The sequence below is a fragment of the Catharus ustulatus genome, chromosome 11 (genome assembly GCF_009819885.2).
Source record: "Catharus ustulatus isolate bCatUst1 chromosome 11, bCatUst1.pri.v2, whole genome shotgun sequence".
Classification (NCBI taxonomy): domain Eukaryota; kingdom Metazoa; phylum Chordata; class Aves; order Passeriformes; family Turdidae; genus Catharus; species Catharus ustulatus.
In genome coordinates this window covers 19,795,301-19,934,104 of record NC_046231.1, presented here as the reverse complement: position 1 = coordinate 19,934,104, position 138,804 = coordinate 19,795,301, and the positions used below count along the sequence as shown (strand labels likewise).

At 51.5% G+C, this 138,804-nt stretch overlaps 4 protein-coding genes and 2 long non-coding RNA genes across 10 annotated transcripts in view; 4 read left to right on the top strand and 2 right to left on the bottom strand.

Annotated features, from left to right (window-relative positions):
- CA5A (carbonic anhydrase 5A) overlaps positions 1–8,735 on the top strand; it is a 13,987-nt gene extending 5,252 nt beyond the window's left edge. The window contains exons 4-7 of the mRNA XM_033069913.1: positions 715–810; positions 1,245–1,307; positions 2,517–2,672; positions 4,433–8,735. Of these exons, the coding sequence (XP_032925804.1) occupies positions 715–810; positions 1,245–1,307; positions 2,517–2,672; positions 4,433–4,567 (450 nt within the window). The 3' untranslated portion in view covers positions 4,568–8,735. The remainder of the gene's footprint in view (positions 1–714; positions 811–1,244; positions 1,308–2,516; positions 2,673–4,432) is intronic.
- Positions 8,736–10,787: 2,052 nt separating this feature from the next.
- On the top strand, positions 10,788–11,921 carry LOC117001491. Its single transcript, XR_004419061.1, has 3 exons — positions 10,788–10,935; positions 11,037–11,373; positions 11,463–11,921. It is a non-coding gene; the product is annotated as an uncharacterized LOC117001491 (long non-coding RNA).
- Positions 11,922–12,890: 969 nt separating this feature from the next.
- On the top strand, positions 12,891–41,421 carry SLC7A5 (solute carrier family 7 member 5). The gene is made up of 10 exons (XM_033069478.2): positions 12,891–13,521; positions 24,375–24,500; positions 31,804–31,909; positions 32,200–32,244; positions 33,589–33,712; positions 36,503–36,606; positions 37,269–37,365; positions 37,814–37,963; positions 38,730–38,907; positions 40,426–41,421. The coding sequence occupies exons 1-10, from the start codon at positions 12,939–12,941 to the stop codon at positions 40,479–40,481; spliced, it is 1,569 nt and encodes a 522-aa protein (XP_032925369.1). The 5' UTR covers positions 12,891–12,938; the 3' UTR covers positions 40,482–41,421.
- Positions 41,422–60,799: 19,378 nt separating this feature from the next.
- Positions 60,800–61,975, bottom strand: LOC117001494. 2 transcript variants are annotated; one of them, XR_004419062.1, is made up of 2 exons: positions 61,554–61,975; positions 60,800–61,009 (listed from the first exon to the last, which is right to left on the bottom strand). It is a non-coding gene; the product is annotated as an uncharacterized LOC117001494 (long non-coding RNA). The 2 variants fall into 2 exon arrangements; XR_004419063.1 differs by having other exon boundaries at positions 60,800–60,987.
- Positions 61,976–62,075: 100 nt separating this feature from the next.
- Positions 62,076–84,217, top strand: KLHDC4 (kelch domain containing 4). Of its 4 annotated transcripts, XM_033069407.2 has the most exons (13): positions 62,076–62,452; positions 63,332–63,423; positions 64,135–64,213; positions 64,958–65,056; positions 67,075–67,211; positions 71,631–71,723; positions 72,036–72,195; positions 76,655–76,736; positions 77,919–78,127; positions 79,124–79,535; positions 79,935–80,057; positions 83,174–83,241; positions 83,905–84,217. In XM_033069407.2, exons 1-13 carry the CDS (start codon positions 62,354–62,356, stop codon positions 83,977–83,979), a joined length of 1,728 nt encoding a protein of 575 aa, XP_032925298.1. In that variant the 5' UTR covers positions 62,076–62,353; the 3' UTR covers positions 83,980–84,217. The 4 variants fall into 4 exon arrangements, with proteins under 4 accessions (XP_032925298.1, XP_032925299.1, XP_032925297.1 ...); XM_033069408.2 differs by lacking the exon at positions 83,174–83,241; XM_033069406.2 differs by lacking the exons at positions 83,174–83,241; positions 83,905–84,217 and adding an exon at positions 80,306–80,564.
- JPH3 (junctophilin 3) lies at positions 83,271–136,368 on the bottom strand. The gene is made up of 5 exons (XM_033069405.2): positions 135,587–136,368; positions 120,189–120,966; positions 102,948–103,072; positions 95,259–96,175; positions 83,271–85,194 (listed from the first exon to the last, which is right to left on the bottom strand). Exons 1-5 carry the CDS (start codon positions 135,966–135,968, stop codon positions 85,114–85,116), a joined length of 2,283 nt encoding a protein of 760 aa, XP_032925296.1. The 5' UTR covers positions 135,969–136,368; the 3' UTR covers positions 83,271–85,113.
- Positions 136,369–138,804: the final 2,436 nt, after the last annotated feature.

The following is a 138,804-nucleotide window of genomic DNA, read 5'->3' as shown; positions in this document are numbered from 1 at the left end:
ACTAAATTTATCAGAGAAACAAAGTATATACTAAGCACTCTTAAGAAGTCACTTTAATTTCTGTTTGCAACTGTTGAACTGTTACCAAAATAGCAAAACTTTGATGCTTAAGTAACTACTCAGGAAGAAAACATCAAAAGGATGAAGTCAGTGAAAATGTGAAACTGTGACAGCTTTGACCAAAGGAGAAGGATTTGCCAAGTGATGATGGGTTTTTTTTTAAGGAGATGTGTTCATGGTGGTGCTGCCAGCTTGGCAAGGTCCTCGTTAACAGGGACACTGTGACTTTCTGGGCTGGGGTGTTTATTTATCACACAAAAGCCCTGAATGGCTGTCAGCAGTGCACAGGAAGGTTGCTGTGTGCAGGAGGATGTTCCTCAGGAGCACAGGGTGCTCTGCTCCTCCTGGGAGGAGAAGGAAGAGCTGGAACACTGAGCTTTGTCTGTGCCTTTGACCAGTTCCTGGAGGCAAACTCCCACAGATCAAATCCCTGTTACAGATGGGAAATGCAGTGGGTTTTAACTATTGTTTATAGCAAAAGGCAAAAAGAAAAGGAAGGACCATTATTTACCAAGAGCACTGTGTTCCTCATTCCTGTGGTTTGTGGGGAGCTCACTGCAATGCCTCACTCCCCAAGGAGCAGCCAGGATCTGGAGTCAGGTGTGGGCTCTGTGCTCTGTGCAGGGGATGATTTCTCCCTCCTTGCCCTTTCAGCTGCATTTGGTGCACTGGAATGCTGTGGATTACCCGAGTTTTGAGGATGCTGTGATGGAAGGGAATGGCCTGGCTGTTATTGGAGTGTTCTTGAAGGTAATTTCATTCTTTGGGACCAGCTGTAATGATGGGGCCTTTCTGTTTGCATTCTGTTAAAGGCAATTAGGGCAATTGAGGGAAGGCTGAGAGGGGATCCCAGCAATCCATAGAAATGTTTCCAAGGGGTGCCAGAGGATGGTGCCAGTGACAGGATGAGGAGCAATGGTCAGAAACTAGAAAAAGTTTCACCTCAATATGAAGAACTTTATGCTGAGGGTGGAGCAGCTGCCCTGGGAGGAATCTCCTTGTCTGGAGACATTCCAAACCCCCCTGGATGTGTTCCTACCATCCTTGGGCTGGATGATCTCCAGAACTCCTTTCCAACCCTAAATATTCTGTGATTGCTGTAGTAAAAAATACTAAGATGGATGAGTAGAACTGATTGATTATTGATCAGCTTATTGATTGTGCACCCCCTCTCTGTCCCTCAGCTGGGAGCACGGCACGAGGGGCTGCAGACCCTGGTGGATGCCCTGCCTGCAGTCAGACACAAGGTCAGTGCTCTGAGGTGTCCCACCCAGCACAGAGAACTCCTGCAGAAGCACCAAACACCCAGAAAAGCTTTTCTTCCTTCAGTTTTATGATTGCCACCTTGCAAGTGGGAAGGGCAGCTGATTTTTCAGGAGGAGTTGGATACTTGAAGCTTTCCAAACCTCTTGAAGAAATGCTGCTCTGGGGATTGTTCCCGCTTACAAGGCTTGAGGTGGGGGTTTATTTACTGTGGGATTAGGGCTTTTTGATCTTTGTCTGATCTTTGAGGAGATGATTTGCTTTTTTATAAACACTGATTTTTCTTGCTGGGGGAATGGGATGGTTCCTGGCAGGCTCCTGCCAGGAGAGGGAGCGCTGAGTCTCTGACAGAAGCAGTTCCTCCTTCCCTCCTTACAGTGCACGAAAAAAACCACATCGACCTCTTCCACTTCTAATCCCATCCAGCTGAAGTCGCTGTGCCACTGCTTCTCACAGGAAGGAGTTTCTAAAGCCCAAACAAAACAAGTTTTTATATCAGAGCAGTGCCAGCTCTGCCAGCTAAACACCAAACACGTCAGCTCAGTGCCAGAAGAGCTCCCCAAATCTGAGTATACACCTATTGGGACAATAAAATAATTTATAGCAGGTGAATTTATATCCTGAAAATCCCCCTGGAACAATGTTTGTGTGGGAAATCCTGGGTTTTGAAGTTCCTACATTCTGTCTGATATCCCACTTGTGAGATTGAATATTCTGGAGACGGGAATATTTAATTTAAATAAAATGTCAGTCCTCTTCCTGCTGCCTAAAATGACGTGGTGAAAAGTAAAACACTTTTTGTTTGCAGTCTCTTAAGGATCTGGCACAGCTACATGAACTTATTCCACCACTTATTCCCTTTTTCCTGTTTGCATCCAGCTCCCACAAAGTCTTGGGCTGTGCATCCTTCTCACTCCTTGCTTCCCCTGCACTGAATTCCTGATGGCTTGTGGGGACAGCAGAAATATTGCAATTTTGCCTGCTCAGCAGCTCACACCCCTTACACCTCAACCCCAATTTTATACAAATCTGAGGGGTTTAAAATAAAACCATTATAAATAATGGAAATTATAAAATAATACCCAATTTCCCATGCACACAATTTCTAACCTCACTGTCAAGATCTTCAACTTTGTCTTTTTTTTTTTTTTCCTCAAAACACCATCCCTAAAAATGTTTTTCCTGCTATTTAGGACACTGTGATTGAGTTTGATGAGTTTGATCCCTCGTGTCTGATCCCTTCCTGCCCTGATTACTGGACCTACGCTGGCTCCTTGACCACTCCCCCCCTCACTGAATCTGTCACGTGGATCATTAAGAAGAAACCAATCGAGGTGGATGAGGATCAGGTAAATCTTAATTTTCCTTTCCTCACACAGAGATGCTCAGAACCAATTTTTCACCAGCAATTCTCTGGGAGAACACAAAAGTTCTCTGTGTTTTCAGACTTTTCAGGATTTGAGGAGGAATCCTGCCATTAACAGCCACTAACACTGAAAGACCTCAGACCTCTCCAAGATGTTTTTTCCCAGCTTTATTCAACTTTTCCATCTATTCTCAAGAGTTTTATCTTACTCTGTTGTACACAATTCTGGAAGCTGCCCCTTGAAAACTTGGGGGGTTTAGGAACTTAGTGGAATTCTCATAATTTTGCTCTCCTTAGCATGATGCAACCTTTTTGTGGAGGGAAGGGAAAAAGGGAAGATTTTGGGAGATGTAGATTGTTAACAGAGAGCTGCAGGTATAGTGTGGCATTCTTTTAAACTGAAATTTTTCTCATTTTATTGTTTTTTTTCTTGGCTCTTTGCTCTCATAGCAGTGATTTACCATTGGAATGGCCTTGTGAGCATTAAAAGCTGATCTGCTTTATTTTAATCCAGTTATAAACCAGGGAGAGAACAACTTGGGGGCTGTTGGGGTTCCCTCTTTTCTGGCTGATAGAGAGGCTGTAAATGGAGGTTGGTTGGAGTATTTGAGTGGAAATAGCTCTCTCAGGTGTGCCACATTTGGGATTTAATTTCCCTGAGGATGGCAGATGTGATAATTCCTGGGGATTGTTGGGCTTCCCTCTTTTCTGGGTGATAGGCTGCAGTTGGAGGTTGGATGGAGTATTTGAGTGGAAATAGCTCTCTCAGGTGTCATTGGGATGTGACTGGTAATTATTTGGGATTTAATTTCCCTAAGGATGGCAGATGTGATAATTCTCTCCCATACCAGCAGCTGACAAAGCTGTGGGTGCTGAAACCCCTCAGGACACAAACCTAGCCCTACCTTTGATTTCACCAAGAGCAAATTGCTCCAAATTATTAGATCCTTCAACAATATATGTAGTAAAGCTAGAACCTTACAATCAGGGATAATATAGATACAACAATCCACAATACTTTAAATGATAGACATACATTTATAAAATTAGATAATTATCAATCCTTGAATCCTGTGTCACCACCCCAGAGTCTGCAAATAGCTGACAAGTCCTGATTCAATGAGGAATTAGATGATCATCTCTGGGTAATGAGCATCAAATTCACCCTAAAATCAGCTTCAGCTGCCATGTTGATAGGATCAAACTGCCTGGTCAAAAGGACTGGAAAAAGCAGAAAAAGCTGGGTTTGTACAATTTCCCTTGCAGGTAGAATAAAGGCCTGGCCACTGCCTAAATTCTAATTAGAAGAGAAACTTTTGCCTTTTGCCATGAATTCCCAAAGTGGGGGAATTCCTGGGAAGTTACTGGAGTGGCCTTAATGTGGTTCCCAGCATGTGATAATTCTCCCATACCGGCAGCTGACAAAGCTGTGGGTGCTGAAACCCCTCAGAAAACAAACCCAGTGATACCTTTGATTTCACCAAACTCTTGCCATGAATTTCCAGAGTGGGAGAGTTCTGGGAAGTGGCTGGAATGGCTTTGTGCTTCCCAGCAGGTGTGATAATTCCTCCATGCTGCTGTGGATAATAGGACAGGCTTTACCAGCATCTGACAAAGCTGTGGGTGCTGAAACCCCTCAGAACACAAACCCAGTGCTACCTTTGACCTCACCAAACTCTTGCCATGAATTCCCAGAGTTGGGGAGTTGTGGGCAGTGACTGAGTGGCCCTTTGTGCTTCCCAGCTGGAGGCCTTTCGGACGCTGCTGTTCACGTCGGACGGGGAGGAGGAGAGGAGGATGGTGGACAACTTCCGCCCGCTGCAGCCGCTGATGAACCGCACGGTGCGCTCGTCCTTCCAGCCCCAGCTCAGCCCCTAGCACCTCACCAGGCTGCTCAGCAATTCTCATCATCCCCTCAGATCCATGTCCCTTCCTTGCCTGTCATTGGGGTTTTTTAAAGGAGTGAATAATATTAACCCTTAACAGTTAAAAATAAGGATGGGGAGCTCGTCCTCTGCTCCTTCTCTGAATTGTTCTGATGAACTCGTTCTCCCACCTCCAGCTCAGCACCCCAGCCCAGGCTGCTCAGCAATTCTCATCATCCCCTCAGATCCATGTCCCTTCCTTGCCTGTCACTGGGGGGTTTTTTAGGTTTTGCTTTTTTTAAAGAAGTGAATAATATCAATCCTTAGCAACTCCTTCTTCCCTTGGAGCCCCTTGTTCTGAGGCAGGGTCAGTAAGGAACAATTAAGACAATTAAAGATAAGGACAGGGAGCTGTCCCCTGCTCCTTCTCTGAATTGTTCTGATGAGCTACATGGTGTGCTCATCCTTCTGCCCCCACCTCAGCCCAGGCTGCTCAGCAATTCTCATCCTTCCCCTCCTATCCATCCCCCTTCACTGCCACTGCTTCACTAGGGAAGCTGTGGGGTTTTCTAGTTTTGCTTTTTTTTTAAGAAGTGAATAATATCAACCCTTAGCAAATGGACTGGTTCTGAGGCAGGGGTCAGTAAGGAATTATTAAGACAGTGAAAAATAAGGATGGGGAGCTCATTCCCTGCTCCTTCTCTGAATTGTTCTGTGTTTCTTCAAATGCTCTTTCAGTGCCTTGCAAGAATTAATAATCCTGAGTAAAAACTGCTAAGGAGGAGGAAGTGGGAAGAAAAGAAAAATATCAGTGCTGATCAGGTCCTTTTGGGGAATTGTTTGATGTCTGGGAAGAGAGGCTTGTCTCAGACATTTCACCTTCTTCCTTTTTCCTTGGATGACAAGGACAACAATGACTTCCAGGATCTCTTTCCATTCTTTGGCTGCACTTTCTGTCTGTGTTGTGGGTGTGTTGTTTGTGCCCACTGTAAGACATCAGGAGCCAGAAGATTTTTTCTGAAACCTTTACCAACTGTAGAAGCTTTTGCCTTTGGCAGCTTTTGCTTTCCTGTGTTAACAATCTGTCAAGAGAAGGGAGGAGAATTCACCAGTATCTCAAGAGTGGCTAGAGCAGCAGATGAGGTGAAAATGTGCAATTGATCCCAGAGAACTGATCACATCAAAGGAAAGCAGGATGAGATAAAGCCCAGCTGACCCTCCCAGTGGGATTAGGTGAAAAACCCCAAATCAATTCCTCAGACCTGTGCTAGGAGAGTGTGGCCAAAACACAGCACTCAGAAAAGACTTTTATTTCTTCCAAGTTTTGCCTTGAGATGAATTTCCTATAAAAACACTGAGCTTCAGGAGCAGTGGGGACCAGTTTGTTTTTATTGCACCTTATGGGAAGGAGGTCCAGGGGGCTGGGATTGATTTGTGGACCAAGCTGTGGGAGCTGCCAGCTCTGAGCCTTTCCAGCTGCCCCAGGGATCACTGACTTCTCACATCCTACCAAACCTGCTTCTGTCTCACCTTTCTCTCTGGCCCTCCAGGCTCTGCTGCATTTAGCAGATTAAATTCATGCACCAGATTCCTAGTGAGGAGTGATCTCCATGGCTTGTGTTTGAGGAATTTTTCCTCCCTGTTTCATTCCTGGTGGGATTCAGTGAAGCCATGACCTTGGTAATGCTAAATCCAGACCTTTCAAATTTTTTTTTAAAGTCCAAGTATTCAGTTCCAAAGCACCTTAACACTTCTCAGTGTGACCCTGATGATTTTCAGGGTTTGAGATGATCTTGTTGAACCAGCTGAGTGCCCAGACCCTGCCTTTCCTTCCCCTGTAGCTCTACCTCAGTTCTGGTGCCTCACTTGTGCCTTTGTCCCCCGTGGCCATTTCACCTGCAGTGACTCTGGGTGCTAAAGGAAGGAAATCTCCTATCCCAGGGTGGGATATTTTTCCTGTCAGGAATTCAGTGGAGCTCTTTGGTTTCCCTCCCTGCCTGGGGGAACATTTCCATCTTGGCTGTGCCATCTCCCTTTGGATGGGGCTGGGATCATTTTGGGACAGTGCAAGGGATGGCACTGGATGAGCTTCAAGGTCCTTTCCCCTCCAAAGAATTCCATGATTTTCTGATTCCATGATCTCAGTTGAACTCTGCAGGCTTTGCCATCATCACCACCCAGATTTGTAGCTACAAAACCACATCAGTGATGATTTTGCTGGAGAATGATACATTCCAAAATAAAGCTACAATTCTGGGAACAGCAAAATAATTCTTTTACTTTTTGCCTGAACATATAATAATTATGATCCACTCATTAAGTTTGAGATGTTCATTCAGTGCTGTTCTTGCAGACACTTTTTTGAGGAGAAAAATGGCAGCAGCTCAGATATTTTCTACTCATTAATAGAAAAAATTGTAATACAAAGACATCTTAATGTTGCCTTTTATTTAAAACCAGCTCTGCCTCAGCACCACTGGGCTGTGCATCCATCTCTCTATCATTTATGAGTGGATCTTTTAAAAATCTTTTGTAATTGCTCAGTTTTAAATTGCTTTTCCAATTTCCACTGAGTTTTTGGATTTCTCTGATCCACTGAGAAGAACCACCAGTTGATCCAGCTTTCCCAACAAACCCAAAATCCAGATTATTTCAGGGTGTGTTTAATTCCAGCTTCTCTGGAACTGCCACCCAGAGTTCTCCATGCTCTGCTCCACTCAATCAGATTTTCCTGTAAATGTAATTCCCTTTTGAACCATCCAGCAGAGGGAATGAGGAGTGTTTCCCTTCCCAGTGACCCAGCTGAAGTTCTCAGAGGGATTTATTTCAAGTTCTCCCAGAGATTTCCTTTGTTCAGGTATTGCCATGGAAGCTTTGTTAGGGGATAGTGAATTACCCAGGGACACAGTGAAGCTGTCTCCATATTAACATCAAATCACACCTATTCTTACTCACATAAAATGACAAAAATTCCAATTTCAGCACTAATCACTTCAAATATCTGGAAACAGGGTAAATGTAGTTAAAAAATAAGTCTACTATGCTATAAAAAGAAGTTTTACAGGGGTTTTGTTACATTTATTTTGCATTTCTGTGTAGTGTTTTAGCATCTCCTTAAGGCAGGCAGGGCAGATTGTTGGAATGAATCTGCAAATGAACACACTGGTTTGATATTTTTTTGTTTGTTTGTTTTTTGTTTTCAGTTTTAACTTTTCTGTTACAATGATTTTATCGACCTTGTGAATGTAAACTTCAGGAAAATAATTATGTTTTAAACAAGATATGGGATAGAATTCCTGTGCCTTATTCCCTCAGTTCTGTGTGGAAAAATGTTTTGATTGTTGGGTTAGAGCTGATTTTTTGTGATGATTTTGCACAATTGAGTTAAAAAGGAATCTTTGGGCTCTTTTGAGTGGCACAATACAAAAGGGCCAAGCACATATTTGTATTTTCCTTGCTTGAGAGTCACTTTATTACTAAATACTGCCCTGGGAGGCATTTCTGGGGCGGCAATGCCAGGAGTTAAAAACTGTCCCAGGAATAATTCTGGGAAGGGAGGAGCAGGTTTGGAGCAGACCTGACTCCAGCTGCCTTTCAGGATTTCTCTGTAATTCTCTCTCACCTGGCCCTGGGTGATTTCCCAGCTCCCTCTGCTCCTGGGATGTTTGATCCCTGTTCCTGCATTCCAGAACTTTCTCTGCTCCTGGGATGTTTGATCCCTGTTCCTGCATTCCAGAACTTTCTCTCTTCAGCTGTTCCTCACCACTTCTGTGCTGCCTTTTCTGGCAGGAGCATCAGGAGGCTCTCCCTGGTTTTGGAAGCTCCAGGATTGGAGTTTGCTTTGATCTCCACAGGGTTTTAGAGGACTGGAATTCTGCTTTGGGTGAAGGATCCCCTCATGCCTTCATTTGGGATGTTTTAGTTGTATTTCCTGGCAAATCTTAGCTTTTTTTTTCTCTTTGTGCATCTCATTTTTGTGGCCTTTGTGCCATTGTGTGTTTAATGTGTGTTACCTGACTGAAATCACTGTCTGTAGACAACACCTGGAACAGGGAATGCTTTGTTTTCCTGGGGTACAGGCCCTTCCCCAAAGCTTTTCCCTGATGTTTAGAACCCTTCAGCTGCTGCATTTTACACTGTTCTATTAGAGTGCAACTACAATAAAGGAACAGAGAAACCCATGCCTGTATCTTGTTGTGTAATTAAGCTATTCAAGTTTTTTTAAAAAAAATCAGATTTCCTGCCCAAAACCCATTAGAATTGCTCTTTGGGAATGCCCCAGTTCATTAGGAGTGGAGTCTGGTCAGCTGTCAGCTGTTCTGTGATGCTTCCAAGCTCTGAAAGACTGTGCAGAGCTGTGCTGGACTGAAAGAACAATGAGCTCTGTGTGCTGCTGAAGGGAATCTCATGATTGATCCCATGCAGCCAGATGCCACAGGCCATGTCCAGCAGCACTGCAGCCTTTCAGGATCCTTCCTCAGCTCCTGAACTGGAGCTGTCAGCTGAGCTCCTTCCTCTGTCCTGCCACTGACCTGGGGAACACTGAGCCTTGAGCTGGGTGCTGGGACTCAGCTGCTGCTTGTGGCTATCACATAACCCTAAAACCCCCTTCAGATAAATGAAATTATTGATAAAGTTAAAAGATGATAAAGAGATGGGTTTAGATGGGCTATGGGAAGGAATTGTGAGGGTGGGATCCTGTCCCATCCCTGGAAGTGTCCAAGGCCAGGCTGGACAGGGCTTGGAGCAGCCTGGGACAGTGGAAGGTGTCAGGGTTAGAACTGGATGAGCTTTAACGTCCCTTCATCCCAAAGCACCCCACAGTTCTGTGAACAAAAAAATAAGCATTAATTTCTGTCTCACAGCTGAGCCACACCTGGAGTCCAGCTGTCACACAGGTTTTGTTGAGCTGCATTCATCCAAAGAAGTTTCTCTGGATAGGAAAAACAGGAGATTCCATTCTTAGTTAAGGAATCCCTCTAAAATAATTGCAGGTGATGTTTCTAGAAGGTTCCCCAGCCGTGCTGGAGGGTGGGCAGCCTGTTTTCTTCTGCAGAGTGGCCTGGGTTAGGAGTGAGGCCAGCTCTGCTCTTGTGACCATTCCATGGTTCTAGAAGCTGCCACCACTTCCATTTACCCAGGAAAAGCAGCTCTGAGCTCTTTATCAGCACAGCTGAGTGTTTGCTGAAGAAATGGGGGATTTGCTGCCAGCAGGGTGAGTGGATCAAGGCAGCTTTTCCAAATAACGGGTTCAAAACATCCCCATCACTCCTCACAAATGGTCCATTTGCTGCTGCTCCTGCTCATTGTTTGTCCTTGTGACAAATCATTCCTTCCCTCCTCCTTTTTGATGTGCCAAACTCTGAGTGTTAGCACATGGAGAACTGATTGGATAATCAAATATTCTTCAAAGGTGCAGCGGAATAACTTGGGGGCCTGAGGAGAGCTAATGCTCAGGGCCAGGCTGATAACAACACTCGGCATTTGTGAAGTGCTTTGAAGATATCGAGCACTCTGGAGCACACCCCAATGCCAGGCTGGTGTTTTCTCAGCAATACAAATGGAAAAACAGTTGCAGAATGAACTCCCAGGGATTCATTTGCAATAGAGGCAAGCACGAGGTTGGTTTGGAACAGGGCAGTTCAGTGGCTGCTGAATTTCCAGTTCTCAGCTGAGTCCAGGAATAAAATTCCATTTTGGAGAATGAGGACAGCATAACTCTGTCCCATTCTTGTGAGAGTTCAGGAAATGTCTGTGTGGGTTCATATCAGGTGTAAAATGCCCATGGAGGGATTCTTGGGGCCAGGAATTGGACTTGATCCCTGTGAGTCCCTCCGAGCTCAGCACATCCTGGCTCTAGGTCATTACTGGCCTTGAGGAACTTGGCCTGGAGCACTGGAGAAGTAAATCCCTCCATAAATGGCTTTATTCCCCCAAATATAAAACTGAGTTTGAGAATTCACCTGAAAACACCTGAAGCAAATACTTAAATTTCAATCCCAGTCCTGTCTGCTGGATCCTGATGTGACAAGGCTGGCACAGGGATAATCTCATATATTGTAAGTATTGGGTTCTTTTCCTGATTTTGTGCTCCTGGGATAAATCATGAAATGCAGTAACAAGAATGGCCTGTAATGGTAAACTAGTAAAGTAAAAAAAGGCTTTGGGGGTTACAGAAAACCTGTGATAAATGTTTTGTTGTTTGTTTTTGATTAATTGTCAGAGTCTTTTCAGTCTCTTCAGGTTCCCATTTCTCCTTGAAAACTGGAGGAGCGTGCTTAGTGCCGAGGTAATCTCTGTCCTTGCTCTCTTCCAGAATCTGGATGTTTACCTAAAGTCAGCTGCAGAATTTTAAGCCCCTGAGCAGCCACTAGATGTCAGGTTTGGATCAGAGCTCCAAGGCTTGGGCTGGTTGGGATTCTGCAATGGCTGGATTGGTCTGATGGGAATGAAATGGAACTAAAATGTGCCTTTTCCCCTAGAATGTGGATCTCCCATCTCCCTGGAGTTCTGCAGAAAACCTTGCAGCCCCATGCTCTGGGTGAGCCGTGCACAGAGGGTGCTGCAGGAGCAGGAGCCAGCCCTGGGCTCTGGAGTTTGGGAAGCAGCTGCTCACAGGTACCACTGCCACCCCCAGAGGGAATGTTTGGGGTCAGAGCTTCCAGGCTGGGGCCTCTGAGCTCCTCTCCTCCCAGCAGGGCAAAGGGAATCTGAATTTGCTGAAGGATTGGTTCCTTGGGTGTTACTGTAGTGAATCTCCTTGGATGCACAACCTCTGCCTTCAGTGAGGCCTTTTTTGCCTGCACAACAGCCAGATGGGTGAATTATTTTATATTTTTGTTTGGCAAACAAGAATTTTTGGGGACTTTGCCATCTGCAAAGAGATTGGTGAATCATTTGTTTTTCAGGCGAGCCCTTTTGGCGATTTTGTGTCTGACAGGAGGGGCTGAGTCCCACAGTGCCCATGCAGAGGTGCAGGAGATGCAGAGGGGTGAACTGGGATGGAAAGCACGGCAGGATGGGGCTGGCAGAGGCAGCTCTGCAGGTTTGGATGTTCACAGGGGTGTGTTATTTGCAGGAATGCACAGCAGCAGAGGAGGGCTGAACCCCTCCCCTGGGGGCAGTGAGCAGCCCCTACACCCGGGACAGAGCTGGTGGCACTTGGGGACACTCAGAACACCCAGCACAGAGCTGTAGGATGGTGTCACTCCTTTCCTTTTGCTCCCTTTTGGGGATTCTTGGAACACGCAGCACAGAGCGGTAGGATGGTGGCACTTGGCTCCTTGTGGGCCCTTTTGGGGACGCTCAGAACACCCAGCACAGAGCTGTAGGATGGTGTCACTCCTCTCCTTTGGCTCCCTTTTGGGGACGCTCAGAACACCCGGGACAGAGCTGTAGGATGGTGTCACTCCTGTCCTTTGGCTCCCTTTTGGGGACACTCAGAACACCCAGGACAGATGTAGGATGGTGGCACTTGTCTCCTTGTGTGCCCTTTTGGGGACGCTTAGAACACCCAGCACAGAGCTGTAGGATGGTGTCACTCCTTTCCTTTTGCTCCCTTTTGGGGATGCTTGGAACACGCAGCACAGAGCAGTAGGATGGTGGCACTTGGCTCCTTGTGGGCCCTTCTGGAGACGCTCAGAACACCCAGGACAGAGCTGTAGGATGGTGTCACTCATGTCCTTTGGCTCCTTTTTGGGGACACTCAGAACACCTAGCACAGAGCTGTAGGATGGTGTCACTCCTTTCCTTTTGCTCCCTTTTGGGGACACTCGGAACACCTAGCACAGAGCTGTAGGATGGTGTCACTCCTTTCCTTTTGCTCCCTTTTGGGAACACTCAGAACACCCAGGACAGAATAGGTGTCACTCCTCTCCTTTGGCTCCCTTTCGGGCCAGGGCGCTGCGGACCCCTTCTCTCCTTGGGGTCAGGCCAAGCTATGAGGGGAACCATGAGAGGAATCATGAGGGGAGCCATGAGGGGAATCATGAGGGGAGCCGTGCGGGGAGCCATGAGAGGGGAACCATGAGGGGAGCCATGCGGGGAATCATGAGAGGAGCCATGGGGGGAACCATGGGGGGAGCCATGAAGGGAGCCATGCGGGGAACCATGAGGGGAGCCATGCGGGGAGCCATGCGGGGAATCATGAGAGGAGCCATGAGGGGAACCATGCGGGGAGTCGTGCGGGGAGCCATCCGGGGAGCCATGCCGGGAGCCATGCCGGGCCCTGCCTCACCCCTAGCGCTCCCGCTCTCCTGCTCGTGCCCTCCTCCTCCTCCTCCTCCTGCCCGTCTCCCGCTCCTCCTCCCCCCGAACTCAGCCCTGCCCACCGCCGCCCGCCGGAACAAAAGCGGCCGGCGCGGCCGTGTCGCTGCTGCGGCACCATGTCCGCCAGCGGGGGCAGCTCCCCGGGCAGCGCCGTCAAGAAGCGCAGCACCGCCGGCTCGGCCGCCTCGCTGGCTCAGGATGAAGAGAAGCAAGCCATGGAGAAGATGCTGGAAGGAGCGCAGGAGAACGGCTGCGCCCGCTCGCCATCGCCCTGCGGCTCGGCGGAGGGGGTGGCCCTGCAGCGGAACATCACGCTGCTCAACGGCGTGGCCATCATCGTGGGCACCATCATCGGCTCCGGCATCTTCGTCACCCCCACGGGGGTGCTGCGGGAGGCGGGCTCGCCCGGGCTGTCTCTCGTGGTCTGGGCCGTGTGCGGCGCCTTCTCCATCGTGGGCGCGCTGTGCTACGCCGAGCTCGGCACCACCATCACCAAATCCGGCGGGGACTACGCCTACATGCTGGAGGTGTACGGCTCCCTGCCCGCCTTCCTCAAGCTCTGGATAGAGCTGCTCATCATCCGGCCCTCCTCGCAGTACATCGTGGCTCTGGTGTTCGCCACCTACCTGCTCAAGCCCATCTTCCCCACCTGCCCCGTGCCCGATGATGCTGCTAAGCTGGTGGCGTGTTTGTGTGTCTGTAAGTAGCCCCACGGTGGCTTCCAGCTGGCTGAAAGGAGGGTTAAGGTGGGGTTTGGGGAAGGATTTTCTGTCTAGGAAGGTGGGGAGGCCTTGGCACGGGGTGCTCAGAGAAGCTCCTGCATCCCTGGAAGTGCCCAGCTTGGAGCATCCTGCTCGGAATGGAAGGTGTCCCTTCCCACGGAGGGATGGGCTCTAAAATCCCTTGTCCTGCCATGGCTCAGTGACCTCTGCAGATCCTCCCTGTCCTGCTCCACGTGGTTCCTCTCACCCTCTCCTTCCCCAAAAGATCCGCATCATCTCTGCTCGCCGCATCCTGGGAGGGGTTTTTGCCTACCTTCAATATCCACAGCAGAAAATGTGGCCCCACTCGTAATAAATGAAACACAAAATGCCCCAAATGCCAGCTGTGGGCTAGGGAGCCTCTCTGATTGCCCAGCAGTGTGAGAAATGCAGCGTGCATTTTTCCTGGGAATGGAATAGGATTCCATGTGCTCTCCCACAGCACTGTGCTCGGGCAGGGTAAAATGAAAATCCCCTTTTCCCCTTTTTTTCCCTTTTCCCCAGGCTCTGCAGGGCCGGGCTGGACGTTGCTGTGCTCTCGGTTTGGCTGAGGATGACAATTATCTGTCACCAGCAACTGGTGCTGAAAACACACCCTGAGCTGCTTTCAGCACCAGCTGGGAGAGGAGATATTTCCCGGCGCTGATAGCGCTCAAAACCTGCATTTTTGGGGTTTATTTTTGGCAGCAAGCACTGTGTGTCTGGGGCGGTGCCGTGCAGGGTTCAGTTCTGGAGGGATGGATTCGGGGTGGTGATGCCAGCCTGGGCACACACATCTCTCCCCATGCACTTTTTATCACTTTTTTTGCTGTTTTTTTGCAGTTCTCTGTTCAAATGCTATTTTCTGTCCCTCTTGTGACTCACCCCATCCAAATTCCCAATCCTTTAAATCCACGTCCTGCCTCTTCCCTCCTCATTTCCCGTTCAATCTGTTCTGCTCCACTGGAATTTTGTGCCTTTTTAAAGCTGTTGATTGGGAGGAGATACAATTTTGGTGAGGATTTTCTAAATCATTTATCCACTGTACAAAATCCCAGCCAGTGTATTTGTGCATTTTGGGTGATGAGGAGGAAGCTGCAGGCTGGTGCTGCCCTTTCCCAGGGGATTGTGTGAGATTCCTTCCCCCTCCGAGGATCTCAGGCATCCCAAAGCTGCAGCACATGGTCGTTATGGGAAGATATATTGGCTGGAAATGTCTCACAGCCACCCTGAGCCGGGCTTTGGGAGGTAAATTGTTATATTGCTAATTATAGGATTGATTACACGCAGGGCAGGTTGTGCTTTCTTCAGGCAAGGTTGAAACTTCTCAGCCCCCAGCTGAATTTTTAGGATTGTAAAAGTACTTGGGCAGATTTCCATCCAGGTTTTTTACAGTGTGGAGGGTGTTTATTAGGGAAATTTAATCGTTTAACTAAGGAGGCTGTGATGTGGTCAGGGAATAGTCCTGCTGATGGGTGTCCTGCTTTTTGAAAATCTGATTTTTGAGCTTTCCTGCCAGTCTGCACTGTGGTTTCCTCAGGGACACAGGAGAGGGGCATGATGCACGTGGCATTTGTGTTCCTTGCTGGAAAACCAAGGAATTAGGATATAATTTAAAGTTTTCTTGCTGCCTTGTGGCAGAGTTTTGCTGTGCAAGCACAGATTGGAGCTGCCAAAGCTTTTGGGAGCGTGTTTCTAACCATAAGTGATTTTCATCTTCAGGATCATCCCCAGCACAGATCTGTGTTCCCATTTTATTGATCCAAGCCCAGGGCAGGGTTAATCAGACCTGGGATCTGTTCTCTGCTGGGGGATTTGCAGCATGAAACTCCTCAGAGCCAGCTCTCATTCCCCTTGATGCTCCTCCAGGAAAACTCTCCAGCCTTCCTTTGGTAGCAATTAGGATTTCCCTGAGGCAGAATTTGTTCTTGAACCTTTATCCTGAAGTGCCAGGGGAAGGGTTTGGAGTTTTCTCCAAATCTGCATCATCCCCATGTGTTTCTCCTTTAGACTCTGCTCCCCCTTGCACTGCTGGCTCTTGCTGTGTTTATGCTTTGGGTTAAATGTGGGGTTGCCTCCTTTGCTCCAGAGAGGTTTGTTCATCCTGCAAGGCAGCTTTTGGGAACTTTGATTTCTGCAACTTGGATTTTTGGAATCGGCTTTTCCTCTCCCCCAGTGCCAAAACCACACGGTGACCCAGGAACAATAAATGAAATAAATCTGCTCCAAGGGCTCAGGGAGCCACACAACACTCGTGGGGACTCACAAACAGCTTTGTTCAAACAGAAACTGCCCAGAGAGAGACTTTTTTTATTCTTTTCAAAAGCTCTGGAGTAGAAAAAAATGACCTATTTGTGCGTGGGCTGTAGCACATACATGAGTGAGTTCCCTCAAAAAGGGGGAGAGCAGCTTGGGAAGCAGCAGAGGGATTTGGGACCTGGGGCTGGAGTACAGAAACCAAAATCCAGCCCTGCAGAACAGCCCCAGCTCTATTCCTTGCAAAGTTTGTATCTCCACACAAATGCACTTGGCTGCACAGTTTGTAGTAAGAGGAGGAGTAACTGAAGTTATTTGTTTCCACTCCAGTGCTGTTGAACAGTTGAATAAATCATGTGTTGTTCAGTATTTGCCACCATGAACTTCAGAGAGTGAATTAATGCATTAAGAGAATCGAAATCACAGTGAAAGGAAAAAATGAGTTTTGTTCCCTTAGAAGGTGCTGAGGAAAACAAGGTGGGTGGTGAGGAGGATTTACCTACAAATAGATATTTTCTGCCCTGGAGATTGTAATCTACACACAGTTGGTATGCAGGGCTTCTTTCATGGCAGTGCCAAAGAAAAGCTGGGAATCCACTGCAGGGAAATCTTCCTGGAGCAGGAGGGGTCAGGCTGCTCATCTTTAGCCTGGCTCATTTCAAGTTCCACAAAAATCTGGCTGCAGGTGACTTGGGTGATTCAGAAACCTGAGCATCTCTTTTATCTGTGCTTGGATGGTTGAAACGTTCAAACTGATAACACAAAATCCATCCCAGTGTTTGGTACACAGAAACTGCAAGTTCAGGAAACAGAGTTTGTGCATTTGTGTGAAAACCCAGGAATAATTTGAATTGTCTCATTTCTGAGCTCATCATTTTACCCCTTCTGTAGTGGGTGGAGGGACAGTTATTAAGTCCTGAATTTGCATATTTGATGATCTACAACACAGTGCCAATATTGGACATGGGAAAGAATTAAACCTTGGACCCTGTGCTCTGTCTCAGGTGTGAGGGGCTCAGGTTTCCTTTCCATCCTGCTGCCACTTGTGTGAACATTTCTTCAATTCAAACTGGTAAACCCTAACAAAAATCAGTCAAAATCACCAGTACCCCCTGTGTGTTGCAGAGATGGAAAGTGTTAAACTGATTTATTAAAGATGCTGTGGATACTCCTGATTTCCCACTGGTAATTTGCAGATTTCCTGCACCTTCCCAGGTCTGGGTTCTGCAGTAAATGAATTCCCTGTGGATCAGGGACCAGGGAATGAAGCTGCTCCCATCCCTGAGCTGGTTCTTGGTGTTCCATGAGTGCCTGAGCTGTTCATCCCACACATCCTCACACCCTGAGAGCCACACACAGCTTCTTCTACAATTCCCTCCTTTCCTGGCAGTGAAATCTGCTCCACAGTGGAAAGCTGGGATTGGATTTGAGAATCCTTGTGGATCCTTTCCAGCTCAGAAAATTCTGTTACCATTTTGTTCTTGCTCTTCAGTGTCAGATCAGCAGTTTGACAGTTTGCTTCTGAATTTGTGTCTCACTTGTTAATTAGATATGCAAATCTGACACTAATAATCCCAGCACAGCAATATCAAAGCCAGGGAATTTTAATCCTCATAATTTATGTAAACTTCTTTCACTGCTGTTGGGTACTCCTGCTGTGGGGGTGGAATTCCAGGGAATGCTGATGAATTCCTCATTTGTCTCTTTTGTTTTGGGCAGCCAGAGAAGGAAAGGATGAGCAGAAGCCAGGGCAGAGCTGAGGCAGCTCTGAGAGATGCTGGGGACGTGCCTGACACTCCTGGGAGGAACCTGGGCTCAGGGTTGGCTGCCAGGGTGTCCAGAAGGGAATGTCCAGTGTCAGCATTCCACCCAGAAATCACAGATTCTTTATTTGACAGCAAGGTTTTGCTTCCAAGCTGCCAAGCTCAGCTCTTTTTCCAGCTGTGTGGATTTTCACCTGGTCAGGTATTAACTGGTGAAAAGCAAACACAGAACACACACAGGGCCTGAGATGGGTTCAGTCTGCAGCATTGCTGCTCTCATTAATCAGCCACCACAAGCTGGCTGGGAAGCTTTGAAGATTTATTTTTCCTCCTCCAGAAAGGTGGATTAAGGGACTAAAGCTCCATCAGCAAATTGCCCTTGTTGGAGTGGAGTGGAAGGAAGGGGTCTGTGGAATCCCTGCTGCAAGGCTGAGGTTGCTTTTTAAATCTGTGTTTAATTAGAGCAGCATTAATGAGAACAGGCTCTGACACTCACAGGACTCTCCAGAAATCAGTGAGGGCTTGGAGGGCTCTTGAAGCACACAGGGAGCAGCCAGTGCAGTTCCAGCACCCATCTCCTGGCTCTCACAACAATTATCCCATTAAATGGTGCTGTGTTTGAATGATTTCTGTTACTGAGATCCTTCAGAGTCTCTCTGCTCCAGCATGAACAAATTGGGGAGGTTTTTGTGGAAAAGCCCTCCAGGCTCAGCCTCATTCAAAGCAGCATCACCTGTTTGGAGTTTTCCAAGAGTTTCACAGTCAGATGTGGCCAGGAGATCCAACCCAAGGGATGGGAAATTCAGTTTTTCCAGCCAGGATGCAGAGCTGAATTCTGTGCACATCAAACAGCAGCAAGTGCTGCTCCCTGTTGGGGAGATGCTTCTGTGAGGTGAGCATGGAGTTAGTTTGGGTTGGTTAATTTGCAGGGGATGGGAGAAATAGAGGACAGAGAGCTTTTCCACATCTTCTCTCCCTGTGTTTTGTTTGTCTTCCCGAGGTGAAATGTCCTGGTGGTGGAATTGCTGTGTCATGTCCTCTGGAAACCTTGGCAGTAAAAAAACCTCCTTCCTAAGGAGCCAAAATAACAACTGCTGCCTCTGGCTGGGAGGGAGCACTCTCCCAACATTGAGGAATCCTGTGGAGTTTTTTATCCCACTGTTATTATTTTATTATTATATTATTATTTTATTATTATATTATTTTATCCCACTGTTATTATTATTGATCTGTTCAGGGTGTCTGGGGCATCCTGAGCTCGTGGCCTCAGGGTGGATTTGGAGATGATCCCTTTTTCAAACTCCTTGGTGGGGAAAGTTTCCCTTCTCCTTGTTGATGCACCCATTCCCTGATTGCTGTTTTGGGAAGGGGAATTAAAAGGGAATTGGGAAGCTTTGCCAGGGATGGTGACTGTTATTATAAGTAGAATTTAATATAGACACGTTTCTCTGGGGCCAGGAGCTTTCCAAGAGCCTCATGTGCCCCCAGGACTGCTTGTCCTGGGTGTTGAGTTTCTCCAGGGATTTGTCCTTGCAGAAATATCTGCAAAGTTTTTTCCCTCTTCATTTTCCCTTCCCCACTTTGCAGGACACAGAAGTCTTCAGTCAATACCTGTCAAGTTGAAATATCCCAAAGCATTTTCTGCCTGTGCCCTTGCCTGTCTCATGTTGGAATGTGCAGGTGGAAAAAGTCACCACAGATTTTTGGGAGGCACTGGGGCATCCCAGCCACTGGAATTTAAAATTGGTGGGGTGTTTACCTCGGATTTTCCTATGGGTTTAATCCACTCTAGTCAGTATAACTTAATTTTTTCTTTGTCCTGTGTGGATTAACTCTGTTTTCCAACCTCTGGTGGGCTCAGGCAGCAATTCCCTAAAGGCCATGGGGTGTTCTGTGCCTGTTCCTGAGATTTGTCCCCTGGTCCCACAGGCTCAGCTTGTCCTGTCTCTGCCTGAAACCTTTCCTGGCAGGAGAGAAGAGAAAACTGCTGTGGTGTCACCTGCACTTCATGGGGAGGGAAAGGAGCTGGAGCTGTTCTGGGAGTAATTGTGAGGGAAAATCAGCATCTCCCAGTGGCAGATATTAAATGGGAGCATCATCTTACAGTGGCAGGGGCCAGGCACTTTGGAAATGTGAGTTCAGACAGAGTCATGCAGGGTAGGACAGTTCACAGCCTTGTTTTCCTGGCAGGGAACCTGATGGAAGCTGAATTTCCACAACTTCCCAACCTGCTGTGTGTTTTCACTGATACCACAAGCAGGAATCTCATGGGAATTAAGAGCAAGGTAAAGAGTTTAGACCCTGAGAGGCAGCTGCTTCCACACATTTATCCATGTCCAGGAGAGGCAGCTGCTTCCACACATTTATCCATGTCCAGGAGGAGTCACACTGGCAGCACCACAGTCCCAGGGAGTGCTACAGGATGAAACTGGGGACAAAAGGAACATTATGCAAGTGTGTGTGACCCCCACAGTGCAGTGCAGTGTGGAATGCTCATTCCAGAAATTTCACCTGCAGAGCTGCTGAGGATCTTGGGCTGAGGCAGCTCCTGTCCCCCCCAGGCACGTGGGGCTGGAATTGGATCTTTATCCATGTGCTCTCTTCTCCTGGGAAAGCTGCAGCCCTGCCTGGGGCCAGGAGTCCTGCCAGGGCTGTTACATCAGAAGTGGCAGCCCAGGTTTAGCTGTGTTTGCTCTGGGCACAGCCCCAGCTCTCCCCGTGCTGCTTTCCCCCAGACTCCCAGGAGCTGTTCCATGCATTTATTGTGGATATTCTAAGTGAGATTGATGCATTTATCTGTCTGCTGTGCAGGCATTTTTCCCTGTTATCCTTTAGGAATTGTGTCTGGGAAGGAGCTTGGGAGGCAACTTCAAAGGGGTACAGCCATAAAATGAGATTTATAGGGGTAAAGTCCTGGCTTTGGTGTTGGATTAATTAGTTTGTCCTTGTTCCTGTCAGGAATGGGACATCTGGCTGTGCAGGTGAGTGCCAGTGGAGCAGGTTCTGTGAGATGCCTGGAGCCAGCAGGGACTGCAGGACACAGGAAATACTGAAGCCAGACCTGCTGGTGTATTTAGAAATTCAGAATTCCCTTTGTGGTTTGAGCTGCCTTGGAATGAGGCTGGGCTGGAGCAGTCCCTGCAGGGCTGAAGGGATGAGCAGCACCTGGGGAGCAAAAACCAGAATCTCTCCTGCCAGAGTGATGAGTAATAAATAACTCCAGCTAGATTAGATGTAGGGGAAAATTTTGTTATTGTGAAAATGGGGAGGCCCTGGCACAGGTTCCCAGATCCCTGGAAGTTCCAAGGCCAGGCTGGAATGGACTTGGAGCACCCTGGGACAGTGGAAGGTGAAACAAGATGAGCTTTAATGTTCCTTCCAACCCAAACCAGTCTGGGATTCTCTGAAAAGTCCCCCCCCATCCATCTGCCATCCCTTCAGCTTTCTAGCACTTATTATCCCAATTATGTAAAGCTTTGGAGAGGGGTGCTGGCTCAGGCAGCCGTGGCACATCAGGTCATGCTGGAATCCCTGTTCCTCGATTCCTGAGCCTGGATGGGTCACTCCAAACCTCTGCCTGGCTGCTGTCTGACAGGGGCAGCAGCCTTAGGAAAACACTGCAGGAATTAGGGCAGCACAGCCTGATCTCTGCCTCACTGCCCTGATTTATGGTGCAGCTTTGCTGTGTTTTTCCTGGAGTGACTCAGGCGAGGTGAGGGAGCGCTGCCAGGAGGATCCCGCAGCCCCTGTGATCATCTGGGATCAGAGCAGTCTGACCTGCTGCCCTGAAGAGATCCCAGCCTCCTGAGGAGCTCAGCACCACTGCAGTTTCTCCTGGAGTTTTCTGGAAAAGCTTTCACCCTGTTTGTAGGGTTCTTCCTGATGGGGGATTCTTGGCTATTCCTGTGTTGGAGTAACTCCACTGTGCTCCTTCGGGAAAGACAAATATTGTTGTGAAGTGGGAAAAGCAAAGCAGAGGGAGTGTGGCAGGGCTCTGACTGGTGACCACAGCAGAAAATTCCAGCCTTGTTTAATCTCTGATCCCAAAGTGTTTTCTCTTTTTTTAGGGAGTCTGTTTATCTGTCACTGATGGGGTTTTGGGGCTGAACACGGACACTTGGTCTGTGTAGGAAACTTTTGCCTTTTATTTTCACCACCACCCTCCAGGGGACTCTGTACAGACCCAGAACAGGGAAAACAGCCCCTAAAAATCAGTGTTGAATTGGGGGTGAAGCAGTTATTGTCACACACACAGAATGCCTAAATGGGGCAGGGAATGTCACTGTCACACCTCAGGGCTGTCCTCACCACCGCATGGTTTTAGATGGGTGAGCTCATCTTTTAAATATCCCTCTGCAAACAAGGGCAGATTTATTTTTAGCATAATCACTGGTCAGAGGGAATCCTGGCTCTGGAGCTCAGTGCCCGTGAGGATTCACTGGAGGTGTTTTCAGTGGCTGAGTTGGTGACATTTCCTGTGTTTCCTTGTCCCCTGCAGCACTGTAATGTCACTTGGTTAAGCTGTGTTCTGTCTGTGGGGACAGAGCTGTGACCCCACAGGCTGCTCCAGGGGCTGGGAACCCTCCTGTCCCTGTCCTGGATGTGCTGGCACAGGGACAGTGCTGTGGCACATCTGTCACCACCATCACTCAGCCCTGCTCCTGGCCAGAGCCCAGCTCGTGCTGTCCTGTGACCCCAGCACGGCTCTGCTTCCCCAAAAACAGCTCTGGGGCATTTCAGTCTCACCCACACTCCCAAAGGGCTCCAAGGGCACTGTACAAAATCCATCTCCAGCCCTTGTTTACTGCTGGCTGTCATCCTGTGGGGTGGATTGGATCATGTGCTTTCCTTCCTGACACATGCAGCTCTCACTTCTCCACACTTGTGTTGGGCTGGCAGAGGGACTGGAGATGGGAGCTTGGGAAGGAGCCAAGATCCTGAAAGGATTCAAATCCTGGGACAGTGGCAGTGTCCAGGCTTGGATGGGGCTTGGAGCAGCCTGGGATGGGGGGAGATGTCCCTGCTGGTGGCAGGGGTGGCACTGGATGTGTGAGACTCTCTGGAGCTCCAGCCCCAGCAGAGGGACTGGGATGTTTTGGGGAGCAGCTGCTTGGCTCTGAGCAAGAGCTCCTGTGGAAAGGAGCTGGGGATGATCCTGCAGGGAAAAGCCTCCAGCTCCAGGAGCAGATTTGGGATCTGCTGCTCCCTGAGCTGCTGGTGAGCACTCAGGGCTGGGGACAGCCAGGGGTCACTGGGCTGGAGGGAGGGCATCCAGCACGTGGCCACTGTCACCCTCAGTGTGACATTTGCCTGTGTCCATTACAAGCAGCAGGCTCTGGGGATGGAGCAGGGCACCAAAATAGTCAGTGATTTGTGAGGGCAGCAGAGCTTTGCCATTATTTGCTCTGCAGCAGGTGAAGCTCAGCCCAGGAGCAGAGGCTTTAATCAAGGCCTGCTTCAGGCTGTGCCCTGCCTGGCAGGAGCAGGATACAGAGGGAATGGGGCAGGAATATGGCAAAAAAAATACCAGGACAGGAGCAGGATACAGAGGGGAATGGGGCAGGAATATGGCAAAAAATTAGCAGGAATTAGACCCTAGGAGCTGCTTTAACCACAGGGCAACTTGTGGGCAGCTTCTCAGCAAACAAATACTGCTGGGGAGGCAGTGCCATGCTGGGGGATTCTCTCCTTTATTTATTTATTTGTTTGTTTGTTTGTTTGCCAGTCCTCAGGAGTGTTTTCCAATGGAGCAGTGCCATTCCATGTCCCAGGGAGCACAGGGATTATTCAAACCAAAAGAAAGGGTGCAACTGGGACATGTGAGGCTGCAGAGCTCTCAATGAGTTTATCCTCTGGGAAGAGGCTCTGGTTGGTTGTTTTAGCAAAAAGGAATCACTGAATGGTTTGGGTTGGGAGGCACCTTGGGGAACATCTCAATCCATCCTCTGCCATGGGCAGGGACACCTTCCACCATCCCAGGTTGCCCCAAATCCCATCCATGCTGGCCTTGGGCACTTCCAGGGATCCAGGGGCAGCCACAGCTTCACTGGGAGGAATTCCATCCATCATCCATCCATCCATCCATCCATCATCCATCCATCATCCATCCATCCATCCATCCATCCGTCATCCATCCATCATCCATCCATCATCCATCATCCATCCATCCATCATCCATCCATCCATCCATCCATCCATCCATCCATCCATCCATCATCCATCCATCCATCATCCATCCATCATCCATCATCCATCCATCCATCATCCATCCATCCATCCATCATCCATCCATCATCCATCCATCATCCATCCATCCATCATCCATCCATCATCCATCCATCATCCATCCATCCATCATCCATCCATCCATCATCCATCATCCATCATCCATCGTCCATCCATCATCCATCCATCCATCCATCCATCATCCATCCATCCATCCATCCATCCATCCATCCATCATCCATCCATCCATCCATCCATCCATCCATCCATCCATCCATCATCCATCCATCATCCATCCATCCATCCATCATCCATCCATCATCCATCCATCCATCATCCATCCATCCATCCATCATCCATCCATCCATCATCCATCCATCATCCATCATCCATCCATCATCCATCATCCATCCATCATCCATCATCCATCCATCATCCATCCATCCATCCCACCTGAGGGTTCCTTGTGATTTTTGGTGCCTTTGGTGTGTGTCCCTGGGTGCTGACCTTGTCCCTGTGTGTCCCTGTGTGTCCCTGGTGCTGACCTTGTCCCTGTGTGTCCCCCCAGTGCTGCTCACAGCTGTGAACTGCTACAGTGTCAAAGCTGCCACCCGTGTGCAGGACGCGTTTGCTGCGGCCAAGCTGCTGGCGCTGGCTCTGATCATCATCCTGGGCTTCGTGCAGCTGGCAAAGGGTGAGTGCTGCTCCTTCTTCTCCTCCTGGGGCTCTGCAGGTAGAGCAGGGTGAGGGACAAAGCCCAGGAGTGCAGCCCTGGCTGTTCCAGGGCTTTGCAAACCTCCCTGTTCTCTCAGGTGCTTGGGGGGTGTTCCCAGCTTTGCCAAAGGCTGAGTTTTTTTATTTTATTTGTGTATTTTAATTTTATATTTAATCACTACCAGGCTTGATTTCATCCTCCTGCAACCACTTAATGTCTTTCCCAGAGACAGAGACTGTGGCTTCTCCCTTTGGGATTGCAGGGTGGGAAAATGTTGGTGCTGCTGTGCTGGGAAATCTCTTTGTGACATGTGGCCTTTCACTCCCAGAGAATATCTGCGTGTGCAGAGCCCTGCCAGTCATCCTAATCCTGCACAAACTGCACATTTCCCTTCATCCTGCTCCAGGTGTGCTGCTCAGGCCAGCTCTGGGTCACCCAGGGACACAGAGCCCACGAGGAGCAGGGAGCTTGGAGCTGGAAAAGCAGATAAAAATGAGAATATAAAGCAAATTTTCTGGTGCTTTTGCTGGTTTGCTTCATGCACCCATAAAATCCCCTCAAAGCAGGGAGATGCTTTGTTCCAAACCCATCTGAGTCTGTTCCAAACCTGATTAACTCACAGTTTAACCAAAGTGTGGCTTTTTTCTGTGCAAGTTCAGTGGGAATAAACATTTCCTGGGGAACAATCCCATCCTTGTTTGCTCCAAGGGGATCAGGTCTCCAGGGAATCATGTCCCTGCACAGGGGCTGTGGCTGTGTGTGCTCCTGCTCTAATTCCTGTCTCAGCTCTGAGAGCCAGTGCTGTCTTTGCAGAATTTCTTGCTTTGTCAGAGGTTTTTATTTTCTTCCAGCTCAGTGCAGACACTCAACAGGGACATTGTTTGAGGCTTATCACAAAACACACCTCCTCCCTGTGCCCAGCTCCCCAGCCTGCTCTGCTCAACTTCTCCTTCTCTCCAGGAGGAGAAGGATAAGGCATGATAAATCTCTTTTAGCTGGTTAACATTTTACCATGAAGATCTTTACAGCTGGCCTTTGTTTGCAGATGGAATCTTGATTTCCATCTCCAGAATGTGCTGCTCTTTTGGCCTTTTTGGGGAGGCTGAGCCCTGCTTGCTCAGGTGGAAATCCAGGAGAATTCCTGTCTGTAACCAAGAAGGGATTTCTGCCTTGTCTCAATAAAAACCCCTTCCCCTCCTGGTCCCAGGAGCTGTGTTGCAGTTTCAGGTGTTTGTGGCTGTGCAGAGAATTTATTTTGATTTATTTTCCTGCTGAAGGCACCTGGCAGGGAGATCAAAAACAATTCCTGGACAGTGACACCTGTCAAGGCAAAGCAAAGATTTCTGTCCCTGTCTGAGCACCCAGACTGGATCAGGGTGGGATCCCTGGGGTTCACACTTTGTCCCAAGTGACAAATTCCTGCTTGTGGCCTCCAGCAGGGATTGTATTAATCTGCTTAGGGAATTTCCAAGCTCTCTGCTAAGTCCTGAAGAATGTGCAATCTCTTTTGCTGTCCCTTCCTCAGCTCCCACCTGCAGTTTGCACCTTGCTCCATTTTCCTTTCAGTCATTCCAGTGACTCTGGGCCTTTAGCAGCAAGAAATTGTCTTTTTTTCTTCTTTTATAATTCAAGGAAAGCACAAAAATTCGCATTTTCAGTGTCAGGAGAGCACTGCCCTGTCCTCCAGCTTTGTCCCATTCATTTCCACAGCCTGTGCCCATTCCAGTGTTGGTTTTTTTTGGACAAAGAGCAGCTGGGTGAATCCATCAAGCTGGCAGTGAACTGGTTTTACTGAGTTTTACTGGGTTTTACTGGGTTTTACTGGGTTTTACTGGGTTTTACTGGGTTTTATTGGGTCCTGCTTTGGTTCCCAGTGTCCATAAACACACCAGAACAGCAACACCACATTTTAATCTTAAACATGGAAATTTCTGTGATTTCACAGAAATCTCTCTGCATTGATCTCCCACCTTCAGCTTTTGGATTTTTCTCTTTTTATCCTCTCCTTGGCTCCTTTCCTGATTTGCAGAAGAGCAGAACTCTCAAGGACAAAGACTCTGTGGCAGTTTTGCCCCACAGGAAAGAACATTTTTTCAGCTTTGAGCATTTTTTCATCATTCAGCAGCTGTTTCCTATCCCTCCTCCCCTGCCCTTTCCAAAAGAGATTGAAGTTGATTTCCACTCAGCTCTTCAAGTGCTTGGACATTGACTCAGTGGAGCTGAGCAGTTTGGGATGAAATTATTTTATTTATCCAAAAATGAAACTTTTAAAAAGCCTTTTATGGGGTTGGAGATGTGTGGTTTGGAAAGTTCTGGATTTGGGTATTGTGTGTGGCCCCCAGGAAATAACAGAAATAAATCAATTAAACTGGAATATTTAAAGAATTTACTTATAAAAATAATTTACTTAAATAATAGAAATAACTTAAACCATAGAGAGGATCAGAGATTTTTCACTCTAGTGTTATGAAAACAAGATTTGGTTTTGTTCTCTTACTTTACCATCTCTCTCAATTTGCTTTGTGTCCACCTGGCTATTTTTTGGCCATTTTCCTCAGCTGGGGAGTGGCCCTGGAGCATGGAGAAGCTTTGGACAGCAGCTTTGAGGGATGTTTTTGTCCTTTATGTGACACAGATCTGTGCTTGTGTCCTCCCCACATTTCCATCCTTAAAATCTGGCTGAGCTGTGAAAAAATCTGGGTATTTCTTAAGGACACCCTCGTGCTTGCTAGGGGTGAGGAAGTTCAAAAAAGGAGAAAAAAACTTATCACAGACATGTTTGACATCTGTTTTTTTCCTGTGGATTTCCTCAGGGTTTGTGGAATGTTTCTGTGCCCTCAGGAGCTGCAGCTCCAGCCCTTGCTGGGATCTCTCACCAGCAGCTCTGCTTAAAAACCTGGAATTGGGCCTTTGGGACTTGGAGAAATAGAATTTAACACTGATTTTATTGAATTGCTTTGATTGGATTTATTGTCCCTTTATTTATTGCCCCTTTTCTTTCTCCTGGCTGTAAAATTCCTGGTGTGTGGTGCCTCCAGGAGCTGCTTGGTGGCAGCAGCATTTTTCTGCCTTGCCTGGGCTGTCAGGGAGGCAGAGCTGCATCTGCCAGAGCACCAGGGGTCAGCTAAGGACAGAGCAGGCAGGTTTAACTCCAGAGCAGGCTTAGGCTGGCCAGGAGATTTGTTTGGTTTTTGGTTTTTGGTATTTTGGGGGTTTTTTTGGGGTTTTTTTTGGTAGAATCATGGGCAAGGAAAACTTCAACTATCCCAGGGTGCTCCAAACCTGGGAGGAAAAGAAGAGAAAGACAATTTTCCTTCTCTCTCTCTCCATCACAGAAAAAGGGACAAAAAGATGGACTAAGAGCTACCAAAATAACCCCCAGGGAGGAAGAGGCCAAAGGGGTTGTCTAGAAAAAGGGATTTGATGAGTGAAAGCAGCAGCCAGATGTCTCAACCCCACAGTGCCAGATGTTTCTTGCACCTGGAGCACTAAAAATGGATTTTAAAAGGCAAACTCTGCTCACTGAAGGTCTGAATCTTCCTTCTGGTGCTTTCAGAACCCTCCCAGCAGAGTTCAGGATTTCCAGCCACATCTTCAGCTCTAACCAGCTTTTTACAAACAGCATTGGGGTGGCAGAGCTGGCTGGGGTTGTGCCCTGGGGCTCACCCTGGAGAGGGGTCCAGGGGATGGAGAGAATGTCCAGGGGATGGAGAGAATGTCCAGGGGATGGAGAGAATGTCCAGGGGATGGAGAGGGGTCCAGGGGATGGAGAGAATGCCCAGGTTCCTTTTCCCCCAAACCATTCCAGGATTCCATGGCCAGCCCAGGCTCCTGGGCACAGGCTGGAGCTGTGAGAGGAGTCTGGAGCCCAGAGCAGGGGGATGTTCCCACCCTGATCCCACCAAGGCTCCTCCCTGGCAGCTGCAGCCACATCTGGATAGGGAGCATTGGGACAGCACTCCCTGCTGCTGATGTCCTCCTGGCATCCCAAAATCACCTGCAGTGATTTTTCCAGCAGGAGCTTTGCAGGGAGGCTCCTTCCTCATCCTCCCATTCCCTGAGTGTGGCAGCAGGACCAGGAGAGCAGGGACAGGAAAGGGCCAGGGGAACAGGGACAGGAGAGCAGGGCCAGCTGCCCACCCTGCCCCTGTAAATCCCCTCCTGCAGATGCCCCAGCTGTCAAACCCTCCTTTCCTCCCTCAGTCCCCTGTATTGTCCCTGTTTTTCAGGAGGTGGCTCAGCCTCTCCCCCGTTGGGGCTCTCCCTGCAGCACCCCGTGCTCAGAGCTCCCCTCTCCATGGCTCTGCTCCCTCTCCTCGCTGTTGGGGCACGTTGAAAATCTCTAATTATCCTGCAGTGTGCAGGAGAAGATTGCTGTGCTATTAAAACCAGACTAGACACGACCGGGGAGCAAATGCACATTGTTGGAGGAAGGGTCTGAACACGCTGGGTCCCTCCCTCCCTCTGCAGGGCCCCGGCTGACCCAGCACCATTACCACAGCCTTGGCAGCTGGAGCAGCAGCAAATGGGCTTTGTGTCACAGCTCGTTACCTTAATTTGGTTAATTGTAGAGCAGAGTGCTGGAGCAGCCGGTTCAAACCAGGCTGGGGCTCTCCAGGGTGCAGGGCATGGGCAGGGCAGTGCCTGCGATGAGCTGGGGATGCCCCAGGGCTGTGCTTGGCAGCTTCACCTGCACATTTGTAAACTTTGATTCCCTGCACATCCAAAAGCCCGGGGGCTGCAGTTGTCCCGGCTTGAAGGATGGAGTGTCTGGGAGGTTTTGTAGATGGTCCAGCACAGCTCCCCCAGCACTCCCAGCTCTGCTTGGCAAGGTGGGGCTGGATCAAAGGTTCAAATTAGGATCAAACCTAAATAATTCCAGGATTTTTTAGCAGGGCTTGTTGAGGAGATGAGGGAAGAGGGCAGGTTTAGATTAGACACGAGGAAGAATTTTTTACTGCTGAGCATGGTGAGATGTGGGCACTCCTTGGATTATTTAATTGTGCCCTGACACGTTGCTAAAACCATTTTACCCTGGGGCACAGAAATGGGAAATTTAACAACTCACTGGGAGGTTTTGGGGAGCTCCAGCTCTCCAGAGGTGAGGTGGGAAGGGCAGGGAGGTGCTGGCTGCCTCAGGACAGGGAACATTTGGCCTGAGAGGATTTTTTGCCTGTGGCAGACAGGAGGATTTTGGAAGAGCTGTGGACAAGTGGTGCTGGTGCTGCTCCCAGCTGGGAACATCCTGCTGGTGGTGAAGGTGATGATCCATGGGTGGGGACATGGAGAGACTGAAACCCTTGAGAAGAAATATCCTGAGGGGAGTTTGGGGTGCTGGAGAGCCTCCTGCTCTGCCAGCCCATCCGTGTGCTGCAGTAGCTAATTCCAGGCACTGTGAACAAAATGTGTTTCTTTATTCCCACAACAAAAGGCCTGGAAAGAAGCAGACTGGTCATGATTCAGGGAGGGCAGAAAATGAGGTGGGGAAAGCTGAGCCCCAGGGCTGCAGTGGAATGTGATCCCCTGCTCACCCTCCTGCTCAGCCCTTTGATTCACCTGGGCTAAATTGGGATTCTGTGCAGAACCTGCAAGGCAGGAATTGAGGTTAAACTCAGCCTTTCATCAGTCCCTGCATTTCCTGGCTCTCCTCTTGCACTCAGATGTGTTTTAAAAAGGATTTGGTGCATTTTGCTGAGGAGGCTCCAGGGCATCAAACACATCCCAAGGGAGATGCAGGGAAAACCTTCCTGGTGCAGGAGCAGCTGGGATTGGGATCTGAGCCTTGTTTGCACTCTGGATGGATTCCCAGATCCTGGATGAGCCTGCAGCTCCCAGCCACAGCATCCCCCTGCACAGGAGGAGGGAAAGGCAGAGGGATCAGCATCCCCCTGCACAGGAGGTGGGAAAGGCAGAGGGATCAGCATCCCCCTGCACAGGAGGTGGGAAAGGCAGAGGGATCAGCATCCCCCTGCACAGGAGGTGGGAAAGGCAGAGGGATCAGCATCCCCCTGCACAGGAGGTGGGAAAGGCAGAGGGCTGCTGGCTCCCTGAGCATTTCCCAGGCTGGGATAGGGAATCTCTTCCTCCCCTGGCCAGGATACAGCAGGAGAAGGGAGCAATGCCCAGGGGGAAGGATGAGGATAGAGCTGGAGGGTCAGGGAAGAGGAGCTGGAGCTCTCCCCCCACCCAGGGCAGCTGCAGTCACTGCAGAGGTTTGGAGCAGCCCCAGATGCTGCAGGAGGCTCAGGGAAGGATCCTCTCCTGGCAAAGATGGATTTCCTCCCTTCCTTCCCAGCCCTGGCAAGGTGAGGGGGAGCTGAGCAGTGCATCCACATTTGTCACCCTGTGCAGCAGTGGCACAGGGAGGACAGGCCATGCAGAGGGAAGTTGCTGCTCTTGGAGCATCCCTGAGCTGTGGCAGCCCCTCCTGGGTGCCCTGTGCTCAGGGGTGAGGGTGCAGCCCTGCTGACTGCCTTGGGATGCAGTTCTGGGGTGATCAGGAGCTCTGGGAGCAATCCCAGGGGCTCCCCTGGGTGCAGAGTGCCCCTCTGGATCCCTGCACATCCCCTGCCCTGGCTGGGAGCCTGGCTCTGCCATCCCTGTCCCACAGCCATCAAAGACAGGGAACAAAACAACTGCAGAGCATTGAAAGCAAAGTAAATAAACCTGGGGCTCCTCAGGGAGAGCTGGGAGCAGAGGCACAATCACATCTTCTATTTCTGGCCTTTTCTTTCAAAAGCAGATCCACAACAGGAACTTTTGATCATCAGGCCCTAAGGAAGGTGACTTCTGATATCCAAACCCCCAGAACCTGACTTCCCTCAATCAAAGGGATTGCCACAGGCCTCTGCTTTATCAGGTGGCTGGTGGGACTGGAGGAAATCCTGGGTTTCTGGGGCTTTGGGTGGCTGGTGGAAGTGCAGGAAATCCTGGGGCTTTATCGAGGGCCAGCAGCCTGGAGTTGAGAGGACAAAGTGACAATCTCTGTTTGCAAAGCATCTTCCAGCAGGAAGGTTCCCCAGGATGGCTCTGGGACATCACCTTGGTGACAGCACGTTGCAGCCTGAGAAAGTTTGGAGGAATCAGTCCTTGCTTGAGATGAGATTTTGGGGTCATCATTTGGGGATGGATTGATCCCTGGAAAACTGGAGGGAAAAATGCTCAGCATAACCCAAAAAGATAATTAAATAATTAAGATAATTCAATCCTCAGAGCAGCTCTTGGCTCCAGGTTTCTCTGGGGGGTTCAGAGCCCTCCCCTGAGCAGGGTTTGTGTCCTGCAGGTGATGTGGAGAACCTGACCCCTGCCAGATCCTTCGAGGGCACCAAGGTGGACGTTGGGAACATCGTGCTGGCTCTCTACAGTGGCCTCTTTGCCTATGGGGGCTGGTAAGGCACAGCCCTCCCTCCCTTCACCCTGAGCTCCATCCCAGCTCCAGTTCTGGACTGAAGCTTCTGCAGGGCTCCTGTGTCAGGAACAGCCCCTTGGGAGGGAGTTCTGAGCTCACCCCATGCCAGGGACAGCTCCCACTGTCCCATGCTGCTCCAAGCCCTTCCTGGGACATCAGCCATCCTCAGGATCAGTGCCTGTGCCCCTCCTGCAACCCCTGAGTTCAACTGAAGGGGCTCATTTATCCCATTTGTAACCACAATTAACCCCTGTGCTTTTGAAATTACAGGAATTACTTGAATTTTGTGACAGAAGAGATGATCAATCCCTACAGGTAGGTGTGAGTCCTGGCATGACTGCCCTGGGGGAAAAGCTGCTGGTTTGGCCTTGTGTGTTTAACAGAGGGGAAAGCCAAGGTCTTTATCTGGAAAAAGAGAAAACAAGATGAATTAATGACCTTCCACCTCCCTGGAAGCAGGGAAAGGGAACAATAATCCCTGCAGGAGCAGGACTGTTGTTTTCCCTGCTCTCCTGTGTTGTTATCAGGACTGGGAGAAATCTCTGCTTCCTTGGCCTGACACCTCTGTGAGTTATGGGCCAGCAAAGAGCACTCAGGGCTTTGTTGCTGCCTTGGTTCAGCTCCCACTGAGCATTTGTGCTGCTCCCCTTGTGTTTGTGCTGCTCTCCATGTGTTTGTCCCGTGCTCTCCCCATCCTGTTGAGCAAGAGCTGCTTCCTGCTCTGCCCCTGCCTCTCGGGGTTATTTGGGGCCCTGAGCAGAGCAGGGCAGTGCTGAGAAATCCCTTCTGCTCCTGGGGGGGTTCCTGGGAGCCCAGGCTGGGGGGAAATTGTGCAAGAGCCCATCCTGGCTGACCCTGGGGGTGCTTTGTGCCTGCTGGGAAGCACAGGGCTGGATCCACCCCTTTCCAGAGAAACAGCAAAAGGGGGGCTGCATTTTGCAATTATCTTCATGTCTGCTGGATGCAGTCATGGTATTTGACTCTGCTCCTGCAGCTTGGAGCTCTGCTGGAGCAATTAGAGTGGCACCAAGCAGGGTTTCCTTTTGCACTTTCTGTTCACAAATGAAGTTAAACTGTTGGGAAAGGCAAGTTTGTACCAACACAGGCTGTTCCCAGAGCCACTCAGGCTCTCCTGAGCTCCTTTCCTTTGAGCTCCCTCTAAGCTGAGTTTAGGTAGAGCCTAAAACTGCCCTGAGGGTCCCATCTCTCCCCCAGCACAAGGGAGCTCCTTTGCCCAGAGAGAATCCTGTGCTGGTGCCACTGGTTGTTTTTAATTAATTGCCTTTGAATCTTGGATTCCTGCTTGCCCAGGCAGCCAGAACCTCTCCATGCAAAAAAAAAAAAAAATCCCTTTTCCATCATCCTTCCCTGTCCATCTGCAGCCTCCAGGCTGTTCAAAAATTCTAAAGTGAGCCAGCACCATGCTCACCACTAACTGTGGCTCAGGTGCCACATCCACGGGGTTTTTGAGGGATGGGGCACTCATCCTGGGCAGCCTGTGGATGTCCCCTGTGGATGTCCCCTGTCCCCTGTGAGCAGTGTCCCTGGGACACTGGGCACCAGCAGAGCCAGAGAACAGAGCGAGCTCAGGTGATTCCTGCCATCAGCAGCTCCCTCCTGAGCTGCTCCAGGACAATGGATTTTTTTTTTTTCCCCTAGAAACCTGCCCCTGGCCATCATCATCTCCCTGCCTGTGGTCACTCTGGTGTATGTGCTCACCAACCTGGCTTACTTCACCACGCTGAGCACCGAGCAGATGCTGACGTCTGAGGCCGTGGCTGTGGTAAGGTCCTGCTGGTGCAGCCTGAGCTGCAATCACTGCACACACCTCCTGCTGCAGCCTGAGCTGCAATCACTGCACACACCTCCTGCTGCAGCCTGAGCTGCAATCACTGCACACACCTCCTGCTGCAGCCTGAGCTGGAATCACTGCACACACCTCCTGCTGCTGCTGCAGCCTGAGCTGCAATCACTGCACACAACTCCTGCTGCAGCCTGAGCCATCCAGGGCAGATGCAATCACTGCACACATCTCCTGCTGCAGCCTGAGCCATCCAGGGCAGCTGCAATCACTGCACACAACTCCTGCTGCAGCCTGAGCCATCCAGGGCAGATGCAATCACTGCACACACCTCCTGCTCTGCTGCTGCTGCAGCCTGAGCCATCCAGGGCGGCTGGAATCAGCCCTGGAGTCATTGCACACATCTCCTGCTGCAGCCTGAGCCATCCAGGGCAGCTGCAATCACTGCACACACCTCCTGCTGCAGCCTGAGCCATCCAGAGCAGCTGCAATCACTGCACACATCTGTTCTGCTCCTGCTTGCACAAACTCTGAGCAGGAGATCAGAGCACTGATGGCAGCAGTGGGATCCCCAGGGGATTGTCTGGGAGCAGTGAGGGTGGCACTCAGTGCTGCTCCTCATTCTGAGCCAGGGAAGGTTGCTGCTGCCCTTGTGACTGCCCATCAGTTGGAGGTGATATTCACAGGGAAAGGTCACTCAGTCCACACTGAACTGGCATTGTTCCCTTTCTTGTTTTAATCAAGAGAAAATAAGAACCCTTCTATTAATTGAAATGTCAGTGTGGTCAGGAATCCTGGTGGCTTCAGAATGGAGCAGAACTTGCAGACTGAGCCTGACATGCATTGTTCAGGGCTCAGGGGAATGTCCCAGCCAGGATCAGCTGAGCCCTTCAGGTGACACCACTGCATCCTTTGGGTTTGGGACTGAGACCCTGCTCCTGCCACAGGGAATTCCCTTCCCATCCCCATCCCATCCCCATCCCATTCCCATCCCCATCCCATCCCACTATCCCAGGGTCTCCAAGCCCTGTCCAGCCTGGCCTGGAGCAGCACAGGCTGGGAATCCATCCTCAATTGTTGGTGCAAACCCTCAGTGGAGCAGCACAGGCTCAGCCTGTGACAAAAGCTGCAAGGCCAGGTCCCTGCCTGTCCCCAGGGCTGTGTCCCTGCCTGTCCCCAGTGCCAGGTCCCTGCCTGTTCCCTGTGTCCCTGCCTGTCCCCAGTGCCAGGTCCCTGCCTGTCCCCAGTGCCAGGTCCCTGCCTGTCCCCAGTGCTGTGTCCCTGTCTGTCCCCAATGCCAGGTCCCTGCCTGTTCCCTGTGTCCCTGCCTGTCCCCAGTGCCAGGTCCCTGCCTGTCCCCAGTGCCAGGTCCCTGCCTGTCCCCAGTGCTGTGTCCCTGTCTGTCCCCAATGCCAGGTCCCTGCCTGTTCCCTGTGTCCCTGCCTGTCCCCAGTGCCAGGTCCCTGCCTGTCCCCAGGGCTGTGTCTCTGCCTGTCCCCAATGCCAGATCCCTGCCTGTCCCCAGGGCTGTGTCCCTGCCTGTCCCCAGGGCTGTGTCCCTGCCTGTCCCCAATGCCAGATCCCTGCCTGTCCCCAGGGCTGTGTCCCTGTCTGTCCCCAGGGCTGTGTCCCTGCCTGTCCCCAATGCCAGATCCCTGCCTGTCCCCAGGGCTGTGTCCCTGCCTGTCCCCAGGGCTGTGTCCCTGCCTGTCCCCTGTGTCCCTGCCTGTCCCCAGGGCTGTGTCCCTGCCTGTCCCCAGGGCTGTGTCCCTGCCTGTCCCCAGTGCCAAGTCCCTGCCTGTCCCCAGTGCTGTGTCCCTGCCTGTCCCCAGTACCAGGTCCCTGCCTGTCCCCAGTGCTGTGTCCCTGCCTGTCCCCAATGCCAGGTCCCTGCCTGTCCCCTGTGTCCCTGCCTGTCCCCAGTGCCAGGTCCCTGCCTGTCCCCTGTGTCCCTGCCTGTCCCCAGTGCCAGGTCCCTGCCTGTCCCCTGTGTCCCTGCCTGTCCCCAGTGCCAGGTCCCTGCCTGTCCCCAGTGCCGTGTCCCTGCCTGTCCCCAGTGCCAGGTCCCTGCCTGTCCCCTGTGTCCCTGCCTGTCCCCAGTGCCAGGTCCCTGCCTGTCCCCTGTGTCCCTGCCTGTCCCCAGTGCCAGGTCCCTGCCTGTCCCTAGGGCTGTGTCCCTGCCTGTCCCCAATGCCAGGTCCCTACCTGTTCCCTGTGTCCCTGCCTGTCCCCAATGCCAGGTCCCTGCCTGTCCCCAGTGCCAGGTCCCTGCCTGTCCCCTGTGTCCCTGCCTGTCCCCAATGCCAGGTCCCTGCCTGTCCCCTGTGTCCCTGCCTGTCCCCAGGGCTGTGTCCCTGCCTGTCCCCTGTGCCAGGTCCCTGCCTGTCCCCAGTGCCAGGTCCCTGCCTGTCCCCAGTGCCAGGTCCCTGCCTGTTCCCTGTGTCCCTGCCTGTCCCCAGGGCCGTGTCCCAGCCCCTGACTCAGCACTTGGCAGGAGCTGCTGTCTGAGTTTGCTCCCAGTTTCCGTTAGCTGTTGAACTTTCTGATAGCTGTGGCTGTGTGGTGCCCTGGCCCCAGGGAAGGGCTGGCTGCTGCTGCTGCATTTCAGCAGTTCCACAATTTGCTTTTTCAGGACAGGGAATGTGGGAAACTCCGTCACAGCCTCAGCACTGAGTGTGTCATTCACTGACATTTCTCCAGACACTCTCTGTAGGCAGCTCTGAGTCTCTGGGGACATTGTGAGTGGGAAATGTCTCTGTGTGTCCCATTTAGGATTTTGGGAACTACCACCTCGGTGTCATGTCCTGGATCATCCCTGTCTTCGTTGGCCTCTCGTGCTTCGGCTCTGTCAATGGATCTCTCTTCACTTCTTCCCGGTAGGTTCATTGCTCAATCCTGTGGCTTTTGTTTACAAGCTGTGCCCAGTTCCTCTTCCTTTGGAGTTCTCCAGAGAGGGGCTGTGGGCAGACACAAAGTCTGGAGGGCCTGGAGGCCGTGTGGGGAATGCAGGAAGAAAAAGTCAGACTTTAAAACCAGATTAAAGGCAACCTTTGAGTGGTCTCAATCTTCTGTTCCTCAGGCAAAGTCCTGGTGAGGTCAAGGAACCAGAAGCAGACACAGCTCAGGGCTGCTGAGAAAGTGGCTTTAATGAAAAGCACAAAGTTGGGAAACTTCAGGGATGAGAATCCCTGGGGAAGGGGAGAAAGGGCAGGGGCAGGGCTGAGATGGCTCCAGCTCTGACACATCCCTGGGCTGCCTGAGGAGTCCCTTCAGTGGAGAGCAGGATGGAAATCCATCTCTCTGCAATCCTTGGTCATCTCCAGCTCTGCTGCTGCTCTGACACATCCCTGGGCTGCCTGAGGAGTCCCTTCAGTGGAGAGCAGGATGGAAATCCATTCCTCTGCAATCCTTGGCCATCTCCAGCTCTGCTGCTGCAGCCCTGCCTCTTGTGTGCTGAACACAGAGCCCTGCAGGGCTGTGCCTGACCGTGTCCCCCCTCTCTGTGTCCCCCCTGTGTGTCCCCTGTGTCCCCTCCCAGGCTGTTCTTCGTGGGATCCCGAGAGGGGCACCTCCCTTCCATCCTGTCCATGATCCACCCCCGGCTGCTCACCCCGGTGCCGTCGCTGGTGTTCACGGTGAGCCTGGGGCAGGGCTGGGGCTGGGGGCTGGGGCAGGGCTGGGGTCCCTCTGCAAGGGAGTCACAGCCATTCCTGCACCTGCCCACGGGGGATGGACCCTTCCCATCGTGTCCTCATCGTCCACCTGTGGCTTGGATTTGTCCCTGGAAGTGTCCAAGGCCGGGCTGGACTGGGCTTGGAGGAACCTGGGACAGGGGAGGGTGTCCCTGCCATGGCAGGAGGTTGGAACTAGAGGCCCTTTAAGCTTTTGGGGTCCTTCCAACCCAAACCATTCCATGATCCTATGAAATGGTTCCAGGCACCAAGTGAAAACAGCTTAAATAAATAAAAAATAGTCAATGTGATCCCTTTCCTGGCAGATACTTCCCCTAAATGCCCCGTTTGGTGTTGTAACTTAGGTGGTTTTGCCTGCTGCTTTTCCTAATGGCCTTTTCCCTGCATTCAGTGTGTCATGACCCTGCTCTATGCCTTCTCCAACAACATCTTCTCAGTCATCAACTTCTTCAGCTTCTTCAACTGGCTGTGTGTGGCCCTGGCCATCATTGGGATGATGTGGCTGCGCTACAAGAAGCCAGAGCTGGAGAGACCCATCAAGGTGAGGAGGGCTGGGACCCCCAGGGACCCCTCCCCAGCCCCAGGGGAGGCCCAGCTGCTGCTCCTGCATGGAAAGGGGCTGGCATTGCAGGAGATGTTGTAGCTGCTGAATGCAGAGCTGCCCTGGGGCCAGCACAGTGAGGGAGCTCTGGGTGACAGGGCCAGGCTGTTGTGGGGATTGCTGTCCATGGGTGCCAGGACAGCTCCCAGGCTGGGCTCTCAGTGTAACACTCTGTACCCCTGTGGAATTCCCCAAAAATGGTTTTGTGCTGAAGCAGCCTCCCCATGCTGAGCTCTGTCCCTGCTGTCCTTGGCCAGCCCCGTGTCCCATCTGGGGGGAGGCCAAGATCCTGTCATCCCCCAGTGCCTCTCCCCCAAATGTTTTCCCTCATCCCACAGCACACTGGGGTCTGTGCCAGGCAGCAGCACCCACAGGGAGACAAATCCACAGGCCTGGAGTGCAGCCTTGCCAAAGGGAACCTTTGCTGGCTGTTCCCTTGGGTTTTGGGGTTTTCTTCTCAAAGGTGGGCTGCTCTGCTTGGGAAATAGCCCCAGCTTGGGCTGTGCCTCTGCTGCTTTGGTGTTTGCAGCTGATGATTTGGACATGGAATTCTAGAATCATGGAATTATGGCACTGAGCTCCAAAAAGGGGCTGAGAAAGGCTCTTGGCCATGGGGGAGCCATAATTGTGTCCCTCCCAGGCTGGGTGAACTCCTGGCAAGGCTCCCCTGGCACATGTCCTAAGCTGTCCCTTGCTCCCTGCTCAGGTGAACATCTGCCTGCCCATCTTCTTCATCCTGGCCTGCCTGTTCCTCATCGCTGTTTCCTTCTGGATGACGCCCAAGGAGTGTGGGATTGGCTTTGCCATCATCCTCAGTGGCATCCCCATTTACTTCTTCGGGGTCTGGTGGCAAAACAAGCCCAAGTGGGTCCTCCAAGCCATCTGTGAGTATCTCAGGGAAGAGCAGAAAGTTTCCCAGAGCTGTGCTGCAGCTGGCAGTGCTGGCTTCCAAAATCCTGGCTCTGCTCCTTTCTTCTTTCATGGGAACAAATTTATCCTGATCCACATGTGCCAAGCATCCAAAATGCATCATAATTTACAATAATGGCAAAGTTTGGGACCAGTACCATGTTTTTGGGGGGGTTTAATCCTGGCAAAGAGGTTGTTAACAGCAGAGCAGAATTCCCTGCTCCTGGAAAAGCCAAGGCTTTGCTCAGCAAAGAATCCTTTCCCAGTGGTGCAGGAAGGATTGAGCACAGCTGGCCTCAGTTTGGCTGCTGAAAATCCACAATTAGTCCCAGTCCATGGCTTAGGCAGTGCTGCCCTTTGGGATCCAGGCAAAGCTTTCCTTGGCATCCCCCTGTGGCAGAAGGAGCAGAGGGAAGGGAAGGGAAGGGAAGCTCCCCTGGATGTTTTCTCAGGTTTATTTTGAAGGTCTCTGCCACAAGGGTGTGTTGGGAGGGATGGGGAGGCTGTGCTTGGCACACAGAACCTGTGCCTCAAAACTGAGCCCAGAAAGTCAATCCCTGCTGCTGCCTCCCTGCTCTCCTGCAAGGGGCTGACCTAGAAAAGCAGGCAAGGAGAAGTGCCCAGCAGGAAGAAAAAAGCTTTCAGCAGCACTCAGCACTTGTTGTTATTCTTTTCCTCCTGTCTCTCCCTCTGTCCCACACTCACTTTTTTTATCCTGAGCGTTGGGCTCAGTTCCTGGAAAAGCCATTTTTGTAATTTTTGCAATGCCTGGGTGGTGAATTACCATATTCATTGTTTTCCTCCACCAGAGGATTGCAAGGAGAATATTGAAAATATTCTGGGAACAGACAGTGATAATCCTGCAAATGTCCAGTGAGAAACCCAGGAACTTTAACAGTGATTTATTGATACTCTGCAGATAATCTGATCACCTCCAGCTGATCTGAGCCTCACTTGGTTGTGCTTAGAATGCAGGAATATTTTGTGATGTGCAACCACAGAGTGGAGCAGCAGGGAGCAGAGGAGTGTTTGGATGGGTGGGATAATAAAATTCCTTCAGCTGAGCACCTTTTCCTGGGAAATCTGCACCTGCAATGTCCCTTTGTCCCACCTGCCTGGGGCAGGCTGTGTCCTCTGCCCTGTGTGCAGGACAGGGAGCTTGGGAGGGTTTGTCCTTCAGGAGAGGCTGAGGGCTCACAGGGATTTCAGAATTGGAGCAAAAGCTTCACCTTGGATTTTCCATGCCCATTCCTCACTCAGTGCTGGCTGCTCACACTCAGAGCATCCACAGTCAGGTCCTGTATCAGCAGCTGTGCCCAGGAGTCCTGGAGGGAGGTTTGAATTGGGGAATGGGGTAGGAGCACCTGTGGAATAGCTCATCCTTCAGTTGTACTTGGGGGGGCTCAGGCTGGGGGGGCTCAGGCTGGGGGGCTCAGCCCTTCCCTCACTGCTGCTGGGGCTGCTCCCTGACCTCTCCTTTGCTTTCTCTGCAGTCTCTGCCACCGTGCTGTGCCAGAAGCTGATGGAAGTGGTTCCTCAGGAATCCTAGGCAGGAGCAGCAGGGACACTGAGCTCGAGGAAACGCACAAGGTTCTGTTGAGATGACCCAAGGATCCCACCCTCACTCCCAATCCAGGCACTGGAGCTGCCCCAAGGCTCTGCTCAGCCCCCCCAGCCCTGCCAGAAGAAATCCTTGGTACGAGCACGAGCCAGGAGGAGAATTCCCAAGGGCAGTTCCAGAGGGGTGCTGCTGCTGCTGTGCCCTGTGTGTGTGTGAGGGCTGTGCTTGGCTCTGGGGGCTCCTTTGCTTTGGCTCTGGCATCTGCTGGAGCCTGGTTTGAGTGTTCAGAGTTCTGGGTGGGGGTGGGAGGCTGATGTTGGCTCACTGCCCCAAACTCACACCCCATGTGCTGCTGGACCCTGGGATGTGGGGGGGCCTCACTGAGTGTCACTGTCCCCTCACTGGGGCCCTGCCACCCTTTGCATTTGGATCAGCACACAGATCCAGGGCAGCTCCCTGCTGCTGAGCCATCCCCAGGCTGCTGTTCCCCACAGTGCCCATCCCTGGCAGTGAGCACTGAGGGGGAAACCTGCAGGAGCTGCAGCCAGCACAAGGACAAGCCCTTGGCTTGCTCATTCCATGCTTTTCTGTGCCAGCCTTTCCTGCAGCATGGGATGAGCAGCTCTGTGCTCTCTCTCCTCATGGCCCTGCTCAGGGAGCCATGTTTGTCCCCAAAGCATCTGCAGGGAGAAATGAAGGGTGGGGATTGCCCTGGCACATTCCCTGGGGGCTCTCTGTGCTGTTCCCTCTGTCCTGCTGTGTTTTCTCTGGAATGTGCCACAGAGGTGGCACCACCTGGCTCTGGGCTGTGGGGATGTCCTGGCTGGCTGGAGCCACCTCTGGCTGCTGGAGATCATGGAATGGTTGGGCTGGAGGGACCTTAGAGCCCATCCAGTGCCACCCCTGCCAGGGCAGGGACACCTCCCACCATCCCAGGCTGCTCCAAGCCCCATCCAGCCTGGCCTTGGACATTCCAGGGATCCAGGGGCTGCTCTGGGCACCCTGTGCCAGGGCTGCCACCTCTGAGTAATGACAGAGTTCTGCTCTGAGGAGCAGGGCTGGCCTGACCCTCCTTTGTGCATCAGCTCTGGTTTTATGAGATCCCAGCACCACTCTCCTGTTCCAGGAGCAATCCCTGAGCACAATCATGGTGTGCATGTGAAATCCTGGTTAGCTGTGCTGGGTGCTGCCATCCCATCCCTGGGCACACCCAGAGCTCCTGTAGTTCCTGAGTAGCCAGCACTGTCCCCTCCTTTGGTCCACAGTGTCACCTTCTGGCAAGCTGCAGTTCCTGAACCATTGCTCATTGTGCCTCTGTGCTCTGACATCACTTGGAATTCTGATCTTTCCCCCACTGGAGCTGCTTTGCTGTCTCTGTTGCAGATCTTTGTGCTCGTGCTTTGTGCAGGTGGCTTGGTGAACTATTTCCCATTTTTTTATAAACTTGGCCATTGGGAAGCCAGGATGCTCCAGGAGCTGTGGCTTCCCTCTGGATTCTCCTTGGACAGAGTTCTTAGGGATGAAGGGCATTAAGGACACCATGGTACTCACTCAGGCTTTGTCCTGGGATGTTCTGCAGCACTCCAGCTTGTGCTGGGGCAGGGGCAGCTCCACATTCCCACTGCCAGCCCTGTGTCCTGCTCTGAGCAGGAACAGGGGAGACAATCAGCTCTGCATTTATTCCATGGCAGCTGGGATGGAGATTCCCAGTCCAGCTCAGTGACAGGGTGGAGATTCCCAGGGTGGAGATTCCCAGTCCAGCTCAGTGACAGGGTGAAGATTCCCAGGGTGGAGATTCCCAAATGAGCTCTCTGAGTTAATCCATGAGGATTTGCAGCTGGTTTGGGAATATCCAGAGGGCACAACCCAAGGTTTTTGGCCAGTGCCATGAGCTGGAGCATCTCAGATCTGGTGCCTGTGGAGAAGCTTTGGCATAACTGAGGTCAGGAATCACAAAAGCTGAACTGGAGTTTTGGCTTCTCCCAGCTGGTTTCATGGAGAGGGGACCTCAGTCTGTCACCTGCCACTCAGTTTTTTTTGGCTGTGAGGTCTGTGCTGGGTTCAGCTCTCAGGGGGGGCTCTCAGTGCCAAAACCCACCAGCAGAATTCCTGGGATGCCCAAAGGCTTTGGAGTCTCAGCCCCCTGAACCCAAAGCCAGCTGGCACCAAGGAGCTCAGGATTGGGGCCACAGCTCCCAAAGGCTGGCTTGGACACACTGTCCCTCAGGTGGTGACCACCACAGTGTCCTCCTGGTGACCCTTTCACACTGGTTTGAAAGAGGAGCTGTCACACTAAAACATCTCTCTAAGAAATTAATGGATTTTCATGAAATCCTTAACTCGCTCGCTTTGCTTTTTGTGGATTTCCATGATTTTGCACTTGCTGCTGAAAATCTCTCTTGTACTAACCTGGCCCTGATCCCACATTTGTGGGGATCTCATCAGCATCTCCTTGGCAATAGAGGTTTAGGAAGAAACTGAACCAGGTACCAGCACAGAGCCACAACAAGGCTGAACTTGGTCAGCCACAGCTCACATCTCAAGGTTTATCTGCCAAAAAACTGATTCCTTTCACCCTGGAGTCACTGATCCCCCAGAGCTGCTCTCCACCAGAGACAGGGCTGGAAGAGCTTTGGGAGATAATGAGGGAAGGGATAAAACTGAATTTCATTTTAGAAAGAAAAGACAAGAAGTTTCTCCAATCATGGAAATGGCTGCCACAGCCTCTGCTCTTCCCTTGGACAGCAACATCTCCCCTCAGCTTGTGTTGTTTGATGGATTTGGGTGTGGAAAGGGAGAATTCATCCCTGGGAAAGACCTTGCTGCTTGTTTTCAATCAGAGGTGGGGTGAGATGTGTCAGGGAGGGCAGGGGGAGCACCACAGGTCCCAGTTTCCCATCACTGCCAGACTGGAGGTGTGGGATTTTCCCTGTTTAACACTTTGTGCTCAGTCACAGAGGGAGATGAACCCTCCCCACAGGGCCCTGCAGGAGGTTCCACAGGAATCCCCTCAATTCACAGCTCCCTGCAAGTGCAGCTGGACTCTTCTGTCCATGGAATTCAGGCTGGAAAAGACCTGGAAGGTTCCAGAGCCTGACAGTGCTGTGGCTGTGCCACAGTGATCCTGTGCTCCCAAACTGACCCCAGCTTCCAAAAACTGCTCCTCTGCTGCTGCTTTGGGGCTCAGGCTCCCAGGCTGGGCTGTTCATGGAATTGCATCCTGCAGGGATTGCTGAGCAGAGCAGGGGCTGTGGCCAGGCACTTCTGTACCTGCTGGGTTCCTCCTTCTAAATGAGCCCTTCTCCAGCTGGAGGGGAACCAGCCCTGCAGAAACCAGGGCATTTCTGGCATCCTGGTGATCTCTGGCATCCTGGTGGATTTCTGATGATTTTTTTTTTAAACTTCCTGCAGAATTTGCAGTGTTTCCCATCTCAGACACCATGTTCTGGTAAACAGGCTTTTGTTTGGAACAGCCCCCTTGGTGGCCACCAAGTTCAAAGGGACTCTGGCACAGTGGAACAAACTTGAAAGTCCCTTCAGCTGGATTGAGGCTCCTGGGAAGTGGCTTTGTTGTTGTCCAAGTCCTCTCCCAGTGGGTGGCTCAGGCCAGGGAATCAGTGAGGCTCCTGATGTGACTTCCCAACCCTGCAGAGATCTCCCCTGTGGCAGAGCCCTGGTCTGGCTGCAGGGAATCCCAGGGAATGTTTCCACTCAGTCTGTGTCTTCAGAGGACCTGTGTCTTCTATTTATTTTTTTAATAGAAAATCAAATTACAAACCAAATCGAGGGAACTGCCAGAGGTTGTCCTTGCACAAACTGTTCCCATGGGATTCCAGCCTCTCCTCCATCCACCCTGCAAGAAATGGGGAAAGGGCTGGAACAGAGCAGCTCCAGCTTGGCAAGGGGCAGCCCCAGGGTGAGGCAGCTCCAGGCTGGTGCTGAGCTCTGGCTGTGACCCCAGGGATTCAATCCCAGCAATCCCAGCCTTGTGCCAGTCCTGGGAGCATCCTGAGCTCTGGGACGAGCCAGAGCCAGCCAGGCCTGGCTGCCAAGCAGGGAGATCCCTGCAGGAATGGGAATCTGCTCCTTTATCCCTGCAGGAATGGGAATCTGCTCCCTCATCCCTGTAGGAATGGAAATCTGTTCCTTCATCCCTTCAGGGACAGGAATCTGCTCTTTCATCCCTGCAGGGACAGGAATCTGCTCCTTTATCCCTGCAGGAATGGGAATCTGCTCCCTCATCCCTGTAGGAATGGAAATCTGTTCCTTCATCCCTTCAGGGACAGGAATCTGCTCTTTCATCCCTGCAGGGACAGGAATCTGCTCCTTTATCCCTGCAGGAATGGGAATCTGCTCCTTTATCCCTGCAGGGACAGGAATCTGCTCCTCATCCCTGCAGAAATGGGAATCTGCTCCTTTATCCCTGCAGGGACAGGAATCTGCTCCTTTATCTCTGCAGGAATGGGAATCTGCTCCTCATCCCTGCAGGAATGGGAATCTGCTCCTTTATCCCTGCAGGAATGGGAATCTGCTCCTTTATCTCTGCAGGAATGGGAATCTGCTCCTTTATCCCTGCAGGGACAGGAATCTGCTCCTTTATCCCTGCAGGGATGGGAATCTGCTCCTTTATCCCTGCAGGAATGGGAATCTGCTCCTTTATTCTTGCAGGGACAGGAATCTGCTCCCTCATCCCTGCAGGGACAGGAATCTGCTCCCTCATCCCTGCAGGAATTGCAATCTGCTCCCTCATCCCTGCAGGAATTGCAATCTGCTCCCTCATCCCTGCAGGACTGCCAGGTTCTGCCATCCCCAGGACATTCCCTTGGTGCTGGGGGAAACTCCTCATTCCTGGCAGCTCCCTGAGGAATTACACCCAGGATTGTGCTGGGTTTGCCTGGGCTCCAGTTCTTCCCAGTTGGAAGTGGAGCTGAACTGGAAATGCAGCTCCCAGTTTGAGGATGCAGTGGTGGGAATGTGCCTTGGGGTCAGTGATCCCAGAGGATCCCATACCCAGAGGATTATTCCATGCTCTCTCCATTCCTTGCCTGGGAAAAGGGTGTTGCTTCCTCCAGCTGTGGAAGTGGTAGTGAGTAAAAATAAAAAGTATTTTTTTAAACACTGAATTAATTTCTAAACTGCCTAAAAGAGACTTTCTAGCTCCAGCTGAGTTCTTCCCCAGGGCTGAGGCCAGCACAGGGGCTCTGGCTGTGCTGGGATCAATGTCACACCCAGGGAGAAATTCCTGATTTGTTCAGAGGGCAGGGAGAGAGAGCTCTGTGTCCCACCCAGATCCCTGGAGAGGGAGGATCCTGAGTGGTTCCCAGACCTTGCTCCCACCCTCAGAACAAAGAGAGGGTGACCTTCACTCCTGGTGAAGAATCTCACTTTTCAAAGACACTTTGCTTTGTATTTTTGTTGTTGTTTTTTTTTTAAACACAGAAAAAAAAAAAAGCTCTTAACACACACAAGAAAACCTAGACCTGATTTAAGATTTTATTACATTTGGTTGCTTTAAAAAACCTGTTTTACTAATTTAAATATTGCTATAGATGACACTCTATTTATTTGAAAGGGGTAAATATCTTTTAGTCTTAATTCTTCTCCAGTAAGCGCTGTGTATTCCCAATATTTGTGTTCCTGCAGCACAAATTCCACTGACTGAGGGCTGGGCAGCCAGCAGCTCCTGAATCCAATGGCCTTGGACAACAAGATGTCTCTTGCAATGTATTTTGTTGTTTTTTCTTTTTTTTTTTAGTATTTCTTGATTCTTTTATGTCTGTGGTTTAACAAATCTGTTCAATGTTTGGGTTGTTCTATGTTTTGGGTTGTTTTGTTTTGTTTTTTTTTAACAAAGAAAGCTGAATTACAACACTCTCGTTGCTGGTCTTTGTCTGGAAGTTTCTTCTTTTTCCCTGATTCTCCCACATCCATCAGCACCTGGGTTTCCAAATATTCCTCTTGCAGCCTCCACGCCTCCATCTCCATCCTCCTTTTTAAATTCTACTTCATTTTCCTGAGGTCAAAACTAAGGGAGTGGGAAAGTGGGAGAGCTTTGGGCAGGAGGAGGGAGCAGAGGAGGAAAATCCCAATTCCCAGGGTGTGTCCACAGTTTCATGCAGCAAAGGGAATGTCCAGCAGTAGGAAGGGATTGTGTTTTTAGGGAAAAGTGCTGCAATTGCTGCTCCCTTCCATTTTCAGTGGGAAGGAGCAGGGCAGGGATGCTCAGGGCTTGGTGGAGGGTTTGATTTTGGGTTGTAGAGAGCAGAACTCCAAGGTTTCCCTTTCTAAAGGAGAGGCTGGGGCTGGGGCTGCTCCAAGGAACACAAACATCCCAAAGGGAGAAATGGGAGGAAAAGCTGTGGAGAAATCCCAGTAATGTGACATTTCAGAAATCCCAGTGAAGTGACACTTCAGTGGTGCCACAGGAGCAGATGTCACACAAATGGCACAGCCTGGTGTGACCAGGAGGGAATTCACAGGGAAAAGGCAATGCTTGGTTTGCTCCTGAGCATTATTTGGGAATTAACACTGGAAGGTGGGGTGGAGCTGGAAAGGCACCAGGAGTGAGGGACAGTGCCCAAGGCATGGAAACAGGAGGGGTGGCACATCATGTAGGGAAAAGAATTCCTTTTTTTGTTTTCCCCCTAAACCCAAACCCTGCTACCACAGCAGCATTCACCTGGAAATATTTATTTTAAAAGAGGAACTGGAGGTGGGAAATGGGAATGCAGTTACAGGGAACCTGGGTGCATGAGGAAGCTCTCCTGGAGCCTCTCCCAGGCCCCCAGTGAAGAATTGGAGCAATCTAAGGAAAAACATCTCCCAAAGGCAGCGTGGCTGAACAGGCTGTGATTGCAAAGAGATCATTCCAGAAGTGACAGCTGTGGCCAAAGAGGGGATCCAGGGGAAAGAACAAACTGGGATCACAGAGTTTTCCAACAGGGGGGTCACTCCTCAGCAACCCAGGAGCTTCCAGTACCTCCATGCTTGGCTTTTCAGCAGGTTTGGGATTCCCTGAGCTTCCCATGGGGTTTGGAAAAGGGAATTACTGTTTGGGAGAGAGGGAACACTGACAGGAGCAGTAAATAACAGAGGGAGGTCTGCAGAGTCACCCAGGGATCATCTGCTCTCCACTGGAGCACACAGGGCCTGGAAAAGGAGATGGAGAGGCTGGCAAAGCCTGGAGAGCAAGGAAATACAGCCAGGAGTGCAATCCCCAGGGATCTGTGCATTCCCCAGGGATCTGTGCAATCCCCAGGGATCTGTGCATTCCCCATGGATCTGTGCAATCCCCAGGGATCTGTGGGACGCTGCTCTGTGTCCCTGCCCCAGCCCAGCCAGTGACCCCTCCTGGGCTGGGCTCTGGGTGGGAGCAGGACAGGCCCTGGACACCCAACAAAGGCAGGAAATGTCTGCACAGCCTGGGGCTGGGGATGTGCTCAGACCACTTCGTGCATTCAAGTTCAAACAGCACAGAGAAAAGGGTTTGTTATGGGCTGCAGGAGCCTGGGGGACACTGAGAGTCATCACTGCTCCTGCTCCACATGTTCCCTAAAGATCAGCACTGCTGGGATCAGCTCTGTTCCTGTTCCATCCCCTAAGGATCAGCATTGCTGGGATCAGCTCTGCTCCATTCTCTAAAGATCAGCATTGCTGGGATCAGCTCTGCTCCTGCTCCACATGTTCCCTAAAGATCAGCATTGCTGGGATCAGCTCTGCTCCTGTTCCATTCCCAAAGATCAGCATTGCTGGGATCAGCTCTGCTCCTGCTCCATCCCCTAAAGATCAGCATTGCTGGGATCAGCTCTGCTCCTGCTCCATCCCCTAAAGATCAGCATTGCTGGGATCAGCTCTGCTCCTGCTCCATTCCCTAAAGATCAGCATTGCTGGGATCAGCTCTGCTCCTGTTCCATCCCCTAAAGATCAGCATTGCTGGGATCAGCTCTGCTCCTGTTCCATCCCCTAAAGATCAGCATTGCTGGGATCAGCTCTGCTCCTGTTCCATCCCCTAAAGATCAGCATTGCTGGGATCAGCTCTGTTCCATTCCCTAAGGATCAGCATTGCTGGGATCAGCTCTGCCCCATCCCCTAAAGATCAGCATTGCTGGGATCAGCTCTGCTCCTGCTCCATTCCCTAAAGATCAGCATTGCTGGGATCAGCTCTGCTCCTTTTCCATCCCCTAAAGATCAGCATTGCTGGGATCAGCTCTGTTCCATTCCCTAAGGATCAGCATTGCTGGGATCCAGCTCTGTTCCATCCCCTAAAGATCAGCATTGCTGGGATCAGCTCTGCCCCATTCCCTAAAGATCAGCATTGCTGGGATCTGTTCTGCTCCTGTTCCATTCCCTAAAGATCAGCATTGCTGGGATCAGCTCTGCTCCTGCCCCATTCCCTAAAGATCAGCACTGCTGGGATCAGCTCTGTTCCATTCCCTAAAGATCAGCATTGCTGGGATCAGCTCTGCTCCTGCTCCATCCCCTAAAAATCAGCATTGCTGGGATCAGCTCTGCCCCATTCCCTAAAGTTCAGCATTTTTGGCTGCTGCAGTTGAGCCCCTTTGGCTCTTGGCTCCCCCAGCTCTGACCTTCCCTTGATGCCCTCACAGATCATGGAATGCTTTGGGTAGGAAAGGACCCTAAACTCATCTTGTTCCCACTATCCCAGCTTGCTCCAAGCCCCTTTCTAAGCTTGCACACTCCCAGGGATGGAGCAGCCACAGCTTCTCTGGGAAGCTGCTCCAGAGAAGGGACATGGACTCATTGTGGTGCCACTGTGGCAGAGGAAGCTCCTGGAGGGCTTTTCCTGGGATTGACTCCTGGAATGGGAGCCACAGGTGGCCCCAGCACTGCCCAGACACGTCCCCAGCTCCTCTTTTGTGGCTGCTGGGCTTTGTCCTGGGGCTGGAGGTGATGGGAGAGGGCAGGAATGGGAACACATCCCTCTGGAAAACAGGGAGCAGGGCTGACATTTCCCACCCTCACACCAAAGCCAGGATATTTTTCTCCCCAAAGGCAGGAGCTCCAGTGTGGGAGGGCTGTGCAGAAACAAGGAATGCCACCAAGGAAGGGTGAGCCCTTGGAGCAGCAGGTGGGAACGTCCCAGGACTGCAGGGAATTGCAAAAACCATAAAAGTGTTGTTCCTTTGAAGATTAGTGTGGAAGATGAAAGGCTCTGGATCTGTTTGGGTTGGGAAGAAGCTGCTGAAGGGTGGGGTGTGACCCAGCTGGGAACAGCTTCAAGGGTGCACAGATAAATCAAAACAAGGAGCTGACAGGGAATTGTGGCTGCAACTAATAAAAGGATCCTCGGGGGGGAAATAAATTCATTCACTGAAAATGAGCTCCAGGTAGGAGGGAAATTGGACAAAAGGAGAATTGGTGTTGACAAACTTCCTTGCAGCAAAATAACACCCAGCAACAAAATTGTTCCTTTAATATTGAGGCAATGAACTGACTGAAGGAGTTTTTTTTTTTTGCCATTTTAAAAAGGAGTTGCTGTTTTTAACCTGCAAAGCCATGAAATAAAGGTGTCTCTCCAGCCTCATCCCTTGGGCTCCACAGAGCTCCAAAATCAGGTCTGGGCACCTCAGGAATTTGTGGTGAGCTGCTGCTTGTTGGATCTGTGAGCAAAAAAAAGCAACAGCTCAGCTAAAAGACAAATCCAAAGTCTGGAGGGGCAGTGCCAGGAGCAGGGGGGTGAAGCTGCTGCTCAGACTCTGGGATTTCAGCCCTGCCAGGCTCTGTGTGGTGCAGAATATTCCAAACACACCTGGGGCCTGGGAGCACCTGAAGGAGATTCTGCTGGCCCCAGGGCAAAATTTCCTCTTGCTGGTCACAATTTTTTATTGAGGAGAAACATTTGGGGATGAAAAAATCCTTTTGCTCCTTGTTTGTGTTTGTGTTCTTCATGTAGCTCTAATATTTTCTACAAGAACCAGAAGCCTGTGGCTGTAAAACCTGTGGGATCTTTCTGGGGAAGGTGAAGCTGAAGGTTTTGGGGTTGTCCCAGCTTTTCCTGCATGTTTGGAGGCAGCTGGATCTTTAAATGATATTCCTGGTGAATTGCTGGGAATGCTGGCCTGAGCTCCCTGCTGCAGTCTGTCTGTCTGTCTGTCTGTCTGTCCACAGCCTTGCTCCTGCTCAATGGGATTTATTCCTGTGCCAGCACTGGGTTTGCATTAGGGGAAAAAAAATCATAATCCACAGTGCCAAAGTTGGCTGAAATAAGCTTTACACAGAGGCACTGGCTCCCCACAATGTAAAGAGTTTAAGCTCTCACATGATGGCTCAGGCTGTGCAATCACTGCAGGAATCAGCTCTGGCCCATTCCCAGGGGACAGCAGGATGCATGGAATGCAGCAGCTGCAGGGAAAGCTCTGGGGACTCCTTCCACAGGTAAATAATGGCTTCAAAAAGAAATAATGGCTTCAAAATAAAAATCCCAGCTCCCAGAAGAAAGTTACTTAAAGCCACATTAATCCCAGTGTATGCCAGACCCTCTGAATAATCAAAACTTACTCTTGCTGGTCTCAATTTTTTCTTGAGGAGGAACATTTGGGAATGGAAAAATCCCTTTGTCCCCTTGTTTATGTTTGTGTTCTTGAGGTACCTCTAATATTTTCTAGAAAAACCAGAAGCCTGGTATTACCTAGTTAGAAATCCTGCAAGCCTCAGACCATTCTCTCTTTATCTTCCACATTTAATTAAAATTAACAGAAATTGAAGTAAAGTAGCCTTTTTCCTAGTACCCCATGGAATTTCTGAGCAGGTGCTATCACTGCTGAGCAAAGGTTGAACAGATTTTTGTCTGTCCGAGTCATGAAACCAACTCTGAGAGGAGCTCCTGTACACAAGGCAAACAAGATAAACCCACAAATCCTGAAAAATATTCACTCTGGGATTTACTTCTCGCTGTGTGGGCCAAATACCAGCTGGATTTCCCTCCTGCCCTCCACACAGAAAAATCAGCCTGAAAAAGCACTTTGACACCCTCCTCGTTCTGAGGGCTTGCAGAATCCTCAGGGACTGATGCAAGATCCTGCCAAGGGCTGTTGCATCAGGAAAAACCAGCAGGAATCAGTTGGCTCTGCCCTGTTTCCCCCACAACTGCAGATTCTTCTTCCTTCCTTTTTTTTAGGGGGAGGAAAGGGACTTCCAGCCACGAGGCTGCTGAGTGCAGAGCTGTCCCAGGAATGGGAAGTTGTGCTGCAGAAGAAGATTCCCTCAGGAGCAGGATTTATGACAACTCTTGGGTTTTCCCAGCTGCCTGTTGTGGCCTGCTCTGCACTGGGAAAAAGGCTCCAGCCTGGAGCCTTTGGATGCTGCAGCTCTGTTGATTCATGCAGGGATTAGGCAGGGAAGGATGCTTTCATTTGCTTTTCCTTGGCTTCATTCAATGAATTGCAGCTTTTCTGTGGAGCTGCACACGCTGCTTTGTGTGCCACAGCCTCAGAGGCGCCAGGCCTGACCCTGCAAGGATCAGGGGGGGCTGATCTGCTCCATCCTCATCCCCAAAATCCTCCTGGGATGGGGATCCATCCCCCTGATGGATATGGGGGACACTCAGAACACAACAAGGACAAAATGGAACTCAGGTTTGGCTCCAGCCAGGTGGGACAGAAACAGGGCTTGGGTGGAGATGTGGAATTGGAGACAAAGAGGAAAACTGACCTGGAATGAAGAAGGGATTTGATCCTACAAGCAGGAAAAGGAAGGTCAGGGGACACCAGGCATGGTTTGGTGGTGGGCAGGAGGAAGAAATGGCAGCACACAGAACTCCAGAGGGGTGATGGGAAGCACTGGCCACAACCTTTGGATTACATCTGGATCCAGCTGCTCAGAGCCAGCCCAGACTGCCTGCAGCTCCTGGGTGAAGTTCCCTTGTTTTCACCTGGGGCTGAAGGGATTTGTGGGGCTGCAGGCAGAGCTTTGGCTGTGCCTGACTCACAGCCTCTCCCCAATAAAGATCAGCAGCCTGTCCAAACCCCTGTGGCTGCAGGGGATAAAGGAGAGTGATTTGGGAGGAATGAGCCCAGCACCAGCCCATGCCTGCCTCCAGCTGAGCCCTTCTGCAGGCAAGTCTGTGCCTGGGCAGAGCTGCAGCCTCTCCTCACAGCTGCTGTGCACTTCAGAGCATCACTGCTCCATGGATTTGTGTGACATTCACCAATTCCCACTGATGAAACCTTCCTGGAGATTGTCCAGTGGGTGTCCCAGGGGAGCAGTGCCACATGAAGGACTCACTGCCCTGTGTGGGCTGTGCAGCTTCTGGATCTCGTGGTGTCCTGAAAAATCCAAACTTATTCATGGACTGGCATCCCCCAGTGCCACAGGTGAGGAGGAGGTGCCAGTCCATGAAAAGAGAGGGCAGTGGGCAGCTGGCACTGCACAAACACATTCCCTGTGCCCTCCTGTGTCCTGGGCTCACAGGGAAATTGCAGGGAAAAGCAATTGTATAAAATCCAGGGGTAGGATCTCAATGATCCTGCTGGATCCCCTCCACTCAGCATATTCTGGGACTCCTTCATGGAATACAACCCATCACTCCTGCTGGCTGCTGTGGGCACAGCCTGGAAGAGAGGAATAACCCCTCATGGACCCCTGCAGCCCAATCCCAATCCCATCCCAATCCCAATCCCAATCCCAATCCCAATCCCAACCCCAATCCCAATCCCAATCCCAATCCCAATCCCAATCCCAACCCCAATCCCAATCCCAATCCCAATCCCAACCCCAACCCCAATCCCAATCCCTCCTGGGCTGTTTCTCCCCAAAATGTGCTGTTTTACCCTGTGGGAAGAGTGAAGCTGTGCCAGGTGCCAGGAGCCACCATAGAAAGCCCATTTGCATTCCAAGCAATGCCAGGCAGATGTGCCCAGCAGGGAGCTGAGTAAATATTGGTTTTCCAGTGGGATTTAATTCCCCCCTGCCTGATCAGCAGCATGGGTGGGGTGTGCTGTGGGTCAGCCTGCTGTTCACGTGCTCACCAGGAAACTCCTGCTCTGTGAGCAGCAGCACAGAAAGGCCCAGCTGTGACGTGTCCCTGGCACCTGGGCTGGCCTCACCCTGGCTGACTCTGCCTTTTTCAGGAACAGAAATGACATCTCAGCTCAGGAAACCAAGGTGGTTATTTTCAGAGAGAACAGGATGGAAACACTTAACTGAGGTTGCAGGTTAAAATTAGAGCTTTTCTTTAAAAACTGAGTCAGTGATAGAGAGATATGGGACAATCACCTGTTACATCACGTCTGTACAAACACCCTGAGACTTGTTCAGGAGAGGATTTGATGTCATCTTTTAAAATCTGAACTGAATCCATCCTGGCAGTCAGGCAGGGGCAGTGCTGGGAGGAGGTGGGGGGCTCTGTAGATGACACTCCATGTTCTGCTGGAAGGAAAAGCAAAGTTTTATTTACATTTCACAGCCCCTAAACTGCCACCCATCCCTAGAGGTTCTGCTGAGAGGTTCACAGAAATGTAAGAAAGAGGAAATTCAATATAATTTTAACCATGAGACTCTCCCATGTCTCCTGCACTGACCCCACCACAGCAGCTCCCTCTCCTGCAGGTTAATGCTTCAGGAGAACATTCCTGCTCAGGAGAGTGGTTAACACACCCACTTGTACCTTTTTGAGCCTTTGAGAATGAACAAATATTTTCATTCCTTTTGCAAAACCACAAGGAATCTTGCCAGGGTCATCATTACCTGAGGGTAAACGCTGAGGTAAGAGATGTGAGGAGTTATCTCTAGTGAGGGGCTCAGGAACCAGACTGAACTGGAGCAGAACTCACCAAATCCTCCCCAGTGCCCTGCTCTGACTGGTAAAACCTTGTCAAGTGCTCTGACAGCAGCAGGTAGGGCAGGAAATCCATAATCTGACCCCAAAGGCTGCCACAGCACTGCCAGGAAAAGCAATCAGTTGTGGAAAAACCTACTCACCTGTCAGGCCAGGGTCAGTGGGGTTTTGTGGAGATAAAGCAGAATTAATGTCATCAGTGGCATTGTTGTCAGGGCTGAGGGAGGGAAAAATCAAACACTGAGGGTCAGGCCCTGTCCTTTACCTCCTCAGCTGGGAATGTTTGGCATGGCAGGACAGGGAGAAATGATCCAGACCCACTCTTTTCACAGAACAGGTGAAAACCCTCTTTGACATGGGCTTAGACACAGCTCTGAAAACCCCACAAGCAGTCTCTTCTCATGTCTCACTGTGCTGGAACTCAGTGATTTTTCTGTGATGTTTAAATTAAACCTTTCTCTGGTAATATATCAGGAATCCTCCTCACCTTCCCTGCCATGAGATCTCTCCTCCTGAACACAGGGAGCACTGAGCCCAGGTTCCTAAAGCTCCCTCAGGAAGTGACAGAGGAAAATCAGTGCTGGAGGTGCCCTGAGTGAGGGAATTGTGTCCTGGACTGCACCAAAAGCAGCAGGACACCAAACCCTGGACTGCACCAAAAGCAGCAGGACACCAAACCCTGCCCTGCCCCAGCCTGGCTGCTCTCACTGCAGATTTCATCTGCCCCAGCACTTCCTTCCCCATCTGAGGGAAACATCTCTAAAGTGTTCTCAGCCCTGTGAGGAAGGGTTTGTGCTGGGAACTGAATGTTGGCTGTAAGATAACTGGATATCAATACAACATTTAGGGTTATTTTTAAGTGAATTTTTATCTGCTTTTTGAGGGTCAACAGTCCTCTGAGGGTGGAGTCTGCAGCACCCACTACAGGCTCTGCTCTGGAGATGCTGTACCCCAAAAACCAGCCCTGGGCTCTCTGGAGATGGTGAATCCCAAAAAAAACCAGCCCGGAGCTCTCTGGAGATGCTGTATCCCAAAAACCAGCCCTGGGCTCTCTGGAGATGCTGTATCCCAAAAACCAGCCCTGGGCTGTGCAGGCACCTTGTGCCAGAGGTGTCCCTGAATGTGCTTGGGACACGTTCTAAGCAAAAACATGGCATTAATAATAGAAATACTTTATCCACTGCTGAATTCCTGAGGATGTCCTGAAGGTGGAGAAACGGAAATAAAAAGGATTTCTCTGTGTCTGGAGCTGGGATATCAAATCCCTGAGTGCCTGGAGCTGGGATATCCACATCCCTGAGTGCAGGGCAGTGCCTGGAGCTGGGATATCCACATCCCTGAGTGCAGGGCAGTGCCTGGAGCTGGGATACCCGGATCCCTGAGTGCAGGGCAGTGCCTGGAGCTGGGATATTCACATCCCTGAGTGCCTGGAACTGGGATATCCACATCCCTGAGTGCCTGGAGCTGGGATATCCACATCCCTGAGTGCAGGGCAGCGCCTGGAGCTGGGATATCCACATCCCTGAGTGCAGGGCAGTGCCTGGAGCTGGGATATCCACACCCCTGAGTGCCTGGAGCTGGGATACCCGGACCCCTGAGTGCAGGGCAGTGCCTGGAGCTGGGATACCCGGATCCCTGAGTGCAGGGCAGTGCCTGGAGCTGGGATATTCACATCCCTGAGTGCCTGGAACTGGGATATCCACATCCCTGAGTGCCTGGAGCTGGGATATCCACATCCCTGAGTGCAGGGCAGCGCCTGGAGCTGGGATATCCACATCCCTGAGTGCAGGGCAGTGCCTGGAGCTGGGATATCCACACCCCTGAGTGCCTGGAGCTGGGATACCCGGACCCCTGAGTGCAGGGCAGTGTCTGGAGCTGGGATATCCACATCCCTGAGTGCCTGGAGCTGGGATACCCGGATCCCTGCGTGCTCGGAGCTGATGCAAGGCTGGGGCGGGTGTTGCAGCAGCAGCAGCAGCAGCAGCGGGGCTGCACTGGCGCTGACACCTCGTGGGGCTCCGCAGCCACTGCAGCCTGACTCCACTCCAGCCCGGGTTGCATCAGACTCCGGTTTTGAAGATTAGTGTTCCCTTGCACAAGGGCAGGGGATTTTGGGGTATTTTTGGCTGCTTTGTTTTCCGAGCAATATAAGCTCACTGGCCAGGACTCGCTTCTCACTTCTCACCCCTGATTTTCTGGAATTTCCTTTTACTCACTTCATTTCTCTCAGAGATTTCAGTAGAAATCTCAAAGTGGGTTCAGAGATATGGGGCTGAGTCCCAGATTGTGCCCCTGGACCTACAAACCTCTGAGCCCAGGTGAGCCAGGGATCTGGCACTGAAGTGCTTCTGGGTCAGCTTGGGACATAAAAGAGTGGAAAATAACAAAACTTAATCAGCAAATTGGGAATAGAGCAAAACAAGGTTGGTGACAGGTAAGGAAAAGCAGTTTCAGCTGGTGTCAACTGGACCCATCCCTGCTATTGTGAGCCCTGCTTGCCTAGGAAGATTAAACATCTCTAAAGAAGCTTAGGTAGCCTAATTAAATGTTCACCAGCCTAATTAATGAAGCTCCAGGACAGACATAAAGACAGGCTAAGATTTCTGCTTTCTCATGGCTGTTGTGGTGCTGGCACACAACAGGAGCTGATTGATGTGGGTCAGTGTCCTGTAAAACGTGCCAAGAGCAGGACAGAGCCTTTGGGAGCAGCTGCTGCATCACTTCAATCAGGAGCAGCTTCGGTTGTGGGCTGGTGAATCCTGTCACAGCTCAGTGACAGCAGGGACACACCCCAAACACCCCCAGCAAAGCTGCTCTGATGGAACAAGCAAAGCCCAGGCCCTGCTGCAGTCCAAGGACAAGCACAGGAGGGCAGGGACACATGCAGAGAAATTTGGCTGCTCCATTTGGAATAGCCTGGAAAGGAAAGAGCCATTCCTCCAAGAGCCCCATCCTCCTGTGCTTACTCAGATGTGAGCACACCCTGTGCTGGGATTGACTGAGTCACCAGAGCCTTTCCCTGGAGGGAATTTTGGGATTTGGGTGCTTTTGGAGGTGGGGATAAGCCAGTGAACAGCAGAAGCAGAACTCTCATGTGGCAGCTGAAAGAATCCCAGAATCTCCCTGCTCTGGCATGGAAGGTGCTCCATGCAGGATCCCAGCACAGTCAGCATTCCCTCAGCACCCTCAGAGACAGGGTCAGCTTTATACAAATCAGAAATTCTTTCTTTCCCCCCATCCACAACCAATTAAAACCAGAGATCAGAGAGGGGAGAGTCTCAGACTCCTTTGCTCTGACATTTTTATTTATTTGCTCCAATTTTCCTCTCAAAAAAGTGCAGAAACCCCAAGGAAATCCTACTGGAACGGCAGAAGTAAGGGCCTTCACAGCTTCACAGGCAATTTTTGGCCTCAAGCCTGGCACTTTGCTGATGGATTTAGATGGATGTCCCTTGGGATCTGTATCTGGATACAGCCACACTTTGTACTTCCCTCAAGGGACGCCTCTGCCTTCCTTGGCTTCCTCTGCTCTTGAGATATTAAAGCGCCGATTTCCAAACAAAAAATCCAGGAAGCCAATTCAAAGGCTGGGAGATTTTATCAGCTCCTGGTTATAAATGAGCCTCGAATGGAGCAGCAGCCACCTGCCAGCTCCCAGTCCAGCTCTGGCTTCTCCCAGCACAAGCAGGGAATGAGGGGCCCCTGCTGGACTGTCAGCACAGCCAGGAGAAAAAGCAACAATTCCCAACTTGTTTCAAAGTGAATTCTGCTAATGGACATACCTTTAGCTGGATTTGCCTTTGGAGATGATGGATGCTGGAGCACCAGAGCCTGGAGGGCACGTTTTGGGTGGATTTCTCCATTTTATCTGTGTGGAGGAGGAAAGTTGCAGTCTGAGCCTGGAGAACAAAGGTTGTTTTGATTCATTTTGTGAAGTTTTCCTGCATGAAGCTGAGAGGAAACAACCTCAGGATTTGCCAGGGGAGGTTCAGATTGGATATTGGGGGCATGTTTTCATGGAAAGGGTTGTCAGGCTGTCCTGGGTGGAGTCCTTACACCTGGAGCTGTGTAAAAACCATGCAGATGTGGCACTTGGGGACATGGCTGGCAGTGAATGTGGTGCTGCTCTGATGATCCAACCTTAGTGATTCCACAATGTTCTGTGTTTTTCACTACACAGCAGTTATAGAAAATCATTTTTCCTGGGCATCCTGGCATGTCCCAGGGCACTGGGAGTTCTGCTGAACTTCTCCAAACCCTCGTGTTCCCAGGGGTCTCTGCTGGGAGTTTGAATTCCCACTGGATTCCTCATCCCTGGAAGTGTCCAAGGCCAGGCTGGACAGGGCTTGGAGCACCCTGGGACAGTGAAGGTGTCCCTGGCCATGGCAGGGGTGGGACGGGATGGTTTTTAAGATCTCTTCCAACAAAACCATTCCAGGATTCTAGAAAACACTCCCCCACCAGCAGCCCCACATCTCTGTCTGTTTGCAGGGCTTATCTTTATCCTGCTCTTTCCATACAGACTCTCCAGCACCAGCAATTCCAACCATTGCAATGCCTTTTTGGTTGATTTAGTTCCTGTGCTGTCAGCATGTCCTCCCGCTTAATCTGTGGCAGTAATTCCTTCCTTGCTACTGGCTTCAGAAAGCATTAACAAGGGAAAAATAAATCAAGTGTTAGAGCACAAAGAAGACTTGTGGGAAAAAGCTTTTGAGCCTTTTCCGAGGCTTTCATGCCTGTTATTCTTTACTTTGCTGATACAGCTGGATTTACCATCCTGTTGAATGAGCATATTCCAGACTATAAAAAAATAACAAAGTCGAACCACGTGGGCTTTGTATAGGTCAGAGCTGGAGAGGGGCTGCCAGAGACAACAGCACAGGACAACTTCAGAGCACAAAATGTGCAAACACAGCCAAAGTGCAGCTTATGTTCCTCCAAACAAAGCAGGGACCAAACCTGAGACACAACAGAAAGGAGTGTGGGACATCTGGGGGTGGGAGCTGTGTGTGTGTGTGTGCCCCAGCTGTGTGCAGATGTTGGTGAGTGTGGGAATGTGGAGTGGCCTTTCCCATCCTGGGTGATGGGAAGCTTGTGGAAAGAGCTCACCTGGAATTTTAAATTGATGTTTTAGGGCATGTTGGTGCTCTCAGGTCTTTAGTCTCATCTTTAGTCTCATTCCTGAAGTCACCTCTGTGGACACAGCAGCTCCTCAGTGGTGGAGCAGGGCTGAATTCCCTGGAATTCCTGCCCTGGTTCATGCTCCTGTCGTGCTTTGCATTTTCCAAAAGCAGAGCAGAGCTTTGGTTGTTCCCCCATCCTCCTTTCTCACATCCCCCGTGAGAAACCGGACTGGGGAGTTCAAGAGATCAGAGAACTCACATCAGCAATGTCCTACCCCACACATCCTAAACTACACCAGCAACGTGGGAAATAAAGGGGTGGGAAAGCAATGTGAGAATCTCTGAGCTGATGGCAATAACCATGAATGATGAAGCACCAAAAAGGGTGAGTGGAGCTGGGTGTGCAGGAGGTGAAAAACCTCTCACTTCCTCAGCAGGGTTAATTTCCTAAAAGTGCAGCTTTTTCATTTCAGAGCCTTCCTAAAAAGTGCTGGCAGATCTGGACCCAGAGGAATTGTTGACCTTTAGGCACCAGGAGGGGATGTGTTTTCACACACTGATGTCTTTTTGAGGTTGAAGCCCAAAGAGCAGCAGGGAAACTTCCGAGCCCGTTTGCAGGGCCAGGGAACTGGGCAGAGCTCCCACATCTGGGAATTGCAATTGTCCTGTTCCTCTGGAATTTCTGTTCCCCTTCCTGCCCATAAACACGGACACACTGCTTGAGCTGCAACCACAATGTTTTCAGAACAAACAGAAAAACAAAGTGCTGCTTGTGCTGTGCATTGTCACAACCCCAAAATAACTTTCCCAGCTCTTCCCTCCAGGGCTGTGTTTTGCCCTGTTGATCCCAGGTTCAACAGCAGGTGGATGTTCACAGCAAAGGATCCATCCTGCAATTGCATGGCACGTTTGGGATAACTCAGTGGGTGCTGAACTGTACCTCAGTGGAGATCCTCACTGGTTTGGGGTGATGAAACCCCCCTGCTTCCAGGAAATGAGGGGTTTTGTGGGAATTCAGTGAAAAATGGAATTATTTTATTCCTTCTGCTCCCTAAGAAACAACCATGGTGGCAATTTTGATGTGCAGTGGGATGAACTCTCAGCTAAAAGGTGCATTCCAACCCCTATTTATACCCTTAGGTGTTCAAAGTAGGTGTTTTCCCAGGAATTTTTCCCTAGGCTCAGCATCTGCGTGAAATACCATGTAAATAATCATTATTCCTTCACCTCTGAGGGAAAAGCAGCTGCTTGGCACTGCCTGACAGTGCCTGTACTTCTTTTAGCTCTCCAACAGCTCAGGATTTGGAGAGTGGCCTGGATAAACCCCATTCCCAAAGGCCTGCAGCTGGAAATGAAACCACTTGCACAATGCCACAACCCCTGGGGAATTCTGCTTGTTTAATTTTATTTTATTTCCACACAGGGCCTCCCCCAGGCCTGGCTCACGTCTCAGGTGATGGAATTAGAGAATCCCAGGATCACTGAGGTTGGAGGAGAGTTCCAGGATCATCAAATCCAACTTTTGGCTGATCCCCACTTTGTCACCAGCCCGAATCCAGGTGGGTTTGGGATGGCCCTGGAGAGGGAGATTCCAAAAACTTCCCTGGGGTTATAAGTGCATGACACATTGTTGGCTTTTTGCAACTATTGAAATAAATGCTACATGTATAATGTTAAAATAGCGTTTCTGTATAAATACAGTTTTTTCCTAATAGCAAAAGTTAAGCATAATTTTTTTTAGAGATAGTAGGCTTAAGCTACCTGCTTAGTTAAAATAACAGCCTGTAAATGTGTAATAAAAACCCTGCAGCTAACATAACAATAATCAACACTGACAATTATCAACTACAAAAGGCCAGGACGACCACCCAAATTAAAAAATAATAAAAACAAAATTAAAACCACAAACCAAAAACCATGCATACTCTAAAAAACCAAACCCAAAAAATAACCATGCTAAATAGTTCTCAAAAAAAAGTTAAACTAGTTAAACTATGCATAAAAAACTATAAATATGCAACAAGTTAATGTATTATAAAACGTATTATAAAAAGCGTTCCCGAAACAACTTGCCAAGCACCCGGCCGTTTTAACCCTTTGCTTTATGTGTGTTGTCTTTTTATTAAACCTTTTAAATCTTACCAAAACAATAAAACGTGGTTTTCACACTGGGCAGCTCCAGGGCTCTGCCACCCTCACGCTGAGGTGGAACTTGTGGTTTAGTTCGTGGTTTAGTTCGTGGTTTAATTTGTGGTTGATTTTGTGGTTTAGTTCGGGGTTTAGTTTGTTTTTAGTTTGTGGTTTAATTTGTTTTTAGTTTGTGTTTAGTTTGTGGCCGTTGCTGTCCGTGCTGTCCCTGTTCCCCCCGGCCCGGCCTGCCCTCCCCTGAGGGGGGGCCATTTTGTGTGAGGGGAGGGGGCCATTTTGTGGGCTCCGCGTTCTACTCGGGGCGGGCATCACCCCCAGCGCGTCCCAGCCGTGCCAGGGCTGTGTGGGGCTGCATCAACCCCTCTTTCTCCCCGGCCCTGCGGGGCTCCTGCCGCCGCCTCGGAGCGGCCGCGACCCGCGGAGCTCCGGCAGCGCTGCCTCAGGGGCCGCCATCAGTCCTCCGCGCCGCCAGGGGGCGCTGCCGCCCGGCACAGGGAGCGGATCCGTCCCGGCCTCATCGCGGGGCAATTCCGGGGTATCCCGGTCCGGCGTGGTCCCGGTGTGATCCCTCTGGAATTCCGGGGTATCCCGGTCCGATCCCGGTGTGATTCAGGCGTGATGCCGCTGGAATTCCGGGGTATCCCAGCCCGGCGTGATGCCGGTGTGATCCCGGGGTATCCCGTCCTGCTGTGATCCCGACCCCATCCCGCTCTGATCCCGGCGTATCCCGGCCCCATCCCGCTGTTATCCCGCTGTTATCCCGCTGTGATCCCGGGTATCCCGTCCCCGCCGGCATGGGGAAGAAAGGGAAGCGTGACAAGAAGGGGAAGGGCGCGGAGAAGACGCTGGCCAAGCTGGAGAAGAAGGTGTCCCGCCGAGCCAAGAAGGAGGAGGTGACGGGAGCGGGGCCTCTGGGCAGGGGGAAGGAAGGCTGAGGACACTCGGGAGCAAAGAGCCGATCCTGAGGGAAAAGGGGGATCAGGGAGCCGTGGGTTGGATCATCCCGTCCCCATCCCTTGAAGATGTCACAGCCTTGTCCAAACCTCCTTGAACTTCAGGGATCCCCGGCGTCCCTGCGAGTGTTCCAGAGCAGTTTGGGCAGAGCTTGGAGCAGGCTGGGGTAGTGGAAGGTGTCCCTGCCCATGCGACACGATGGGATTTAAAATCCCTCACTGTAATTCTAAGCAGAATCTTGCTTAGATGCCCTCAGATCCCTTGTGTATGACAGGTGTAAAAGAAGAAAACACACTTTATGAGTCCTCCTTGCTTTCCATCCCCTTTATCCCTTTCATGAGAATCTTTGTTTCTGGCGCTCCTACAGGGACTGCTTGTGTTTAACCCTCAAACCAATAATTTTTCCCTGGTTAGAACGTGGTGTTCATGGCCTAATTGAAAGCTTAAAGGCGTGGCAGTGCCCCTATAGACATCTGGCTGCAGGGAGAGCTGATTCCAGCTGCAGAGGCAAAATTCCCAAGCTTTGGAAATCCCTGCTTGGAGCACAGCTTCAGAAAAGTGGCCTGAAGGGAGGAGATGAGCAGTGGGGCTGGCTCAGAACCTCCCTGCTTCTGCCCTTGGTCAGGTTTGGGGGAGCAGAGTTTGGGTTTAATTGAGTGAAGTTGGAAGGGAATAAAGATACACGAGGTTTCTTGGGATATAAAAGAGTTTTCAGTCATTTTTCTTTTTTTAAAAAAGGGAAATAGTGGGAGTGAGTGCTGGTTTCATGTGTGCTTCTGTGCATGTCAAGCTGCTCATGTGTGGGTTTTATTTTCCAGGAGGATCTTGAAGCCCTGATAGCAGAATTCCAAAGTTTGGATGCTAAAAAGACCCAAGTAATTGAGTCATCCTGCCCACCTCCTTCACCCAGGTGAGAGAATTTGTGTGAGGCTTTGGCTGCCACTTGTAGAGCAGTTGGGGATGCTTTTAGTGACATTTACTGATACATTTTTTTTCCCCAAGAGTGGAGGGTATAGCTGATATCTGCAATTCTGAAACACCTGGAATTCATGATTAAAAAGAGACTAAAAGCCTTTTTTGGGCATCAAATCCAGGCAAAGCAGGGTTAGATTTCAGGGCTTTGAGGGAAAATAAAAGTGAGGAGGAAGTTTTGGATTTGGACTAGAAGGCTGAAGGGAATTCATGAGGTAAAAACCACTTTGTTAAGTGGGGTTCACAAATTTGGGGTATTCAGGAGAGCAGTGAGCAGCAGCAAGGGCAGAATAATGACACAGATAAATGGGGAGGAGACAGCCCAGAGTTCTGTGCCCTCATAAAAGTCATTTTTGTTCCTGCCACCCCACATTAAAATTCAGGAGCTCACGTCAAAGGGGGAGTTAAATCACAGAGTAACGTGTGCTCCTGAAATAGGAGAGCCTCTCAGACAGTGCCCAATTCATCTTGCTGGAAGTTTTGGAAGAAATTAATTTCTCTGGAGAAGTTTTTAACCCTGGGGTGAACATCACAGCAGATGATGGAGAGAGCTTTGGGGCTGGAGGGCAGAGGTGCTGGTGCCTGAGTTAAAGGCTCCAAGGTTCAGGTTTTTAAGGTTTTAAGCTTTTTCCATCCACTTTTCTCTCAGGCTGAACTGCTCCCTCTGTGCTCACCCTGAGAGAGACGAGCTGATCCTTTTTGGAGGTGAATATTTCAATGGCCAAAAAGTAATGTATACTTCATTTTCTTCTTCTTTATCCCCCCCTCCCTCCTTTTCCTGTAATTTGCACGGCTCTCATTTGAAGGGAAATTCAAGGCAGAGTCATAAAATATGTATTTGTCCCTGAAAGAGAGCAAAATAGCCTTTTAATTCTGCCATGGCTCTGTCTCATGGCTGAGCAGTTGGCAGGAAGGAGACACGCTGGAACCCATTAAGGAGTCAGAGTGATTGTCTCAGCATCAATATTTCAGGGCTTCATAATTTCTCCAGACTTAATTGTAGCCATATCTGCCCCTCATTTGGGATAACTGGTGAAGAATCTCTTGCTCTTCTCCAAACAAGATATTTCTGCACCTTTGCTGCTGGCTGCCTTGGAGATGAGAGCAAACACTCTTTTTTCTCCTGAATTTCTGCAGGTTGCAAGTGGTGATTGTGGAGACAAACTGCCCTGGGAAACTCCAGCCTGGCAGTGATATTTGGCCAGCTCAGAGTTACCAGTGGGATGAGCTGAGCTAACTCTGCTTTTTTTTACCACCTGGAGCTGTTTTTTGCTCTGGAGTTGTTTCCATCTTTTGAAATCCTTGTATCTCAAGCTGTCCCAAGTGGTTTGGGAAGGAACATTCCAACCCAGGGGAGTGCAGGATCTCCTTGTCCTCCCTCCCTGCCCTCTGAGGAGGTTGTGCTTTGCAATCTTCCCCCACATCCCCCTGTGCAGAGCTGAGCTGAGCTGCTGTTTCCTCTCCTGTCACAGACCTACCTGTACAATGACCTGTACATTTACCACATCAGGAAGAACAGCTGGGCCAAGCTGGACATCCCCAACCCGCCCCCGAGGCGTTGTGCTCACCAGGTAAAGCTCTGGCTGCCACAGCAGCAGCTGGGTTGTTCTAAAGGTCATTTGGGAGGAGGGTTTGAGTTTTTTCACCTCCTGAGGGTTTCTCGCCTCTCTTTGTTCTCATTATTGGCTGCTAGTGGTGTCACTTCAGCTTTTCTGTCCAAGGTGCTCTGGGTGTCCTCTGGAAGTGTTCAGTGTGGAATGAAGATTTGGGGTTTTCTCTGTTGATTTGGCAAAGCTCAAGCAGAACTAGGTGGGAGATCCTTTAGAAATGAATTCTCTTTGCTGCATTATACAAGGACCAGCTCAAATCCATAATCCCTGAATTTTCCAACTGGGATTTCACCAAAGTTCCATTGTTCCCTTCATGGCCACAGCCCTGCATCCATGAACATCCCAGACACTGCCAGTGCTGCCAGCAGGGAGCACTTGGGCTCTGCTCCACAAATCCAGGTCACTGGCTGTCTGTGAGCATGAACCATTTGGGTTTGTTTCCCTTCTGTGAGCACCTGCACAGTAGAACTTGGACCAAAGACTTGTGTTTTTTGCAGGTCTTTGGCCCTCACCAGCTGATAGATTTTCTTACCTGCTGCAGCAGGGTGACTGGTGCCTTCCCAAAGCTGCCATTCAGGATGTGAATGTCCTTTTCCTACCCATCCCAAAGCTCCCTGGTAAGACCCAACACCCCAGTTAGGTTCACATCCCCTTATGTTACAGAATGCCAGTCTTGCTCTGAGCTTTCTGTCCTTGAATTGAAAGATTCTGACTTGATTTTTGGGCTACTTGGTGTTGTTTAAAATAGAGCTTGGTTTCAGCAGCTAAATTCCAGTAGCCAGCAGGTGGCTGTCGAGCAGCTCAATCCAGAGGAAGCAGCTCAGGAGCTGCAGCTGGATCAGAGCAACAATAAACTGAGCAATCCTGCTTCAGCAGTGTCTTCTGTCTGATAATTCATGATGGTTTCACAGGGCACACTTCAGCCTCATGAGCTGACTGCTTTGTCTTCTTTGGGGCTTTATATTGACTGCATAACTCAGAGTGAAACAGAAGTTTCTGTGGGTGCCAGGTGCATGTTTGCAGTTTTATTTGTCATCCCTGGTCTCTGACACACAATGCACAGTTGGAGCTGAGGTGAGAGGAGCTATGGGCAGGGTTTGGCAGCTGTTCAAGGGAAAGGTTTGTCACGAATTTCAAGCCAGCTCTTGGAAAGGTCACCCACAAGTATGAGCAGGCTGTTGCATAAACCTTCCCTTTAAGCTTTTAAGCACTGGATGCCCATGGAATTCAGGCACACATCCCCTTTGTTCAGGTAACTTCATGTTCTCACACATCCTGCCTCAAAGCACACCCTGGATTTTCTTATTTCATCATTTCATGTTTGGGCTGGTTTATGGCAGGGCATGGTCCTATGTGGACTAAAAATCTTTTTTTTGCTGAGAGAGACAGGAAGGGAATGAAACCTTGTGAGGAAAGAGCTCATCCAATATTGAACTCTGATGGGTGCCCTGGAGAAAACACAAATTGAAATTTGCACAGCCACAGCATTTCCTTCTTGGGATTCTTTCCTTCTTCCTTGGTCCTAACAAAGATAATTTTAGTGGAGTCTTGCTCTTCTTGCTTTTAACTGGCATCTTGCATGCCAGAGGTGTTTTGGTGCTGCTCTGTGCAAAAAAAAAAAAAACCAAAACCCTTTTTGCTATGACACAAAGCAGTAATAGTCTCTCCTCTTGTCCAAATGTTGCACATTTCCTTCTGTATGGGGTGGGGGTTTTATGTTTTCTTTTGTTTGGTTTTGAACAATTTTTGTTGCATTAATCCCAGGATGTTTCCTGGGAAACTTGGAGCTTCCCACCTCCTCTGGGAAGATCCCATCTCCTTGGCCAGCTTTCCCTTGCCCTAGGGGAGGTGAACTAAACCATGAGCACCTTTTAATCCAAATTCTCCCTTCATCCCCAGGGAGCTGCTGCTGTTCCTTGGGTTTGGGAGTTGTGTGCAGGTTTGGAATGCTGCTCTGACCCAGCTCTTCCTTCCTGCAGGCAGCTGTGGTGCCCACAGCTGGGGGGCAGCTCTGGATCTTTGGGGGGGAGTTTGCCTCTCCCAACGGGGAGCAGTTCTACCACTACAGAGATCTCTGGGTCCTGCATTTGGCCACCAAGACCTGGGAGCAGATCAAGTAAGTGCTGGGCCCTGATGTCTGGATCATACTGAAATGTGGATTCAGTGTTCCCTGAGGTGTTCAGTGACTCCTGGGTGTTGGTCTCAAGTTTGATTCCTGCTGCAGTGCTGTGATTTCCCAGCTCTCCCTTAAATCCAGAGGTGCCCATGCTCAAAGGGGAGAAGACACCTCCAGAAAGAAGGGGGAATGAGAGATATGTTCCAAGTCTGTTGAGAACAAAACTGTTTTATTTCATACCTGATTTTTTGGGGTGTGGGTGTGTGCCTTGGTGTTGCTGAACTAAAGGGAAGAATGTCATGAACAGCTCTCTGTTCCCAACCCTGGCAGGTGCAGATATCCAAAACTCTGTTTTCCTGGGCTCCTCCAGTGGGGGCTGTACAAGACCAGTGCAAGGATCTCCCAGTTCTAACATGCCTGGAGAAACCAGTTTGTATCTACCCAACTGCACTCCTGGTGACTGGTAAAGAATTTGTTGCCTTGAGATTCCTTGGGATAAACAAGGCAGTAATTCAGGCCTGTCAAAGGAAACATGTGCCAAAAGTTTGTGACAGGAATGAAGGTGTAAATATTTTCAGTGGATCTGGCCCAAAGTCCTCTGTTGATGTTTCTTTAACCTTTGGCTCCTTGCTTTGGCTGCTCATGTTTGTATTTGTGTGAGAGGAGGGTTCTGGTGAATAGGAATAATTCCATGTATCCAATGTGCTGCCAGTGTTACCTGAGTAAATTCCAGGTACAGACTAGTGTGGGGTTTGGGAAATGCCATTTTAGTGCAAATAATAAAGTAATAAAATTAATTATTCATGAAGAAATGTCTGGACAAGAGAGGCAAAGTTTCTTTTTTCATAGGAAGGATGACAGGTGCCCCATCCCAGGTGGTTTGATGTGTTGGTTTGTCCAAGATGACCCTGCTGTGATCTAACATGGAATTGTAGGAAATGTGCTTATTCAACCCCACAGTTCAGATCCCAGACAATGCTGTTGTCCTTCCTGGCCTACAATTCCTGCCACAAACCATCCTGGTGCTGTGAGGGTTTGATTCTGAAACACTTGGGAACAGAAAACCTTGAATGCCTGTGACAACTTCCCAGTGCTGGGGAAGCACAGCTCCATTTTCTCCTAGCACAGAGCACAGCAGTGCCAGGCTGCCTGACAGAGGTAAAAGTTGCTAAATTTAGCAGGATTTAGCTGAGTTCCCTTGCATTTTGCATGCACAAAGATGATCCAAACACAGCAAATCCCAGCCTGTTAGAAGTTGTGCCAGCAGCTGACTCTGACTTAGTGCAGCCACCTTATCTTGTGTGTGATGCACGAGGTTTCCTCAGTCCATGAACTGTTTGTCACCCTTGCAGCAGCAATAGTTTAACCTAATTGCCTGATTCCTTCCTGCAGAGAACATTCCCACTCAGCTCTGTGTGGCCCAGTGCACTCCCTCAGGGAGAGACATCCCTGGGAATTGGGTTTGGGAATTGCCACATCCCTCCTCTGGAGCTGCCTTCTCTGAAATCCTGCACTGCTGCTGATGCTTCCTGCAGGGTTTGGTGCTGTGTGGTGCTATCAATTCCCCAGTTTCACCAGTGGCTCTTTAACTGGAGCACTCCCTGCCCAGCACAGGGTTGGATGCCTCTCCTTGCTCACCAGAAAAATCAGGTGCTGCCACAGCAGGTAGAAGGTGATTAAATAAAGGGTGTTTTGGTGTGAATCAAGTAGATTGTCAGGCCAGAAATGAGTTTGGTAGATCAGGATCCAGCTGTACAACTGTGGATTGGCTTTGCAAGGGTTTGGAATTGAGGATTTTTTTTCCCTTCTCTACTTCCACCTGAGTGTCCAGACCTGGGCCAGGATCTGTGTGTGCCACTGAGCCCAGGACTGGGACATTCCCAGGTGAAACAACACAAATCCTGAATTCAGCTCCTCTGCAGGATAAAAATGCTCTGTCCTCAAGTGCCCCTGTGATGGAATGTTCTTTTATCCCTACTTTTATTATTACTGAGCATTCCCAAGCTTCACCTGGATGAAGAGGCAGCTCCTGCAGGCTGAAACCACTGGGACAAGTAATTCATGAATTTGGGGACTGAATTCAGCTCTGGTTTGTTACTACAAGTCCCAGAGTAAATCCACAGAAAAAGAAAATTCCTTGTGGAGCAGCTCAGATCAGCCTCATGCTGTACATGTGTAGAGCCAGTCCTTAGCCAGAGTTTTTCATCTATTTTAAAAAAAGTCTGGAGAATTTACAGCTCCCTCCCACATGTCTGCCTTTTGGTGTCAACCCCATGAAATAGAGCATTAATCACAGAGTCTGGGAAACCATTTCCAAAATGTTTCTTTGGGACCAGAGCATGAAGCAGGTAAAAGGGAAGAGTTTGTGTTGCAGGAAAATCCTGGAGTGGGAATGAGGTTCTGCCATTTGTGCCTTGGAGTTAAATCTACATTGGTGGGAGCTTTGTTAAAACACATAAATGAATAAACCTGAATTGGTTTTGAACTTGGAGGAAAGCTGTTTGAGAAACAAGGCATAAGATATTCTCTGAGAACAGAGTTTTAGTGCTCATGTTGGGTTTTAATTCAACCTCTCCTTAAAAAAATAAAAAGATGATTTACAAAGTGCCATCCTTTGGAATAATGACACAGGGAGCTTTGTTACAGCAAGAGAAAATAATGGTTTCAGATCTTGATGAAATTAATACCAGAGGTGCTGTTCTGCAGGGTGATACTTAAAGATCCAGTAAATGCTTGGAAAAACCTCCATAAAGAGTCCAAGCAATCAATATTAATTCAGTCTTCCCCCAACGCTGCTGTTCTGGTGGAGTTTCTCATTATCACTGGGGTGAGGCTGTCATTTTCCATGCTGAATGAGGGCCCTCATTTTCTCTCTCCACAGAAATCCATCACCACATCCCCAGCTCCCTGCTGCCACTCCAAGTGTGGCCAGGGGGGGTTGTGCCTTTAGGTTTTGCTGTTTTCAACTTGAATTGTTTAGGTTCTGAGTGTGCAATCACTTCCACACCTTAAGGCTGCCTGTTGGAGGAGTCTTGCTGGGCTCAGTGCTGCCAGCTGGGAATTTTGGGAGGGAAAATGGGATGGATTCATCCATGGAGGCAGAGAGCACACACAGCAAACCCTCTTTGGCCTGGAGGTGGCTTTGTTGGAAAATTGTTGGGGTTGTTTTTGTTGTCTCTTGTGTGATGCTGTGGGTGAAAAGGATTCCAGGAAGGAAGGATTCCAGGAAGGAAGGATTCCAGGAAGGAAGGATTCCAAGAAGGAAGGAAAGGAAAGGAAAGGAAAGGAAAGGAAAGGAAAGGAAAGGAAAGGAAAGGAAAGGAAAGGAAAGGAAAGGAAAGGAAAGGAAAGGAAAGGAAAGGAAAGGAAAGGAAAGGAAAGGAAAGGAAAGGAAAGGAAAGGAGGAAGGGAAGGAAGAAAAGGAAGAGAAGGAAGGAGGGAAGGAAGGAAGGAAGGTAGGAAGGATGGAAGGAAGGAAGGCAGGTAGGAAGGAAGGAAGGAAGGAAGGAAGGAAAATCCATGTTGGAATGGGGTCCTCAAGAGCTTTTTGGATGGGACAGATGGAGGGGGTGTTGCTTGTTTCTGGAAATGGAAGCAGCGCATTTAACTGAAAGGTCAGGAAAGCTTGGAAGAGCAGAACAGGAATGTGTGGCTGCTTTTGGGTGTGTGATCATGGAGTGAGTCACAGAATCATGGAATGGTTTGGGTTGGAAGGGATCTTAAATCCCATCCCATTCCTCCCCCTCCATGGACAGGGACAACTTCCACCATCCCAGATTGCTCCAAGTCCCATCCAGCCTGGCCTTGGACACTTCCACAGCTTCCCTGTGCAGGAAGAATTCCTTCCCAACATCCCATCTATCCCTGCCCTCCTTCAGTAGGATAATGATGACAATGATGATAATGACTTGTTTTGCTGCAGTGCCTTTGTTCCTGAGGAAATCTGGGTAATTCCTGAGGTGTTGTCACTGGTTTGGTGTCATTCCCAAACTGCAGGTGGATGAGTGAAGGTGTTGTGGGTACATGATTTCCTGAGACACTGAGGGAGGGGGATGTCAGAGCCAGCCTTTGTCTCCTGGTGCTTGGAGAAAACATCTCAGTTTGGAGCTTCCCTGCAATTGTTCATTAAACTGTCCTGAAGAATCAGCTCCTGAGTCATCCCTGAAAACACTTTGGGTGCTGTTAGGGTGGTTTATCTCTAGGAATAAAACTGCCTGTGTGCAGTCCCAAGAGTGAAGAGCCCTCATCCTGTTCTGGGGAAAAGCAAACAGGATTGAGGCAGCCACATTCCCAATTGTCACCAATTCCAGGAGAGGCTGAGCTCAGCCAGCTCAGCTGCCAAAGCCTTCAATGAAAATGTCCTGAGTCCCCAGCAGGACAGGGGGTTTTGCTGATAAATGGAATTTCTTTGTGTTTCAGGGCACCAGGAGGGCCCTCAGGACGGAGTGGACATCGGATGGTGGCCTGCAAAAGGCAGCTGATCGTTTTTGGGGGTTTCCATGAGAGTGCAAGGTGGGTGCTGGGATTGCTGGGAATCCTTAAAAAAGGCAACAAAATTCCAGCAGGGTGTTAATGGGAGGATTATCCTCAGCAGGACTGGGACTGGACTAGATTTTTGTGTTAGAAAGACAAAGGATTTTGATTTAAAGTCTTCAGGAGTGGCAGAAATCCTTGCAGCATGGAGCAGCTGCCCATCCTTGCAGCCAAAGCTCAGCCCTGCACTCTTGGCCTCTGAATTTTGTCAGATAAACCCCTGCAGTGGGGGCTCTGAAGTGCTTTTTATCCTGTCCTGAGTGTCCCCATCACCAAATGTGCTCTCTGCAGAGATTTCATCTACTACAATGATGTGTACACCTTCAACCTGGACACCTTCACCTGGAGCAAGCTGGCTCCTGCAGGGATGGGGCCTGCTCCAAGGTCTGGCTGTCAAATGACTCCCACCCCTGAGGGCAACATCATCATCTATGGAGGCTACTCCAAACAGGTAGGGGACACTTTGTGCCAAGCCAGGTGTTGTCCACAGGCTGGGAACCAAAACAGCCATTAGAATTTTCTAATTCTGCCTTTTTTTTCATGCAGTTCTGCTGATTGAGGGGCTAATCTTGGTTCAGATGATTTCTCTATTTTCCCTGCTGTTCTAATGCAACAGAAAGAATTGGTATCATTGAGGGAGGAATAAGCAGCTGGGAGAAATGACATTTTTTTGGCAACTGAAAGCAATCTCAGGTATTCCTTTGTGCTTCAGCACTTGCAGGTTCAAAGCAGCAGTTGCCAGGAGACTTTTATTTTGTGCCATCAGTGGCAGAGGTGAGGGGGCAAACTCAGTAAGCCAAAAAAGACTTTTGACAAGCACAGGCTCCCCCTGCTCTGCTCCTTGCTCAGCTGATCCTGGGAGTTGATTCCAGGGAGCACATTCCTCGTTGAGCAGGTGTCCCTGTGGCCATGCTGGGCTGCAGGAAGGAAGGATTTCAGTGAGCAGGTATCCCTGTGGCCATGCTGGGCTGCAGGAAGGGTTTCAGTGAGCAGGTATCCCTGTGGCCATGCTGGGCTGCAGGAAGGAAGGGTTTCAGTGAGCAGAAGGTTCCTGCAGAAGCTTTTCATGTTGGGAATGCAGGCAGAGGCCCCAGATCCTGCTGCTCCCGTGAAAGGCAGCAGGGGAGGAGGACACCTTGTTCTTCTGAGGGGAATAAATGAACAAAGGAGGGGAGCAGGGAGAGGAGATTTGGTCTCTCTGTATATTTAGAAGCATTTGTGCCTGCTCAGGGCCTGAGCTTTGGGCTCTGCCTCATCAGATGTGCTGGATTCAACAGCAAACAACACACAGAGCCTTTTCCACTGCAAGGGCTTTGTCCTCTTCTCTGTCCTGTGTCCTCACAGGGAGGGTGGGGAGCAGCAGCTGTGGAGCTCTCCTGCAGCAGTTGGGTTCCAGGTGCCCCATGGAATGGAAAACTCGGTGTTTGCTGTTGGTTCTGTGTTTGCAGTTGGTCCTGTGTTTGCAGTTGGTTCTGTTCCACTGATAAAAATGAAGGAAAAGAGATGGGGGGAATGCAAAGCTGCCCTCAGCTTTTAGCAGGGCAAGGATGAGAGCTGAGGGAAGTTCTCTGCAGCTTGGAAAACAGCTTTTCCATTAGGACACTCCACTAAAGCAGAACAGCCATTCCATTAAAACAAGAGATTTTTAATAGATGTTTAAAATCTCCTTCCTTTGTCATGTAGAGAGCTCTGTGCTTCTCTCTGATGGGCCATTCCTGCCTGGCTCTGCTTCTGTAGCACAAACTGACCAAAGCTCTGCACAGAATTTTCTCTGCAGCCTTCAGCATGCTCCTGAAAATTAAATTCAGCAGGATATGGCCCCTCTAGGAGAGACCCAATTCTGCTAATGTGTGGCTATTTAATTCTCATTGTGTCTTCACTTAGAGCTGATTGTGGAGCTGAGTGTCTGGGTTTGCTTTGAAGTGAAGAAAATGTGTTTGCCTGGGATACTCTGGGGAGAAGGTAGACAAGGAGAAAACAATACTTAATTGGAGTTACAGCTCCAGGACAGGACTTACTCCTTGTCTCCAGTACAGGTACTGCAGTCAGGGGTGCTGTGAAGACATTTGGGGGAGTGTGAAGACATTTTTACACCTGAAACCAGGCAAATATCCAAGCAAAGCACCATTCATCAAGTGCAGAGTGTTCTAAGGGCTAAGTCACACATGTGATGGGAAATCTTGAAGGGAACAGGAGAGGAAATCATAATAACTCTTCTTTTTGACTAGGAACATAATTGGGCTGTCACATTGCTGGAGGAGGCTGTGACATGGCAGGACTGCTGTCCTGTGATGGGCAGGGAAGGCAGGAACAGAATTCTGGTGCTGCTTTGATTTCCTCAACTTGCAGAAGTGATGTGGAGAGTGTCTTCTCAATACCATGTCAGTCCAGAGCTGAATTCCCTCTGTGGGACCTGGATTTAAAAGTGTCTTTGCTGGCTGGGGGAGTAGAGGCAGAAAGGATGAAGGGACCTCCCTGAGTCCCTGCAGGACTTGCAGAGCCAGTCCTTGGTCCCACACACCTTTGCTGTGGATTTTCCTGAGCAAACCTGGAGCTTTCCCAGGGTGGGAGTGCCTTGAGATGCTGCCTGGTATTTCCAAAAGCAGCATTCTCAGCACAGTGGTGCCTCTGCTCCTGTTTCAGCAGCAGCCTGGAGATGATGAGGAGAATTTCTGTGATCTCCTGAGGAAGGGGATGGTGTGGGTGCTGCCAGCTCTGCCTAGAGCAGAGCTCACAGTGCCCAGGGGAGCTCAGAGCTGCTGTGCTGCTGATGCTGAAGATGTCCTCAGCCCTTTGCTGTGCTGGGGATGGGGCTTGCTGCAGTGAGCTGCATTTTGGGCTCTGTGAAGCACCAAGGCCTCTCCATTGCTAGGCAACAGAGGGGCTGGAGCTGCTGCTGCTCCACCTTGCAGGTGCAGCCTACAGGGGAGGGCTGGAGTTACAGTTTGGGATGCCAGAGATGGCTGGGGTGTGGGGATCTTGTTGTTTTGGGGTTTTTTTTTTAGTGGCAGGCATCACAAAGCTGAAGGGGATTCTGCTGGAAGATGTGGAAGTGCCTGAATTGGAAGGTCTGGTGGGACTGGTTCCCTCTGTAGCTCTGCCTGCTGAAAACACTTTTGCTCTTTGGATGTTTTTGGACATTGTTGATCTCCTATCAGACATTTTTAGCACATGGAAGATCCTGGTTCCACTTCTCAAGCTCTCTGTGCCTCAGTTTCTCTGCAGTCTGTCAGCAGAGCTGGAATTTTCACTGATGGTTGTAAAGCTCCTGTAACTCCCCCTGTGCCTGCATGTGCAGAGCCCAGGCTGTCCACAGTGCATATCCCAGCCAGCCTTGTGCTGGAAACAAACACCTCCAACTCCAGAGCACTGAGTTTTTAGGGAGCAGGAACCTCTTGTGAATGATTTGCTCAGGGCTGATTTGTCCTGCCTGGGAGGGGATGGATCTCTCCAGCACTGGAAGTGTCTGTGACAACAAAACCTGACTCCCACTCCACCTCATGGGGGTTTTCTGAGCCCAGGGAGCTGTGTCATGTTGCACACACAGGGAGCTTTTCAGCAGAAAGGAGTGTGGTTTTTGCACACAGCTTGGATGGTTGTGGAGCCAGCTGCTCTCTCATGCAGTGCTGTGCTCCTCACACTTCACCTGGGTGGAGTTGTGCAGAGCCTGGAGCTCTGTTCTCCCTCAGAACTGAGCACCTTTCCCAGGAATTGGATAGCAGGCCCTGAGCAACAAAACCTGCCAGGTGCAGGTGTGCAGCAGGACTCTCACCCTGAGGGCTGCACCTTTTAATCCCCTGGGACAATTTATTCCTGCATCCTGTGGTCTCCATGCAGCTCATCTTCCTGAGGGCCCTGGGATGCCCTGCTGGCATCCTGGGAGCAGAGTTCCTCATCCCAGCAGTGCCATGGCCCCAGGGGAAGGGAATTACAAGGAAACAGGAGCTGGGCATGAGGGATGGGTGGATAATGACTTTATGAACACATCTCCTGCAGTGGTGTGGCACAGAGCTGCCTTGGAATGCTGCTGTTGCCATGAGCACTGCAGTGGGAGAGGAGCAGGGGAACCACACTGAAATTCTGCCATTTCATTGCTTCTTGAGCTTTCACCTTGTCCTTGCTGCCTTCTCTAGGGATGGCAGTGGGGTTTCTGTTCAGGAGGGTGAAGCTGTGCTCAGGGCTGTGTGGGACCCCAAATGGCAAAGCTGGCAGGGGGACAGAGCTGTCACAGCTGCCAGGGGGACAGAGCTGTCACAGCTACCAGAGGGGACAGAGCTGTCACCTCTGCCTGTCCTGTGCTGGCTCAGGGGGTGACAGGGTGGTGAGGTCACTGCAGATCAGAGCTGCTCCACATCCAGGCAGAATTCCAGAGGGCCTTGGAAGCCCTGCAAAGTTGTCATGTCCCACTTTGGGGAGTGGGAATCTCTTTTTTAGGAGTTAAATCAGCCCCTTGAGAGCACCTGCTCCTGTCTGGGGCAGAGTAGAAGGCAGGACCTTGGCTCTTCTGTTTCCTCAGTGCTGCCCATCCTTCCTTTGTTTGCAAAGCAGTTGGTTTTAATCCCCTGTGACAATTTATTCCTGCATCCTGCAGTCTCCATACAGCCACAAATCCCCAGAAATCTGTGCTGCAGCCTGGAGAGCCCTTCCTGGTGCTCAGGCAGGAATCCTGGCACATCACAGGAGTATCCCTGCCTTGGATCCCCTGCTTTGGATCCCCTGCCTTGAATCCCCTGCTTTGGATCCCCTGCTTTGGATCCCCTGCTTTGGATCCCCTGCTTTGGAGCTGCCTGATGCTCCAGAGTGGCCTCTCCTTGCCCAGTCCCAGAGTTTGCATTTTCAGCTGGATCCCCTGTGTGATGTGGCCACTGGAGCTGTTCCCCTGAGCATCCCTGTGTTTCCTTTCCCTGCAGAGAATCAAGAAGGATGTGGACAAAGGCACCCTGCACACAGATATGTTCCTGCTGAAGGCTGAAGGGGCAGGCAAGGAGGAAGGTGAGCACTGGAAATCCTCTCCTTTCCTTGGGATAACACACCAGAAAACCTGGAGCCAGGTTCCCCTCTCAGGGATAACCTCTGTGCCCCAGTGTTGGCTCAGGAAGAAATCCAAGAAAAGAGATTTTAGTGATTATGTTTGTTTTTCAGTTTGTATGTGGGAGGGAATTAAAACAACATTTCCAAATTCCTGTTTGTGGGACATTTTGATCAGTGCTTTCCTGTTCCACAACAGAAAATCTTTGGGATTGCAGAATTCTGCTCTGGTGGGATATTCCTGGCTCCTCAGCTGGAGAAGGGAGAGAAAATCCAGTGGGAGACTCATGGATTGAGCTGGGGACAGGGAGAGATCACTCAGCTCTTTGTCTGCTCCAGGCTGTGCCCATTCCATGGGGCCCAGTCCTTGTGGGACAGATTGATTCATTGTGAGACAGATTGATCCATTGTGGGACAGATTGATCCATTGTGGGACAGATTGATCCATTGTGGAACAGATTGGGGGTCATTGGTTATTTTGGATTGCAGTAGGAATTCCATCTCTCATTTTCTCCTTCACTCTGGCAATGGGGCAATTTCCTTGGAGCTGAATTTCTAAAATGTTCAAACTGTGATTGATTTGTGCAAACCTGAGTGTCTGGGATGGGATTTGGGGAGGAGGGTTGGTCAGCAGCACTGTCTGGATTCCAGGCCCTGTTTGCATTATTCCTATTTATAGTTTTACCTTATTGGAATTGCAGTTCCTTTGGAAGCTCAGGGCCTGGCTCTCCTCCCAGCCTGCATTTCAGGGATTTGCTCTGAGGTCAGAGGAGAAAGGATTGGAGAGAAGCAGAGGGATAGAGCACAACTCTTGTCCTGCTGCTGAGCCCTGTTTTAAGCCTGGTTGGGACTTTGGGGGATGATTTGTGTTTATTTTTGGGGGTAAGGCAGCAGTGCAGGGTGGCAGAAAAGGTGGAGAGGGCTCCAGGGAATAACTGAGGGACATTTGTTGGTGCTTCTGATCAGGCTCCTGTAAAGGTGCAGACACTTCCAAGAGTCTCCTTGCTCCAGCAAGCTCTGAAAACACCCTGGAGATGCTGTTACCCCAAAAAAACCCAGATATTTTTATGGAGCTGTCCAAAGCAAGGCAGGGATTCTGAAGGCAGGCAGGACTCTCTGTGTTCTCACTTTTTGTCTCCATTGCAGACAGGTGGAGCTGGAGTCGCCTCAGCCCCTCTGGAGTGAAACCCCCTCCCAGGTCTGGCTTTTCTGTGGCTGCTGCTCCCAACAACCGCTGCCTGCTCTTTGGGGGGGTGCAGGATGAGGAGGAGGAGGAGAGCATCCAGGGGGATTTCTTCAATGACATTTATTTCTACGACATCGGCAAGAACCGCTGGTTCCCTGCACAGCTCAAGGTCTGGATTAAACACAGGGATTTCAGTATCTCACACATCTTTTGGAGATTTCACTGCTTGTTTGGGTGGGAAGGGACCCTAAAGATTCTCTCAATCCACATTCCATGAGGTTGTTCCAAGCTGGACACTGCAGGGATGGAGCAGTTTTCTCTCTTGGAAGGAATCCTGTGTTTCTGGTAGCTCAGGGTGCCCCTGAGCAATCCCTCTCCTGCAGGAATCAGGCTGCTTCATTATTGTGGGATGCAAAATGAAGCAAAGCAGCTTGAGAACATATTTCTGGAGTTTTGCTGAAAGCCCACTCCAGACCACATGAGTCTGACATGAGGGGAGTTCACTAAAAGCTGCTGTGAAGAGATTTTGGGATCAAACCCCTCCCTCTTCTCCCCAGTGCTGATGAGCTAGCAGAAGAGATGAAATGTTAACCTTGGCTCCAAGAGCTTCAGAACTCAGCTCAGCTCTTTGATTGTGTTTGAACCACTCTCACAGGCCAAGGGAGGTGCAAACTTCTCCTTCCCTCTGCCCCTTCCTGCCTTTGTTCTCCAAACAGAGAAGTCAATCCCATAATAACAGGCAAACAGCCTCTCAGCTGGTTGCTCCATCCTTCCCCAACTGATTGTTTTCCAGCCCTTTCATAGAGTTCTTCCAAGACCTGGAGTGCTGCCTGGTAATGGGCTGTGATTTAGCACCCAGCAATTGTTGTGATTTCAGGAAATGGTGGGTTCCTTTCCCTTGGCACTGAGCAGTGGCCTCTGTGTGTTTGTGGCACCTGGGAGCAGGAGAGCTGCTCCTCTCTTAACAGGAAGCAATTCCACATTCCAAATCCTGGAGAATCTTCACTGTTCCTTGTTTCAGGCTGGGAGAAACTGTAGGAAGAATTGCACTGATCACTTGAAACTTAAAATTGTGATGAAAAATAGGAATTGTTGCAGCATCCACGCTGTTTGTCCAAACTGCTGTTGGGTGCAGTTCCCAGCAAAGCTTTCATTGCTGTCCCAGGGCCCCAGGTCAGAGCAGAGGAGGCGCAGACGTGGCAGGCAGGCTGAGGCTGAGGCTGCTGGGCAGGAGGAGCTGCAGCTGCCACCCCCCCAGGGACCCCTGGAGATCGTCAAGGAGGTGGTGGCAGAGGATGGCACCGTCATGACCATCAAGCAGGTGATCCCTGGAGCTGCAGGAGACAAGGACAGCTCTGGCTCAGAGGAGGAAGATGAGGAGGAGGAAGGTGGAGCTCTGGGGCAGCCTGTGGAGCCATGCCCACGCTGCAGTGCCATGGTGGCAGTGAAGCACGGGGTGCTCTATGTCTATGGGGGGATGTTCGAGGTGGGAGATCGCCAGGTGACCCTCAGTGACCTGCACTGCATCGACCTGCACAGGATGGAGCAGTGGAAGGTGCTGCTGGACATGGATCCAAGTGAGTTCTGCTCCCTGTGCCTTCAGGGGAGCAGCACTGGGGGGGGGAAATCAGCTGGGGGTGTTTGAGTGCAGGTTTTCCCTGCACAGAGGATGTGTGGTAGTGCAGGGTCCTGGGTGTGACCCAGGGGTCACAGAGTCAGCTCTGATCTGTGACTTGGAAACCCAAGAGCTGTAGAGGTGACATGAGCCATCCTGGGAATCCTGCTGTGCCAGCCTTGTCCACTCCTGCAGGGCTTGTCACCCTGAATCAGGGCAGTGAGGGCTTGGGGGCATCTCCTGGGGTTGTCTCTTTGTACCTTAATTCCCTCTTCCACCTTAATTCCCTCTTCTATCTTCTATCTTCTCTCTCCTCTCCTCTCTCTTCTCTCTCTTCTCTCTCTTCTCTTCCTCATCACAGAAACCCAGGAGTGGCTGGAGGAGTCAGAGTCAGGTGAAGAGGAGGATGATGATGATGTGGAAGGTGCAGAGGGAGGGGAGGAAGAAGAGGAGAGCTCTGAAGAGGAGAGTGAAGATGAGGAAGGTAATTATTGATAAATGCTGTCTCCATACTAATCTGGGGTGGGGTTCAGTGCAGTGCCTGGTTCTGCTGGGAGCCTGGAAGGTCTCCCTGCATCCAGGAGAGATTTCCAGCAGGATCAGCTTTGCTGATTGATTGCTCTTGGAATAAAGGAGACATTTTCCTGGTTACTGGTAGATTCTCAGACTGTCACTGCTGTGGCCTGGCTGGTGTGAGCAGTGTGTGAGCTGTGTGTGTCCCTCTTTGCCCAGGGGAGCAGCAGCACCCAGCAGTGCAGCCTGGGGAGCCCCAGCCCCAGTACCAGGCCAGGACAGAGCAGTACTGGCTCAGGCTGGCCCGCAGCCACATGGGCCCCGAGGCCAAGGACAAGAAGGTGCTCAAGGTGGCTCATGCCATGGCCAAGACTTTCTATGAAGATGCCATCCAGACGTCCTGAGGCTGCTCCAGGAGGGAAGGAAGGTGCTGGGAGCAGTGGGGAGCCCTGCTGAGCTCAGGTGTCCATGCTGGCTCCATCCTGTGCCAGCTCTGACCATCCTGGGGGGATGCTCTGGGGCTGCTCTGGCTCTGGGAATGCTGTGGGAGGCTCCTGAGGAGCAGGATTGCTGTCCAAGCACTTCTTCTGCTGAGCTTGGGCTGTACAACACTGGCTTTGTTGTTCCAAAGTTGGTTGTCCAGACAAACTGTGCACATGACAATGGTTCACTGGTCCCAAATTCCTGACTGGGGCCAGGATCTTCCAGAGCTTCCTACAATAAACTTGGTTATATCATCTTGTTTTGCTCAATAAATTCCATCCCAACTTTTGTTCTTGTTTTCCTCCTGGTGTGGAAGAGGGATTGCAGTCCTGCTGTGAGCTCTGCAGGCAGTGTGAAGTGCACCAGCAGCTCTGAGGTGCCTGGAAAAAACCTGGGAATCCTTCCTGCCTTACTGTGGTATGCACTCACAGAATCCTCCTCCTTTTCCATGCTCACTGTAGTTTTTCCTTTGTGGAATCTCCCAGTTGAGTTTTCCCCCTGTTGACCCATCTGTCCTGCAGGTGACCTCCTCATGAGCAGTGAAATATCCACCTGCAGCCCCCACTGAGGCCAGGAAGGAGTGAGCTGATCCAAGGAGTTTTTTCCAGCCCCTCTCCTCAAGGCCTCCCTTCCCTGCCAGCAGAGCAGTGCTGTGTCCTTGGGGACAACAGATGGCATTAAAGTGCTGCCTGGAGGTGCCACCAGGGCTGGCTGGCCTGCTGCAGGGAATTCCAGGTGCCCTGGGTGTTGCTGTGGCAGGGCCATCCCCAGGGCTGCAGCTCTCCAGAGAGCAGGGCTGGGATCCACTGGGATAACTGGGACAGAAGGAAGATTAAACAGAGCTGACAGGGAGCTTTAATTGAGGTGAAAACATGTCTGCCAGGGAGGGACCTTCCCCACAAAATAACAGGTGAGAGGTGCAAACAAACCATTTATTGATGGGCTGGGGAAGGTGAAAACAAAGAATTTCCTGTTCATCTTTAATCCAGGAAGGAATCCTCGTGCTTGCTCAGTCACTCACCCTGTTGTCCTCTCCCTTGGGTAAAATCACATCTTGCTGTGCAAAGTTTTGGGGGATTTGGCACTCTGTGAGGGTGGGGAGGCCCTGGCACAGCTGTGACTGTTTCTGGATCCCTGGGAGTGTCCAAGGCCAGGCTGGATGGGATTTGGAGCAAGCTGGGATGGTGGAAAATGTCCACAGCAGGTCTGGGATAGGATGAGCTTTAAAATCCCTCCCAACCCAACCCATTCCACAATTCCATGATCCTACAACTGCTGCAGTCAGTGAGGAGCTGAGCTGTTCCCTAACCCAGGACAAGCTGCCAGTGCCAGGATTCTGTTCCATGCAAACCCCTCAGCCCCAGCTCAGGAGATCCCAGAAATCCCTGCTTTCCATCCCTGCCAAAGCTGCTGGGTGTAATCAGTGCTGAGGTCTCAATGAGAGCGGATCCCACCCTGCTCCTGCCTGCTCCTCCCCTTGTGATGCAGTGGGGATGTGTTTTCCTGCCACAGCTCGGCATCTCTGCAATCTCAGGCTCTGGAGAGTGCTGGGATCTGGCTTTGGGTACAAAACCCAGACAGCAGATGGGCTGGGGAGCAGCTGAGTGCCACAGGGGGTTGGTTTGTGTCCCTTCCTTCCTTCTCTCTTCTCCCAAGGATGCAGTGCTGGACCAGCCCCTCTCACACAGGTGGGATCCAAATTTCCCTTCCCAAATTCCCCCTTTGCAGTGCAGCCTAAAAAACCAAAAATCATCCAAACCTTCAAGTGACCAAGTGCAGCTGCCAGGCTGGACATGAAGCAGCAGGGCTGGATAATTTCCATGGATTTATGGCCCACCTTGATGGGCATTTTCATGGGTTTGGGTAGATCTGCAGGAGCCAGGTAAATACACTGAATTACCTCTCCCTCTCTGGGCTGCTTCTCAGGAATATTTCTGGCCTTGGGCAAATGTGGAAAGCCCAGGACTGAGACAAATGGCTCAACTCCCCAGGATTAAGAAAGGAATCATTATTTTGGACCATGTGGGTTGGGAGCCAATTAATATCAGTCTGTGGCTGTCTTTCCTACTGAGCAAAACTCAGCTTGATGAGTGGAACAGAGAGCTGAAAAATCCAAGCTGGATTTATGCTGGTCCAGGGGCAAGAGCAGGAATAATTAGGCAGGCACCAGTGGGAAAAATCCAGTCAGGAAACCACCAGTGCTTTTATTTGCTGGATAACAAGAGGCATTTTGGTGCTGTTTTACAGATATTTAAATATCTGTGTCTGCTCTGTTTGACCTGCTCCTGACAGGACCTTTGTGTAAAAAAAAAATAAAAAAAAAAAATCCTTGAGAGTCTTTCCAAAGAGTAAAAGCAGAATTCCAAACCCCAGGGGTGAATTCCCAAGGCTGCAATCCCAAAATGTTTTTTGGGTTCATTTCAAGTGTGCAGCAAGCGTTGAAGACGGGAAAAAAAAAAAAAAAAAAAAGAAAAAAAAAAAGATGACTAAGGAGCCAAAAGGAAAATCCAAAACAACACAAAAAAAGGAAGAGGTGGGAAGATGATGGACAGTTACTGTGGAGAGTGGAATTTCAAAATTATCCTTTCCCCTGTCCACCCATAGCCCTGTGCCTGGAAAGGGAAAGGAAGGAGAAGAGGAAGCAGAACTGCGACAGGAGGGAATCAGACCATGTAAGGAAAAGAACTGAATTTAACTGGCACATGCTCTAATCCTTAGTTTATTTCTGGTTAAAAATATAGCAATCCAGTGCAGTGTAATAAGAAATCTGCTGAAAAGGTAGCAGAGAAACAGCTAAAACAGAAGCAAAGCAAAGCTGAGTCCACGAGTCCGGGCTGGATCCAACAACTCTGGACGTGAATGTGGAGGAGGGCTCGTCCCTCCTTCCCCACCCCCAAAATCTGCGAGGGTCTCACCCCAAAATCTGCGAGGGTCTCACCCCCAAAATCTGCGAGGGTGGCCTTTGGTCCCTGGCCCTGCCAAATCCCAAATGTGCTGCTGGTGGTGGAGCTGTGGGGAGGGAGGGGAGCTGTGAGAGCACGCGGGGTGATGGGGACCAGGACAGCTCAGAACAGGGACACGGCATCTTTAATGAGTGTGCAGCTCATCCGTGGGGACAGGGAGGGGACAGAAATCAAGGCAGGCATAGTACAAAGATGGTAGAAACGAACAAATTGAGTGACATAGAAAAAAAAAAAAAAAAAAAAGAAAGAAAATACATCCTTAGAGGCTGCCATTGCCAATGATGTTTGGTTTTTTTTTTTTTTTTTTTTTTTTTTTTTCCTTTTTTTTTTTTTTTTTTACTTTTTTTTTTTTTTTTTTTTTTTTTAATACAGGGACATGTTGGAAGCTGGAATATACATCCTGCATTACAAAGTGCAAAATACTACATGCTCAGAGCCCAAGCATGATGTCTGAAACAGTCCACAGCAAGATGTAAGAGACAAACCCACCACCCTCTCCCTCCTCTCTGGGACATGCTCCAGCTGCTCCTCCCCAGGTGCCTTTGAGAAACAGTTGGATTTTGGCTTGCTTTTGTTTTATTGTCATCCTCAGATGATGGGAATTGAGCCCTCTTGTCCCCTGTGCCCGTTTTTGGGATGGGCTGGATGCTCCTCACCAGCACAGCACCCTCAGCTGCTCCATCCCTGCTGCTGGGTTTTTGGGGGGGAATTTTCAGCCAGGAGAAATTGGCTGTGAATGAAAAGTAGCTCTGGGTGCTTTTCCAGCCTTGCCATGGGTGAGGAGCAGCCTGGGGAGGAGGAGTGAAGGCAGGAGGGTGCTGGGGCTGCTGCTCACACCTCGTGTTCCCTGTTCCCCCCTGCCCCGAGGAATTCTGCAAAAAGCCAATTTGTCTTTTAAAAACAAGGATCAGGATGGGGCCTGTTCTCCCATTTCCCCATCCAGACAGGGTTCATCCCTTCCCTGTGCTCCTCTCCTCCTCCCCACAGCAGCACTCCTGCATTTCCAAAGGGTGAAAAGCCTGGTTTTGCTTTTCTCTCCCATTTCTCATTAAAGCTGTTGTGGATTTCCCTGGGAAACTCAGCCTGGAGCATCCCAGAGCCCGTCCCCACTCCACCCAAACTCTCCCCATGGTCCCATCTCCCCTTTGGGGTTCATTGCTGTTGTTACAAAGACAATTTTTTTGTTGTTTTTTTTTTGGGGGGGTGAGGAGAAGGGAAACGAGGTTTTTTTCCTTTTGTTGGGATTCCTTCTCATCCTTCCCAGTGTTGGGGGGGCAGAGTGTTGATAGCATTTTGCCATGCCACACAGCATAGTGTTATACAAGCAAAGAATTTTGGCTAAAATCCAAAAAACATTACCCAGGAAAAAAGGCAAACTGTGAGTGAGACTCGATCATTTGTTGTTCTTCTGTGAAAAGACTTGGAAATTGTCGAGGACAGTTCCACTTATGATTTTTTCCCTTTGATTTTTTTTTGTTGTTGTTGTTTGGTTCTGGTTTTGTTTTGTTTTGTTTTGTTTGTTTGTTTTTTTCCCCCATTCATACATGTAACTGTTATTTTTGCAAACAAGACAGTCTTGAATTAGATGAAAAAGTTAATAAACAAAATGGCGACTCCAATATTTAGTAAGATCACCATGACTACCAGGATGGGAGCTGAACCCTGCAAGAGAAAGAGAAGGAAAGGAGTTAGATGGATCCTCAGCACATCCCAATTTCCACCTCCCAAAGTGCCCAGGAACCCTTGGAGGGATTTTTAAAGGAACCCTTGGAGGGATTTTTAAGCTGCCAAACAAACACTTGGCTGCACCCCCTGATGGATCCTGGATCATCCCATGGGAATTCTGACCTTAAAAACAGAACTAAAATTGGTTGTTTTATCAGGTGGTCAATGAAAAGGAAGAAAATCCCAAAATATCAAATTATATGGGATCTTAGAGTGGTTTGGGGTTTGGGGATGGTTTGAAGTGTCCACAGGATATTTCCCAATAAACACAATTATTTTTTCTGTTGTCCTGGACATCAGGCCAGCACACAGGGGTCCATGTTCAGGCAGAATTTTGGGAATGCTCTGTTAACCTTTCCTGAGTTTATTTGGACCCAGTGAAGCTCCTGGGAACTCCCTGGAGTGTCCAAGGCCAGGCTGGATGGAGCTTGGAGCAATCTGGGGTAGTGGGAGGTGTCCCTGCCATGGGATGGGATGAACTTCAAGGTCCCTTCCCACCCAAACCATGGCAGAATTCAGTGATTTTACCTGGACAGCACTGCAGGAACCCCACAGCCCCAGCCCAGGAATGCTTCAACCCCTCCAGCAGCTTCACCTGGAGCCCATCCTGAACATTCCAGGAACATCAGGGGGTGCAGCCACCCCTCCAGCACATCCTTCTGTGGGACACTGGGCAGGAAAACCTCCCCTGGCACCTCACCCCATCCCTGGTGCCACAGTGAGAGTGTGGCTGGCACCAGGGCAGGCAGTGCTGGCAGCACGTGGGTGGTTTCTATTTCTTGGCCTCTCTGGGATCCTCAGCTGTTCCTGCTGCATCCCAGCCCTGGCATGGTCCAAAGGCTTTTCCCAGGTTCCTGTTCCTGGGATGGAGTGGGGACAGGGCTGGGCACCCCTTGGGAGATTTTTCTGTGGAGCTGCTGGAAGATAAAAGGGGGAAAAGCAGCTCGTGGCTGGCTGGGGATGGGTTCTTTCCCCAGCCTGATTCAGCTGCTCGGGGAGTGGGTGGCAGAGGATGCTGGAGCCTGCTGGAAAGGCAGATCTGTAACTTAGCAACAGGGTCAGAGGCAGCCAAGCCAAGGCAGGGATTGCAGAGAGCAGCCAGGTACCCACCCAGGGCTGCTGCTGCTGGCACAGCTCTGCCCCTGAGCCGTGCCCAAGCTGCCAAGGCAGCCAGCACCCCCTGCTCGCTGCTCTGCCCTCCCCAGCCCGGCCCTGCCAAGCCCAGCCTCGCTGGCACTGCCAGGGATTAGCTGCATTTCAGAAGATTATTGGGTTTTAGGGTTTTTGAGCTGCTGCTAATATAATAACAGATTGCAGGCGATTATCAGTGTCATTGTTTGCCTTGGCACGGCCCCACCGGGGCACTGAACGAGCTCCTGCCCCCAGCCCTGCAGCCAGGGAGGGCTCAGCTCAAATTCCAACATCCCTGAGCTGCTCCATGCAGGAATTCCGAGCTAAAACAGCCCTGCCCTGCCCTGCCCACACTGCTGATCCCCCCAGTTCCCTGTGTCCAGGGAGGGAGCACAGCCTTCACTTCTCCCCAGAAAAAACAGAGCAAGAGCAATCAGCCTCCAGTTGTACCAGGGAGGCTCAGACTGGATATTTGGGAATAATTCTACATTGGATATTTGGGAATAATTCTGCATTGGATATTTGGGAATAATTCTAATTGGATATTTGGGAATAATTCTACATTGGATATTTGGGAATAATTCTACGTTGGATATTTGGGAATAATTCCTCACCCAGGGCAGTGGTGGAGTCCCCATGGCTGGAGCTGTGTGGGTGTGGCACTTGGGGACACGGAGCAGAGGTGTCCTGGCAGTGCTGGGGATGGTTGGACTCAATTCCAGAGCTTTTTCCAGCCTAAACAATCCCATGGTTCTACAGAGCATCAAAGCTGGGCCCTGAGCTGGAAAAGTGGGGGGATCCCACCCCTGCTCCTGGATTCCTGTCCTGCTCAGCCCCTGGCTCAGGCTGGAGCTGTTTGCATCCCTGCCCTGCTCAGAAAATCCTTCCTTTGCCACTGCAGGCTCAGGATCTTCCACATTTCCCAGCCAGAATCACCAGGGAGGGGTTGGGAACTCTTCAAACCAAACTGCTCAGATCCAGCTGATCACAAATTCTGCTTCCTTTTCACAGCTCCCTGTTCTGAGCAGCTTTGCCCCTCCAAAATTTCTGTTTTAGCTCCAATTACAGATCCTGCTGCACTCCTCAGTGCTCAGTTTGCCTGATTTCTGTCTTTGAGGTCTCTGCTCAGAGGGAGTGTTTGTCCTTCCCCTGGCAGATGGGACAGCTCTGAGCACCTCTCCTGCTCTGCCTGGCCAGGAGAGGGATCAGTGCTGGAGCTGAGCTTTGGGATGAGGCTTTGCTGAGCCCAGCCTGGCTGCAGGGCACTGAGCTCCCTTCTGCTGCAGCACAGAACCTGTGCTTTAAACCCAGGGTTTCTAAACCCTCCCCAGTGTGTTCCAACCTCCAACAGGAGCCTTTGGAAAGAGGAGACACAGCCCCCGGGGTCTGATCTCATCTTTTTCCATTGCTGTGGAATCAAGGAATGGTTTGGGTGGTTCAGGATCCTCTCATCCCAACCCCCTGCCATGAGCAGCCATCTCCTGAAGCCCTATTTTAATTTTTTAACAATAAGATCCCTAGAGTCCTTCACAGGAGAAGGAAAACATCTGCCAAGGATGGGAATCTACACCAATATCAGCTGGGCAAGAGGATCCTTCCCTACCAACAGCTCCCATCTCCAAGGATTTTTGAGCTTTGCTTCCAAGCTTAAAGAACAGAAACTTAGACCTAAACCTAAACTCTGAAATAGGAATGGTTATGGCACAGGAGAATAACAGCAATTGTAGCTGGAGAGTAATTCCTGCCCCTCTGCCTTGTTTGTTTTGATCCTGGAACTGTTGTGTAGCAACTCCAGAGTTTTCCTGGGAATACGACGGACAGCTGCTTTACAAATGCAATTGTGGCATAATTAATTTAAGCATTAGCAATCCATTATTATCTGTTATCACAGGGTACAAGCTCTGCCTCTCTGCCATGGAAACCAGAGTGCAGGTTACCTAGGAATCCCTCTGGGATCTATTAAGTGTAATTACTAAGGACTTGGATCAGCAAAAAAAAAAAAACTAAAAAAAAAAAAGATATGCACCATTTTCCAGCCTCAGCACTGCAGAAAGGGCTGCAAACTTAGCAGCTTGGTGACATTTGTGCTGAATTGTCACATCATTGCCAGGAACACGCTCTGTGGAATGGTTAAGAAGCATTTAGCAAAGGAAACATCAGGGATTCACTTGGCTTTCTCCAGCGGATTGCAGCAGCTCCAGGAAGGGGCCCAGGAGATGCTAAAAGTGCTTGTGTGAGTGAAAGTGAGTTGGGTGGGATGGAAAAACCTGCTGCTGGGGGAGAAAAAGCTTAAAAAATGAGGATTTATCCTCTTAGAGATCCTTTAGCCTCTTAAAGAACTGGTTTGTCACCCTGGTTCAATCCTCAGCTTCCAGGTGCTGATCTCTGCCGGGCTTTTTTTAGGAATCTTTGAGCTCTAATTTTAAGATGTTTCTCCTAAAACCAGCAAAATTTGGTTCTAATGCAGTCCAAAGCTGGTGTTCAGCCCCAAATTTTCCAAGCTAAGAGCTGGAATTGGGCTCAACCCCCAGTGCAGGTGACAGGAGCAGAGGCAGGGAGGTGCTCCAGGTACATCAAAGCCCTCGGGATGAAAAGGCTTTGAAAAGGACCCTGTCGAGTTAACATCCCATTTCTCTCTGGAGATTATTTACCTCAGGTTGTCTGAACACGAAAGGGATTAGAGGAGGAACAGTTTGTGGTTATTATTTGTCTTAAGGAGAGACAAGCCCTGCAGTGATGCTCAGCCCTGCCTCATTCCTGAGCTGTGGTGGTGACAGGATTCCTCTTCCTCCTTGTTCCCATCAAATGATGATTCCTGTTTGTCTGGACACGCAGCTGCCACCTGGGACTGAGGGGAATCTCTTTGCCTGAGATGAGAGGAATCAGGAAAACCCAGGGATGATTGTGTAGGGACACCTGGGGATGCTCCCAACGAGAAAAAAAAATTAACGGGAAAACGTGAAGCTGGAATGGCACAGGGAGCAAAAAAAATTAAAATAATAACAGGAAAACCTGAAGCTGGAATGGCACAGGGGAGCAAAAAAAAATTTACAAAATAACAGGAAAAACTGAAGCTGGAATGCCACAGGGGAGCAAAAAAATTAAAAAATTAACAGGAAAAACTGAAGCTGGAATGGCACAGGGGAGCAAAAAAAAAATTAAAAAAAAATAACAGGAAAACCTGAAGCTGGAATGGCACAGGGGAGCAAAAAAATTAAAAAATTAACAGGAAAAACTGAAGCTGGAATGGCACAGGGGAGCAAAAAAAAAATTAAAAAAAAATAACAGGAAAACCTGAAGCTGGAATGGCACAGGGGAGCAAAAAAATAAAAAAATTAACAAGAAAACCTGAAGCTGGAATGGCACAGGGGAGCAAAAAAATAAAAAAATTAACGGGAAAACTGAAGCTGGAATGGCACAGGGGAGCAAAAAAATAAAAAAATTAACGGGAAAACCTGAAGCTGGAATGGCACAGGGAAGCAAAAAAATAAAAAAATTAACAGGAAAAACTGGAGCTGGAATGGCACAGGGGAGCAAAAAAATAAAAAAATTAACAGGAAAAACTGAAGCTGGAATGGCACAGGGGAGCAAAAAAAAAATTTAAAAAATAACAGGAAAAACTGAAGCTGGAATGGCACAGAGAGCAAAAAAAATTTAAAAAATAACAGGAAAAACTGAAGCTGGAATGGCACAGGGGAGCAAAAAAATAAAAAAATTAACAGGAAAACCTGAAGCTGGAATGGCACAGGGGAGAAAAAAAAATAACAGGAAAACCTGAAGCTGGAATGGCACAGGGGAGCAAAAAAAAAAATTTAAAAAATAACAGGAAAAACTGAAGCTGGAATGGCACAGGGGAGAAAAAAAAATTAACAGGAAAACCTGAAGCTGGAATGGCACAGGGGAACAAAAAAATTAAAAAATTAACAGGAAAACCTGAAGCTGGAATGGCACAGGGGAGAAAAAAAAATTAACAGGAAAACCTGAAGCTGGAATGGCACAGGGGAGCAAAAAAAATTTAAAAAATAACAGGAAAAACTGAAGCTGGAATGGCACAGGGGAGCAAAAAAATAAAAAAATTAACAGGAAAACCTGAAGCTGGAATGGCACAGGGGAGCAAAAAAAAAAAATTGAAAAAAAAATAACAGGAAAAACTGAAGCTGGAATGGCACAGGGGAGAAAAAAAATTTACAAAATAACAGGAAAACCTGAAGCTGGAATGACACAGGGATAAATCACAGGGTTTGATGGTAGTGGGGGTAAATACCAAACAACCCCCAGGTCCTTTTTCCCCCCAAATGGGAACAGGGAATGCGGAGAAAACATCCCGGAGGACCTTTAAGGAGCCAAACTTCCTTGAAAAAGGAATGGAAATCCATCTACTTCCTTGAAAAAGGAATGGAAATCCATCTACTTCCTTTACAAAGGAATGGAAATCCATCCCCACCTGGCATTCAGGAATTAGGGGCAGTGCCGAGCCCGGCTCCATCCCTCCATCCGCACATCCCCGCTCTCTGCAGATTGGCTGCCTGCTGCTGCCTCTCCCCAGCGACAGCCCGAGCAAAATCCTGCTGGCAAATCGGAGCGATGGGAGGGATGGATGGATGGGGAGGATGCGCTGCCGGGATCCCTCCCCGCCACCCCCGCCGGGAGATGCCTTCCCAGCCTCTCTCGTTGTTCTTTCCCTGGGAATTTTTGCGTTTGGGGTGGGATTTGTGTTCGGGCATCGCGCTCAGGGGTGGCTGGGCTGCATCCCCGGGGATGCGCTGGGACACGGAGCACCTTGAGGAGCCTCCTGCCATCCCCAGGGTGCTCTCAGCGAGCCCACGAGGAAGTGTTGGGTGAGCACCGCTGCTAAATGAGGACATCAAATGTCCTAAATGATGAATCAGACTCCGGTGGTGCCTGAGCCCCAGCCCTTCCCTGGGGCCCTGCCAGCAGTGCCAGATGTTCAGCACCTGCAGGAAAGCAGATCCAATCCCTTCTTTTTCTCCCCAGCCATTCCCTTTTTTTCTCCCCAGCCATTCCTTCTTTTTCTCCCCAGCCATTCCCTTTTTCTCTCCCCAGCCATTCCCTTTTTCTCTCCCTACCATTCCCTTTTTTTCTCCCCAACCCTGTGATGGGCTAAAAGGGTCGCTGGTATTTTAGAAAACTTCTTTCCCTTTCCAGTCTCCCAACAAATTCCTTTTTTCTATTCCTGTTTTAGTTCTCCTCAGAGGCTGCAGGAGGCTGTGAAGCATCCAGGCACAGCTTTTGTGCCTCGTGGCCTTTAAGGCTGGGCAGGATGGTGACGTTCCTGTAAATCCCTTAATGCCACAGCACCGACACTCCCGGCACGGGGCTCCTGCTTTCCTCTGCCCCAACGCTGACAGTGGCTGTGAGTTTGTCCTGGGGGTGCTGGGGTCACTGCCCTCAGAGCCTCAGAGAGATCAGGTGGCCTTGAATGTCATTTTAAAGCATTTGTGTGGCTCAGTGACCCCCAAATCCCCCAAGAGCCAGCACCAAGCAGCGCTGAATTTCATCAGTTATTGAGCTGTGGCCTTGAGAAATGAGGGAGGATTTTATGGGAGGATTTCTCAATTCCTGATGTGCAGCCCCAACAAAGGGGCTGGGTTCTGGGAGATTCTTTTAAAGGACTGGGGAAAAGGGGCAGAAAAGTTCCTGCAGCAACCTGTACATCTGACTCCTCTGTGCAGGCTGCTTCCCTGCCTGTGCACATTTGCATTCAAAGCCCCGTGGCTCCCAGTTTGTTTTTCAGGCAGGAATGGAGAGCAGAGATTTTTCTGAGTGAGTTTTGGTCCAACCTGCACCCCCAGCCTGTTCCAGAGGTGTGCTGCTCTGGAAGTTGGAGCTGGCACTCCAGCTCAGAGCCAACCCCTGGCTCATGGATGGCTTGTGCAGAGCTGGTTTAGGGCAGATTATTTTTAAAACAAGCTAAGCTGGGAGGGTGACCTGGCTTCTGCTCAGGGATACCTCAGTAAGGCAAAAATAGCTCTGAGCATCCTTCCTGCTCGCTGGCAGCACCTTTCTGAGGGAGCCCAGCTGGTGGGAGGTGGGAGCTGCCCTTGGAGCCCCTCCTCTGAGGGAGCAGCTCCAGCTGTGTGCTGGGATCCAGGGCAGAGGCACTGAGCAGCCTGCAGCAGGGTGGGTCTCACATCTGCCCACAGCTGCTTTGCCCTGGAGCTCACACCCTGCCAGGCCACAGGGAAGGAGGATTTCAGGCCCAGATGGGAAATTGGGTTTTTTGGGGGGGATTGAGGAGCCTTGGATTGCTGTGGAGCTCGAGCAGGATCGGGGGGGTTTGCAGGGTGGGAATCTGCTGAGCACATGGGGATGGATGTGGGGTCTGTGGGATAAATCCTTCCCCCTTCAGCCTTCCCCTCCTCTTCCCCAGGGATTCACCACACTCCCTGAAGTCTGAAATGCTCCTGCTGGCAGGTGCAGGTGAGGTCACAGTTTGGGCAGGAGGTTGGAGCACAGATCCCCCCATTCCCCCCCACACCTTCCCTGCTCCTGTCCAGCCACCCCCTCCCTGCCAGGCCACTGGAACTGAACCCTGCTAGCACCCTGCAATTCCTGCTAGAACAAATTGTTGCTGGCATTGTGGGTTATTTAAATCCACATATTATCTCTTCCTCTGTATTACATTAGCTTCCTCCCAAACCTTCGCCATCTGTTCCACCCTCGGTTATGAATGTGAGAAAACTGAACATGCTGCTCCACAGCTCCAGCACTTCCAAAGTAGGATGTGCATCCTGATGGCTTTTCCATGCACTTCTCCATGCAGCCTGGGCCCTTCCTTGGTGCCAGGGCTCCCTGGGGATGGTCAGGAATGTGTTGGTGGCCCTTTGGGAGGTTCACTGTGACAGCTCCGAGGTGGGAGCACATCTGATGGGCTGGGTGGGGACACAGCCCAGGGCTGCTTGTGCCACTGATCTCCCCTAAAGCACGTGGCTCTCAGCGAGGAGAAACACTGCTTTCATCCCTCCTGTGGGCCCTGAGTGTCCCAGGTTGTGTTGTCAAAGGTGCTGGAACATCTGCGTGTGCCACAGCCTTCCCAGGGCTGGTGTCTGTGCAATTACTGCTGCTGCTCTTCCTCTGTGCCAGCCTGTCAGGCTCCTAATGCTGCCTGTCATGTCTCCAGTGCTTCCCAGGCATCCAGGCAAGGCCAGCCTGCGTGGCTCTGTTTTTCCAGAGCTGCAGGATGTGTCCTGTGGAGCCCCCATGCTCAGCTCACCCTCGGTGCTGGGTGGGAGCTGCTGAGCCTGAGCCCAGGGATGGGGAGGTGAGAGCCCCAGGGCTGCTGGGGGAGATTTATCAGCAGGGAAAATGGGGCAGATCCATCCCTGTGCACCCCAGGCTGCTCTGGGGGGATTTATCAGCAGGGGAGATGGGGCAGATCCATCCTTGTGCACCCCACGCTGCTCTGGAGGGATTTATCAGCAGGAAAAATGGGGCAGATCCATCCTTGTGCACCCCAGGGCTGCTCTGGGGGGATTTATCAGCAGGGGAGATGGGGCAGATCCATCCTTGTGCACCCCAGGGCTGCTCTGGGGGGGATTTATCAGGACAGGAGATGGGGCAGATCCATCCCTGTGCACCCCACGCTGCTCTGGGGGGATTTATCAGCAGGGGAGATGGGGCAGATCCATCCTTGTGCACCCCAGGGCTGCTCTGGGGGGATTTATCAGGACAGGAGATGGGGCAGATCCATCCTTGTGCAGCCCTGTGCTCCCTCCTCTCCCCCTCGGCGCTGCTGGCAGATGCAGGAGGAGCAGGGATGCTGCAGCCGTGGCAAATGTCACAAATGTCACCACACCTCGCCCACCTCGATGCCTCTCGCCTGAATTTTCGGCCTGACTGACAAATTCATTTCAGTTTCGTGACCAGGCACCATCCTGTGCTCCCCTGACAGGGAGATTTAGCTCCTTTCTGTTGAAATGTCACCTCCTGAGCGTGACAGGTTTGCCATTTCTCCTGGGTAGGTCTGGGGGATCCTCATGGGACATCTCCAGCCCTGCTGTGTCTGGCACTGACTCAGCAAGGGGCACTTTGGGGCAGTGGTGGCTCCCCCAGTGCTCCCAGCAGACCCCAGCACCTCTGCTGTCACTGCCAAACCAACGGGGACAGCAAGGGAGGGAGCTTCTAATGGGAAATCCAGAAATCCTCAAAAAAACAGGACTGCAAAAACCCTAAACCCAGCCCGAAGAGGTTCAGCTCTGTCCAGGTCCTGCCTGAGCTGGTGATGTCCAACCTCAGACCCCCTCCTCCCCAGGCAATTAATTCCTCATTAGTGATGGTTAATGGCTCACCCTCCTTGACTTTAAGCCCATTAATTCTGTTCGTGGAGAACAGATTCTTCCCTTCCACTTTGCAGCAGCTTCTGAGATCACTCTGTCTTCTCTCCTCAGCACCTCCAGCCCTTCCCAGCAGCCACTTCATGGCCACAATATCCTTGTTTCCCCCAAAATGATGAGCCTGGGGTGGGATGTCCCACAAGGACTTGTCCTGGACCATAACCCAAGGATGCATCACCAGTGCCTTGCCTGCTGCACAAATTCCCAGCAATAATGAGATTTTATTGCTGGCCCAGCAAAACCCCAGCTTGCTGCTCAGGGCAAATCCTGCAGGGAACATCCCACACCAACATCCAGCAGGGTGGGAGAAGGGAGGAGAGGGGATAATTCCCATTTCAGGGAACACTCCACACCAACATCCAGCAGGGTGGGAGAAGGGAGGAGAGGGGATAATTCCCATTTCAGAGAATACCCCACACCAACATCCAGCAGGATGGCAGAAGGGAGGAGAGGGGATAATTCCCATTTTCCAGATGTCCCTCCCAGCAGGATCCCCCAGCCCAGCCCTGCACTCACCGTACTGGATTTGAGCGCATCCCCACTGTCCTCTTCAGATTCTAGTGCAACAGGTAAAGATTTCTGTGGCGGGGAGAAGGTTAAGTCCCACCTCAGTAGCCGAGGTTCAGCTTTGTCCCCGAATCTCAGGTTTTCCAGTTTCTGCACCGTGGGCTCGGCAGAGGAAGCTGGCCTGAAATTCTCTTTGTTCTGGGACTTAGACCTCAGTCTCTGAACCCCGAAGCCCCGCTCTTCCCCACGGTGCTCGTCAGCCCCGCTCCTGCAGCCTCCCCCTTTGCCGTAGTGTCTTTTTTGGGTGTGAATCTCTTGCATATAAGAATCCATCCTCATGAGGGGCTTCATCTCCATCTCGTAATTACTCATCTTCTCCTCATCCAGCTCAAGCAGCTTGGAGCTCCCTGAGCTGTGGTTGTGAGACCTGTGGTGGGAAGTCCATGAAACCGCGGCTGGGGAATCTGTCCACCTCTCTCTCGGCTTGTGGTTGGAGGCCGAATGTTTGTGTCCCCCTCCGCTGCGGGCTCTGTACTCTTCGGGGACAGCAGCGGAGCCCTGCCCGCCGCGCATCCCGCTCCTGGCAGCGCGGCCCCCGCCGCCCTTCTCTTCGCTCCAGCTGTTGGGGCGCAGGTAATCCCCGCCGCGCCCCTCCAGCAACATCTGGATCTCGCCGCCCCTCTCTTCATCCACCGACAGCTGGCGGGAGAAGTGAGCGCTCTTGTTGCGGCAGGAGGGCCCGAGGGGCGGCGTGGAGCAGGGGCTGGCAGGGAAGCTCTGCAGAGGGCTGTCCTCGGGGGTCAGGTCCGACGGGGTGGTGCCTTTGCGGTACAGCTCGGGGCTCTCTTGCTGCAGGGGGGTCCCCGTGGACAGCACCTCGATGTCATCGCTCGAGTTCTGCCGCTTGGGCCGCTGGCATTCCAGCCCTTCGGGGCGGTCGTGGGGAGGAGAGAAGGGACAGAGGGAAGAGAGAGGATTATTCCTGTCCTCATGGGTTTGGGAGGGACAGAGAGAGAGAGATGATTGTTTCTGTCCCCGTGGGTTTAGGAGGGAGAGAGGGAAGTGGATTATTCCTGTCCCCATGGGTTTGGGAGGGACAGAGGGAAGAGAAAGGATCATTCCTGTCCCCATGGGTTTGGAAGGGACAGAGAGAGAGAGATATGATTGTTTCTGCCTCCACGGGTTTGGGAGGGACAGAGGGAACCCAGAGGATTATTCCTGTCCCCATGGGTTTGGAAGGGACAGAGGGAAGTGGATTGTTTCTGTCCCCATGGGTTTGGAAGGGACAGAAGGAACCCAGAGGATTATTGCTGTCCCCATGGGTTTGGAAGGGAGAGACGGAACCCAGAGGATCATTCCTATACCCACAGGTTTGGAAGGGACAGAGGGAACCCAGAGGATTATTCCTGTCCCCATGGGTTTGGAAGGGACAGAGGGAAGTGGATTGTTTCTGCCCCCATGGGTTTGGAAGGGACAGAGAGAGAGAAAGGATTGTTTCTGCCCCCATGGGTTTGGAAGGGACAGAGAGAGAGAAAGGATTGTTTCTGTCCCCATGGGTTTGGGAGGGACAGAGGGAACCCAGAGGATTATTTTTGCCCCCACGGGGTTTTTTTTTGTGGTGCAGAAGAGGGAGAGGAGGGTTGGGTGGTGGGGAGCACTGGGGTGGGATTGGGACAGCACTGGGACAGCACTGGGACAGCAGTGTCACAGCTGTGACAGCAGCCCTGCCCTGAGCCACAGGAACACAGGAAAGGTTTTCCAACCCCAGACAGGTGGATGCAGAGCTGCTGGGAGAAGGTTCTGCTGTTTTTTGGCATCCCTCTGACCACATTTCCTACCAGTTCCCAGTCTGGAAGCACAGGAAGGGAAATCTGTGATGTGGCTGGTGGCACTGTGCTCTGGGTTTGTGTGTGCTGAGTGACACTGGGGTCACCCTGGGTGTCACTGGGATCACTCTGGGTATGATGGGTGACATTGGGATCACCCTGGGATCACTCTGGGTATGATGTGTGACATTGGGATCACCCTGGGTGGCACTGGGATCACTCTGGGGGCCACTGGGATCACTCTGGGTATGATGGGTGTCACTGGGATCACCCCACACCACTACCTCTCACACCCCTCCTGGATGGGAACCACCTCAGTTTGTATCTGCCAGGTGCAGGAGGGAAATGGCCACATCTGGGCAGGTGTGCAGGAAAAACCCCACAAAGCTGACACCCAGGAGTTCTGTCCCAGAGCTCTGCTGCCCCACAGAGCCCAGCAGGACGTGGCTGTGTCCCTGCCCAGCAGGACATGGATCTGTCCCCAGCAGGATGTGGATCTGTCCCTGCCCAGCCCCAGCACAGCATGCAAGGACAGGGCTGTGTTCAGGCCAGCACCCCTCATCCTCCTCATCCCCCTGCAGGATCCTCATTCCTTCAACTCCACAACTTCCCAGCCAGTGTCACCCTGGGATGGCACTTCAGGAGGGGCTGAATTCTTCTGCTGGAGGAACAGGGAACAAAAACTCCAACTTGCTCATCACTGATGAAACACCAAATGATTTCAAGCGAGCTAATAGTGGTTAATTCTCTTTTCCCCCTCTCCAGTCATTCCCAGCTAAAGCCATGCTAAATTAGGTGAATAATTTGATAAATATATTAAGTGCCTAATGCCCCTGAAATGCATCTAATTGTGATTGCTATGGCGAGACAAGAAACGAGTCTGGAGAAGGGAGAGCTCGATTTTCATGGCATCATTTAAAAGTGATGAGCCTGCTCGGCCCTCTCTGCTTCTGCTGAGTAATTTTCCCTCTTGAAGCTTTTTGGGGAGCTGCTGGGATGTGCCTTCAGCCCTGCCAGGGTTGGGATACACACAGGGAATGCTGGAATCCCCACTGAGGGAGGGAAATTGTAAAAAAGCTGCTTGGAAATCTACCCAAGCAATGAATGGGAAATGGTCTCCTAATGACTCAAGGTTTTGGGACAACACTCACATCGTTTTCCCTGTTTGTATGTGGGAGACTGAATCTCCTGGGGTTTATCCAGGGCCCCTGAGCAATCCTGGTATTGTGGGGGATCGCTGAGGAGGAGAAAGGTGGAGTTCACCCCTCTGATTTCCTGCAGAATATCTGTCTCTGGGATAAAACACTTATTCTTTGGGGCTGTTTCCCAGTCCTTCCTGTCCCAGCCACCTTCCAAGATCCCAAATGGGAAGCTGAGGCACAGAGGGAATGAATGATTTCATGTGAGAGAGCTGGAATTCCTGTGGGAACGGGCTCACCCAAGGTTTGGTGCATCCCTCCCTGGGTTTTGGGCTTCATCTTCCCCAGTTCAGGGATTTTATTGGAGTTCAGGAATTTGCAAACTTCCCAGGGCCTCCAGAGCTGATCTCCAGCCCCACAGCCAGCCTGGCTACACCCACTGCTCCTGTTCCCCACAGAGGGGACAAGAAATGTCAGTGATGCTCCCCACAGCCACCCCAGGGCAGAGATTATCAAATCCCCTCATCCCAAACCTTCCCCAGCCAGCCCTGCACCCATCTGCCTCTCCATGGCCGAATTCCTGCAGGGCTGGGGCTCTGCTGGGAGCAGGACTGGAGGTGCTAGAAGGATTTTGGGGCTGGGGCTCTGGGAGGAGCAGGACTGGAGATCTTGGGGGACTCTGGGAGGAGCAGAACTGGGGGTGCTGGGGGGATTTTGGGGCTGGAGCTCTGGGAGGAGCAGGACTGGAGATGCTGAGGCTCTGGGAGGAGCAGGACTGAGGTTCTGGGGGGATTTTGGGGCTCTGGCAGGAGCAGGACTGGAGGTGCTGGGGGGATTTTGGGGCTCTGGGAGGAGCAGGATTGAGGTTCTGGGGGGATTTTGGGGCTGGGGCTCTGGCAGGAGCAGGACTGGAGGTGCTGGGGGGATTTTGGGGCTCTAGGAGGAGCAGGATTGAGGTGCTGGGGGGATTTTGGGGCTCTGGCAGGAGCAGGACTGGAGGTGCTGGGGGGGATTTTGGGGCTCTGGTAGGAACAGGATTGAGGTTCTGGGGGGATTTTGGGGCTGGCTGCCCCCCAGCCCCCCAGCCTGCAGGGATGGAGCCGTTTCCCCCTCCATGGATGCACCGGGGCCGCTTTGGGCACCCGAGGATGTGCAACAATTAGCCAGAGCTAAAATTAGTGCTGGGGCACGTGGTGTTCCTGGAAGAATGGTTGTGAGAGAGCCAAGGAGGATGCAGAGCCCCAAACCTGCATTCCCAGCAGCATGGAGACCTCTGAGGCCTCAGAGCCAAACCTGGGGAGCCCTGCTGAGGCACATTTGGGGTTTGGGAGCCGTGCCCAGCTCTGGGCTCTGCTCTGGGGTGCTGCTGTCACAGGGGGCTCGGTTCCCCAGCACCACCCAACCCTTGGGCACATCCAGGAATTGGGATGAACACCCAGGATGGGCACCTGGAGCTCCCTGTGGCTGGTGGGGATGGAAACCATGGGATACAAAACAGGGATTTTTTGGTTTTTACCTTCCAGGGATGCCCACAGCACCCAGAAACCCCTGTGAGCACTCCCTGTGCCAGGTGGGTGGTACCCACACCCACCTCCCTGCCAGGAGCACAGCCAGCACCCAGCATCCCAAAGGATCCCCTGGAAAGGGAGCACAGGCAGCACCCAGGGGTGGGTGGCACTCAGCACCCAGGGGTGGGTGACACTCAGCCCCCACTGCAGCACTGTGGGTGGCACTGGGGACCCTGCAAGGGGCACAGCCAGAAACCACAAATCTGAATGTGGGGGGAACATCCAGCACCCACAATGCTGAATATGACAGGAACATCCAGCACCCATAATCCTGCACAGGGTGACAAATCCAGCACCCACAAATCTGAATATGGGGGGGCACAGCCAGAAACCACAATTCTGAACATGACAGGAACATCTAGAACCTATAATCCTGTACAGGGTGACAAATCCAGCATCCACCATTCTGAACAAGGGGGCACATCCAGCACTCACAATCCTGTAGAAGAGAGACAAATCCAGCACCCATAATTCTGAATATGGTGGGTACATCCAGCACCCACAATTCTGAATAAGGGGAACACATCCAGCACCCTCAATCTTGAAATAGAGTGCACATCCAGCACCCATGATCCTGTGGAAGGAGGGCACATCCAATACCCACAATTCTGAATATGACAGGAACATCTAGAACCCATAATCCTGTACAGGGTGACAAATCCAGCACCCACAATTCTGAATATGGGGGGCACAGCCAGAAGCCACAATTCTGTACAAGGGTGACAAATCCAGCACCCACAAATCTGAATATGGGAAACACATCCAGCACTCACGATCCTGTGAAAGGAGAATACATCCAGCACCCACAAATCTGAATACAGGGGGTACATCCAGCACCCACAATTCTCTATGAGGGTGACAAATCCAGTGCCCACAATCCTGAAAGAGTGGGCACATCCAGTACCCACAATTCTTAATATGAGGGGAACATCCAGCACTCATAATTCTGAATATGGGAGACAAATCCAGCACCCACGATCCTGTGGAAGGAGGGTACATCCAGCACCCACAATTCTGACTATGGGGGGCACACCCAGCACCCACAAATCTGAATGTAAGGCACACATCCAGAACCCACAATTCTGAATATAGGGTGCACATCCAGCACCCACAATTCTGAATATGGGAGACAAATCCATCACCCACGACCCTGTGGAAGGAGGGCACACCCAGCACCCATGATCCTGTGGAAGGAGGGCACTCAGAGCCCTGCAATGCCAGCACAGTGGTGCCAGCTGTCCCCGTGCCCTGCTCCCAGCCTGGGCTCTGTGGGTGACACACCCATCGTCTGCCCGGGGACACTGCCAGCTTGCCGGGCACATCTGGGACGCTGTGTTTGTTTTTTTAATGTGCTCTAAGTGGAACCACCTTTCCTCCCTTCCCCTCTGGTGGCTCACACACCCCCCAGACAGAGCTCCAGCCACACAAACCCCAGCACGAGTCAAGAGCCCTGGCTGGGAGGTAGTAAAAAATGTATTACCTAAAAATATCTTTCCAAGAGGTGATTTAAACCAGCAAAGTCTCGTGGCAGGAGGAAATGGAGATGAGGAACAGCTCAGGGCTGGAGAAGCCCCTGGGAGCTGCAGCCCTGCCAGAGAGCTCAGATCTGCCGTGGACAGGCTGGGTCTGGGCAGGAGGAGGGAGGAGAGGGTTTGGAACGAGGCTGAGCCTCCTCAGCAGGCTGGGGATGCAGGGATGCAGGGGATGTTGGGGATGCAGGGATGCTGGAGATGCAGGGATGGAGGAGATGCAGGGGATGCAGGGGACGGAGGGGATGCAGGGATGCAGGAGATGCAGGAGATAATGGGGATGCAGGGGATGCAGGAGGCGCAGGGATTCAGGGATGCAGGGGATGCAGGAGATGCAGGAGATGTTGGGGATACAGGAGATGCAGGAGGTGCGGGGGATGCAGGGATGGAGGGGATGGAGGGGATGGAGGAAATGCAGGAGGTGCAGGGATGCAGGGATGTTGGGGATGCAGGAGGTGCGGGGATGCAGGAACTGCTCGGAGCGCCGCCGGTTCGGGATGTGCCCTGGCTCGGGATATGCCCCTGACTCGGGATTTGTCCTGACTCGGGATGTGCCCTGACTCGGGATGTGCCCTGACTCGGGATGTGTCCCAGCTCGGGATGTGATGTACCCCGGCTGGGATGTGTCCCCGGTTCGGGCTGTGCCCCGCTCGGGCTGCAGCATCCCCCAGACCCGGCAGTTCGTGGTGCTGAGCCCCCGCAGCTCGGCGGGGCCAGCCGGGCCAGGCGGGGCCAGCACAGCCGCTGTCCCTTGTCCCCGAGCTCGGGAGCAGCCCTGAGTCACCGGCAGCATCCCCTGGAGCGGTGACAGCGAGTGAGCAATCCTGGCTGGGAGCTGGGCTGGGCAGGGCAGCCACAGCCGCCTCCCGAGGAAAACTTCTCAGGAAAGCCCGGCACACATTAATTAAGGTGTTAATTAATGCTGGGGGCACCCGGAGCTCCCCACTCCCACCCGGCTGCAGACCCCGCTCCCCAAACCTTTACTGAGCAAAAAATGATAAAGCAACAAGGAATGTGAAAATGAGGGAAGGAAAGGAAGGAAGGAAGGAAGGAAGGAAGGAAGGAAGGAAGGAAGAAAGAAAGAAAGAAAAGAAAAGAAAAGAAAGAAAGAAAGAAAGAAAGAAGAAAGAAAGAAAGAAAGAAAGAAAGAAAGAAAGAAAGAAAGAAAGAAAGAAAGAAAGAAAGAAAGAAAGAAAGAAAGAAAGAAAGAAAGAAAGAAAGAAAGAAAGAAAGAAAGAAAGAAAGAAAGAAAGGAAAGAAAGAAAGAAAAAGAAAGAAAGAAGGAATTTGCCACCAGGCAAGCCTCAAATGTGGATTTTCCCAGTGCACAGCTGAGGGAAGGGTCATGTCCCACTGGGTCCAAACTTTCCAGAGAAATCAGGAATTGCACAAACCATGGGTGTGAAGTCAGTGGTGACCTCTGGGGTCATCTGTGTTTGCATCCAGAGCCCTTGTTGGGCTCTTTCTGTGCAACCATCAAGGGCTAGGAACTAAAAATTGGGGGGAAAGAGGAAATCCCAGGAAAAAAGCACTGAACAAGGTGGAGTTGTTGGGTACTGAGAGCCTAAATCTCCCAAAAATCAGCGCTCAGGGGAGGTTTGGGGGGTTTGGGGTGTGCCAGGGCTCTGGGACTGACCGTTCTCCCTGTGCTGGAAGGAAGGTGAGAACTCTTTGGCAGTGATCCTGGCGATCCGCGCCTCCTCCTGCGCTTTCTGTGCCGCCGTCACGGCCGCCTCCGCCTTGGCCCTGGAGTGAGAGGTCCTGCAGGAACACACACACACACACAGAGCACCCATCAGAGAGCTCCTGACTGCCTGGGGCACCCCATTTCCACATGGAACACCTCACATTTCCTCCAGCACCCATCAGAGAGCTCCTGACTGCCTGGGGCACCCCATTTCCACATGGAACACATCACATTTCCCCATGGAAAATCTCACATTTCCTCCAGCACCCATCAGAGAGCTCCTGACTGCCAGGAGCACCCCAATTTCCCATGGAAAATCTCACATTTCCCTATGGAAAACCCCACATTTCCTCCAGCACCCCATCAGGTGGTGCTGCCATGGAAAACCCCACATTTTCCAATGGAAAACCCCACATTTCCCAAAGGAAACCTCACATTTCCCCATGGAAAACCCCACATTTCCCTACAGAAAGCCCCACATTTCCCAATGGAAAATCTCGCATTTCCCAATGGAACACCCCACATTTCCCAATGGAACACCCCACATTTCCCAATGGAAAATCTCGCATTTCCCAATGGAACACTTCACATTTCCCTATGGAAAACCTCACATTTCCTCCAGCACCCCATCAGGTGATGCTGCCATGGAAAACCCCCCATTCCCCCATGGAAAATCTCACATTTCCCCATGGAAAACCCCAAATTTCCTCATGGAAAACCTCACATTTCCCAATGGAAAATCCCACATTTCCCAATGGAAAATTTCACATTTCCCCCAGCACCCCATCAGGTGGTGCTGCCATGGAAAACCTCCCATTTCCCCATGGAAAACCTCACATTTCCTCATGGAAAACCCCACATTTCCCTACAGAAAGCCCCACATTTCCCAATGGAAAATCTCACATTTCCCAATGGAATACCTCACATTTTCCTATAGAAAACCTCACATTTCCTCCAGCACCTCATCAGGAGTGCTGTCATGGAAAACTCTCCATTTCCCCATGGAACACCCCCCATTTCCCCCACTGCAGGGATATTCCTCTCCAAACCCCTTTGGCTGTGAGGAAGGAGCTGCTTGGGGAATGGGGGATTTTCCAACACCTCCATGAGCTGCTCCTCAGCCTGGAAATCACGCAGGAAATTCAGAATTGGGATTTGTGGGATTTGTTCCCCCCAGGGTCTCTCCATCCCATTTCCCACCCCATCCCAGCAGCCTCTCCCACGAGCCTCCAGGGTTGAATTTAAAGCTGGTTTGGTGTTTTTTTTTTTAACCAAACCCGTTTGCTTTGGGGATGAAGAGAAAAAAAAAAAAAAAAAAAAAAGAACATTTCCACGCCCACCCCCAGGTTTTGCGTAAAATGCTGGATGTAAATAAATACTGGGAGCAGAGGGGGGTTCGGCTCTGGGGCCGCCTCCACCATCCCTTCACACATTTGGATCAGGGCACTTTTTTTCCCTTCTGGCTCAACAACTGTCCCTGCACTCACTGATGATTCCCCAAAGGTTTTTTTTTGGATGGCATTTCATCCCATCACTCAGGATTTACAGCTTCTCTGAGAGCATCCTCCAGAGCTTGCTTTGCCCCTTTTTTCCCCTTATCCCAGCTATCCAGGCACTTTCAAAAATTCCTGCTCCCACCCCGGTGCAGGCAGGGTTATTTATAACTCTGCTGATTTCTTTTCCCTCCAAAATCAGGCCCTCCATCTCCTTTAATCATTTTTTTTCCTGCCTCTCTCTGAATTCCCTCTAATTTCTCGACATCTGCGTGGAGAGGGAGTGCCATTTCTGACAGGCTCCTAAAAATGGAAAACAGGGCCAGGAATGTGCCTGCTTTGCTTGGGGAACAGGGAGTGAGTGTGGCTGTGCTGTCACCTGTGCTCCTCTCCTGCCACTCCTCAAGTCTTTTTGCTCTAATAAATTTATTAGGCTGCTTTATTCCCAGCCTTTGGAGTAGCCCTGGGTGTGAATCTGAGCTTTGTTGGAGGTGCTGTGGTGATGCTGGAGCAGGTTCTGAGGGTTCTCTGTGATTGATGCACCCAAAAATTGGGTTGGAATGGGATTTTACCCACCTGGAGTGCAGCACTCAGGTGGGGTCAGAGGAGGGGACAAAGGTGTCACAGCCCATCCCTGTCAGGATCCCAGCCCTGCTGGTTCTGGAGGAGCAGGGATGCCCTCATGGAATGGTTTGGGTTGGAAAATGCCTTAAAATCCATCTCATTCCAACAGATTCCACCAGTCCAGGTTATTCCATGCACACCTCAGGGATCCAGGGATCCCTGTGTGCCCTGTGCCAGGGCCTCACACCCTCACAGATATTGGGAATTTCTTCACCTAAACCCACTCTTTTCCAGCTTAAAGCCATTCCCCTGTCCTGTCCCTCCATGCCCTGCCAAAGTCCCTCTCCAGGTCTTTTTTCAGCCACATTTTTGGCACCAGCATGGTCTGTGGGCACCAAACCTGTGGATGGAACCACAGAGCCAGCAGGAGGTTAAAATTCAGATTCTGAGCTCCTCAAACCTCTGGCATCTTCCAGGGCAGATGTGGATTTGCAGATCCTCCATCCACTTATCCCTGTGCTGTCCCCAGGGCTGGGGCTGGCCCTGCCTGGCTGCTGCACCTCCCCAGGTCCCTGCTGAGGATTAACAAAGTCTGAGCTTGCCTGGCCCGAGCTCAGCAGCCAGGATTACACTCTGCTCCTCCCTGGAGGGCGGCTGGAGGCTCTCATCCCTCTCTCATCCCTCTCTCATCCCTCTCTCATCCCTCTCTCATCCCTCTCTCATCCCTCTCTGCCTGCCTGGCCCATTCCAGGGGCTGGGACACACAGGGGTGGTGGCACAGAGGGAGGTGACACTGGAGGAGCCACCACCACCCCAGTCTGGGCTTCTGGGGTCACACAAATTCTGCTCCTCTCTGCAGCATTCAGCACATCCTGGATGGAATTCACGGGATCATTGAGGGTGGAAAATGATCCAGGATCACCAAATCCAAGCTGTGCCCCTTCCCCACCTTGTCCCCAGCCCAGAGCTCTGAGTGTCACCTCCAGGAATTGCTGGGACACCTCCAGGGATGGGATCCAACCCTCCCTGGGCACTGCCAATCCCTGACCACCCTTCCTTTCTTCCAGGAAGAAATTCCTCCTGAATCCAACTAAATGGATTAAGATCAGCATCCCTGGGGGATGGAAAACTCATCCTGAGATTCTGAATCTGCTCATCCCCACGGACTCCCAGCATCAGCCCAGGAACTGCAGGTAATTTAAAAAATGGAAACCTGTGGCTTTGGCTCAGAAAAGGTTAAAAATCAATCAGATCAATGAAGCCACCTCTGCTCCAAATCCACTCAGGAGGGATGGGATTGCCTGGAGCAGATGGGACACACTGGATTCCCCAGAACACACATTAATTGTTTGTAAAGCTCCCTGAGACGCTGGGAGGAGTGAAAAGCAGAATTATGGAGATCCATACGTTGCATAATAAAATCCATAAGTATTCCCAAATAAATGCCAGTAATCCAGTTAGTGCTCGCATGACTTTGTCACATCCTAAATTTACCAGCTGGCTCCTTTCTCCACGCCTGCTGCTCGTGGCGTGTGCTAAATCTTAATTCCCACTTAATTGCCTGGAGTTTATTTCCCTGCAAAAGAGTTTTTTATTTTTTTTTTTCTCCCTGACACATGGACAGGGCCTGATCTCATCACTCTGCTCCTCTTTCCCTAAGTGCTGCCATGAATTTTTTTTTCCACAGTGAAAATAAGGCTGGGGCCTTCCTGATAAATCAGAATTATGGGATGGTTTGGGTTTGGGAGGGACCTTAAAGATCATCCTGTTCCTGTGGGCTCATGATGGGATGGAGGGAAGAGTGATGCAAGAGGAGCTGTTTAATTCCTCCCACCTCTGAGCATCCCCAGCCTCCTCCTCCAGCTGGGCTGAATCCAGGGACAGTGGAAGTGTCCCTGCCTGTGCCAGGCTGGGGTGGGATGGGATTTAAGGTCCTTCCAACCAAACCATTCCATCATTGCAGGATCTCAGTGCCCTTCACCCAAGCTGAGCTGGGGGAGGGTGTTTAGGCAAACATTGGGATGGTTTGTGGCTTTTGAGGGGTCTCAGGGCAGAGAGTCCCTGCTGGGGCCAGCCTGGAATATTTCATTTATTAATTTTTTTTTTGCCAAGCTGACTCACTCTTCTCGGGCAAGTGGTCAAACTGGCAAGGGGAGCTGGCAGGAGGCAGGGAAAAATCCCAACCAACCAGATTCCCAAAATCTCTGCAGATCTCCTGTGATTTGGCCAGAGCTGACAGGGGAAGGGATAATACCTGGGCCTGCTTCCTAATGCCAAGTTTATCAGCTCCAGCTAATCTATAAGGAGCTGGAATCAACTGATTTGCAAGGAAGGACTTGGCTTTTCAGGAATTCCAGCAGGGACTAGAGCTGGGCTGGAGTGAGCAAGGGGTGGATCCAAGAGTTTGCTGCAAACCCAGTGTTGGGGCTGGTTTAGCCAAAAAAAAAAAAAAAGGGGTGAACTCCCAGCAAAATCCTCAGGGATTCAGGAAGGAAGGAAACCAAATTCAAACCAGGTGAGGCTTGAGAGGTGTTTGGGTTCCAGGAATGCTTTGGCAGGAGAACAAGTGGGACAAAGTGCTTTAAAATTAGGCTGGAAATTAGAGCAAGTTTACAGAAACCCAGAAAGGTTTCTGAGCTGGAAATGTGACGCCTGGAATTGCCAGGATGGCACCTGGAGCCACAAGAAACCTGAATCACTGGTGAGTTTGGATCCACCCAGGGCAGGGATTTGTTTCCCTTATTCCTATTTTTCCAGCATTTTTGTACAGAAAATAAATTCCAATAAAAACCAGGCAGCAGACACTGAGCAAACTCCTTGGGGGTCAAAGGGAGAAATCCACATTATTGGGAATGTTAAAAAGCATCTTATGGGAAAATAAGATTCCCTGGCTGAGGGAATGTGAAATTCCTGCTTTATTTTTGGGATCCTGTGCAGGATCTCCCAGAGCTCTCCCCTAATCCCAACTCACACAGGAGCACCACGAGGCTGCAACAAGTCCCAAACCCATTTAAAAAATCCCTATTTTCATGGAAAACCTGGAAATTGGCTCGTTCCCCACGGGCTTCACTGGGAGTGGTGAGGATGGAGTTAAGCTGGCAGTGAGCTCATCCCTAATGAACAGCCTCAAGTTTTCCTAAGGGGCCAGGTTGGCTCCATCTGATCCACTTTGTCTCCAGGTCAATACTTCATCAGGCAGCTTTGGGGCTGGTTTTTTTCCTCTTTAAATGCATCTTTATCTTCCTATAGGAGGGAATGTTTTCTCTCCCTCCATTACAGAGCTTCATGTATTTTTCAAATGGCAAAAATTCAATTAAAACACACGCCAGCTGCAAGGAAATACTTCAGGAAAAATTCAGAGAGAGCATTTGCAGGGCGTTTTAGACTCTCTCATCCAAACTCCTGGGGTCAGGAAAGCCTTGGCATGCACTTTGTCCTGGGAAGGGGTGGCTGGATGAAGGAGAAAAAGGATTTTCAGTGCAGCCTCTCCATGTGGAAAAGCCAGGCTGGCATGAGGATGGGAAGGAGGTGAGGAAAAGGAGATTTGCAGCCTCTCCAGCGGGAATCCCTGGGCTGTGTGCACTGCACCGGGGTGTTCTCCAGTCCCTCTGGCACAGCAGGATCCAGGATCCACCAAGGAGCACAAAGCACCATCCCCAGGGGATGGATGAGGGATCCCATAACCCTGCTGAGGATGTGGGATCGCTCTGGGATGGGACAATGGGATAGAGGGATGGGAATATGGGATGGGATAATGGGATGGGATAAAGGGATGGGACAATGGGATGGGATGGGAATATGGGATGGGATAATGGGATGGGATAAAGAGATGGGATAATGGGATGGGAATATGGGATAATGGAATGATGGGATGAGATGGGAATATGGGATGGGATAATGGGATAAAGAGATGGGATAATGGGATGGGAATATGGGATGGGATAATGGGATAATGGGATGGGAATATGGGATAATGGGATAATGGGATGGGATGGGACAATGGGATGGGATGAGATGGGAATATGGGATGGGATAATGGGATAATGGGATGGGATGGGACATGGGACAATGGGATGGGATAATGGGTTAATAGGATGGGATAACGGGATGGGACAATGGGATGGGATGGGACAATAGGATGGGATGGGACAATGGGATAGGACAATGGGATGGGACAATGGGATGTGATAATGGGATAATGGGATGGGATAATGGGATGGGATAATGGGATAATGGGATGATGGGATAGGACAATGGGATGTGATAATGGGATGGGATAATGGGATAGGGCAGGAGAGGCGATCCCATTCCCAAACCCCTCCCAGAACGGGATCAATCCCTACAACAACCCCGGGAAGCTCTGCCTGCTCCGGGCAGCCAGGAGGGGAGGCTTGGCTGGGCTCCGTGCTCTCCTAGACGGGACAAATTGGGACTGAATTATTAATAACCTCTGCAGACTGTCTGCTTTCCACCTCTGCGGGAGCCTTTCTGATTTAGGGCACGGCTGCAGTGCCCATCCCGCATCCCTTCCCCATCCCTGGGGTTCCTCCCGCATCCCTCCCTCTCCAGAGGCTCGGCACCAGCAAAGCCCGGAGCCAGGCTCTGTCTAGACGTGGTCCCGAGGGGATGGGGAGATGGCAGCAATTATCAACCTGGTTGTTATTTTCCCTATCTGGCGTTTATTGCCCCGCTAAAAGCCGCTCCTAATTGCAGCCTGGCTCTGGGCTGTTATTGCAGCGGGCTCGCCGTGAGTGATTTGTGCAGCAGCAGCAGCGCTGCTCCTCGGGGGGTGCGATATTAGACACACCAATTAGCTGGCTGTGGATAAATTCCCATTTACCTGCTCAGCGCAGGCATTTTTCCCAGCCCCGTCTGCTTTCCTCCCCCCCCTCTCTCCGCTCAACGTTCTCGCTGGAATTCTTAATTAAGGGGAAAAAAGCTGCTTAATGTGACCTCTGACATGACGTAATGCAGCCTGGCCGGGCTCTTTGCAGCCAGACACGGAGCAGGTGCTGTGCATAGCAAGGAGAGAGCCAGAGCTGCCAGCTCCAGATGGAGATTTGGGGATGGATCACCCTGAGCAGGAGCAGGAAAGCTCCCACCAGTTGGGAATGGCACGGGGTGGATGGCGTGGTGACCAGAAAATGGGCCTGGAAGTCACATTTTAAAAGAGTTAAGGAAAAAGAAATGCTCAAACACTTTAATCCTGGAGGAAAAAAATCTCCTCGATGTGTTTGTTGCTGCTCAAGGAAGCAAATTACAGAGAAAATGTTGTGGTCAAAAGGCAAAATCCGAGTTTCCCTGTAGTTTTACAATGGGAAATGCCACATTAGGGGGGAAATCATTCCCTGGGCAGCTGGGACAGGAGATGCTCCAGGATTCCCAAATTCATGGAGACAGGGCTGGAGCCAGCTCTGCTCTGCTCACTGCTCCAGGCTCCTGTGCCAGAGCCTTCCCCACCTTTGTATTTTTGGAGTTACAAATGGGGAGTGAATTCACTGAGGAATCTTTCACCATTTTACCCTGAAATTCTGAGTAAGGGGGAAAATCTATCCCAGGCTGTGTCCTCGTGTCCTGTGCCTTGTCCTGGAGCAGCCAGAAGGAGTTTTGCTGCAGAACTGAATTCACAAGATGGAAAGGTGCAAATCTCAGTGACTCAGGAGACAGGGATGGGCCATGTCCCCCAAATTCTGGGAGAAACAGCTCAAACCACATCCCTGAGCTGGGTCATCCCCAGCGGACAAAGGTGAGAGCCTCAAATGCCAGGATCATCAATCCCAAAAAAACGATTTCTTTATTTTATCTCTATTTTTACTAAAAAATAAATGCCAAGAAACTCCAACTGCATGGACTTTAGAGGCTGGGCCAGCACCCAGAGGCCCCAGGATGCTCCCAGGAACACAAGGAATAAGCAGGGCCAGGCACATTCCTGCATTTCCCTTCCTTTCAACTTGGTGCCCCCCAGCAAGGACAGGGAGATGATGCCCTGGGTGTTGTTCACAGCTGGCCAGAAAATCAACATCTGGAGAGGGAGCCTGATCCCTGCCATCTGTCCCTTGGGATGGAGCTCTGCAGGAGGCAGGGCACTGAAAACACCAGGTCTGCCTTGGGAAGGGCTGTCCCAGCTCAACCCAGAGTGCTCACTCTGCCCCCAAAAGAGGCAGTGCTGGCACAGGGGTGCAGCCAAGCTCCAGCAAATTCCCTCTCCCAAATCAGACATGGAGTAAAGAGCAAAATCCAGGAAATTCCCTCTCCCAAATCAGACATGGAGGGAAGAGCAAAGTCCAGCTGCAGGGATGGATTTTCCCCTTTTCCTATGAACAGGAACACTGGGCACTTCCTCCTGGATCCAGCAGCATCCCATCCATCACCAGGACACTCCCAAAATTTCCTCCTGTGGCTGGGCTGATGCTCTCACAGGATGGAGAAGGGGTGGAAATCTCAAAGCAGCACAGGGGGAAAAGCTCAGCCAGGCAAAGGAGCCCCAGGGAATCCTCAAATCCCTCTGAGGAGCCACCAGCACAGCCCAGCCCCTTGGGAATCATTAGAGGTTTTTTTGTTTCTGTTTTTGTTTTTTTTTTTTCCTTCAGCCAAGGGAAAAGAAGAATAAGAGAATTTGGGGATTCTTTCCAGGTGAGGGAGATGCTGACAAAAAGCAAAGCTGAGCTGGTTGTTGAATTTCAGTTTTAATTTGGATGCCTAAAAAGAAGGAGTTAAACCAAATTTCAAAGCAAACCACACAAAGAAAAGTTTTTTTTTCCTCTCCTGACCCTTCACCCCCTTCAGGTTTTGGCTGAAACTTTTTGGCAGCTTCTCAAGTTTTGGTCACCTCAAGCAAAACAGAATTTTGGCAACTGAACTTTCCAGGCAAATTTTTTTCCCTGCTGTTGGAGGCACAGAAGCCTGGAAGAGGCAGTGAAATGTTGTCCCTCCCTTTCCCCTGGTGATGGAGAAGATCCATGAACTTCCTCTCTTTTAACCCAACAGCAAAACCCCACCCTGAACACAAAAACCTCACCCAGAATCGAGAAAATTCTCACTGAACTGAACTTAAAATTTAATTTCCAGGCAAGCCTGGCCTTGGGCCAAGGCAAGGAGCAGGAATGGCCTCGGGAGCAGAGTCAGAGGGAGGGCTGGGGACTCCTGTGCCACCTGCAGCCCTGTGGGGCAGGACAAAGGACACTTCTCCAGGTGATGTGACAGGGTCAGAGGGATGGGAAGCTGTGTGTGGATCAGGATGTTTGGGAAGGGAGAACATTCTGGTTTGCTGTGTGGAGCTGGGAGGAGGCTGAGGAGATGCTGCTGGGCAGGGCTCCATGGTCCTTGGGGGTTATTTCAGCTCAGGATATTCTGGAATATTCAGAATTCTGGGATTCCTGCTGCCTTCAGCCTTCAGTGATGACTGGGAAGTTTTGTCTTCTCTCAGTGATGTCCAGCCCCAAAGTTTTTGGACACAGCCACGGGTGGGGACACAGCAGCATCATCTCCACCCCCCCATCACATCCCCCAGGAACGGTGAGAAAATGCAAACAAAGAGTGTTTGGCACAATTTCTCGTCATTTTAAGCACAAGATTGAGGCACAAATCACCCAATCCCCCTCACTCAGCCAGCTCTGGTGGGTTCAGGCAGGAGGGAGAGGGGCTGGAGGTGCCTGCAGGGCTCTGTCCCCAGCCCTGATGACCCTGGGGGGAAAAATCAATAAATCCTCCCCATTTCCACAGCAATGAGCATCTCCTGCCTGCCTCAAACTGCAGAGCCCACCCAGGACCAGCCACTTCCCTCATCCCAGCTGCCTGCTTGGCTTTTTGAGCCCTGAAATCAGCTGCACATCCCCCAAAAAATCCCATTTTTCCTGAGGCTTCTCAAGCCATCCCTGAGCTGCTGGGCCCCTGCTCATCCCATGGGATGTCCTGGATGGGATGGTGGCCCTGGGGACTGTGGGGTCCCTGCTCATCCCATGGGATGTCCTGGATGGGATGGTGGCCCTGGGGACTGTGGGGTCCCTGCTCATCCCTGGGATGTCCTGGATGGGATGGTGGCCCTGGGGACTGTGGGTCCCTGCCTGCTCCCCAAACCCTGGAGTGTTTGCAGCTCTGGTTTGCAGGTCTGAGCAAAACCCCTGAAAATTTCCACTTTGAGCAGCCAACAGCACAACAGGGGAGGGACAGGGAGCCCAGCCCTGCCAGGAGAGAATCTGGGCTTTTAATTATTTCTGCTTCACCTCCTTGCTGGGGGAATGAGACACAGACCTGCCAGGGACACAGCTGGGGATGGGGAGGGGCTCAGCCCCAAGATTTTCACCTCTGCCACCACTCACCCCCAGCACTGAGGGGTTGGGAAGATCTGGGACAGCTCCTTGAATGTCCCCAGGATCCCCATTCCAGTGGGGACAGCCACTGAGCCCAGCCTGGAGCCCACAGACCTGGTTCTTTTCCAGAAGGGAATCTGATCCTGGAGAACTGCTCATGGAGCCACCATGGGACACTCTGTGACACTGCCCAGCCTGGGGTCACACCGGGAAATCCAACAGTCCCCAAAACACCCCCTGTGACCCAGAGATGGGACAGGATGGGGAGGGTTTGGGATGTGGTGGCTGCTGTCCCAGTTGGATGTAAAGGGAACTGCAGATCATGGAAAAAGGGGGTTGAAATGGGATAAAATTGAAAATTAAATCCCACTGGGTGCTGGGCTGAGCACTGGACATGGCCACTGTGGGATTTTAGGGTGCCCAGCACCCTGAAGAATTGGGATTTTCTCAGTCACAACTTGAGAGGGATAATTGGTTGGACACATGGGTTAAATCCCCCTGGGATTTCCAGGGGGGAAATTTGCTTAGCAGGGTCTATGGTCAAATCCTTTAATTTCCTGGATTAGAAAGTCAGGACAGCTTGTCATTTGTCCTGTGGGGAGGAGGTGACAGAAACCTCATTGCTTGGCGCTTTTCAAACCAGAGAGCCTGGGATAGCCCAGCCCATTCCCTGTGCTCCCCCAGCATCCCAAACTCGGGGGAAAGGAAAACCAGGAATGTTTGTCACACACCAAACCATGGATAGGGGATGGTTTGGCTCATATTTATCTCACTGGAGAGGGAAACTGGGAATGGCCAAGCTGGGATCAGTGGTGGTGGCTGAGGGGTGGGAGGGCAAAGAAAACCAAAATCCCACTGAGCTGCTCTGCCAGGCTCTGCTGAGGTTTCTCCTGTTGGAATATCTCACAAAGTTTCATTCCTACAAATTGTCCAGCTGGTCCCTGGAGCCTGGGGGACACATCCCTGCCCGTGGATGGACACAGCCCCTGGTGGGGTGGCTGCTGGGGACACACTGAGCCAGCCCAGAGGCTGCTCCTGACTTTTGACACGGCCACAAAAGGGCTTAAGGCTGCAAATCCTGTCTGAGCAGGAAGTTATTAAATTGGCATGGCAGGAGCACGTCAACAGCCACAGTGGGCACACCTCATCCCTCAGGAGCTGTGGGGAGGGAGGGATGGGACACTCCAGGATGGGAATGTGCCTGCCCTGAGTCAGAGGTGTCCCTGTCTGATGGGGACACAGCAGCAGGAATAAAAGCTGATCCCTCATTTTATCCCCTGAGCCCTGGCAGCAGGAGCAGGGAGGGAGGTGGCAGGGAAGTGGCAGGGAAGGAGGGAATGCTCAGTTCCATCAGCAGCAGAGACTATCAGCAGGCTTTGCCCCTCTGGAAGGTTTAGGGCTGGGGGAACAAGGAAAAGGTGCTGTGAGGAGAATCACCTCCTCCCCAGCTGCTCTCAGCTCCATCCATCCCCTCTGTGCTTCCCTCCCTGACTCTTTGTACCCTCAAGGAAAGGATAGGGAGCCCAGGAAGGGATGGGGGGAGCACATTCACCCCACAAGAGACCTGTGGGGTCCAGGTGATGCCTCAGTGACCCCAACAGGGCCCAACTCATGGGCTGAGGTGACTCCAGCAGCACTTCTCCAAAGGGCCATGAGCACAGAAATCCTCCCTGCACTCCAAGTTACCCAGAGAGGGGCTGGTGGGAGACCCTGCCCCAGCTGGGCATCAGTTCAGCCCCATCCCTGCAGCCAGCTCAGCTCTGCCCCATCCTGCCTTTGTTTGTCCCTGCTGTCCTGGCCCAAGGAAGGGGACACAAACCCCTCTGGGGGCCCTTAACCCCCAGCCCTCCTCCTCCTGCTCCCTCTCCATCAGCAGCAGGAGCCCCTGGGGCAGCAGAGGCAGGAGTAGGGTCAGCCCCCCCAGGCACCCAAAAAGCAGCAACCTGAAATCAAAGCAGCTCAGACAATGGCAGAGCTGCAGGCTGAGGCAGAGCATTAAGCAGCAGCATTACCAGGGCTGGGGACAGCCAGTGGGGTCATTAAAGGCACCAGGGAGAGCCAGTGGGGACATTACCAGGGCTGGGGACAGCCGGTGGGGACATTACCTCCACTCACAGAGCACGGCTTTTCTCACAGCAGCTTTGTTTTTGTCTGAGTTTTGCCCGGGCTGTTTCCATTTTTCTCAAGTAAATTCCTGCTTGGCTCTCAGAACCTCCTGCACTTTGCTGCTCAGCTCTCAGGGGCTTTTCCTGTCAGCTGTGGACGATGCTGGGCCCTCTCTGTAGCATCCAAACACTCCCTTCTCCCTTCCTCACTGCCAGCTTTGCCTTCATTTCCTTCCTTTTCCTATTTTCCTCCAATTTCCCTTTCTGAAGTTGAATGACACTGTGCTAATTTGCAGCCCAGCTCCTCCTGAGACTGTGGAGCTTTAATTATATTTTTCTCCTGGTTGGTGCAAGGCTGGGCTATAATTATGGCAGGAAGAGCATTACTTAGGACTGACCTGGGAGCAGCATTCCCTCTGGGATCCAGGGCACTGGCTGCTCCCAGGAATTCTGATTTTAGGTGCTGGACAGCAGATCCTGCATGCTGGAGAGGAGCAAAGTGTTTGCCACGAGCCACCCATGACACCAGTGATGTTCCCTCCTCCCAGGCACTAATTACAAACCCTTGCACTGTGGAAGCAGGAGGAAACCCTGGAGAGTTGTAGGGTCTGTCTGTTGTGCTTTAGAACAGCAATAATCCATCCTGGAGAGCTGGAGTGAGCCCTGATCTCCCCTGACACCCCCTCCACAGGGGCTGGGGAGCTCCCTGGCCACCTTTGCTGCCTGGATATTTTATTTTATTTTATTTTATTTTAGTGGGTGATGTCACACCAGTGCCTGCAGATAATGTGCCTGAGGTGTCAATTAGCACTAATGAGATGGGACTGGGGTGCCCAGTGCATCCTTCATCCTTCCAGGGGGGCAGCAGGAGGAGTGCTGGCTCTTGGCTGATGTGAGAGGGGATGAGGAACTCCCAGAGCACTCAGAGAACACCCTGAACATTCCTTTGAAACAGGCTGGAGAAGAGTTCCCTCTGAAATCATGGAAAGATTTGGGTTGGAAGGGATTTCAGGGTTCATCCAGCTCCACTCCTGCCATGGGCAGGGACCTTTCTATCCCAGGTTACCCCAAACTTTCTCCTTGCACCCTTCCAGGGATGGGCCAGCTGCTCTCAGCAGGAATTCCTCACCCTCACTCACATCCCTTCTCTCTCTTTCACTTCATGAACAATCCCAGGGAATTATGCATTCTCCCATTTTAATCCCAGCAAAGAATATTTCAGAAAATATCCTCTAGCCCCTAAAAGAGATCCCTTACAAGTGCAGGTCTCACTGTGCTCTGCTCAGACTCTAACAACTTTGGGAAAGCAATTTCCTTGTCTCAGAACACTGTGTTTTTAGCCTACTTTCCTCAGGAAACGGGGCTCACTCCTGTGATTGTGCTGTTTATATATCTATATGCCATCACTCCCACACTAATAACTTTTGAACGTGTTGGCCAATTCCAACCAAATCTGACAGAGCGGCAGAGTTTTCAAAAATACTGAATTCTTACAAATTTAATGAAAGCCGTGGGTGGGCACAGATTTTTATTTTTTTTTTCCCCCTACCAAAGGAAAGGCTGCAGAGTGAACTCAGATCAGGCAGAAAAGAACACACACACACACAGAGCCATGCAGGTGCTGGGAAATTGGAGTTGGTGTTGGCATTAGAGGGGGGATATTCCAGCCCTGAGCCCCAAAAGCTCAGGGATGGGCACAGGATTCTCCCCCAGTTCTGCTCTGGGACACTGGGACGGTGCAGTTTGGTGTGGGCTCTGCAGGGGAGGGTTCCTTCATTAGGAAGCTTTAAAATTAATCGGACTAAGATTAATAAGAAAGCTTTTCTAGCTGGATCTCAGTATGTAAAACCTCGCTCTGCTCTGGTTCTGCAGGCTCAGGGACTCTGCCAAAACCCTCGGGGGGGGCGCAGAGCTCGAGCTGAGGGATTGGAGGTTTCAGACAAAGCGGTTTAAGGTAAAAGAGCAGAGATTTACATGGGATATTGGGGAGGAATCCTTCCCTGGACCCACCTAATCCCATCCAGCTCCACTCCCCACCCTCCCTGCTGCTCTCCAGCAGAGCCCTGGAGCACCCAGTCAGTGCAGGGCAGGAGCTGCTCACCCCTGGCATTCCTGGTTTGATTTTTAACCCCTTCTCTCCCATAATGAGATGGAATATTACACATCAAGAGCTCATGAAACATCCCTTCCAATCCATGGGGATTCCAGGATCACTCCCATGGTGCTCCAGGATCATCACCACTTGGGATAGAGGATGCTCAGCTTCTCAGACCCAGCATCCCATGGCAGACTGGAGCTCCACATTTCCAGGATCCATTCCCCAGTGCTCTACAGCTCCACATTTCCAGGATCCATTCCCCAATGCTCTACAGCTCCACATTTCCAGGATCCACAGCATAGTTCTCTACAGCTCCACATTTCCAGGATCCACAGTTCTCTACAGCTCCACATTTCCAGGATCCATTCCCCAGTTCCCTACAGCTCCATATTTCCAGGATCCATCCCCCAGTGCTCTACAGCTCCACATTTCCAGGATCCAATCCCCAGTGCTCTACAGCTCCACATTTCCAGGATTCCAGCCTTTCGAGGCATTCCCATCCATCCCCAGATCACAGGGAGAGATCTGCTCTTCCCACTCCTCTGCAGTCTGCTTCCTACCTGCCATTCTAGTGGGATTTTTAATTTTTTTTCCCAGCCATCAGCTCACAAACACCATCAAGCCCAAATGTGCTCCCAGAGCAGGCCTGGGAGGCTCATTCATATTGCAGATAAGCCCTTGGCAGACGTGCTGATAAAGATTTCAAGTGTGACTCTGCATACAAATATTCCAGAGCCAGCAATTAATCCAGCACAGGAGGCTGAGGAGGTACCTGGGTTTTTCCCCTAACCCCAGCCCTTTTTCCCAGCCTGGCTGCTAAATATAGCTCTTGCTCAGAAAACAGAAAGGAATGACATGCTCTAATAAACCACCCCAAAATGTGATACAAAGAGCCCTGAATTCTCCAGAGGAGCTTTTCCTCCTCGCCTCACCACTGGTCTGGGAGATTCCTGTGAGCTTCAGGTGCCTTTTGGGAGCCAGCTACAGGGTGCTTGAGCTGGGCCTGCTTTGAGCTGGGACCTTATTTCAACTTAAATTAGACCTGGCTCATTTTCCCCTTCCCTCCTGCTGGTTTTCAGCCGGATCAGATCCCAGCTCTGGATCTCTGAGCAGTTCCATGAGGGCTGCACAGGGAGAAGGGGATCCAGATCTGCTGTTTTCCAGCAGAGCCTCAACCAGGGCAAACCCTCCCCGGGGCTGAAGCCACATATTTGACTGGTTTTCCACTCAAGAACCCTTTTGGGAATGGAAATAGCTGGGAATCCTCAGCTGGCTCAGAGCTGGCTCATCCCTCTGGGATGCAGGAATGTGGGGATGCAGGACTGCTCCCTCTCACTGCCAAGCTCTTTCTTCTCCATGGCTGGGGAAGGGCAACCAAGCTAAGCTTGCTGTCCCAAACTAAGGAATTTCCTGGACCTGGAGTCCTTTCCTGTTTATGGAGAGATGGTGAAACCCCACAGTGATGCCCAGCTCGGGGATGGTTCCTCTTGGCCATGAGTCAGGCAGAGGATTTGGGCAAACAGCACCTCAGGAGCTCTTCTGCTTACTCAAGAGGAGAGGGAAAAATGGGATAAATAACCCAGCACCCCCTAAGTGACAACTCTCAGTCTGTGACAGCCACCAAGGTGTGACAACCACCACCCCCTGCTCAGGCATCCCTGCTCTGGAGACCCTGGGGAGGCTGGGAATCACCATCCCACTGGGAATCACCAGAGGGATCCAACTGGGCTTGGACCCACCTTGTTCTGAACATCCCCCCAAGGCTGCTGTGAGGTCCAACCTGCAGATACCCACCATGAGCTGCTTTCCTCCAGCAGCACCCTTACCACAACACAACAAAACCAACAAAAACCTTTCTCCCATTTAACCCCAGCCCCCAGAGACACCAGGACGGCCAGGACCCTCTCACCTGGACATGGACACCCCCAGACACACCAGGACAGGCAGGACCCCCTCACCTGGACATGGACACCCCCAGACACACCAGGATGGGCAGGACCCCCTCACCTGGACATGGACACCCCCAGACACACCAGAACAGGCAGGATCCCTCACCTGGACACTCCCAGACATACCAGGATGGGCAGGACCCTCTCACCTGGACCTGGACACCCCCAGACACACCAGGATGGGCAGGACCCTCTCACCTGGACACCCCCAGACCCACCAGGATGGACAGGACCCCCTCACCTGGACATGGACACCCCCAGACACACCAGGACCTCTCACCTGGACATAGACACCCCCAGACACACCAGAACAGGCAGGACCCCCTCACCTGGACATGGACACCCCCAGACACACCAGGACAGGCAGGACCCTCTCACCTGGACATGGACATGGACACCCCCAGAGACACCAGAACAGGCAGGACCCCCTCACCTGGACATGGACACCCCCAGACACACCAGGACAGGCAGGACCCTCTCACCTGGACCTGGACACCCCCAGACACACCAGGACAGGCAGGACCCCCTCACCTGGACATGGACACCCCCAGACACACCAGGACAGGCAGGACCCTCTCACCTGGACATCCCCAGACACACCAGGATGGGCAGGACCCTCTCACCTGGACATGGACACCCCCAGACACACCAGAACAGGCAGGACCCTCTCACCTGGACGCCGCGATCTCCGCTTTCTGCTTGGCGATGGTGGCCGCCCTCTCGGCCGCCTCCACAGCCCGATCCACCTTCTCCCGGATCTTGCTGGCGCGCAGCGGGATCAGGTTCTTCCTCTTGCCGCTGACCAGGATGTTCTGCTTGTACTTGCCCTCCTCCTTGGTGCCATCAGGGAAGGTCATGCAGCCGTAGCCGTGGCGCTTGTTGTTGGCCCACTCTCCCTCGTACTTGAGCCCGTCCGAGCGCTGGCTCACGCCCGAGCCCGAGCGCTTGTCGTTCTTCCACTCGCCCACGTAGATCTCGGTGGTGGTGGCGTCGATGTCGTCCTCGATGACCGAGAGCTCGGCCTCGCCCTCGCCCAGGCTGATGGTGGAGTTGATGTCGCTGGCGGTGGAGCTGACCGTGCTCATGCCGGCCTCGCTCCGGAACGAGCTCTGCTTGCTCCGCTGGCTGGCCAAGGAGCTCTTGGACTCGGACTTGCGGAGCTTGAGCCCGCTCAGCAGCGAGCGCCGGAAGATTCCCTTCTTCTTGCTCTTGAGGATCTCGGCGTCGCTGTGGGCCATGAGGACGAAGCCGCCGCGGGACACGGCCGGGCTGCCGGCCACGGCGGGCGAGGCGTCGGGGTGCAGCGCCGTGCCGTTGGTGTGCTCGCTGCGCAGGGAGTTGATGGATGTCCTCAGGGGTGACCTGATGACCGCAGCCATGCCGTAGGGAACGCTCTGCCGCACGCCGTAACCCTGGCGCATCCCTCCGACCCACTGGCCCTGGTACGTGCCTGAGGAGAGGAGACAAAAGCGAACGCGGCGGGTCGTGGTATCAAAGTCAGCTAGGAGACCTTTGCAGCTCTGTGGCAGGAAAATTAAGCCACCAACACCAGAGGTTTGTGTCCAAAAAGGAGACAGAGGAGTCTTTTCTGCTTTGTTTGAATAAAGGGAGAGGCCATGGAGCATTCCCTGGGATCGCTCAAACTTTTGAAGGTTGCAGCCTCCTTTTTATCACAATTTCCCTCTCTCTTTCCCCATTGGCTGAGGTACTTGAGAGGCACAGGCCTCCTGAAACACCTGATACCTGAGATTCCCCTCTAATGTACCCTCCCTTTTAATTCTTAATTCTTATAGAATCCATAGTTTTCCCCCATTGCTTCTTTCATCTTCCAATACCCAATTTCATTTATCAGCAAACCTGCAGTTTGTTTGTAAAGGCAAATATCTTTTCCATTCATCAATCAGTGGAATCCTCTCCATTGTTTCCTTTATCTCTCAGTGCTGGTTTTATCAACCAGCAGATCCACAGCTTGTTTGTAAAGACAAATCTGACATTCCTCTCCTCTGGAATCCCTGTCCCATCTCCAGGACAAGGATTGCAATGTCAGGGTGTGGAGGGAAAATTGGTTGGATTGCAGGGTGCCACTCCAGCTGCAGCATGTTAGAAACCAGCCAGGGCATCAAGGAACTGCCCCTTGGATCAATCCCTGCTGAAAGGGAAGGGAGCAGGGTGTGGAATGGGGAATGGTTATCCAGGAGCACACTCTGATCCCTTCACACTGCTGGCATCTCACAGTGGATGGAGAAAGTAAAACAATACATTTATTTATACACACAGTGCCTTCATGTGCTGTGCTGGGGGAGGAAGCAGCTCCATAGAAAGAAAGGCCTCACAGGGAGAGATCCATTTGGATATTCCCCTTGGAATTGTGCCCCTGTTGGAGCTCCTACGTTCGCGTGGGCACTTCCTGGAGTTCCTTAACTGGTTGTTGGTGGCAGAGACACACACAGGGCTCCACCACACTGGGAATGGGGGGACAAGGAGCCCACCCAGCCCGGGGGGCACAGCTGGACCTCAGCACCTTCCCTGTGCACTGAAATTTGGGGTGGGTGGTAATGTGCTGGGGGTTCCTAATGCCATCCCCTCCTGGAGCTGGGATGCTGGCACAATTCCAGGCTTTATCCCAGCTGGTTGAACTGCAGGGCTTGTTTTTTATTCTTAGGTCAGCTTAATCTTCTCCAGACCAGCTCGAGATGCAGTGATGCACTGCTCACCTAAACCTCCTGGGGCAGATCCAGGAGCCTGAGGGTGGCTCCTGGCCGGGCCCTGGAGCTGCTGGAATGTTGTGAAGAGCTGGGATGGGCACAGGCAGCACCTTGCAGTACTGGGAACTCCCTTTGTGCCAGCCCTGCTCCCAAACACCCAGGGAGTCTGAAATTAGATCTGCTGAAATAGTGAACTCTGCATGAATGGGGCCAGCCCTACCCCAGGACTCCCCAGGGAATTTCCCTGCCTGGTTCTGGGGCTCAGCAGTGGCTCTGGAGAGGGATCTGGGCTGGAGCAGCTCTTGCTGAGCACAGGAACTGCTTCCTGAGAGTGAAACCAGCACCTGACCACATTTTGGGGTGTATTTTGGTGTGCTTCAGCTGTCTTTTAGCTGCCAGTGCTTTGCACAAATCCCCCAGGACTTGGGCATCCTTCCCCATGCTCCAAAGGCATTACATTATTGGGGTGGCAGCTTTGTGCACCCCAAAAAACCCAACAGGCCCAAGCTGGGGACCCCACAGAGCCTGCCCTGGAGAAGGGACGTGGAGAGGCAGGGGCAGGCAGGATTTATGGGGTTTATAGGATTAGCATTGGGATTAGGGCAGGCACTGGCAGGGCAGGGTGAGGAGGTGGTGGCAGGGAGAAGGATGGGGGACAACTCGTGAGGTGCAGCTCAGGGCACACAGCAGACATGTCCTGGGGTGGGATTGGGCTGGGAGCCTGCCTTGTCCCCTGTGGTGTCCCCAAGAACAGGGAACAACCAGTGCTGTGCACCCCAGCTGTCCCCAGGCCTGGAATGGTGGCTGTGGCAGGGGAGAGCCTGCATTGCCAAGGTGTCCCTGCATTCCCTGGGCACCTGGCAGCACCTGTCTTCCCTTTCTGCCTCCATCCCAGAGTATTTCAGCAGGAAAATGGAACAACTCGGGGAGAGATTCCCCCCAGCACCCCGAGCTCCCCCACCAAGGAGCCCCAGGGTGGCCTGGGATGTCCTCACACCGTGCTCCTGCTTCCCTGGAGATGGATTCAGGGGTTTCAGGGAAAGATGTCAGTGTGGGCAAGGGCACAGGAGAACAGGTCCTGTGTGAGATCCACCAGATCCCACCCTGCCCAAGTCCCAGCCTCCCTTTCCCTTGACTCAATCCCTGAGCCCACAGGTCCCTTGGCCTCCTCATCTCCTGGCAAACTGCTGAAAAAGCTCTCTGGATCGAGCTGGGGCAGCGTGAAGGATCACAGCCCTGTGCTGAAAGCCTGAGGGACTGTCAGGGAGCAGAACAAAGCCCTGCAGGCTGGAGCACTGGTGGCAAATTGGTCCCAGCAGGTCCCAGCTGCAGCCTGTGCCTGTCCCCAGCCAGGCTGAGGTGCTGCCATCCCTGCCTGGCCTCCAGATCTGCTCCTGGGAGGGCACAGCTGCCAGGAGCACTCTGGGCATCTCCTCAGCAAGGTGGATTTTCCAGCCACTCCGTTCTGCTTGTCCTCTCCCAGCACCATAGAGCAGCTCCCAGCCCCCAGCTCTGCTTTCCTGGTGTCCTTGCTTCCCTGCAGGACGGAGGCAGCAGCATGGATTATCCCCAGGGATCACCTCAGAGGCCACCAAGCCAGCTGGGCAGCTTCAGAGCCACCAGCAGATCAAAGAGCCTCCTGTCAGGGAGCTCAGCCCTTCCTCAGCCAGCAGAGCTCCTTCCTTGCCCTGACTTCATGGTGCTTTAAAGCCCTGGATTTCCCAGGATTTGGCCATGGAGCCATCTGATCTGCATTGCTGAGCCTCCTCCTCCCCAGCCCTGCTCAGCTTCACCTCTGCCCCAACATTTGCAGATATGTGCACAAAGCTTGGTCTCACAGGGAGCCTGGAGACTCCTTCTCCCTGCAAAGATATTCCCCCATTTCAGGATATTCCCCTTCAGTGCCAGGATGGGCCAGCTGCAGCTGCTCCAGAGCTCAGGAGATGGGAAGGGAATGTGCAGCAGGAATCTGGCACGGGGGGGACAGCAGGATGGGGTTTGAGTGCTGCAATGAGCATTTCTGATGGAACAGAATGGAGAATTCCAAGGATTTTGGTTCTGAGCCCCTCACAGGGTCAGGATGCAGGGTGGGAAGCAGGGAGCAATCCAAGGCAATCCTGGCCACAAGATGAATGTATTGCCCAAGGCAGAGAAGAGCCAAAGTGATGGAGGGGAGTCCTGGGGAGGAAAATGTCCCAATCTCTTCCCTCAGCCAGGCAGGGCACTCCTATGGATGCCTCCAAGATGTCACAAATAATTCCTCCTACTTCTGGGTGGCCCTTTTGCACCGGGCAAAAAGGACAAAGAGAGAGAAGAAAGTCCTGGATGTGGAAGGTCAAGAGAAAGGTGCTGCCATGAAGGGTGAGGAAGTGGCCATGTCCATGCCAAACAGAGCTATGGAGGGCACAACCTGAGGCTGGGAGAAAACAACTGGAATCATCCCAAAAAAATGGATTGGAGAGAATATTTATTTCACCAGTTATTTCAGAAATAACTGGTGGGGTGTAAGAAAGGGAATGGGCTCATGGAAAAGACAGAGATCCATGTAGAGAGGAAAACAGGCAGTGCTGATGGACACATTCACTGGGGTTCCTACTCCTGAATTTGGGTTTTTTTTGGCTCGCTCCCCTTGGAGCAGGGCTGCCTTGATTCCAGAACTCCTGCAGGAATTGCCATGGCCGTGAGGAGCGTGCAGAGCCCATCCTTGGCTGGAAGCAGCAGGGCTGAGAGCAGAGAGCAGGAAGTCCCTGGCCTGGGAAGCATCACTCCTGATTGTCCAGCAGTGACAGGAATCAGCTCTTCCTCAGCATTGGCTCAAATCCATCCTGGAGGAGAGCTGAGAGTCTGCAGGGCAGCTCCTGGTGGCCCCATAATGCCCAAATCCCCCAAATCAGGGCTGGGCTGGGGTTGCACCTTGCAGCAAAGGAGGGGGTGAGCAAGGCCCTGCACCTCCACATTGCAGGGATAAGGCAGCAGCATTCCAGCAGTGCAGCTCTGATCTGCTCCTGCTCTCCATGAGCATCGGAGGCATTGCAGGAAGAGCGACGTCTTTCTGTGCATTTCTATTCCTTTGCCAAAGAGATTTTGGGGATTTTGCTGGGGAGGGGAGGAGCAATCTCCAGCTCTGGCTCATCCCTCTGGGATCCAGGAATGTGGGGGTGCAGGACTGCTCCCTCTCACTGCCAAGCTCTTTCTTCTCCATGGCTGGGAAAGGGCAACCAAGCTAAGCTTGCTGTCCCAAACTAAGGAATTTCCTGGAGTCCTTTCCTGCTTATGGAGAGACTGTGAAAGCCCACAGTGATACCCAGGAAAATTCAGCTTTATAACAGATAAACATCCCAAGCTCCCTCAGGAATAGCTGGAGTTTGAACAACATGGGAGGAAGCCCCAAGGGAGGATGTTGGGGTGCTCAGGCACGTGGGGCTTCCTCTGGCTTAAGGTGCACTTGGATATAAACCTGGTCCATGGTGTTGGAAGGAGATAAAAATCAGGATTTTGGGGTTGGAATGATTGTGTTTTCTTTCCCCCCTCTGCCCATACCCAAGATTTGGCATTTTGTAGTGGCTGAGCCCTCTGGCCCCACTCCAGGAACACCATTAAGGAGAAGCTTTGTGGCTGCTCCCAGGCTTTTCCCAAACCCACACAGCCAGGTCTGTGTCCTGCAGGATAAATCCCACAGGAGGTTTGCACAGACCTGCCCTCTTCCAGCTCCTCATATGGAGACATCCAAGCAGGAATTTGGGATGTTGTGAAGCACTTTGAGGGCACCAGACACGTGTCATTATCACAACCTGACCTCAGAAAAAGACAAAAGTTTGGACAAAATTCCTTCTCCATCCCTAGCACTGAGTTAAAAACCCAAGCACGCCCACCACGCTGGGTCAATATTCCCAGGTTAGATAAAATAATCAGCAACAGGGATGCAGCTCCCCAGGTTTGCTGCAAAAATGGGAGCAGCAGGCTCCAAAGGACAGGAGCTCTGTCCCATCCTTGAGGCACAGCCAGATCCTCCAGGTCCAGCATTCCCAAACTCCCAGCTCTCCTTCCCCACTCAGCAGAATCCCAGGAAGGAGGGAGAAGTGGTCTGAAGAGCCCCTCCACTTTTCCAAGCCAAAGTAATTAGGTTTTACAAATTGCTGATTTATCTCACAAAGGATCCTTCCTGGTGTGCTCAACCCCCCTCTTATCTCTGGCCTCTGCAGCATATTAATTAAAGATGTCCAATGGCAATAATTAGGCCGGGCTCTTGGATTGTGACTGGAGGAGGGAGTTGTACAGATATCCTTTTCCAGCTGCTCGATATCACAGATCCCAGGAGGATTCACACACAGGAACACCCATCCCAAAGGGAAGAAGTCTGGGAGAAAGGAGAGGACTGGAGGGTGCTCATCCAGCCTCAGTTGTGCTGGTGTGACAGTGGGGACATCCTTGCTGGGAGTCACCAGGAAAAATGTGTCCCAAATGTCCTACCTGACTCTGTGGGGACTCCTGAGCACAGGATCACAGAATCCCCCAGAAGGGATCTTAAAATTCATGTTGTTCCCACTCTCTGTGAGCAGGGACACCTCCCACCAGCCCAGGGTGCTCCAGCCTGGCCTTGGACACTTCCAGGGATCCAGGGGCAGCTTCTCTGGGAATCTGTGCCAGGGCTCAGCATCATCACAGGGAACAATTCCTGCCCAAAATTCCATCCATCCCCTGGCAGTGGGAGCCATTCCCTGTGTCCTGTCCCTCCATCCTTGTCCCCAGTCCCTCTCCAGCTCTCCTGGAGCCCCTTCAGGCCCTGCAAGGGGCTCTGAGCTCTCCCTGGAGCCTTCCCTTCTCCAGGGGAACATTCCCAGCTCTCCCAGCCTGGCTCCTGAGCTCCAAGGGAACATCTCTGTGGCCTCCTCTGGAATTGCTCCAGCAGCTCCTTCTCACATTGGGAAGCCCCAGATCTGGAAAAGCGCTGTAGGTGGGGTTTCAGAGGGGGAAAATCCCATCCCTCAATCCCCTCCCTCCACCCCTGGTCACTGCATGGACGTGGGGACACGTTTTCTGCCAGGACACCCCCCCTGCACTGTCCCTCCTGGCACAGCTGGATGATTCCCACACCCTGCCCTGTGCCCAGCTGCTGCTCCCATCTCCAAAACCCTCCCCTAAATCCCAGCCAGGCATGGCATGGGTGGCTGGGAGATGCCACCTGCACTGCCCACCTTGGAATGTGGGAATCAGTGACGCTGCCTGTGCCCAACACCACATGGATACAGAACCCACAGCAAATGATCCCCCCTCCAGCCCTGCCAAGGTTTTCCATCACCAAGCCACGCTAAAAACACAGTCAGATGCTTCTGCTGTGGCTGCTAATTTGCCAAAAATATGCTGTGGTAACTGCTTACACAGGGGAAGGAATAAAGTATGGATTTTTGAGTATGCAAATCTAATCTGCAGGCACGAACACGTGATGGGTGTTAGTCATAGTGCTAATGCTGGGTGCATCCAGACACGGTGGGCACAGCCAGGGAGGCACAGAGGGAAGGAGGAGAGGATGAGGAGGATGAGAGCTGCCAGGGGCTGCTGTGCACCTGCCTGGGTGCAGAATTAAATCTGGTTTGGGGGGTCAGTAAATAATAAAGAATTACAGCTCGTGCCAGCATGTACTTCTAGCAGCAGGGAGCCTCCATCTGAAGGAATCAAGCAGTGGAGGGGCTGGGTTGGGATGAGGTTTGGATGAGGTTTGGATGAGGTTTGGATGAGGTTTGGGAGGGGTAGGGCTGGGAGCAGGGATGGGTTTGGAACAGGCAGAACCTCTGCAGGAGCAGGAGCTGGGGGCTGCAGGGAGGAGATGGATTTCTACAGCCTCACTCCTCAGCCAGGGAATCTGCCTCCTCCTCCTCCTCCTCCTCTGGATGCAAATAACAACAAAAGTATTTCTGGCTGAAATACCATGGAACAGGGATTGCTGAGCCATTCTCCTTGGGGAAAATCACTGGGAAATCACAGGTGGCAAGAAAATTCCTCTAGGGTATATGAATCCTCTCCTAAACATGGGCACACATTTATGTCCTGTCCCAAGGATGCTCTGCAAGCAGCAAGTGAAGGCTCCTCCCTCACTGGGAAATATTAAATAAATTCTTGTATGGAAATTAATATTTTCCAAGGCATTTCAGCAGTTTGCTTCCTGTTCTTCAGGAAAAGCCAATCCTGTCCTGAGCATCCTCTCCCTCTTCTCATTGCTTCTGCATCTCCTGCTTCCCCAAACCTGTTGGGAAGTGCCTTTTCCAGCCAGAATTCTCAGAAAGGCTTCAAAAAACCCCAATAAAGACAAACAAATCCTGGTTTCCTTGATTCTGATGGGGCTCATGGTGCCTCTCAGGCCAGTTGTGATTCCTCTTAAAGCTCCAGGTCCTGCAGTCAGGGGAAATACAACTTTTATAAGGAAACAACCAAAGGAAGACATTTCTTGCTGTCTGTCCTGGGAGTGGGAAGGGTTGTCAGACACAGGGAAAGTCAAGGAAGCCTCATCCCCTGGTGAAATGGGGCCACAGTTTTCCCAGGGCAGCTGAATCCCTGCGGATTCAGCCATCAGCTGGGGTCAGAAGCAGGATGAGGCTTTATCTGCAGGGATGCAAACCACCCCAGGATATTGCTCAGCACCTTTATTAAGGCCAATGTGCTCCTCTCACAAAGCAGAGTGAAATCAGGCTAATGCTGATTCCCTTAATCCCCTCCCTGCTCTAATCCTGCCACAAACTCCGGGATCTCTCCCGTTCCTCAGCCGAGATCCAGGAGCAAAGGCTGATTCCCAACCTCTCCCAAACTGAGGGCAGGGATGGGTTTGGGGGCTGCACCCCCTCGAGGTGTGGGAGATGCTCAGATGGGTGGGATGAGGCTGAGCTCCCTGTGGATCAAGGGTAAGAGGCTGCTCCAGGATGGAATAAGGCAGGTGCACGGTTTATTTATTCCTTGTGAAATACATTGTGGAATCACAGAGTGGTTTGGGTTGGAAGGGACCTTAAAGCTCATCTCATTCCATCCCTGCCATGAATGGACAACTTCCACTACCCCAGATTGCTCCAACCCCCTCCAGCCTGGCCTTGGACACTTCCAGACCCTTATTCATGGCAGGGAAACACCTTGCAGACCCCAAGTGACACGCTGAGCAGGAAATAATGCCTTTGTAGTGATCATTTTCTTGTGGAAATCAGCAAAATGAGGGGCCTTGCTCTGGCTGTTCACTCATTCATGAAAATTCATGATGCTCTGCTGTGTGCTGAGAGTGAGTGGAACCTCTTCAGGGAATAGTGATGGGAAAGCAGTGGCTGTTCTTAGGGCATGCTCATGTATCCATTGCAATTTTTCAGGATTTTTGATGCAAAGGCCAGAATCTGTCTTTAAAAAGCCAATATCAAGCCCCAAAATATAAACATTTGCCTCTCAAGTTTTGTTTTCTGCAAGCTCCCAATTATTTTTTTGTTAAAAAATACTTTAATTGTGAGTTAAACAGCTGAATCCAGGGGGAAATTATCATCAAGACTCTCCTGTAAACTACTGCAAACTCCTGCAAAAAAACCCTTTCTTGCTCAGGAGTTCAATTGATGCCAAAACCAGACCCAAAGAGACAAAATATCTCACGAGACAGATGTTAAACCCCAGTTTAGCCCCTAAAAGACCTCCCCAAGCTCACCCTGCCCAGCTCCTCCATCTCCAAGTCCTGCCTACATTAATACAGCTCATTCATCTACGTCAGCGTTACCTGACTCAAAGCATTCAAAATTCATCAGGTTCATTTTAAAATCGAGCATTTTTAAACAGAAGGCATTTTTAGCTCTTGTCTGCTGCTTCCCAAGCCTGAAAGAATGACTTTTCTGCAATAGCCTGGGTGGAAACCTTGCTTCCAAACTGAAGCTGAAAATCTTGCAAAATCACATGATTCCACAAGCTGGAGCTTCTAAAGGGAAAAAAAACCGTTCAGCTCCAGGAGCAGATGTCACCCAACCACGAGGAGCCCCATGGGATATCAAATCACATGCAAATATCCTGAGATTTGCATTCAAAGCCATGAGAAACCCACCCCAGTGAAATGACATGAACACTGTCTGCAGGGCTGAAGTCACCCTCTGTTGTGGCTCAGGGACAGGGGGTTCATGGGCTGCCCAAGCTTGGGGTCCTGCACAATTCCCTGGAGAATCACAGCCTGGATAAAAGATTTGGGAAGATGGAGCGAGGGTCTGAGGCCTGTCTGGCAATTTCTGGCTCATGTTCTTTGCTCCGAGGTCAAAATCGTTCTTCCTCTGTCCTGAGCTGTACCTGAAACTAAGCAGCATGTTCCAGTGAGAGAAGTAATTACCATGAGTTCATAGCATTTATTTTTAATGAGCCTGGTCAGAATCTTCATTTAGTATTTTGATTCATTTTTCTGTGCTCGGCAGCTCCTGACGTCTCCGCTTTTGCTCTCCTAGAACCACTGCAAGCAGCTTCCAGACCCAATCCAGACAGTGAGATGCTCCATCACCAAAACCTTGACTTTTTAAATTAATCCTCATGTTCTGAGGGGTTGTTAGGAGCAGCTCTGGCTGTGTCTGGGCGCTGCAGGAACGGGAGGATTGAGGATCAGGGCGCTCTTGTATTTGCTTTTTTTTCCGCCCACTGTTTAAAGTGCATCAACAATTCCTTCCCGGCAGCAAAACAAGGGAAGAGCTGGTACTTTTAAGGTAATTCTGACATCTCTGCTATGAATAGATCCTGATGGAAATTTGCTGTGTAGGAACTCGGGGGAAGGCCAGGGTGGGGAGAGGCCTTAGGCTCGGTTTCAGAGAGGCCTTAGGCTGGGTTTGGGAGAGGCCTTAGGCTCAGTTTGGGAGAGGCCTCAGGCCAGGTTTGGGAGAGGCCTTAGGCGGGGTTTGGGAGAGGCCTCAGCCCGGGTTTGGGAGAGGCCTCAGGCCGGGTTTGGGAGAGACCTTAGGCTGGGTTTGGTAGAGGCCTAAGGCTGGGTTTGGGAGAGGCCTTAGGCTGGGTTTGGGAGAGGCCTCAGGCCGGGTTTGGGAGAGGCCTCAGGCCGGGTTTGGGAGAGGCCTCAGGCCGGGTTTGGGAGGGACCTTAGGCTGGGTTTGGGAGGGACCTTAGGCTGGGTTTGGGAGAGGCCTCAGGCCGGGTTTGGGAGAGGCCTAAGGCCGGGTTTGGGAGAGGCCTCAGGCTGGGGTGGGGAAAGGCCTCAGGCCGGGTTTGGGAGAGGCCTCAGGCCAGGTTTGGGAGAGGCCTCAGGCCGGGTTTGGGAGAGGCCTCAGGCCGGGTTTGGGAGAAGCATTAGGCTTGGTTTGGGAGAGGCCTCAGGCCGGGTTTGGGAGAGGCCTCAGGCCGCAGCCATTGTGGCACCGTGGGATCTGAGGATGGTTTGGGTTGGAAAGTACCTTAAAAATGCCTTTATTATTGATTTACTTTGGTCATTCCAAGCCTTCTGCCTGGCGGGGATTGATCCCAAACCACCTGCTCAGGTGAGGGGTGCAGCCCGTTCCCAGACAGGCAGGTCACATTCCCACACAGCATTCCTGCCATTCCCGCTGGTTTTTGGGAAATATTCCGAGCTTTTCCCCCTCCTCAGCCACTCCCAAGCCATGTGGTCGGTAGCTCCTTGTGCACCTGCTAGGAGAGGTGTCACCAGTGCCACTGCAGGGTGGGAAAGTGGGACATGGAGCAGGACAGGATGGCAGGGCCCCACCCCACAGCTCCCAGCACTTCCCTTCCCTCTCCCCATGGCAGGAATATTCCCAGCCCGGGCCAAGAAAAACCCACTTGCCTACTCAGCCAGTGCTAACAATGCAAACACTAATTATATTTCCCTCACCTATCAAAGGATGATTCATTTTAGGTGAGTGGGCACAGAGATTACACAAGATGAACACCAGCATGCGACCGCCCGGCCCTTTCGGGGTAGCCCTCCTAAGAAACAGGGATTTAGGGAACACGGGACATTCAGGATGGAGAGAGGACTGGCAAAGGGTGAGCCTGGCTCACAGCACACACCTCCAGCTGTCCCATCCCCTCAGGGATGCTGGGCAGTGGGCACCCAGGATGGGTGGTCCCACCTCAGAGCCCCTGTCTGGTTTAGGATCCCATTGTTCAGCTGGGAAGAGGTGGAAGGAGGAGGAGAACAGCATTGCTAGGGATGGAAAGGGCAAAAACAGATTTGGGGCTTCCTTCAGCCACCCCATCTCATCCACCCCCACAGCCATGGTTTCAGCAGCTCAACCCAACACAGAGGATTCCCATGGGAAGTCTGGAGCTACAACTCCAGCTGTCCCTGGGGTGAGCATCCCCAAAGTATCCGAGGCAGGAAGCAGCTGTGATGTCTCCTGATCTCCAGACTTGATTCTGGCCAAGGTCCCCACAGCTCCACTGCCAGCAGCCCCAGGCTCACATCCCAGGTGGGTGCAGCCCCTTTCACCTGAAGCCAGGGAGCAATTCCTGCTCCCACTCCTGAATCAGACAAGTGCTCCAACTCCAGCATCCGACTGAAGCAATCCCTGGCAGCCTGGTTTATGTAAGATCAGGGTGCTCTGGAGGGGGGAAGGGGCTTTTTGGCAGGAAGATGAGGATACACCAGCAGTGCTGGGGATGTCTGAGGGACTGAGGCCATGGGGACAGCAGGACAGCGCCCAGGGACACTGGGCAATGCGTGGGCTCCTGGGAGAGCAGCACAGCTCCCTTGGCTGATCTGAACTGATGGACACAGCTCCTCCAGGCTGGGGGAGCAAGATTTGCTCTGCCTGGGGGTCAGGGAGCGCGTGGGAAGGGCGTGGGGGGCTGGTTGGCGTGGGGGGACAGGCGTGGGGGGACAGGCGTGTGCGGCGTGGGAGGTGTGAGCTCGGCAAGCTGCGCGTGGGGGCAGCGCTGCCTGCGCCGCCTGCGGGGCTGGCGGGAGCCCCCGGGCCACCATGTGCCACCCCCGGGCCACCATGTGCCACCCCCAGCACACCCAAGAGTCCAGCAGTCACCCAACATCCCTCCCAGCACAGGGCTGGGGCAGGGGAGCCGTGCCCTTCCCTGCTGCTGTGCAGGGGAATGGGAAAACCGGAGCCAATCCGTGGATTTTGGGGCTCCCCCGGCCTCGCTGCGCATTTAGGGCCCCATCCCTGAGCCAGGGCTGGGGAGCTAAAATAAAAAAAGATGTGCAAGGGATGAATATTTATCTGTGGGTGGCAAGTGACAGATGCTGGGGCGAGGATTCTTGGATACTTCAGTTTGCTGGAGGTAATAACTGGAATAGATTAATGAGAAACATCCTTCCCAACAGTTGCCTCCCCGGTGCCACCGCTCCCGCACGCAGCGGCCTCTGGGACCCAAACACACAAAGTTCAGCAAGGCTTGGTGTCCAAGAGGCTGCAGGTGCCCAGTTTTGGTGGTTTCCACACAGAATGGAGCCAGGAAACCAGGAAAGGGATGTGGCCTCTGGGTGCTGGGAGCTGAGTTGGTGAAAGTGGCCTTGGAGGTGGTTCTGGCCCAGCTGAGCTGGGGGAAGCCTGTGTGGAGGAGCATCCACAGTTACCAGCACTCTGCATTTCCCCAGCACGGCATTCCTTCCTCCTTGGAAGGTTTGCAGAGTCCCAGGGGGACCATTTTGCCACAGACCCTGCCCTTTCCCAGCACCGCTCCTCTTCCCTCCTCCCGACATCGCAAACACGCGACATCGCTCTTGGGTCCCTGAGCACCCGGAAGCCGGGCTGGCCTGACAAGATGGAAGGAAAAGCTCTTTGCTTCTGGTAGCTTCTCAGAAAATGCTGAAACTGCTGCTAAGCCACCCCAGGGTGGGGATGCTGCCCAGGTCTCCCTAAAAAACGCTGCGCTGCAGAGGATGGGGAGCGTGCCGGGGCAGGGGCACGTGCGTGGCCGGGGACAGGGCCAGCCCTGCAACACCCAGCCCTCAGAGACCTGTAGTTAGTGCAGACTTGTGTCTGTCCTCCCTCAAACCTCCCAGGCAGGGCTGGGTGCCAGGAGGAGACAGCACCCACGTTGGGAGCAAGCAGAACCCCCCCCCAGCCCCTCCTGAGCGCCTTGGACGTGGGAGACAGCGATGATTCCCTGCCCAAGCTTTATTCTCCACTGAAGGACTGCTGGGATTTATCCATGGCTTCCAAACACACACCCGGCACATCCCAGCTCAGTCCCCAGCATCCTTCCAGGCAGCTGAAACAAAAGGTTGCAGCTCTCTTTTTTTCTCTGGGAGAAAACCACCGGCACGAAATTATCATCAAAAATCCCGAGGTGGTTCTGCCTCTCCCTGAGAGAGCACAAAAAAAGCAGCTGCAGGTGAGGTTTAACCTCCCCTCCCTGTGCAACCACAAAGCAGCAAACTGGGTTCTCAGAGCAAGGTCTTGCAGCACCTTTCGGGAAGGCTGCGATGGAGCTCCCCGACGCTGCAATTCCCTCACCGGAGCCGTATGGAAAACCATAACGTCCTAAAAATAACCCGTGAGCCTGCTTTAGGAGGCCACAATTCCCAGGAAAACAAGGGGCCAGCAGAGCCCAGTGCCCCTGGCTGCTGGCAGGTAGGCCTGCCTCGGATTATGGTGGCAATTCCGATTGTGGAAGCAGCCACAACCCAGGAGAGAGGATGATACAGCCACTTACAGCACAGCACCAGCTGTTTCTCCCAGTTCAGCCCTAAAGCTTGTTAGCCCAGCAATTTTTTTGGGTTTGATCGCTCCAATTGGGTTTTCTTGTTTTTCCTCTAATCCCAGTTTCCCCTCAGCATCTCGTTAAGCCGTGTTGACGGCAGAGAAGAGCTCTGGTGATCCCTCTGAGCCCCTACGCTAAGCATTAAGCCGTAAACTAGGAATGTAAGACTCTTGTCTGAATTAAAGTCTTTTCCCTGGGGTATTATTGAGTGTGGGGCTGCCTTTGGAGGGGGCTGGAGGAGGTGCAGAGCCCCCCAGCCCTGGCTCTGGAGCTGCCCCATCCTCCCTGGATCCCCCCACACGCTCTCGCCTCCATCCTGCCCCGCGTCGTTCCCGTGCAAATCCTACAGGTTCCAGTGGTGCAGTCAGAACTGCCAATCCCATGTGCAACTTGGGTTGTGGCCCCAAGGCCTGGCCCACCCCGTGCTCCAACCCTTCTGGGCCAGAGCTGGGCCAGCACATCCCAAAATCCTGCTTGAGGAGAGGAAGGAGCACCCAGAGACCCCACGGAACATATGGGGCTACCTGTGGCAAAGAGCTGGGCTGGTGCCACGCTGGGCTGGCTCCCTCTCTCCTGCAGGGTGGGAGCATCCCTCGATCCAAGCCAGCAGGTTGCAAACTCCCAGACTCCAACCCAAACCCCTCTGGGAGGTTCTCCCCAGCACCCTCCACCCCTCTCCCCCAGGCAGGAAGGGATCAATGCATCACCTACCTCCATCCGAGTAGGTCTCTGTCCCGTAGCCATCCTGTAATCCATTGCTCCAGGTGCCTTCGTACTTGGCCCCGTTTCCAGTGCATTCCCGGACCCCGTACCGTCCCTTAAATCCATGGGTCCACTCTCCTTTGTACACCCACTTCCCTTTGCTCTCCATGCCAATGCCATGGCGCTTGCCCTGCGCCCAGGTGCCCTGGTAAGTGTTGCCACTGGGCCAAGTGTAGACCCCCAGCACCTCAAAGCCGTGACTCCAGGAGCCCGAATATTCACCTTGACCCTTCGGGCCGGTACAGATTCCATGGCCATGAGCCTTTCCGTCCTCCCAGCCTCCACAGTACGACCCTCCATCGTCAAAATTAAACCTTCCCCCACTGGACATGCATGTAATTCGGTTTGCAAATCTCCCAAAAGGTGAAAAAAAAAAAAAAAAAAAAGGAAAAAAAAAAAAATAAATGCAGGAAATAAAATGCGAACGATGACTTGGGGAAAAAGAAATAAATAAAAATAAAAAAAATTAAATCAAATCGAACTCAATCAAAATCATGCACCAGATCCAAGGAGCTGCTTAAGCCAGTTTCTTGTGATTATTCATTCTCTGGGAGTATGTTGAGGATCAGTTCTCTCTTCCCCTGCTGTGGAAACAGGATCATTAAAAAAAAAAAAAAATAGCAGCAAGAACAGCAGCAGCTATTGGGTTTTGGTGCAAACGACTCCACCTAAAAACCATCCAAGGCAGGGAACGGGGGTGGGGGAAAAGGAGGAAAAAAAAAAAAAAAAAAGAAAAAAAAAAAAAAAAAAGGCCAAATGCCAAGAGAAGGGAAGGGTTTAAAAAAATAAAAAATAAAAAATAAAAAAAAAAATTTAAAAAAGGAAAAAGCGAGCGCTGGGCAGCCCCTGGGGGAGGATGCTCAGAGCCCCCACGGAGCCCCCCGCCTCCGGCCGGGCTGGCAGGGGCGCAGGGCCGGGGGCAGCGGCGGGCGCGGCGGCATCGCGGGGCTCGGCACAGCAGCAGCAGCAATGCGGAGCCTCCTCCGCGCCCTCCCGCACGGCTCCGGCCGCTCCCGCACCGCGCACGCCCCGCGCCCCCTCCCGCCGCCTCCCCCGCCGCAAACCTCAGTGCCGGGGCCCCGAGCGAGCCCGCATCCCGGCCCCGAGGCTGCAGGATGCTCCGGCCAGCCCGGCTGCCGGCCCCAGCGCTTGCGGGGTGCGCTGAGCGAGCCCCGCCGCCTCTTCCCCCCTCCCTCTTTGCTCCCTACGGGGATAAATCCCGCTTGTTAATGAGCAGGATCCTGGGCTTTTCTGCTCTGCCTCAGCTCCCGGCGCCGGGCTCAGGGTGGATTTAAAGAGACAGGAACTGCGTCGCCTTCTCGCAGCCCAGCAGGGCCGCAGCCCCCCGCAGCCTCCCGGGATGCTCCCGCATTTTTATTTCTCCCTGCCCGGGGGTCTCCGTGGGCAGCCGGGTGGGTGCGAGGGTGGGAGGACACCGGCAATGCTTCCAGTCTCCGGGCAGACTGTGCTCCGTGCCGGGTCCGGCACACCGCAACTGCAACACCGATTATTTATTCATGGAAAGGCCGCTCCGGGCTGGGTGGCAGCGCTCGGGATTTACGGCAGGGTCCCGATCCGGCCGGGCTGCGGCGAGCCTCGCTGCGCTGCCTCCGGCACCGCGCATCCCATCGGGGTCCTCCCCATCCATCGGAGCGCTCTGCTCCGCTGCTTTTGGTTTTGTTGTTTTGGTTGGTATTTTTTTATTTTTTTTTTTTTTCTCCCTGGGGTTGCTGGAGATGCTGGAATCCTCCCCTCTGGAGCACGCTGGGTGCATCCCCCCGGATCTTTGCGGCACCGGGATGCGTGTGCGGGTCCGTGTGCCTGCAAATATCGATGGATTTGTGTTCACACCCCGGGGGATTCACGCACCGGTGTTGGAGGGGGAGTTCTGCTGGGGAATCATTTAAAAGATGCTCATAAGTGCTTATGAAGCAAAATCTGGGTGATGGAGGAAAAACTCAGCTCTTCCCCAAAAATCTCCACGCGCCCCGCTCGGATTTGCACCCTGCCATCGCCGCCAGCGTTATTGGAGTGGTGGTTTGGAGCCAGACCCAGCCTGGCCAGGACTCCAAGATAAAAAATAAACCAACTGTAACTGCTGGTGATGGAAACCCGCGGGATTCAGGCTGTGGTCCCCTCTGGAAAGGCTCAAGTGCTGGGTACCTGCTCACTGCCCACCCACCGGCAACTTTCAGGCTGTGTCTTCCCACTCAGTTGTTTTTTTTTTTTTTTTCCTTCTCTCAATGCATTTTCTTGTCCATCCATGGAAACACATCACCACCCTCCTCTGGAAGAAAACCTTCCTCTCTCTCTCTCTCAGAGCTGGAGGGAAGAGATGCAACTGGAGTGGGTGGAAATTTTCCCACTGAAGCATTTCTTTCCAGTAGAAAATGTCTTTTCAAACTATGCCGAGTCCTTTGTGAATGCTCATAATACATTGGGGGGCTTTATTGTTTCCTCCCCGAAAAATCCCACACTCTAGGTGCTGCACTTTTTGGCAAACTCCCTTTTTTTTTTCACAGAGAGAAAATTTGGGTGGAAACCCCCAAACTTTCCAAGAAAAACACCAGAAGTGAAGTTGCTTAAATGCATATAAAAAATTTGGCAGGGAACAAAAGTCCCCTTCTGTTGCTTTCTCGGTAGTTTTAGACAGTTATAGTTGGTTTATGTGTTAATTGGCCAATTAATTATTGGCCAGTTATTCCTTTGGGGGGATTTGGTGGGGTGTAGGGATCAAGGTGTGACACCCCTCTGACCAATGTGGGATGCTGCTCCTCATAAAGCAGCTGCTTAAAATGACAGCAAGTTTAATGGTACCTGGTGGAAAAGAAATTCCCAACAATCTGCTGAAGGAAGAGAGGAGAATGGGATTTATTAGGATGGTGTGTGGCTTTAAAATGAGGGTTTTTTTGGGAACAGCACCTTTGTACCTGAGGAATGGGCAGGTTCCACTCTGAAAATGCAGCCAGGAGCAAATCTTCTGCTCATGAGCTGATTTAGGTTTTTGGGATGTCCCAGGTGTCCCAGGGCTGGAGCAGAGGATTTGGTCAGAAAGGGATGTTCTGGTTGTTAAAAGGTTTGAGGTGGGCTCCAGGAGGCTCCAAAAATTGCCAAAAAACCACATTAGAAGGCGAATAAAGCAGATTGGAAGAGTCCAAGGCCAGGCT

Excerpts from the sequence above, each read along its gene's own strand:
- SLC7A5 (XM_033069478.2), top strand. The coding sequence starts at position 12,939 with ATGTCCGCCAGCGGGGGCAGCTCCCCGGGCAGCGCCGTCAAGAAGCGC. Across the intron at positions 13,522-24,374 it reads GGTGGCGTGTTTGTGTGTCT|TGCTGCTCACAGCTGTGAAC; the intron begins GTAAGTAGCCCC and ends GTGTCCCCCCAG. Across the intron at positions 31,910-32,199 it reads CTCTTTGCCTATGGGGGCTG|GAATTACTTGAATTTTGTGA; the intron begins GTAAGGCACAGC and ends TTGAAATTACAG.
- KLHDC4 (XM_033069406.2), top strand. The coding sequence starts at position 62,354 with ATGGGGAAGAAAGGGAAGCGTGACAAGAAGGGGAAGGGCGCGGAGAAG. Across the intron at positions 63,424-64,134 it reads TGCCCACCTCCTTCACCCAG|GCTGAACTGCTCCCTCTGTG; the intron begins GTGAGAGAATTT and ends CTTTTCTCTCAG. Across the intron at positions 78,128-79,123 it reads GGTTCCCTGCACAGCTCAAG|GGCCCCAGGTCAGAGCAGAG; the intron begins GTCTGGATTAAA and ends TTGCTGTCCCAG.
- JPH3 (XM_033069405.2), bottom strand. The coding sequence starts at position 135,968 with ATGTCCAGTGGGGGAAGGTTTAATTTTGACGATGGAGGGTCGTACTGT. Across the intron at positions 103,073-120,188 it reads GCGGAGATCGCGGCGTCCAG|GACCTCTCACTCCAGGGCCA; the intron begins GTGAGAGGGTCC and ends GTGTTCCTGCAG. Across the intron at positions 96,176-102,947 it reads CTTCCAGCACAGGGAGAACG|GGCTGGAATGCCAGCGGCCC; the intron begins GTCAGTCCCAGA and ends ACCGCCCCGAAG.